At 31.7% G+C, this 141,932-nt stretch overlaps 18 protein-coding genes, 1 non-coding gene and 1 pseudogene across 26 annotated transcripts; 11 read left to right on the top strand and 9 right to left on the bottom strand.

Moving 5' to 3' along the window:
- Positions 1 to 21,580: 21,580 nt before the first annotated feature.
- LOC126671790 (chlorophyll a-b binding protein 21, chloroplastic) lies at positions 21,581 to 22,579 on the bottom strand. Its single transcript, XM_050365596.1, has one exon. The coding sequence runs from the start codon at positions 22,500 to 22,502 to the stop codon at positions 21,705 to 21,707; it is 798 nt and encodes a 265-aa protein (XP_050221553.1). The 5' UTR covers positions 22,503 to 22,579; the 3' UTR covers positions 21,581 to 21,704.
- LOC126671795 (uncharacterized) lies at positions 22,537 to 24,696 on the top strand. 2 transcript variants are annotated; one of them, XM_050365604.2, is made up of 5 exons: positions 22,537 to 22,627; positions 22,744 to 22,912; positions 23,332 to 23,478; positions 24,113 to 24,194; positions 24,506 to 24,696. In XM_050365604.2, exons 2-5 carry the CDS (start codon positions 22,887 to 22,889, stop codon positions 24,587 to 24,589), a joined length of 339 nt encoding a protein of 112 aa, XP_050221561.1. In that variant the 5' UTR covers positions 22,537 to 22,627; positions 22,744 to 22,886; the 3' UTR covers positions 24,590 to 24,696. The 2 variants fall into 2 exon arrangements, 1 of the variants encoding a protein (XP_050221561.1); XR_007639127.2 differs by lacking the exons at positions 22,537 to 22,627; positions 22,744 to 22,912 and having other exon boundaries at positions 23,082 to 23,378.
- A 1,535-nt stretch (positions 24,697 to 26,231) lies between these two features.
- On the top strand, positions 26,232 to 32,271 carry LOC126671789 (citrate synthase, mitochondrial). 2 transcript variants are annotated; one of them, XM_050365595.2, is made up of 20 exons: positions 26,232 to 26,390; positions 26,491 to 26,543; positions 26,679 to 26,735; positions 26,817 to 26,858; positions 26,928 to 26,993; positions 27,065 to 27,130; positions 27,213 to 27,326; positions 27,467 to 27,530; positions 27,759 to 27,841; positions 28,573 to 28,622; positions 28,703 to 28,780; positions 29,130 to 29,258; positions 29,414 to 29,456; positions 29,579 to 29,665; positions 30,937 to 31,038; positions 31,126 to 31,233; positions 31,312 to 31,362; positions 31,597 to 31,670; positions 31,753 to 31,804; positions 31,883 to 32,271. In XM_050365595.2, the coding sequence occupies exons 2-20, from the start codon at positions 26,496 to 26,498 to the stop codon at positions 31,979 to 31,981; spliced, it is 1,413 nt and encodes a 470-aa protein (XP_050221552.1). In that variant the 5' UTR covers positions 26,232 to 26,390; positions 26,491 to 26,495; the 3' UTR covers positions 31,982 to 32,271. The 2 variants fall into 2 exon arrangements, with proteins under 2 accessions (XP_050221552.1, XP_050221551.1); XM_050365594.2 differs by having other exon boundaries at positions 26,676 to 26,735.
- A 3,338-nt stretch (positions 32,272 to 35,609) lies between these two features.
- On the bottom strand, positions 35,610 to 36,032 carry LOC126672173 (uncharacterized). Its single transcript, XM_050366119.1, has one exon. It carries the CDS (start codon positions 36,030 to 36,032, stop codon positions 35,610 to 35,612), a length of 423 nt encoding a protein of 140 aa, XP_050222076.1.
- A 4,021-nt stretch (positions 36,033 to 40,053) lies between these two features.
- Positions 40,054 to 45,354, bottom strand: LOC126671796 (chlorophyll a-b binding protein 40, chloroplastic-like; annotated as a pseudogene).
- On the top strand, positions 42,815 to 43,793 carry LOC126671794 (norbelladine synthase-like). Its single transcript, XM_050365602.2, has 2 exons — positions 42,815 to 43,106; positions 43,258 to 43,793. The coding sequence occupies exons 1-2, from the start codon at positions 42,923 to 42,925 to the stop codon at positions 43,548 to 43,550; spliced, it is 477 nt and encodes a 158-aa protein (XP_050221559.1). The 5' UTR covers positions 42,815 to 42,922; the 3' UTR covers positions 43,551 to 43,793.
- Positions 45,355 to 45,457: 103 nt separating the features above from the next.
- Positions 45,458 to 48,982, top strand: LOC126671793 (norbelladine synthase-like). 2 transcript variants are annotated; one of them, XM_050365599.1, is made up of 3 exons: positions 45,458 to 45,686; positions 48,223 to 48,428; positions 48,506 to 48,982. In XM_050365599.1, the coding sequence occupies exons 1-3, from the start codon at positions 45,655 to 45,657 to the stop codon at positions 48,808 to 48,810; spliced, it is 543 nt and encodes a 180-aa protein (XP_050221556.1). In that variant the 5' UTR covers positions 45,458 to 45,654; the 3' UTR covers positions 48,811 to 48,982. The 2 variants fall into 2 exon arrangements, with proteins under 2 accessions (XP_050221556.1, XP_050221557.1); XM_050365600.1 differs by having other exon boundaries at positions 47,990 to 48,428.
- Positions 48,983 to 49,398: 416 nt separating this feature from the next.
- Positions 49,399 to 51,476, bottom strand: LOC126671791 (THO complex subunit 7A). 2 transcript variants are annotated; one of them, XM_050365598.2, is made up of 3 exons: positions 51,339 to 51,476; positions 50,527 to 51,154; positions 49,399 to 49,777 (listed from the first exon to the last, which is right to left on the bottom strand). In XM_050365598.2, exons 2-3 carry the CDS (start codon positions 51,115 to 51,117, stop codon positions 49,646 to 49,648), a joined length of 723 nt encoding a protein of 240 aa, XP_050221555.1. In that variant the 5' UTR covers positions 51,118 to 51,154; positions 51,339 to 51,476; the 3' UTR covers positions 49,399 to 49,645. The 2 variants fall into 2 exon arrangements, with proteins under 2 accessions (XP_050221555.1, XP_050221554.1); XM_050365597.2 differs by having other exon boundaries at positions 51,361 to 51,475.
- Positions 51,477 to 52,329: 853 nt separating this feature from the next.
- On the top strand, positions 52,330 to 52,813 carry LOC126675448 (transcription elongation factor 1 homolog). The gene has a single exon (XM_050370089.2). It carries the CDS (start codon positions 52,409 to 52,411, stop codon positions 52,685 to 52,687), a length of 279 nt encoding a protein of 92 aa, XP_050226046.1. The 5' UTR covers positions 52,330 to 52,408; the 3' UTR covers positions 52,688 to 52,813.
- A 392-nt stretch (positions 52,814 to 53,205) lies between these two features.
- LOC126671010 (NADH kinase) lies at positions 53,206 to 56,677 on the bottom strand. The gene is made up of 5 exons (XM_050364701.2): positions 56,388 to 56,677; positions 54,371 to 54,616; positions 54,202 to 54,282; positions 53,821 to 53,975; positions 53,206 to 53,733 (listed from the first exon to the last, which is right to left on the bottom strand). Exons 1-5 carry the CDS (start codon positions 56,475 to 56,477, stop codon positions 53,361 to 53,363), a joined length of 945 nt encoding a protein of 314 aa, XP_050220658.1. The 5' UTR covers positions 56,478 to 56,677; the 3' UTR covers positions 53,206 to 53,360.
- A 2,756-nt stretch (positions 56,678 to 59,433) lies between these two features.
- Positions 59,434 to 64,313, bottom strand: LOC126671064 (histone acetyltransferase MCC1). Its single transcript, XM_050364762.2, has 7 exons — positions 64,072 to 64,313; positions 62,147 to 62,218; positions 61,368 to 61,589; positions 61,111 to 61,255; positions 60,635 to 60,734; positions 60,306 to 60,534; positions 59,434 to 59,765 (listed from the first exon to the last, which is right to left on the bottom strand). The coding sequence occupies exons 3-7, from the start codon at positions 61,472 to 61,474 to the stop codon at positions 59,588 to 59,590; spliced, it is 759 nt and encodes a 252-aa protein (XP_050220719.1). The 5' UTR covers positions 61,475 to 61,589; positions 62,147 to 62,218; positions 64,072 to 64,313; the 3' UTR covers positions 59,434 to 59,587.
- An 840-nt stretch (positions 64,314 to 65,153) lies between these two features.
- TRNAH-GUG (transfer RNA histidin (anticodon GUG)) lies at positions 65,154 to 65,225 on the top strand. The gene has a single exon. It is a non-coding gene; the product is annotated as a tRNA-His (tRNA).
- On the bottom strand, positions 65,164 to 69,191 carry LOC126671063 (uncharacterized). The gene is made up of 12 exons (XM_050364761.1): positions 68,872 to 69,191; positions 68,705 to 68,794; positions 68,551 to 68,608; positions 68,169 to 68,249; positions 67,943 to 68,014; positions 67,615 to 67,859; positions 67,452 to 67,523; positions 66,957 to 67,073; positions 66,781 to 66,862; positions 66,610 to 66,656; positions 65,787 to 65,868; positions 65,164 to 65,442 (listed from the first exon to the last, which is right to left on the bottom strand). The coding sequence occupies exons 1-12, from the start codon at positions 69,174 to 69,176 to the stop codon at positions 65,359 to 65,361; spliced, it is 1,335 nt and encodes a 444-aa protein (XP_050220718.1). The 5' UTR covers positions 69,177 to 69,191; the 3' UTR covers positions 65,164 to 65,358.
- Positions 69,192 to 69,781: 590 nt separating this feature from the next.
- Positions 69,782 to 74,456, top strand: LOC126671062 (heat stress transcription factor A-1e-like). The gene is made up of 3 exons (XM_050364760.2): positions 69,782 to 70,203; positions 72,510 to 73,791; positions 74,229 to 74,456. Exons 1-2 carry the CDS (start codon positions 70,003 to 70,005, stop codon positions 73,752 to 73,754), a joined length of 1,446 nt encoding a protein of 481 aa, XP_050220717.1. The 5' UTR covers positions 69,782 to 70,002; the 3' UTR covers positions 73,755 to 73,791; positions 74,229 to 74,456.
- Positions 74,457 to 79,746: 5,290 nt separating this feature from the next.
- LOC126673041 (syntaxin-22-like) lies at positions 79,747 to 84,219 on the bottom strand. The gene is made up of 7 exons (XM_050366992.1): positions 83,744 to 84,219; positions 83,561 to 83,654; positions 83,066 to 83,205; positions 81,949 to 82,023; positions 81,059 to 81,216; positions 80,837 to 80,937; positions 79,747 to 80,149 (listed from the first exon to the last, which is right to left on the bottom strand). Exons 1-7 carry the CDS (start codon positions 84,202 to 84,204, stop codon positions 80,084 to 80,086), a joined length of 1,095 nt encoding a protein of 364 aa, XP_050222949.1. The 5' UTR covers positions 84,205 to 84,219; the 3' UTR covers positions 79,747 to 80,083.
- Positions 84,220 to 84,981: 762 nt separating this feature from the next.
- On the top strand, positions 84,982 to 87,658 carry LOC126673043 (binding partner of ACD11 1-like). Its single transcript, XM_050366993.2, has 5 exons — positions 84,982 to 85,130; positions 85,729 to 85,832; positions 86,055 to 86,130; positions 86,675 to 86,758; positions 86,839 to 87,658. Exons 1-5 carry the CDS (start codon positions 85,125 to 85,127, stop codon positions 87,376 to 87,378), a joined length of 810 nt encoding a protein of 269 aa, XP_050222950.1. The 5' UTR covers positions 84,982 to 85,124; the 3' UTR covers positions 87,379 to 87,658.
- Positions 87,659 to 88,203: 545 nt separating this feature from the next.
- LOC126671617 (probable calcium-binding protein CML18) lies at positions 88,204 to 89,387 on the bottom strand. The gene is made up of 2 exons (XM_050365399.2): positions 89,143 to 89,387; positions 88,204 to 89,062 (listed from the first exon to the last, which is right to left on the bottom strand). Exon 2 carries the CDS (start codon positions 88,934 to 88,936, stop codon positions 88,397 to 88,399), a length of 540 nt encoding a protein of 179 aa, XP_050221356.1. The 5' UTR covers positions 88,937 to 89,062; positions 89,143 to 89,387; the 3' UTR covers positions 88,204 to 88,396.
- Positions 89,388 to 99,525: 10,138 nt separating this feature from the next.
- LOC126671206 (lysine-specific demethylase JMJ13-like) lies at positions 99,526 to 105,196 on the top strand. 4 transcript variants are annotated; one of them, XM_050364943.2, is made up of 11 exons: positions 99,534 to 99,630; positions 100,351 to 100,385; positions 101,765 to 102,112; positions 102,451 to 102,595; positions 102,738 to 102,954; positions 103,049 to 103,102; positions 103,186 to 103,265; positions 103,354 to 103,631; positions 103,740 to 104,138; positions 104,239 to 104,414; positions 104,749 to 105,196. In XM_050364943.2, exons 3-11 carry the CDS (start codon positions 101,830 to 101,832, stop codon positions 104,977 to 104,979), a joined length of 1,863 nt encoding a protein of 620 aa, XP_050220900.1. In that variant the 5' UTR covers positions 99,534 to 99,630; positions 100,351 to 100,385; positions 101,765 to 101,829; the 3' UTR covers positions 104,980 to 105,196. The 4 variants fall into 4 exon arrangements, with proteins under 4 accessions (XP_050220901.1, XP_055961269.1, XP_050220900.1 ...); XM_050364944.2 differs by lacking the exon at positions 100,351 to 100,385 and having other exon boundaries at positions 99,526 to 99,630; XM_056105293.1 differs by lacking the exon at positions 99,534 to 99,630 and having other exon boundaries at positions 99,955 to 100,385.
- Positions 105,197 to 114,078: 8,882 nt separating this feature from the next.
- Positions 114,079 to 120,679, top strand: LOC126671616 (bark storage protein B-like). The gene is made up of 6 exons (XM_050365398.2): positions 114,079 to 114,433; positions 114,783 to 114,850; positions 114,955 to 115,110; positions 119,666 to 119,851; positions 119,951 to 120,130; positions 120,410 to 120,679. Exons 1-6 carry the CDS (start codon positions 114,190 to 114,192, stop codon positions 120,581 to 120,583), a joined length of 1,008 nt encoding a protein of 335 aa, XP_050221355.1. The 5' UTR covers positions 114,079 to 114,189; the 3' UTR covers positions 120,584 to 120,679.
- An 8,255-nt stretch (positions 120,680 to 128,934) lies between these two features.
- On the top strand, positions 128,935 to 131,299 carry LOC126674493 (bark storage protein A-like). The gene is made up of 5 exons (XM_050368942.2): positions 128,935 to 129,297; positions 129,659 to 129,729; positions 129,901 to 130,056; positions 130,360 to 130,689; positions 131,050 to 131,299. Exons 1-5 carry the CDS (start codon positions 129,078 to 129,080, stop codon positions 131,197 to 131,199), a joined length of 927 nt encoding a protein of 308 aa, XP_050224899.1. The 5' UTR covers positions 128,935 to 129,077; the 3' UTR covers positions 131,200 to 131,299.
- The last annotated feature ends 10,633 nt before the right edge of the window (positions 131,300 to 141,932 follow it).

Genomic DNA, 141,932 nt, shown 5'->3' with positions numbered 1-141,932 from the left:
TAAAATTAATATACACTAATTTATGTTAAAATTACTTATAAATAAAACCTTAACTTTTTGATGTTTTAGCGATTTAAGCATGATATTTGAAAATTTGACATTTCAAAGCCGCTCTCTTTATTTTGAGATTTATGGCCAAAAATATTTATTTTTTTCATCAGACGATGTTGTTTTGGCAGTTTTATGATGAACATTTTTGGGCCGCAAAAGTTAAAAAATGAAAAATAAGACTCTAAGTTGCCAACTTTTAAATATTGTACTTAAATTGTTAAAATAAAAAAATGAATTTTAGTTTGTAAATAATCTCTCACATTATATTATGAAAAAAATATTTATATTGCACTTATTGTTATCTTGTTTTTTGTCGTCAATAATTATTAATTATAATTTTTTAATTATATCATTTGATTTATTTTTTAATTATCGTTATTTTTTTCTTTTGCTTCTTTTTTTAATTCTCAATGATTCATACAAATCAAAAAGAGCGGATTTTATGTGTATAATAAAAATTGAAAAAAAAATGCAAAATATTATAATATACAGGGACGGAGGTAGGGTATGGCCAGCAAGGGCCTAGGCCCTACCTCACTTTCATTAAATAAAAAATTATAGTGGATATTTTGTTATTCATTGATCCAGATTTAGAGTTCGTTGTTATAGGTTAGGGTTTAATCAATTAGAATAAAACTAAAATTAAGGTGGGACATAGTTAAAGAGAAAATTAGCAAAAAAATACGGCAATTCGGCAAAAGACTCAACAAGTACCACTATTCTAGGTTTATTTTGATCTTAATTTTATATTTTGAATTTTTATTTAATTATCTTTTGCCTTTTACGAAAGATGTTTGTTTATTTATTTAGTAAAATCTGTGATTTTTATTAATTATTGCAGTTTTACTTTAATACAATTTTTTTGTGATTTCTGTTGCTCATAATAATCTATAATTTCAACTTTTTATGGGTTTGAATGTTTAATTTATTTTTTGATTATGTTTAATTTTAGTTACTGTAATTTTAGTTTAGGATTACAAGTGCTTGATTTATAATTATTTAATCCTTTTTTTTAACTGATAATTATTTAATCCTTAGAATATATGAATTTGGATTAAGCAATTTCTATAACTTCCGGTAAAAGAACAATTTTAAACACAAATTTGATTTTTTTTTATTACTACTGTGTCACTCAATTAAATTTGATTTATCTTTTATCTCAATTGAATTTGATTACAGGTGCTTGATTTGATAATTTAAATTTTTAATTCAATTGTGTCCTACCTGAATTTGTCGTCTAGCTTCGTCACTGATAATATATGAGGGGTACATTGGGAAACAATGGAAAGTACGTAGTTCAAAATTAAACCTAAAAAATGAAGACCTACAAGTACAGTTGTGTATGGAACAAGGCAAAATAATATGTAGGTTTTGCTTGCCATTGTCACCCTTCTTTTATATACTAAAAGAGAAAGGACACATCAGCAGTGAAGTTCTGCCAATATTAGGGTTAGGCTTTCCACGTGTCGCCCATCGAATTAGCCATTTTCGTGGATCGCATAAAGAAAGGAAAAGGGGCAAATATGCCCCTGTAGTTTATAGTGAAGAAGACCCTTTTAAATTTTTTGATTTCACTTATCCCTTTAACGTTTAGAAATCTAGATATATTAAACTTCTCAGAGGCTCAACTTCGTGTTGGTTAAGGCGTACTTAAGTGCATTTGAAAGTCGTAGATTCAAACTGCACCTTTATAACTAACATCTAACAAATGAAATTTTAATAGTAGGATTATATAAAGAAAACAATTATCCACTTTCAATTTGTTTATTTTAATAATTAAATTTGAATACTGTCACTAAATTTTAAGTAAAAATATTTACTTGTCCAATAAAAAAATGCGTTATTTTTAAAAAGAAATTATGTTAGGTAAAAGTTAATATTTACTCGAAATAAAATATATAGTTTGGTGATTTCAAAATAATTAAATATTGAAAAATTTTCATTTTTGTTGTCATTATAGACAAGAATTCCCTGAAAATTATTTAGTGACATGTTGGTAAAATTGAAATTTAATTATTAAAATATAAAAATGTAAAAGTTAATAGGCATTTGTAAAAATGTAGTTTGATAACTATAATTTCTAACCCCATGATTATATATTTAGATATGATCAAAAAAATTATCTTAAATCATTATAAGATCTAGCAGATTATAAGACTTATTTTTTTTATTTGGCCGTTGAATGAATGAAAACATTTCTAATTTTATTATTTATTAAATGGAAATAATAAATTCTGAAGGTATTTAAATTATTGTTTCATTTTATTCTGATGATTAAAGTTTAATTTTTTATTTTAGTTAATAAATTTTATTTTATTTTTCAAATGGTTTTTCTTCCAGATATAAATACTTAAATGGTAACTAAATGTTGACACGTTGCAGCTGGAATTTGCTAGTTTTATCTTGAAAACTTATCATTTATATAATTTTATTTCGGAGTAGATTTTTTAGATCAAAATTATACATACATGACATGTGTTAAGATAAAATAAACAAATTCAGGCTATTGCCTAAATATTTTTGGCCGAAAAATAATAATAAACAATATCAGTAATTAAAATAAAAAAAAAATATCTAATCATCAACATAAAAAAATTGTTTAATTAGGTAATCTGATAGTCAATTACCCCTTAAAAGAATATTACTTTACACTTCAGTAATTCAGGTCAAAGTAGATCTTAAATACGCAAAAACTATCCAAATACCGATTAACCACCGACTCTTTTTAACTACTGATCATGACATTTTATGGTAATTACAAATTAGCTTCATTTTATATAAAAAAATCTTCGCCAATTTATTTTAATCAAGTTGCTATATATAAAATCTTAGTTCTTATATATCAAGTGGCTACATTAATTTGTGATCTCTAAATCTTGCTTCTGAATTCGTTAGGAACTTATGACTTGAAAACAAAAAATATTATTCTAAGAATTAGGTTGATTTTAAAATTAATAGTAATTTTCATCAGAAGAAGGTCAAGACTCAAAAGGATACAAAATAAAAAAATAATCTTTCTAATTTCGAATAGATATTATTATATATGGACTAATTAATTTCTATTTTATACGTCACATGCATAATTAACATTTATTTTTTAGATACTATATATTAATTGTCTTCATTGCTATATTTATCTATGTAATCATGTTACATGCAGTACTATATATACAATATTGTGCAAAAATACAATAAATAAAAATACATTTACGTAGGGAAAATCTAGTAGTAGGAGTTTTATATTAAAAGTTTAAAATATTTCAGATATGAATTTCTTTTCTCAATTGTAATAATATTTTCTCACCCTCTGCTACAAACTCCTCGAAGATCCGGATGATTATATTTTAGAAAGAACCTCTAATCATAGACAATGATAGACAAAGAAATCAACAATAATTAGCAAACATATAATATTAGTTTGGGCAAATGTAACCAAAATTTATCAATTTTATATATTTTTTTCAATTTAATCACACTTTTTTATAAGTGACATTTTTGAATGGGGTTATAATTTACTAGTTGTCACCTATTCTCCGATGTTATTTGTTGAGATGAAAATTATTTGGTTATCACCTCAGTAAATTATATGAGTTTAAACCATTAATGTCCAAATATATCATTTAAAAAAAACATAATTAAATTGATTTTTTTTTTATAAAATTGGTAAATTTTTTGATATTAATTCCATTAATTTTAATTTTTCAATAAAAGTTCATTTCATCTCTCCAATTTTGTACAAAAAATTAAAAATTAAAAATTAATTTATTATTTTGAATAAAAATACTTACAACTTATTAATTTAGATTTAGTACACTTTTAATCATCAAAACTGGCGTTAAATTACAGTGTAGATGGATTCAAAATAAGTCAGACAACTTTTTTTCATCAAAAATTATAATTTAAACGCTTTTAATCCTTTATATCAAATTATAGATGCAAAAATAAATTTTTGTGATTAAAATTTATTTTGACAGTGGAACTGTTTATTACTGATTTGTAGGGGTAATTGATTCCTTGGGTATCCTAACTATCATTTTATTTTATTTTTATGATAAAATTTTAATATTTTTATTTTGGTTATTAAATTTGGATTTTATTTCAAATTAAATGTTTTCGGACAAGAATACATATATGCCAATCGATTTTTGACACTTGACGTTTTTTAACTAGTTGTATCCTAAAAATTTGTCGCATATACATAATATTATTTTAGAAGAGGAGAGTTTTTATATCAAATTATGCATACATGACACGTTTTCAGATGGAAAAAATCGGCCGTCATATAACTATTTTTTACTAAAAAAACTTTCGTTAAAATTGAAATTAAAATTTGATCATTAAAATAAAAAAAAGTGATCATTAAAATAAAAAAAAAATTATTTGAATACGCAAAAGATGTTATTCAAATTTTTGAGAACAATGTGCATGGCAATCTGAAAACAGTCCAAAGAGGCCGCCTTCTTCTGAATCTGAATGGATTCTTCTTAGATCATCAATGTTGAAAGGATTAAATTAATATTTTAGTTTGGTCATCTTATGTAATTTTAATTCAATGGAAGCAATGTATCCAACTAATCCTCATTAAATCTTTTGACATTGCACAGTTCATCTCCCCTTCACCAAACAAACCTTTTCAAATTTTCCAATTCGCTTCCTTTTTTATTTCTCCATTTTTAAAATTGTAATATTTTGTCAACCAAATGTAGGATGTTCACTAACAGGAAACCAAGGTAAAGTGTTTACAAATCAAGGGTGGTGATATAATTTGTTGCCAAATTTATCTAATTCATTAGACAAATTACTGGCGCAATTAGTATAGAGAAATGTCATTCGCGAACAAAGCCGAATTTTATATATTTAATGTTGTGTTATAATATGATTGACGTTATTGATAATTGATGTGATGAATAATTATAGGTCAAATAATCAAAAAAGTCCACATTTTTAATGAAAGTTATACAAAAATCTAAACGTTTCAGTTTTATTTAGAAATGCATGATTTTGTTTCAATAATGTCCAGTTACATAATTTTGCTCATGTAGCGCCTACGTGGCGTTGATGTGGTGTGTCACACATCAGTAAATTGTATAATTCGCTGATATGTGTCACGGCTCCATTGATATTGAAGTGTCATAGCTCCATTGGTATCACTACTAGAAAACGGCGTTTTAGCGACAGATTTTAGTGACGGATCTAAAATCCGTCGCTATTTCGGTGATTAGCAACGGATTTTGCGACGGATTTAAACACCCAATTAAATTGGCGGGATTGATCCCGCCAACATTAGCGACGGATTTTCCGTCGCTAAAGTTGGCAGGAGTCGTCCCGCCAATTGTTTTGATAAAATTTAGCGACGGATTTTAAAATCCGTCGCTAATTATTGGCGGGAATGCTCCCGCCTTTTATTTTCCACAATTAGCGACGAATTTTATAATCCGTCGCTAAATTACGCCTTTTGCGACAGAATTTAGTGACGGATTTCAAATCCGTCGCTAATTTGCACTGTCAAAAAAAAATTAAAAAGGTATTAAATATTATTTAAGGTAGTATTTAATAAAAATAATTTTTAAATTTTTTTAATTAAATTTATATTATTTCAAAATAACGTTTTTATTTATAAAATAATAATTAAACCTTATTTATGAAATAATAATTACAAATTTTTATTTATTTAAAGTATTTAAATATTTTAAAAAATTATTAATTATAAAAAAATTATCTTAGAATGCGGGATTAAATTATGGAAACAAATATTTGTTGTTTTTAGTTACATTTAAGTATAATATACATAAATATATAACATGAATATGAGCTGATTAAGGTGGAGTTACGTGCGGGAGAACTATAAGGTTAAAGAGTCTTGAGTGGGAGCAATGGAAGGATGGGTGACCTACTGGGGGAAGTTAGCGAAAATTGACAGGTGGATGCGGGTGGGTGATTTAACTCGGGTGGGTGAGTGACGGAGGTCACGGATGAGTGATTAATTAAATAAAAAATTTATTTTACGATGTAATTTTAATTTTTTTTATTTTTTTTTTAAATTAGTGACGGATTAAAATCCGTCGCTAATTAGCGACGGATTTAAAATTCCGTCGCTAAAACCGAGACCAAATTTCGTCGCTAAATTTTTTTTCCGTCGTTGTCAAACGTTACGACAAAAAATGTAGCGACATACTGTTTCCGTCGCAAATCCGTCGCTAAATGTGTTTAGCGACGGATTGTGGTCATTTAGCGACGGAAAAATCCGTCGCTAAATGACTGTTTTCTAGTAGTATATTGAGATGTCACAGCTCCATTGGTGTAATTCGTTGAGGTGGAGGTCATTGTACACTAATGAATAAGTGCCACCTCAATGCGGTGTATGAATTTGAAAAAAAAAAGATAGTTCGTGCATGAAAATGACAAAATTTAAATTGCGTGATTTAAATGAAAAAATATGTAAAGTTCGTGATTTTTTTGATCTTAATCCTTTTCTGTAACTGTAATACGAAAATAAATTTATAAACAATAATAAACTTCATTTTAATTTTTTTAATTTTTAATGATTGAAGTGAAAAAGACGTTAATTTGTAACTAAAAATAAACATAAAATATAAATCAAGATATTGCCGCAATAAATTCTAACGTTCAACTTTATAGCGATTTAATTTTATGTTCGGAACGTTACAAAACAAATCTGACCTTTTTACCTTTTGCATTTTGTAGCCCACATTATTTTTCAGCAATTTTTTTACATACGTGGCAGTCTTATTAAATACATGTATTGACATATAAAATCCCAACGTTTCGATATTGTTACAAATAAATTTTTAGCCTTTTGCATTTTTGCACTATGTAGCCTATATAATGAGACAAAAATTCCGGAGAACGAATTTGGGCTATAAAATGCAAAAACGGAAAAGGTTATAACTTGTTTTGTAACATTTTGAATCAGTATTTTAATAATGTTACAAATAAAATTTTAGCCTTTTGTGTTTTTGTACTATATAGCCTATACAATAGGACAAATTTCCGGAGAACGGATTTGGACTATAAAATGCAAAAACGGAAAAGGTTATAACTTGTTTTGTAACGTTTTGAATCAGTGTTTTAAATATTAACGGTTCAATACTCAAATTTTACCGGTTCGACCTGGTCCAACCCGGTTTAATCAAAAAAATTGGTTTTTGTAATTTTAAACCAACCACTAGCCAATTCTCGATTTAACTAATCTGACCAGTCGGTCCGGTTTTTAAAACACTGTTTTGACTTTCGAATAATGAAATTAAATCATTACAAAGTTGAAGCGTTAGAATTTATTTTATCAATATTTCATATAAATACACATTGTACTGATGTGAAAGATTGAAAAAATTAAATTAGTTGTGTGTAATTAAAGACTTAATCACTTAAAAACTCTCCACGTTGTAATTTATTTTGCATTTATACCCCGACGTAGGAATTGTTTTCAATGTACTCTATTTTGGGTTTTCAGGTTTTACCTCTACCGTAATGAGTTAAATTGACCTCTTTTTATTTGAAAAAAAGTTCAAACTAATCCTTCATTTTTAGTCTATATTCTTATTAAATGTTAATGTTATTAATAGTACAAAAACACATTCTTTCTTATAAAATTTAACTAATAATAAATATTTTTATTTAATTTATTCAATAATTTTTTAAAATTAAAAGCGTAAAACAAATGTTCTTTATAAAAAATAGGCCTAATTACTTAAAAACCACTCACCTTGTAACTTTTTTTCATTTATACCACGACCTAGGAAAATTTTCAATTGTACCCTATTTTCTATTTTTATGTTTCGTTTGTACCCCAAGAGTAATTTTTTTGATAATTTAATTAATTTAAAGATGAAAATATTAAAAACAAGATACATAAATGATTAACATTAACGTTTCATTAGAATATAGGTTAAAAATAAAGGATTAATTTAAACTTTTTTTCAAAAAAAATATATGTCAATTCAACTCATTAGGGTAGAGATGAAACATAAAAATAAAAAATAGGATACAATTGAAAATTTTCCTAGATCATGGTATAAATGAAAAAATATTATAAGGTGGGTGTTTTTTAAGTAATTAAGCCTAAAAAATAAAGTCAATTTACGAAAAAAATTAAAATATTTCGCTAAAAAAAATTATTATCAAAAACCGATCGTTCTTCAAGAAAGGGTCTGTTCTTCTTTAAAAACTAACCCATTGTTGAGGATAAACCCAACTTGTAATAGAGTGGAACTAAGTCCGAGTTATCGTACCCACAAGGAGTGAATTCAAGAGTGATTATCGATGAGAGTGATTTTAGTTGCTATTCAATTCGTTTAGCAAACATGAATATGGTTTTCAAAGTATCAAAAGTCTAAAGGTAAACAACTACTAAACTTGCAATTAAACTAAATTAAACAAGATTGAACAATAAGGATTCAACTAAGGGTAAAAACGCTTGGAGGTTGCTAGTCATGCCAAAGTCATATCTAGGTAGTTCGGGTCAAGGTGATAGGAGCTTAGGTCGGGTCAAGCTATTCTACGGAACCAATTCCGCTCTCTCGAGCCGGAAGTGAATGAGTCAAAACTTGATTAACAATTCCAAAATCTAATCCACTCTCGTGCTCATAGATTTTGATAGAGTTAATCGAGCCGACTAATCAAGCAAACTCCACAACCAAGATAGCCCTAGATCATGCTAATGCATCTAGGTCTAAAGCATGTACTCCCCTAGGTATAGTCTAATTAGTTAACTCTCGTCCTCCTAATTAAACCACATAGCAAAGAATAAGAGGCCAACCTATTCTAAGCATTAAGCTCAAGAAGCACAACAACCAACATCACCCATAAACCCTAACCCTAATCACCTATTTAATCAAGCATGGCAATCATAACAACCCCCAAACAAGGGGTTTAGCTACTAATCATCATCATGGCAAAACTAATTAAGAAATAATGAAGATTAGGCATAGAGTAAAGATTAAGTACCTTGGAGTGATAAATGAACCTTAAACACATGAACAAGATAATGAAGCTTCGATTAAAAGACTAATACTTGTATTTAATAAGTTTCCCAATATAGCAAAATCTGGAATTAGTTTGAAGAACACCAAGAACTATGAAGATCCTTTACTACTTTTAGTAAGAACAATAAGAACAATGATTTAAAGCTAGAGAGAAAGTGTTGCTACAATAATGAAATGTCTATCAATTCTCTACCAAATCATGACATAACCTAAAATAGAGATAAAAGGGTTTTTATATGTTTACAAAAGAGGAAAGAAAAACATTCACTCAAGGAGTGTTTGGCCCAAAGAAGCAAAGAGAATCAAGCCTTGAAGCATTTGAAATCAAATTTCCCCCTTTACACAAGTCTAAGCTCGAATCGAGCTTGATTTTTTGCTCCTCAAGCTCGATTCGAGCTTGAATTTCTGGAACTCAGAGTGGTGAGCTCGAATCGAGCTCCCTCTTGGCCTTGGTGAGCTCGATTCGAGCTTGGCATTACGGTTTCAGCTCCGATCTTCAAAACTTCATAACTTTGCGTAGAAATGTCCGATTGAGTCGATTCTTGAACCGTTGGAAAGCTTGGGACGTCTACTTCAACTTTCATGAAGAACACAAATTCATTTGAGGCTTCTAGCTGGTTCCAATTTGCCAATTAGTGCAGAGGGGTCGGTTTTTCAGACTTGCAAATGAGCTTTCGCCTCTTTTCCGTCGACTTTTCCATCTTTTGTATCAAAATGCTTCCGCGATGCTCCAAAGTACCTGAAATAATAAAACATATAATAAGGCACTCGGAATACCATAAAACCGTGATAAATCATAATAAAAGCATGCGGAAACGGCACCCTAAATAGGAGTAAAATACTCCTATCACCCATCAGGGCCGTTTTTCCATTGAAGAAATGCCCCGTGAGAGTCTGTTAGGGAAGAACAGCTCCAATGTTCTTCTCCGGCCATGAAGAAGAACGACGGATTTGTTCTTCCCTTGGCCGAGGAAGAAGCTAGGGAAGAACAGGAGCTGTTCTTTTCCGCGGTTGGAGAAGAACAAAGCCATGTCCTAAAATTAAAAATATTATCAAGTATTAGGATGTATTTGAAAGTTTTTAAATTTGAAAAATTTGTTTGTATGTTTTTAAATAGAAAAAGTAACATAAAACCTTATATTTAGTTACTTTTAATGTTTTTATTTTTAAATTAATTAAATTGTCAAAATTTAAAAATTTGGAGTATAAGCGAAACATAAAAACCCGAAATAGGGTATATTGAAAAAAATTCTATGTCGGCGTATAAATACAAAACAGTTACAACGTGTAAGGTTTTTAAGTGATTAGACCTTGAATAATTATAAACCTTACTTTTTATAAACTTTATCTTTTTAATAAATTTATCAAAATAAAAAATGTTTGGCTTTCCAAATCATTAGGGCTTTAAAATATAAATTCATTATCGTTATTAGTAGCATGCATGCATCGGCTATGATTTAATATGTGCATGGATATTGTTGAATATAGCGTATACATTTTCTTTTTATTTGCTTCAAAAGATATGGAGCTATTATATTTAAAATTAATTTGACTGAAAACAACAGAAGGAGACCAATTCTTAACAAACTCATAAATAAATTGTAAAATTCAGTTTGATTAAAATTTTCGACATAGTTTGTATCAATAAGCAGCTGTAAGTAGTTTTTATGTTGGATCATGCTTCTGTTTCTAGCATCTTCAAGTTTTTTAGTCCCAATTAACTTCTTAATTAAAATAGATTAAATTAGTTTATATCATATTTAGTTATTAATATTCGAGTTATTGGCATTATGATATTAAATTTCAGCCTTTTCCATTTTATAGCGATTTAAGTACAACACCTAAAATGTTGCATCACACATTTTATTCTTTCTTTTTAGCATTGTATAGCGCGTTTCCGTTTTTTGATGCAATTTTATAAAAACCGATACCACTTTAATATAGTAATTTTATATTTTATAAAAGAAGATTATAGGCTACACAATACCAACAATTAAAAGGAAAAGATATGTGATGCAACGATTTAAACATTTTGCATAAATTGTTATAATTGAAAAAAAAATAGATTTAGTATGCAAATATCCTTTAATTGTATATGTATAGTATATTAGATTAATCATAAAATATTAAACGTTTGCAGGTTTTGTCAGTTATATTCAAAACTTTCAAGATTGACGAGTTTAATATATTTTGGGATATTTGAAATACTTTTTAGCCATTTTTGAACCAAATCTTAAATTTCGAGATAAATTTTATTCTAAAAACATTTTTCGGTTTAATTCACGAATGGCTAGAAAAGGTTTCAAATATTTCAAAATGGACTAACTAACGAATTTAAAAGATTTGGTTAAATTTACAAACTTTTGATAATTTATTGGGATTAACATTTGTATATTTCATATTTTCAATTTATGTGGATCTCAACATCCCTTTTGTCACTTATTAAATATTGATGCTTCTAACTATTTCAAATTTATTTTGATTTAAGGCTGGAGTTGTGCATAGTTCAGAAATCAAGAATTGAAAAGGTAGAATATATATTGATACAACCATCAAAATTTACTGTAAATCAACTGATATAAAAATCTAATTTAATTTCAAATAACAAAATAAGATAATAAAAATTTTAAGAATGAAATATTGACAACCTCAATAAATTGAAAGAATTCAAATGATGAGAATTCTCGAATCCATTGTCCATTGACCATGTGAAAAGTATATATTGATCTTTATTTTTTTTTACATTACTCTTTAATTATTGGTTCATGTCTTTTTTATATGAAGAACCTGCAACGTTATATTTTTTCACAAGTATATTATATCAATAAATATCAAGATAATCAACAACTGAATCCAAAAAGTTTTTATATCTTCATTTTTGACAATAAAATTGATATTTACATAAGAGTAGATTACTCTCAGATTCCTTATATATACCACAATTCACACATATGTTCTCTTTATTTAAAAATCAAATGATATGAGAGAAAAGAAAATAGACCCCTATAAAAAAAAGTCGTGCAACCAGAGTTCCCCAACCTATACAAGGGAAGCGGAGCGCTAAAAAAGAGAAAGCGTTATCATTATACGAAATGAAATAACAGCTAGCATGCTAAAATCAATCATTTGGAGAACGCTTTTTCGGTCGTCTGTCTTAATAATCCATTAACGTTTTAGAGTAATTTGCTATTTTTTTTTGGTAAGCCTATCCGGTTTTCAAGGCTTCGCCCTGGCTAATCCGGATCCGACCCGCGTCGCGCACCTGGCATGGTGGGTGAGTCAGCCAGTAGAAATTTTCCTCAGTAATTTGCTCTTTATATAACTATATATACTTTTTTAATTCAAGTTAGGTCTTATTACTTTATAGTGAACATACATTTATTAGTATTAATATTTATTTTCAAGTCCCACAATCTATTAAATCTTTAATTAATTAAAAAAAAAAAAGAAATTAACCAGTACTAATAGTCTAATAGACACCAAACTAGTAGAGGAAGAAGCGTACATATGGAGATTTGAAAATAATCTTTACTTGGAGACCAAAATTATATTATCTAATATCTTCAAGTTTTCTTGTTCAACTTAGTTTGCTTAAAAGAGCAAACCCTTGTTTGGTAAGCAAAATTTCTACTCTTCCGCTTTAAAAAAAATTGCCTCAAAATAGACAAAAAATTCTTATGTAGACTCAGTCTATCACGTCATCCATGAATTAAATCAATCATATCATAACACCTCAAAAAAATGAGGATATTCTTATAATTTTGTTTGTTATTTACATACACTTTCGAATAATAATATTACAAGAATATCTTCTTTTTAATGAGGTGTTTTGATATGATTGGTTTAGTTCACGAATGACGTGTTGGACAGAATCTATTTAATAATTTATCCAAAATGGACATAATAGATTATTAATTACTAGTAGCTAGTTAGTTCATTAAAAAAATTGTGAAAAATAGAAGCTTATTTAATTTGTTTTACTCTTTCTTTCTCCTATTTTACCTGTTCAATATTGTTCAATGTTAAAATATATATAGTCAGTGAAAATTTACTTCTTTTTCATTTAACCAGTTTCATTTGACTATTTTATCTATAAGAGCTTTGAAAATATAATTAATTTTAATTTTTCATCTAAATAATTGAACGTTTTGTTGGTCAACATATAAAAATTGGAAATATACTTTGCATTATTGGTTTTAAAGTTCATGCATCCTTTGAATGTTGAATTAACGAAAGAAGGAAAAAAATGAAAAAGAATTCCCTTTATAGTTTGGCTCAACTATTTAATTATAAAATTAATTAAGTTTAATGAACGCATTAAGTAAGGCTGCTAATCTTGTTAGCTCACTAAATTTATCCACAATACTTATAAAAAAACTAAAAATAGAGAGATAGGAATTAAAAATTAAAGAAGAAATGGAGAAAGAACTAATTAGATATAGATAGTCTTTGATTTTCAATATGTAGTAAGTAGCAATTGACTTTGGAAAAAGGCTTAACATTGTTCTTATACATTAATTACTTTTAGTTTAATTGCCCTTTGTGTATAGATGTTTATTGTGTGTTGAAGAAGTAAAACAACAATGTAGTAGTAGTAGTAACAAAAATCAAGCTCAAATGGAGATGTCCACTATTCGAACGTAAATGAATTACCGAACAAATCAAATTGAAATCTTAATTTGGTTCAATTTTTAATAAATTTGACTCGGTTATACGGTTTTTAATAAATTTGATTTGGTTATACGGTTTCCAATTTTTAAAAGTTTGATTAATTCGGTTTAGTATGGTTTTTGGTATGAAATTTCTAAATTAACCAAATCAACCGAATTACATATATACGTAACGTTATTTTGTAATTTTTAAAAAATTTAAAATATTTTTGTAAGAATTTAGATTTTAATTGCCCATGAAATTGTATATTAATTACAAATAAATAGTAAAATTTATTTTTTAATAAGTAATTTTAGTAAAATTCTATTATTCTATTAACCAAAATAATTGACCGAACCAGAATATTATTTGATTTGGTTATGGTTCAATTTTAGTATAATTCAGTTTCGGTTCAATTCTAAAAAATGTGTTATTTTGATTTTGGTTATTTTAATTTCGGTTCAGTTTTTGAACCGAACCGACTAATGCACACCTTAAAACTCATATGTTATGTGCGCTAGTGGGATCAAACGAGTGTGTCATAAAATTGGTAGCAATAATTGATGAGGTTAGAGTAAAATAAATTAACAAAATTTATTTTGTCTTAATTTGAACGTATTTTTTTTTAATGAAAGTTATAGGAAGATTTTTAAGTAGACTCAGTTTACCACGTCATTCGTAGACTAACTTGACACTATTGTAAAATTATTTATTATTTATTTACACTTTTAAATTATAATATTACAATAGTGTCATTATTTTAATGACGTGTCATAATATGATAGATTTAGTCTATGAATAACGTGGTGGACTGAATTTACCTAAAAAATTCTTCGAAAATTATAATTTAGTTAACATAAACTTTTTGCTATGTCATTATCAATTACTGCTATAAAAATAGCGTGACACGTTTTTTCAATAGATCATATTACATAAGTAATTTTTGAATGAAGCTATAATTGTTACCAATTTTTAAAAATAAATTAAAATTAATAAAATTATAAATTTTGATATAGATCTGTAAAAAATCAAAATCATTTACATCTTTATATCCATTAGCCATATATTTATATCGCCATATTAACTTTCTAGGCTAGATTTTTTACATATAACCTGTAAAATCATATTCTATCTCTTTATATGTGTAACAGATTGGGATCCTCAAGTTCATTTAAACTTGAGAGGGTCATGTTCATGATCTACAGCGTTTATTGTAAAATGAAATGTGTAGATTAATTTAATTAAAACTCTATTTTTTTATCTACACCATTCATTGTAAAATGAACGGTATAGATTGTAAATATGACCTCCTCAAGTTCATTTGAACTTGAGAGAATCCTAATCCATATATAATGTGTTCATGTGTTGATTAATTTAGTAATGTATAAGAAGATCACTGAACAAAGGATCATTCCACCCCCTCAGCATGGCACGAAATATCAAAAAGATTAAGGTAAGTTATAGTTGAATCAGATTATTTTTATTTTGAATTTGGCAACCGTTTCAAAAATATACCACTATGACAAAAAAGGAAAAGTGGGTAATCTAGTTAAAAAAAATTATTTCTAATTAATCCTTACTATATCAAATTAAATCCTAGTAAACCCTAATCTACCCTAACTAAACCCTAATTAACCATAATTACAAATTCTAATTAAATACTAATTAATCTAATTAACACCCCCAACTGCCACCTTCATCAGCTGCTGTCGCTCCTCGTCCACCATATTGATGTTGCTCCTCCCTCAACCTCCAACAAATGTCGCCACTGATATAAAGAGTTCGAAGACGAACCCATACAAAGTGTTCGTCTTCGTCTCAAATGAACCTAGTTGGGTTCGTCTACGATAAGGACAAACCTATACATTAATGAGTTCGCCTTTATTTCATACTAACCCAACTAGAGTCGTTTGAGATGAAGACGAGATCAAACGATGAAGATGAACGTTAGAGCGAAGACGACATCAGAAATTTCTCAATCATGATATTCACACAATCAAAAATATAACTTATATCACTCACATTGTTATGTAAGCTTAATGATAAAATTTATTTAAAAATTAAATATATTTATGATAAAGGCTTAATCACAATAAAATACCAAACGCATGCGCGAGATATCAGTTATAGTCAAACGTTTAAAAATTGGTACATATAACCATTTTTAACTATCTCTGATTCTTTTATAGCCATAGGTGAATCGAACCGGATTTTATCGACAACAAGGCAACCATATCATCTCCAACATCAAACTAAAATCATATGTGGCACATTTAGACCAAACCAAACTCGATTCGAATAAAAAAAATCAAATCGCCTATCAATCAAAACCAAAATTAAATTATATTATTATTATAGAATATTTATTTATTTAAAAAAAATTATTTGAAAACAGATTTATCTTCTCCTTCTATGGAGAAGACAAGTCTGTGTCTTCTCCATTAAAGGAGAAGACTTGCCCTGGTCTTCTCCTTCAATGGAGAAGGCCAACAGATTTGGTCTTCTCCGCCGAAGGAGAAGACATGCTCTGGTCTTCTCCTTCAATGGAGAAGACCGTATCTGTTGGCTTTCTCTATTGAATGAGAAGATCCGGTTGTGGGTCTTCTCCTTCAATGGAGAAACCTTGATCTGGGTCTTCTTTATTGAAGGAGAAGACCAGCTCAGTTTTCTCCTTAATGGAGAAGACCCAGATTTGGGTTTCTCTGTTGAAGGAGAAGACCCAACTGTGGTTCTTCTCCTTCACGGCAGAAACCCAAATCTGGATCTTCTCCATTGAAGGAGACCCAGCTGTTGTTTTTCTTCTTCAATGAAGAAACCCAGATTTGGGTCTTCTCCAATGAAGGAGAAGACCGATCTGGGTCCTCTCTTTCAATGGAGAAAACACAAATTTGGGTCTTCTTCATTGAAGGAGCAGACTAAAATTTGGGTCTAGATTTGATTTGATTAGTATAAGATTTTTTTTTAAGGCCAAATATCGTAAAAAGTTCACAAAAGTCATGATTTTTCAATTTTGTCGATTTTGGTCAAAAATAGATTATTTGGTTTCAATTGTGGCCAACTCTCAATTTGCTTTCAATTTTGTCTATGTGGCGCCTACGTGGCATGCACATATATTGAAAGATCAGGATTTTTGTGAAACCAAATAATTCATTTTTGGCCAAAATCGACAAAATTGAAAGGTCAGGACTTTTATGAAACTTTTGTGAAGTTTGGCCTTTTTACGACATTTGGTTTTTTTTAATCGAACAAAGTTTGGTTTAGTTTAAATATGACACGTGATAGGAGTATTTTACTCCTATTTAGAGTGCCGTTTCCGCATGCTTTTATTACGATTTATCATGATTTTATGGTATTCCGAGTGCCTTATTATATGTTTTAGTATTTCAAGTACTTGGGAGCATTGCGGAAGCATTTTGGTACAAAAGATGGAAAAGTCGACGGAAAAGAGGCGAAAGCTCATTTGCAAGTCTGAAAATCCGACCCCGCTGCACTAATTGGAAAATTGGAACCAGCTAGAAGCCTCAAATGAATTTGTGTTCTTCATAAAAGTTAAAGTAGACGTCCTAAGCTTTCCAACGGTTCAAGAATCGACTCAATCGGACATTTCTACACCAAGTTATGAAGTTACGAAGATCGCGGTTCTGCAGAGCAAAGGGTGTCTCGAACCAAGACACCAAAGTGTGATATGTGTCTCGATTCGAGACAAATGTGCCTGGAGGCAGATTATAGTGTCTCGAACCGAGACACTCCTCCATTCTAAGTGTCTTGGTTCGAGCTTAGGCTTGGAAAAAGGGGAATTTCTGATTTCAAACACAAAAAGGCTTGATTCTCTTTGCTTCTTTGGGCCAAACACTCCTTGAGTGAATGTTTTTCTTTCCTCTTTTGTAAACATATAAAAACCCTTTTATCTCTATTTTAGGTTATGTCATGATTTTGTAGAGAATTGTTAGACATCTCATTATTGTAGCAACACTTTCTCTCTACCTTTAAATCATTGTTCTTATTGTTCTTACTAAAAGTAGTAAAGGGTCTTCATAGTTCTTGGTGTTCTTCAAACTAATTTCCAGATTTTGCTATATTGGGAAACTTATTAAATACAAGTATTAGTCTTGTAATTGAAGCTTCATTATCTTATTCATGTGTTTAAGGTTCATTTATTACTCCAAGGTACTTAATCTTTACTCTATGCCTAATCTTCATTATTGCTTAATTAGTTTTGCCATGATTATGATTAGTAGCTAAACCCCTTGTTTGGGGGTTGTTATGATTGCCATGTTTGATTAAATAGGTGATTAGGGTTAGGTTTTATGGGTGATGTTGGTTGTTGTGCTTCTTGAGCTTAATGCTTAGAATAGGTTGGCCTCTTATTCTTTGCTATGTGGTTTAATTAGGAGGACGAGAGTTAACTAATTAGACTATACCTAGGGGAGTACATGCTTTAGACCTAGATGCATTAGCATGATCTAGGGCTATCTTGGTTGTGGAGTTTGCTTGATTAGTTGGCTCGATTAACTCTATCGAAATCTATGAGCACGAGAGTGGATTAGATTTCGGAATTGTTAATCAAGTTTTGACTCTTTCACTTCCGGCTCGAGAGAGCGGAATTGGTTCCGTAGAATAGCTTGACCCGACCTAAGTTCCCATCACCTTGACTCAAACTACCTAGATATGACTTTGGCATGACTAGCAACCTCCAAGCGTTTTTACCCTTAGTTGAATCCTTATTGTTCAATCTTGTTTAATTTAGTTTAATTGCAAGTTTAGTAGTTGTTTACCTTTAGACTTTTGATACTTTGAAAACCATATTCATGTTTGCTAAACGAATTGAATAGCAACTAAAATCACTCTCATCAATCATCACTCTTGAATTCACTCCTTGTGGGTACGATAACTCGGACTTAGGTCCACTCTATTACAAGTTGGGTTTATTCTCAACAACACGTGTGAATTAAAATGACGCTGTTTTGATGAATAGATGATGACATGACTGCTTTGCTGGAATAAAATCCAGTTCGATTCACCAATGACTATAAAATAATAATAAGAGATAGTTAAAAATGGCTATATGTGCCAATTTTTAAACGTTTGGCTATAACTGACCCCTCGAGCATACGTTTAGTATTTTATTGTGACTAGGCCTTTTATGAAATATTATATACATATCTAATATTATCTTTGTCTTTATTAAAAAAAATTAGAAAAAAAATTAATTTATATAAAAACACATTTATCTTCATTTTTCTATTTAATGTAGTAACTTTTTCATATATTTTAGTATAATCGATGAAGGTGCTATTTAACGATTAGTTATTCAAATAATAAATATTTACTTATAATTTATAACAAAAATAATAAAATATTATCTATTATTTTATAATTAAAACATTATCTATTAATTTGTGACAAAGAAATAATTTATTTACATGTAATTTTCTAAAATTATAATTAAAAAATAAAACCAATAAAATTATATGCCTGGTAGAAAAAAATTGTACAGAGTTGTCCAACACGTAATTTGCATTATCATATTATAGTATGTCTAAAACAATATCAATAACCAGTAAATTAATTCAAACAGCATACATATTGAGTAGCATTCTGGTAAGGTGATAGATTCAACTTTTCACATAAACGCTCCCATCTTTTCAATTATAAAACAAAAATAATATCAATAATAAACTTTCATTAAAATTGTTATATATTTAATGGCATGTTCTATGTAGGTAGCTCTGCTAATAAATAATTCGGTGGGCAAAATCTATTCTATACTTCTGTGCCTATCATTTTATACCATACCGAATATTTAGGCCTAATTACTTAAAAAATCCCCACCTTATAATATTTTTTCGTTTATATCCCGATCTAGGAAAAAAAATTCATTTGTACCCTTTTTTTTATTTTTCGTTTTCAACTGTACCCCAAAATTTTATTTTTTTGACAATTTATTTAATTAAAGGATGAAAACATTAAAAATAATTAAATAGAAAGATTATATCATCTTTTTTCTGAATGAAAAAATACAAATAAGTCCTTCAACTTTAAAAATGTTTAAATAAATCCAACAAATTAATTATGTTTAAATTTTTATAAAAAAACTAAAAAATTAAAAAACATTTCCGATAAACCGCCATACTCTTCCAATTTATACACCGCTACGGATTTTTTTACAAAAAAATTTATTTTTTTTTATTTTTTTTCCGAGTCCCTCGAAAGGAAGAGCAGACCCGCTCCTCCTCCAGGGAGAAGGAGCACAGATTTGCTCCTCCTCCATGAGAAGGAGAAGCAGATCGCTCCTCCTTCCATGTGAAGGAGGAGCAGATCGCTCCTCCTTGACAGCAAGGAAGAGCAGACCCGCTCCTCCTCCATGGAGGAGGAGCACAGATCTGCTCCTCCTTCATAGAAGGAGAAGCGGATCGCTCCTCCTCCTCCTGACGGAGAATTCGATTGTTTTTTTTTAAAAAAAAAATTATATAATTTTACGGTTTTGTGTTTAAAAATTATTTATAGATAATACAAATTTAATAATTATTATAATTTTAATTTTATAAAAAAGAAGGTATTTTTGTACTAATAATAACATTAAAGTCTAATTAGAATATAGGTTAAAAAATGAAGGACTATTTTAAACTTTTTTCTAAAGAAAAAAAAAATAATTTAGTGCTTTAGGGTAGAGTTGAAAACGAAAAAATCAAAAAAAGGGTACAAATGAATTTTTTCCTAGGTCAGGGTATAAACGAAAAAATATTATAAGGTGGGATTTTTTTTAAGTAATTAGGCCGAATATTTATGCCTTACAACCATTATGCTACATTATTTTTACAACAAATCAATAAGCGTTTGTGATTGAAAATTTGTTAATTATTATTTTTTATCATTCAATTTTCCACATGGATAACATACTATTAATTTATTGCACGAGGTATGGCGTAATAGCTGTGTTGTGTAATTTTTCACACCTTTTTTTTACAAATAGTTGTTATATACTAATAAGAAATATAAGATAACAGAGAAACTACATGCCATCATGGCAATGAGCTTCTGTATACCTTGTTCTTTTATATGGCAAATAGTATAAGTCTGAAGATTTTTCAGTAGATGTCAAATATCATGACAGATTCACCAAACTACATTAAGGGATGCAGATTTAGAAGTAATTGTTTGGATGATCCGGAGAGCATCTCACTGAAGCTGTAATTGACGCCAACCTCTAATGTTAGCCTAATTTAAAGCTTCTCTGAATACTAAAAATTTCAAAAGTACACAAATCCCATATACTGAAGAATCCTTTACTATGACTGCGATAACCCCAAAACCCTTCTTAGCAGACGTCGCTGCATAATGCATTATGATTCAATTTGACCCATCCTGGAGGACAATAAACAGATGAAAGCACAGACAACACATACAAATCGGAATGCGGAATAGTGGTACATTCCACATGAGCAGAAACAACCATTGAAGCAGTGGAAATATCATCAATCACCCTTTCTTTGAAAATAAACCCGAGAGAAAAACAAAACAATTCAACTGCGTAACAACTTTGATCGATCAATGCCAAACTAGATATCAGCTTCAACCGTATGCAATATGACTACTAGTATAATATCTGTTCGTCCCGAGCTAATACAAAGGCCGCTAATATTAAACAGATCATCGAAGCTTTGTAGTAATAGCATTTCACATAATCCAATTGCTTTTGATTTTATTTTCTCTCCTCCAATCCTAACATCGGTCTCTCCAGGTAACATCTACACTAGTTTTTTTCCTTTTAATTTCTTGACCTAATTAGATGATAAATGTTTATTCGATCTCTGAATTTTGTGATGTTGATTCCTTTTTCTACTTTATATGCTATGCTATGCTACTACACTCGATTTCTCGTAATTTCATTTCTTAGGTATTGATGAATCCTTTAATTTCAAATCCAGTGTTTCATGCAACTGTTGTAGTCTACAGTAATTTACATAATTTTATAGAAAATCACTCAAACATTTGGCTTCACTTTCCAGGAGCAAAGTTAGTCGCAAATGCCCAGGCATTGTAGTTCACTGGGTCTGCTAGGTGGTCTGCCAAGTTCTCTATTGGTCCCTTTCCTGTTACGATGGCTTGTACAAAGAATCCGAACATTGAGAACATCGCAAGCCTTCCGTTCTTGATCTCCTTAACCTTCAATTCGGAGAATGCCTCTGGGTCTTCTGCCAAATTTAATGGGTCGAAGCTTCCTCCTGGGTAGATTGGGTCTGTGATCTCACCTAGTGGACCACCTGCCACTCTGTAACCTTCAATAGCACCCATCAACACAACTTGGCATGCCCAGATGGCCAAAATGCTTTGAGCGTGGACCAAGCTCGGGTTCCCCAAGTAGTCAAGACCACCCTCGCTGAAGATCTGGGATCCAGCCTTGAACCATACAGCCTCGCCGAATTTAACACCGTTGCGAGCCAAGAGCTCAGGGAAGACGCATCCGAGAGCTCCAAGCATGGCCCATCTGCAGTGGATGACTTCAAGCTCACGGTTCTTGGCAAAGGTCTCTGGGTCAGCAGATAGCCCAGCAGTGTCCCAGCCGTAATCACCTGGGAACTCACCGGTCAAGTAGGATGGAGCCTCACCAGAGAAAGGGCCCAAGTATTTAACACGGTCTGGACCGTACCATGGGCTACCAGAGGAGACAGACTTGGAGGCGGTCTTTCTCATTGAGACACGGCCATTGCCCATAAGCTCAGGGGCAGAAGGGGAGAGCTTCACTGCCTGTCCGGCGAATGACGGGGAGGAGAGGGCCATTGTAGAAGCAGCCATTGTTAGAATTGAAACGTTTTGTGTGTTTGGATAGTGAAGCTTGTTTATTGTATTTGTTGGGTGTTTGTGGTTAGGTCTCCATGGTGTTCCTATATATACACGGTTTATAACCAATAAGGGATCAGGTACTTATCTCAAACAAGAGATCTATTAGTGAATTCTAATTGGCCAGTGGCATTTTAGAGGTTAGATTTTTTATCATCTGACTTGGCTTTCTTTGCACCACAATTAACAATTGCAGGATCCTACTGGGGCTTAACATATACAAAATCTTAGCCAATGTAATATATTGTACCTGCAACCAATAGAGCTTTGCCACATGTGCTTTTGGATATATGACTTGAGTATGCTGCTAATTTGGCAAGTTGAGAGGACCACCTAGGAATGCATACTGAAGAAGTCTTGTACAGGTAATTCTCTTGCTATGTCTCTGCTTTAAGAAACTTGAGTTGCTCTCTTGTCTTGTTGCATTTGCAGATTGATGTCTACTAAATCAACAAAATATCTACGAAAAAACAATAGATATTCGCAGAATATCAATGAAAAATTAATACAATATCTACTGAAATGTATAATTTAATATGATTGATGGATATGATTATTGATCAAAATTTGACTTATTTTTTTATAGTTTGACTGTATTTTTTTACTTTAATTGTTGTTTAGCAGCCCTATTTTTAAGATGGTGTTTTTAAAAAGAAAAAAGCTGCGAGTATATGTTTTAAAATAATTTTGCTGCATTTTTTATCTTTGACGCACCGCCGCCGATCACACACTTAAACCTCAATAGTCCCATGTTGATCCTGATAATCTGTACTTGAACTTGCAGAGACTTTTCGAAAGAACTTTTAAACTTGATCTTGAAGCTGCAAGAGAGTAGGATGATTTATATAATCTGCGACTTGAGTAAACTAGTGATTGACATGCTAATAAGAATACGAGCTGCCAGGAGTTTACTTTCCCCATTAGACAAACTGTATGAATCGTTTTGGAAAAAAATATTTGGCTTGTTCGACTTTCGGCATTTTGCTATAGTTTATGCATCTAAAAGGTTTAGTGCTCACTTATGTTTAGTGGAGTCTATGAGACCATGGAATGATGTCTATGGACATCCCACTCATTATTTTCATATAGAGATTGCTCATTACATGTTGATAGATGCTGCGTCGGTTGATGTGTATGCATATGTTGTATTAGAAGTTAGAAAACATTTCTCTCATCTGAAGTTGAGAAGAATATTTTTGTGAATTTAGGATTAAGGTTAGAAGAAAGTAGTTTGAGAATGTGAATGGAGCAGGAGATGGTTAGTATTAATATAGCCCTGTAGAATTGCAGAACCCTCTATTTATGAATCTACAACTGGAATCAAGTGATTGACATCTTGCCTATTTTTCATGCTTAATATAACCCCTCACATCATTACATTTTTTCCTGGTTGTATGAAGTACAAATAAATCTCTCGGATACGTGCTTGCGCATGTTAGACTAAAATAAATCTGATGTTGCAGACAAGGATTATAAGACAGTTTGTCAGGATTCTCATTTGTTTATAGTCATAGGCTCAACTTTTTTTTTTACATTGTTAACCTTGTTTTTCTTTCATGGTGCAGGTATTGTTTAGCGGATGACCGCTTGGAAGAAGCTGTCAAGTTTTTGGACCATGGTGACGGATCTGGATGGCAATTACTTCACGTAAAAATTTCATTTTGAAGTTGATGATATGTGTAGCTTTTCTTTTCAGTTTCCGCACTTCCAAAATATCAATTTAGCATTTATTAGATTTTGTTCTTTGAGTTAAGAGCTATGTTGCAGTATATATATAAGCTATTCTAGTATAAATGTTGCTTCGTTGTTTCTTATATTGGCCCCTTACGTTTCTATTTCCGTGCTACGTAGTCTAAGAGTTCAGATTTAAAACCTGTTTTCATGTGATCGAGTATTTATAATCCTGATTCTATTATATGTTTTTCCGCAAAAATATTTATTTTTGTCTGTGTTTGCAGGCAATGCTAAATCCCGAGTTCCGAAAACGGCCAATAGTAGAGGCAGTGCTCGACCATCGATTCATGACTGGTGCTACGCCTTAATTGGCAAAGCTGCATATTATTTTGTGTGTGTAGGCTGAATTTTGAGTGGAAAAAGATGCGGATGCAGAGATCATGTAAAATACAATATTTTTGTTTGGTGAATTAATTTAAGTGAAATGTGGCTGTTAATATTTTCAAGCTTATAAAAGTCGTAGACAAGAAAAGCCAAGAGTAGGCAAGAAGGCTGCTTATATGTCGTTATTTATGTGCTGACTGTGTTCTTAGATTTTGGTAAAAAAACACTCTGTTCTTAGATGCACCATTTTGACTAGCCCTTTTTTTCTAACAAAAAGAGCTTTTTGAAACTTCTTTGAATGCCAGTTCCTTTTCCAGGATATCGCAGTGCTTTACCATCTGACACAGTCCAACTTCTCCCTCTTAACCCACAACTAAAGTACCATAACTTTTTTATTCCAAAGGGTATTGTTCTACGATTGAACTGTACTAAATCTGTACGTATCCTATAAAATAAAAGCTTCTCGCAAAATAGTGAGCACTGCAAGATCAAACAATGATTGGAAAGCTATATTTAAAGGTCTCCCTTAGTTAGAAAACAGGAATAATGTAACCTTTTCCTACGCTTGTGTTACGGGCCGCGAAAATACTACACTGTTTTCTTTAAAAACAAGTAAGACCATTACAAATACGACATTACATGACGCGAGAGCGCTTGGAACAAATTTCAAAAAGTTTCCATTAATTTAGCTTAAAAACTTAATAGAATATTTTTAAAGGAATGTTTATAAAATTATTTTAAAAAATAAAAATATTTAAAAAAATCTAACCCAAAACTATAATTTAAAATCTCTATTCTAATAGTTTTTTTTTGCGCTTAGTTTCGTGAGCCAAATTCCATTCCGGTGCCTAAAAAAACAATCCTAAAATAATATTTAAAAGATTTTAAATGCTTTATAAAAATATTTCTTTAAATCAAACAAAGTATTTTAAAAAATTAAAGAGTATAGACAAAATATTAAAATAAGAGAATAAGATAATAAAATTTCTAGACCTGAATATTTACTAATCTATACTATATATAAAAGCACGGATGGGGGTACAGGCAAATTTACTGAATAATCCTTTTCAGTATACTACTAAATAAAGGTTTTATAGTTATTAACTAATTAGTTATTTAATTAATCACTATTGTAATTAAAGTCCTAATTAGATTAGGTAGCTAAATTATCTCCTATTTAATTTTTAGTATGTAAAAAATAACTAAATTGTCTCCAAATTAGTAGGAATACCTATCTTTTAGTTTGATTGAACTGCAAAATTAAATATATTATTATTTAAATTTTTATCTTATTATTTTTTAAGATATTATTAATAAAATTAAGTTTATTTAATTATGGTTATTATAAAACCAAAATAAGAATAAATTCAGTATGGAAAAAAATTTAATAACCGAATATATTATATTTACTTTTATAATTTTTTTAATTAATTTAATATTAATTACAAATAAAAAATTGATATAATTATAATAAATTTACTAATATGTTTATTGAGAAGTTACGTTACGAGCCACGTGCATAGCACGTAATGCGAAACTAGTAAAAATAAAATCGAGTATTTTTTATTAATTCCTTTCAAAATACGTGAAATCATAACAAATCTTCTTAAATAGAATAAGCAATTTTTATAATCTCTTTGAACTAACGTGTTGATCGAAATCAACTTACAATAACCTATTCCTAGCACGTATTTTACAGAGTAGAAAAAATAACATTGAAGTGAAAAAAAAAGTCCTCAAATCAGATTTGGCAAAGCATTTGATTCTTCGCCAATTGCAACGAAGGTAGGGACTCACCTAATCGCGATCATCAGGTCTTGGTTCTTTGTTTTCTCTATGTTTAATTGGTTTTTGATTCTGATGTGATGTGTTTTTGATTATTCAGTCAGTATGGTGTTCTTTAAGGGCAGCGTTTCTCTGCTTTCTCGTCTTCGTTCCGTAAGTTTTCTGTTTTTTTTTTATGAGTTAATGCTTTGATTGGTTGATTAATTATTATGAGTTAACGGTTTGATTGGTTGATTAATTATTATGAGTTAATGGTTTGATTGATTGATTAATTATTATGAGTAGCAGGCTACTCAAAACTCCAATTCTGTGAGATGGATTCAGATGCAGTCCTCTTCCCATCTTGTAATTCTCGTCTTCCTTTCCTTTATTTCAATTGATACTGATATCTAATGTTTGACCAGCTCGTTGCTTTTTGATGTGTAGGACCTTCATTCTCAACTCGCGGAATTGATTCCCGAGCAACAGGTATTGTCTTTCTCTACTTACTTTCTAGTTGCTTAGCCAATTCATTTGCTCATACTTAAGTGGTTCTAGGAGCGTATCAAGAAACTCAAGACGGAATATGGAAAAGTTCAATTGGGAAATATTACTGTTGACATGGTTAGTCAATTTTACTTTCGTCTTCCTTTGATATTTCACTTTTCTTTAGCTGAATTCGTTGTGTTTCGAAGGTACTTGGTGGGATGAGGGGAATGACAGGATTGCTTTGGGAAACCTCCTTACTTGACCCAGATGAGGTATAATCTTTCTTCATTTCATTTTTTTATTCATTTCCGTTACATTCTCAGCAGTCAGCTCTTAACTCAACTTTTTGCTCAGGGAATTCGCTTCCGGGGTCTCTCAATTCCTGAATGCCAAAAAGTGCTACCAGCAGCAAAGTCTGGTGGGGAACCTTTACCTGAGGGCCTACTTTGGCTTCTTTTAACTGGAAAGGTGATTTTGTAATTTGAGACAACAAGGTTTTGAGGAGTTTTTTTAATCCTTTGTTGTCTTTACTCAACATTTGGTGTATCACACTGTCTAGCTTTATTTTTCTTTTCTTTTTTGGGTAAAATTTCTTTTATTAAAATTAGGTACCCAGCAAAGAGCAGGTTGATGCTCTGTCAAAAGAATTACGTGATCGCGCCACTGTTCCAGGTCTGTAATCTAGGCTGTGTCTCTTGTTTCCATGTTGTATTGCTCAGTACTTGTACACTAATTTTGACCATTCGTCTGGATCTGATAAATGCAAAGCTATTACAGTAAAACTTCAATTTTTCTTTCTGTTTATTTAATCTTTCAATGTCAGATGCTTGCTTTCACCTGAAAGAACTTTTATCTTTTTTCCTGTCTTATCATTGACATTATTATGTTTTGTCCTTACAGATTATGTGTACAAGGCCATTGATGCTCTACCTGTGTCAGCTCATCCCATGACCCAATTCACATCTGGTGTTATGGCTCTTCAGGTTATGAAATCTCTAACCATATAATCTTATATGATTATGAATTACTTGGAAAGTTGTAAAGAAAACACTAGCAAACAAACACCTAACTCTCTCATTTTACATTTTCTTATTATTTGGCAGTTCTCCTTTTGGTCTTGTTCTTGTAACAATATATTTTGAGCTTATGCAAGTTATGCCTGCCTTAATTTGGTTTTCATTTAGTTAAAAGTCTTAAATCTGGGTAGAGGGGAATTCATTTTCGTTCGAATCTGGTGGAAAACAGTAGTACTTACATATTAGATAGTGGATTTAAAAGCACATGTTTTAGGTTTAGCAACTCTAGCACTGAATGTAGGGTTTGCAAGTAAGAAAAAGGAATGTAAATCATCATTATTGATGTTTAGGCAGTGATCCTATTGGCCTACTTTAAGTTGGCTTATAAAAATATGGAAACTTCTATTTTTTGATCTTTAGAAGGTTTCCCGAATCTTTCATTGTTCTTATCTATGAATTACTATTTTTATTGGCTTAGTTTTGATTTGATAAGAGCTTAGACCGACTTGTTGAAGGTTAATTGCTGATCAGCGTATTGGAGACTAACTTTAGCTAAGCTTATCTCCCTCCCTCCCAGAGAGATGACTGCTGTCTGGCCCATTAGATTATTGAATGCTTGTTGTACGATCCAACTATTTTGGCAACTTTTAAGAGGTAGCATGTGGACATGAATTCAATTTCTTGCTTGTATCTTTCAGGTTCAAAGTGAATTTTCGAAAGCATATGACAAAGGGCTTCACAAATCAAAGTGAGGTTCTAAGGATTGGTTTATTTTTGCAACCTTCTACTGTTAATGCCAGCATATTAATAACATCTTAATTCTCATAGGTACTGGGAGCCAACTTATGAGGATTCTCTCAATCTCATTGCCCGTCTACCAATAGTTGCTTCATATGTTTATCGAAGGTGAGCGAGCTGTTGTACAACATTCTACCTTGCACACTTGGCCTGGTTGAAATGTTGATAAAGAGCGTCATGGTTTTTTTTAAGGCCTAATGCCTTATAAAAAAAACCCACCTTTTAGCCACTTTTTCAACGTCGGGGTAGAATCGAGAAGGGGCTAAAAGGTTAGGGTTTTTAAGGCATTAGGCCATTTTTTTATAATGTTTTTAAACAGCTGCTACACACTTATTAAAATCTTTATAATTTAGTTTACCATTTATACCCACAGTTGTCATTCAGCAGCTGTTTTGAATATCACAAATATGTATGACATCATTCTCCACCTGATTACCCTTGTACTGCCTTGCGACAGGATATACAAAAATGGGAAATTTATTTCCACGAATGACTCTCTAGATTATGGTGCAAACTTTTCACACATGTTGGGATTTGATAGCCCCCAGATGCATGAGCTTATGAGGCTTTATGTTACAATCCACAGGTTTGTACATTTGATTCTTTTCTGAAAAACATAGTATGGGCTGATGTTAGACTAGTGGACGTGTACTTATTACACAACATATATTGGAGAAAGAAAATTCTCTCCTTAATTTTCCTTTTCTATTGCTTTTAATTTCTTATAATGATGTTATGCAGTGATCATGAAGGTGGGAATGTCAGTGCCCATACAGGCCACCTGGTAAGTTGGTAATTTATATATATATATATATATATATATATATATATACTCTTAGAAGAACTTGTTTTATTTACTTTATTATGAAGCTGATTTGCATGTTCAATTCATGTCCTACTCTTCAGGTTGCTAGTGCACTTTCGGATCCTTATCTTTCATTTGCTGCTGCATTGAATGGTTTAGCTGGGCCTCTCCATGGCTTGGCTAATCAGGTATCATATCCTATGCTGCTTCGACCTTCTAATTTAACTTTCGCCTACTGATCCTCTCTTCCTCTCTCCTTCTCTCTCGCTACTTTCTTCATCTATTCTTCTCTCTCCGTACTGCTTGTTCTTTTCCCCCCCTCCTAGAGTATTGATTTATCATTTAATTTGTCTGTATCAAGTAGAGCAGAATTAGCACTATATTTTTGTTTTCCCTTCTTGCAGTAGTTAAGAAGTAGGAAAGTAGTGGTTGGTTAATCATATAAGAAACACACCCAACTTTTGGAGCTAATTTTTTCAGTGTAAACTTAAATATTTCTCTACTTTCAAACAAATATATCAAAGGTTTCTATTTTTTAGAAAATTCTTCGTAGTGTGAGTTACCTGAAATAATACATCTCTTTACACCTGCTAGGTTAGGCGCCTTCAATCAGGCGAGCGCTTGGAGGTTTTTAGCGAGCGCCTAGGCTTGCCTAGCCCCAGAAAAAGCGATCTCTTCTGAAAAACAATTGATTTTGGTTGTTTTTGACTCTTAAGATTGACTTTGGAATTCTTTTGTAAACGATCCATGCAATTTTACTCTAAACTAGGCATCACTATTTGATAGCTAGATTAACGATTAATTTTAGTACTTAATTTTGGTACTATTGTTTTTAAATGACCGACTTGACTTTGCTATTAGTTAGACATTCCCTATTAAATAGCCTGGTTTAATGGGTTTTTATTTGGAATTGTAAAAGGCTTTTAATTGTTTAGTAAATTAAATTATTTAGGAAGTTTTAAAATCTTTTAGGTTTCCAATTAAGTGTAAGAGTTCATGTTTAAGTGAAAACCTCAAAAATTAAACACATGTGATTGTCAAGCCAAAATAGTCTGCAGCCTTAAAAAAGAAATTTAAACCAGCAGCCTCACTTCTTCTCACACTAGAAAAACTGAAGCAGAAGCCTCAAACAAGAAATTTAAACCAGTATCTTTGAGAGTTTTATATTTGTGTTGAATGTTCAATGCTTATTCATTTAGATGATTTTATATAGATATTTAATACATTTTAATAATAAAAGTTGCGCCTTACTTTGCTCGGGTGAGCGCTTTTTTGCGCCTTCCGCCTCGGGCAATATACGGCTATCTCGCTTTGAGGGCGTCTTAATGCTTTTAACTACCTTGGTAGAACTGATACATGTTTGTTTCCATTCTCCCAGATAGCTTTTACATGCTTCTAAGTTGTAGCATTGGTTTGCTTTCCCTTTTCTCCCTTGATGTTTATAGTTTTTGGATTGCAGGAAGTTCTACTTTGGATCAAATCTGTGGTTGAGGAGTGTGGGGAAAATGTAACCAAAGAACATCTCAAAGACTATGTATGGAAGACCCTAAATAGTGGGAAGGTAATTTATTTACGCATTTTGAAGTCAAACCAAAGGTTTGTTGTCACCGCTGTTGCTGAGCGGAGTCTCATCATCTCTCAACTGCAGGTTGTTCCTGGATTTGGTCATGGAGTATTACGTAAAACAGATCCACGATACACATGCCAAAGGGAGTTTGCATTGAAGCATTTACCTGATGATCCTATGTTCCAGCTGGTTCTTACCTTGCCCTTAATGAAGCAGTGACATTATATTTTGTCGGTAAATTCCTTACATAAATTTTTTCATCAACAGGTTTCAAAGCTATATGAAGTTGTGCCTCCAATCCTTACGGAACTAGGCAAAGTGAGTGACTGATTCTTTTGATTTTTAAAGAAAGCATATATGCGTGTGCTGTGCATGGATCCAACTAGGGGTGTGCATTCGGTTGAACTGAACCAAGATTTTGTGAACCAAACCAAATTTTTTGGTTTGGTTTCGGTCGGTTTTTGCACACCCCTTGACTAACTGTAAACTTGTTATTAGCCTGAGGAATTTTCCTATCAATCCAAATTGAGTCTTACGCCTGAAATGTTGCAGGTTAAAAACCCCTGGCCCAATGTTGACGCACACAGCGGTGTTCTGCTGAATTATTACGGTTTGACTGAAGCTAGGTATTGCATCTCAAAGCACTTTTTAACTTTTGCTCTACCGATCTTAATTTGGTTGATGTAAAGATGAATTCTTCGTGGGCAGGTTTTTCACTGTTCTTTTTGGCGTATCGAGGAGTATTGGCATTTGTTCTCAGGTTTGTTTTTTTCTTTACAAAATTGTAGGCTGCATACTACCCTGAGTTTTTCTTATATGTTATTCTCCATTGCTACAGCTAATATGGGACCGAGCTCTTGGATTGGCACTGGAGAGGCCAAAGAGTGTTACAATGGAGTGGCTTGAGAATTACTGTAAGAAGGCAGCTTCATCCTAAATGCTATATTTAATTTATTCTTAGTAATAACTGCTCAGGAACGCGGGTTTTGCTATGGACCATTCCGCGGTGGTGTAAAGTTTGCGAGCTTCGCTTGTGCAGTCAAAATAGCATACCTTTTTTTAACCATACCATATTGTTGAGTTTCTTTCACATTTTTTTTTTTGAGTTTGTAACAAAGCTCATGTCTGGTGGTAATAAAAAGAAATTACAGTGAGGGTGAATTTAGTTGAAAAAGGAAATAGTTTTATACTTCAACCATTGGAAATAAAGACGTTTATTGCTGTTTACTGTGTTTGTTTCATTTTTAAATTAAATTTATTTTTTGTTGTGTGTTTGCATTTTACAAGTATTTGTCCCTTTTTTTCCCCTTCTCACGGGTTGACAACTCCCAATGAAAAAATCTAGATAAATTTAAAAATGTTAAGAGTTGTGACAACAATAATGACATGATATACATGAACAATGATTATTTTTTATGATAATAAAATTACACTCTTAAAATTGAAGATGAAAATATATGATTTTTTTATAATAATTTAACCGTTTTTGGTTGTTTGTATGTTTTTATTCTATTTTGCATTTAAATGTCAAAGTTGCAAACTGCATATGTATCAATGGTCTTGCACTATGGAAAGTTTAGGTATTTATTGCAAAAATGAAAATATTTGCACTTTATACCTCAACACGGAAAAATTACAGAAAATACTTCATGTTTTTTTCAGATTTATGTTTTTACTCTGGGTATTTTATTATTTATGATTTTACTCCGTTATCATCTAGTTATCATAAACACTTCTATAATTTATTTTTTTCATAGGTTATCATACAATTATCATATTTTTATCATATTTCATTATCATCTAGTTATCATACTGCAGTGTTATGATAACGACAGAATAATATAGTGATACTGACATGATAATCAGACATTGTTTTATCATAACATAATCATAGATATTATCATAAAATTATCATCTAGGTACCATAAATATTATCATCTCGGTATCATATGATAATATTATGATAACGACATGATAATATTATGATAACGATATGATAATCAAACATTATTTTCTCCAGAAAATCATTTTTTTTCTTGCAGTGTTATGATAACAACATGATAATATAGTGATACTCATATGATAATTAGACGTTGTCTTTTAAAAAAAAAATCATTTTTTCTGCAGTATTATGATAATGTTATGATAATGCAGTGATACTCATATGATAATCAGATGCTGTGTTTTGAGCGGAATTTTTTTTGTGCAGAAAATCGTTTTTCATGCACATTTTTAGATCTAAAATTGAAAAAAATCAAAGAGTAATTTATTTAGATATGAAAGTTAATATAAATCGCATTAATCACCACGAATTTAAATAAAAAACTAAAATCAAATATGAAAAGAACGGCGAAGCGACAGTTGAGTGATGGTGAAGCGACGACGACCGATGGAAGAACGGCGAAGAAGAAATAAAGAAGAAGAAAAAAATGGCGAAAAAAAGCCATACAGAAAAGAAGAGAAGAGAAAAAAAAAAGAAAAAGAAGAAAGAGGAGAGAAAAGAGAATAAAAAGAGAGAAAAAAATAATAATGACAATTGTCATTAGTTGTCACTTGATAGTAAAAAAAATATGACTAGAGTAAAATAATAATAAAAATTAGGTATAATTATAATATAAACATGTGTAAAAGTAAAAAAATAAAAATAATAAAAAAATGAGCTATTTCCTTTATCTTTTTCTTATTGAGGTAAGAAATCAAATTATTTTTGAAAATGAAGTATTTATCTTTTCTCTTTTTATATGGCTTGAAAGAGGTATTTGAAGATCATCAATAGATTTCAACTAGATATTATAACATTTTAAGGAAATTTAGATATGGATTAAAGTAGATATGCATGTTATTTCAGTATAATTTTAGTGTCTTAATATTTTTACAGTAGCTTCAATATAATTTTTGTAATATTTTAATAAGTTTAAATCATTATCCATTTAGCTTCAGCAAATTTAATTTAGATATTAGTAAAATAGAAGTATTTTTTATTAGAAATTTCAATCAAGTATCATTTGAATTTTAGTAAAATTCAATAAATTTTAAATAAGTAATGAGTAAGCAATAAAGGTTCTTTTAACTCCTCATATTTTGTACAAAAGGATAAAAAAGGCCTAATCACTAAAAAAACCCATTCACCTTTTAGCCCCTTTTCGATTTTATCCCGACGTTGTAATTTTGTCAAATTCATCCAAATTCGCACCTTTAGGCTCCAATTCTATCTTGAAAATTAAACTGATCCTTTCACTTGAAAAATGCCAATTTGATTCTTTATTTTCAGTATAATTTTCAATAAGCATTCAATGTTATAAAAAGAAGGCTAATAATCACCCATGGCACCTCAACTTTGGGGGTACGGGCACTAAACTCCCTGAACTTTGAGGCGGCGCTCACAAAACCCCCTAAGACCAAATATCGCCGTTTTTTTTGTTTTCTGTCGACGTGGCATCCAATTTCTCGTCCGGACACCAAATGGCGGCGCCTGTCCCCCCTGCATGCATGTCTGACATCTGCTGCTTGTGTAAGAATGCGTCAGTTGACTTTTTATAAAAAAAAAGCCGCCTCAAAATTCAGGGAGTTTAGTGCCCGTTTTTAAACATCATGGGGTTTAGCGCCCGTACCCCCAAAGTTGAGGTGCCATGGGTGATTATTAGCCTAAAAAGAACATAAAACTCTCTTTCCCATAAATTCAAAAATTGATAATAAATTTTTATTTGATTTTTATTTAAATATTATAATATCAAAAAAAATTCCACTGTCACACTCCTTTGACCTCGCCGCCTTTTTTCCGACTCCGATGTATTTTCAAAATATTTAATTTATTAAATTTAAATAATTTTTTTTGAAAATATTATAATTAATTAATAATTTTTTTAAAATAAAAATTAATTTTTGAAAATCTGTTTTCGTCACGAAGAAGACGAACCAGGTCACGGAAGACGAACTGATTAGGAAATACAATCATGAAGTTAAATCAAATATTATGTAAACTATGCAATACTCGATCCATTCAAAAGTTCATAGTACAATAAAAAATCAAATAAACATAATCCAAAAATTAATCCCGAATTAGAGTTTAATTATTCATAATTAAAAAGCCAATAACAAAAATAAAATAAGAAATTACAAGAATACAAACAATCAAACATAGTGAATTTCGGTTTTTGACATAATCAACCCGAAAAGAATGTACAAATTATTTAGATATCATAAGATATTTGCAAATTGTTTTGACCAATTCGATTCAGTGACCACATTTTTTAAGATGTAATCTGTTTTGGAGTTTGGATTGGTATGAACCGACCAATGCGCACCCCTATACCTATCGATATATATTAACAAAATTACATATATTAAAATAAAAATGACATCAATTTAAAAATTGTTTTAGGGTGATCAATTTAATAAACTAATAATAAAGACCAAACCAAAACTAGAAATATTCATTTATTATTTAAATCCAAACCAATACATTTGAACGATTTCAACGAAACTAAAGTAAATTTTGGTTTGGCATGGTTAGATTAATGGCTCGGTTCGAATTTTGCTCAGCCTTAGCTACATTATCATATGCTCTATTCTTTCCCTGCCACAGCATTCTTGGCCGCATCCCATGCACCTTTTACCGACTCTCCCGCTTTGCTTCCAATGCTCTCCGCTGTTTCCACCGCCTTAGCCGCTCCTTCATTCGCCTTATCGGAAACTACACCTGCATCATCTTTTGCCCTTGTCGATGCATCTTGTGCAGCATTTGCAACACTCTCTATGATGTTTTTGGTGTTCTCTGATGCTGATTGAGCCGCCTCTTTCGCGCCTTCTTTCACATTTTCGACTCCTTTTATGGTGTTTTCTTTCATATCATCCGAGGAGACAGATTTGACGTTGATCTTCCTCATTGAAACGCGCTTAATGCCCATGAACTGAGGGGTAGTAGGGGAGAGTGAGACCGCCTTTTTGGCGAATGACGGGGAGGACATAGACATTATTGAAGAAGCCATTGTAAGAGTTGAATTTGTTGAATAGGTTGATTGTAGTATAGGTCTCTTCATGGCGTTACTATATATATGTACATATGTATGGTTATAGGTTATGTTAGAGAGGAGATCCATTGGTGAATTGTGATTGGTCAGAGGTTAGATTTTCTTCATCTTAGTTGGCTTCTCTGCACCACAAATTGCATTTGCTGCCGACATGCTGTGACCTGCAACCAAGAACACTGCCACGTCTACTGCCGACATGCTGTGAGTGCAGCCAAGGATAGTTCCACGTATGCTACCGACATGCTGTGAACTTACTGGGCAAGATGATGAGGACCACACGCAGAGAATGCGTGGTGATTGAACAAAGGCTTCATTGATTCAAATATCTAATTTGATGAAAGATATTTTGATGGAGTTTTTTGGCCCTACTCTTATAAAGTGGTATTTTTATGTAAAAGAATGCCATTTCTATAAATAACTTTATTGCATATTTCTATGCTTGTAATTTTAAAAGTGATACTAAATAGATGAGAAAATGAAAGACATCACAGATAAATAAAAAAAAATGCATATTTGAATCATATACAAAAACATCCCAGACGATTTTAGTCTGAAGCTGCCATTCAAAATCATCTCTATGGTATTACAAACCAATTTATGAACTATATATTCCAGTATATAACACTTGGCAATCATTTCCATGGCATTACTAATCAATCTATGAGCTGAATATATAATATTCCAGTATATAACAGCTGGCTTTAGTCAGTCAGTTCCTATTACAGCATCTATAGGGTGTGCATGGTTCGGTTCGGTGCAAAATGCAATTTACCATAACATAACCAAACCAAACCATCCTAATTAACAATACCAAACCTCCTACTTTGGTGATTGGTTTTGTCGGCCCAGTACACCAAAATTTCGATTCAAACTATCTGAACCCAATCACTAAACCGATTTTTTTAAGGGTTAATTACATATAAAATCATCACCTTTACACGATTTTTCAAAAATAACACGACCTTTAAAACGTGTCAATTCAGGGCATCACCTTTCATTTATTTTCAAAAATAACATGGCCACGTTTTTAGATAAAATTTTGCTTACTTGGACACCCAATGTGAGTGCCACGTGTCATGCCACGTCAACAAAAATGTCACTAAAAATATGCTCACGTTGTTTTTGAAAAGAAATGAAAAGTGGTGCCCTGAATTGCCACGTTTTAAAGGTCGTGTTATTTTTGCAATTTCGTGTAAAGGTGGTGATTTTATATGTAATTAACCCTTTTTTTAAAAGCACAGCAAAATAAAATTTTAAATTACAAAACATACATGCATAAAATTCTGTTTATAAAATTACAATAACAAAGTTGCAAATTTTTACTCTGAGACTCAAAAAAAAAAAATTACAGCCTGTATTTAATAGGCAGGTCAAACAATTTGTCAATATATATACTATGATATTTTATAAATCACTAGACTTTTTTTAAATTACATAAAGATCATTAAATAATTTTTCTTATAAAATAATCACTGAATTATACCTTTTATTATAAAATATTTGTATTGTTATAAAAAAACACTAAACTTTTTCTTCTGAATTACAAAAAGTCATTGATTTATACCTTTTATTATAAAAATATCACTGAACTATATTTTTTTTGTAGTTTTGGCTTGTACACAAGTAAAAATGTTGCGTTTTTGCGTAAAAATGGTACGCTTTATATGAGTGATTGATCATTTTTTAATAAAAGTTTATTTAATGATCTTTCTGTAATTTGAAAAAATCCGCTGACCTGCAGAATTTAATCCCTATCTTTGTTAGTTCAAGCTATCCGAAATAAACTTCTAAAAATTCTTTACAAGTCAAACATGCAAAACAGACTAAAGAAATAAGGCAATTAGACAGTTAATAATACATTAGTGTAAATAATTAATAAGAAAAGCCCAGACTTTAAATATTATAAGTCACAAAAGCTCAAAAATTCAGATTTTAACAACTGGAAGCTTTCATTATAGTCAAAATATATAATAATAAATTAACACAAAATATAATAGAAAAATCAAAATAAAAAATGCAGAAACATATCTCATTAAAAATGTCAAATACTTTAAAAGCTCAAATATGTATAGATATGTCAAATACAAACACTAAGACCATAAAATAGTGGCACAAATTAAATACCTCATCAATTTATAGTTAGTAGGATCCAAATTTGGATGATGGAAATATCATCATGGCCATTATTAAATATAAAGACAGAAAAATTAAAGCCATTAACAAATCAAACATGTAAAGCATATCTTTAAATTTTTTTCTAATTAAGAATATATGAAAATTAGGAAGAAAATTCTTATATTGCTATTGGATAGATCCAATAATGTTATAATACATCATTAAAATTCTAAATTTTATTAATGGATTAATTCAAATTAATACACGATGCAAATTACAACACGAACTTTAAATTGGCAAATCGGTATAGAAACTTTCATTTGTTTTGACAAATTGGTATACCGAATTACAAAATATTAACGTGGACATTACAATACACAACCATGTGTTGTTGCATGATTGGTGATTGTGTCGATTTTCCAAAAAACAGAAAGTTGGTGTACCAATTTGCCAATTTCAAAGTTTGTGTTGTAATTTCAAATCAGATAAAGTTCATAATATGTCATTATTTATGCAACTGTGTTTCAAGATTCTAAAAGCACTTAATGAAGCTCTAAGTGGATCAATGTACTCCCTCCGTTTTTATTTAGTTGTCCATTTAACTAAAATTACACATATTAAGATAGTGAGTGTTTTGTCTTAAATTGTAAGAATAAATATTAATGTAATTATATTAATTAATAAATGCATTTCAAAGAAGGGTTACATTTGAAAAATAATAGCTAAACTTATATTGAAATTTTAAATGGACAAATAAATAAAGAGAAATACATGTTGGTTGGTGTTATCAATTTTGTGCATGTGTATGATTTAATTGTAATGTTTCTTTTCCTCTTATTTTAATTTGAATTATTTCTTGGCTTTTGGATAGCTTATTCTTTTGGTAGCTGGATCATGTCAAACCATGTATGTTGATATTATTGATAAAAATATAGATTGATGTTGATATCTATTACTATAACAGTGTTTAGAATCAATGGGAGTTGGTCCAAGTGGTAAGCGGTTTGGTATCGCTTAAGCAAGGTCTCGGGTTCGAGTCCTTGTGAATGCAGAAAATTCTCACTGGCAGACTCACCCACGCTAGGTGCACGACGCGGGTCGGATCCGGATTAGTCAGGGCGAAGCCTTGAAAACCGGATGGGCTTACCAAAATAAAATAAAATAACAGTGTTTAGAGTTTAACTTTATTCTTCACCTGCTGTGTTTGAGTTCAGATGAAGAATAAAGTTGAAAAAGACTTGCATTCTTGCTCAGGTCCCAGCATAAGAACACCATGATTTGCATTCTTGCTCAGGTCTTATTGATAATCTTGCACTGATTTTATGTTGGATTTATTAGAAATTGCTTATTGATTTTCACCATTTTTGCAGGAGCGTTTACTTGGAGCTGTCATGAGAAGTGCTTTAGTGGGTTTTGTTCTTTTTGAGCAAAGAAAACATATATATGAATTAATTTCTGGTCACATTACCCTACTCAGGTTAAAGATCAATTTTTTCTGTCGCTTATTTTGGATTTTTTTCTTGTTTCAAGAACCCTAGGATTTGTGATGACACTAAAATCATTTGATTTGGAGTGGTATAAAATTCAATGCATAAAGTCAGCATGTGTTAGAGTGAAATTTATCACTGTGGATTGTGGATAGAACTTGATCAAATTCAACCTTTTTAGTCTTATTCAAGTGAGAAATGAAAGAGACGATATGATTGCGTTATCATACTATATAAGTCATAAGAATTTATTGTGATGCTTAGGAAAGTTATTAGCTTTGCTTGGAATAATTCATGTATGGTATTTCAATTCATGTTCATTGAATTCTTGAAAGTTTATGTCCTATGGAGCATGACTTTTTTTCCAGTTCAAAAAGTTGAATTAATATTTGATATATTGCCATGTTTCCTGCACTTGTAGTCTACATTAATTTACATCACATTATATAAAACCCCTATACATTGCTTCACTTTCCAGGAGCAAAGTTTGTGGCAAATGCCCAGGCATTGTTGTTCACTGGGTCTGCTAGGTGGTCTGCCAAGTTCTCTATTGGTCCCTTTCCTGTTACTATGGCTTGCACAAAGAATCCGAACATTGAGAACATGGCGAGCCTTCCGTTCTTGATCTCCTTAACCTTCAATTCGGAGAATGCTTCTGGGTCTTCAGCCAAATTCAAGGGGTCGAAGCTTCCTCCTGGATAGATTGGGTCTGTGATCTCACCTAGTGGACCACCTGCCACTCTGTAACCTTCAATAGCACCCATCAACACAACTTGGCAAGCCCAGATAGCCAAGATGCTTTGTGCGTGGACCAAGCTCGGGTTGCCCAAGTAGTCAAGACCACCCTCGCTGAAGATCTGGGATCCAGCCTTGAACCATACAGCCTCGCCGAACTTAACACCATTGCGAGCTAAGAGCTCGGGGAAGACGCATCCGAGGGCTCCAAGCATGGCCCATCTGCAGTGGATAACTTCGAGCTCACGGTTCTTGGCAAAGGTCTCTGGGTCAGCAGAGAGCCCAGCAGTGTCCCAGCCGTAGTCACCTGGGAACTCACCAGTCAAGTAGGATGGAGCCTCACCAGAAAATGGACCCAAGTACTTAACACGGTCTGGGCCGTACCATGGGCTACCGGAGGAAACAGACTTGGAGGCGGTCTTCCTCATTGAGACACGGCCATTGCCCATGAGCTCAGGGGCAGAAGGGGAGAGCTTGACTGTCTTTCCGGCGAATGATGGGGAGGAGAGCGACATGGTTGAGGCAGCCATTGATTGACGAGGATTGAAGTGATTCGTATGAAAGCTAGTGAATTGCTTGATTACTGTGTGTTTGGTGCTTATGGTTAGGTGTTCATGGTGTTGCTATATATATGGGATGTAAGAGAGGGCCCTTATCTTAGACAAGATATAATAGTGAAGTCTAATTGGTTGGTGACATTTAAGAGGTTGATTTTGTTCATCCTACTTGGCCTTCTCTGCACCACAATTAGTAGTTGCTGCATGCTGCTGGTGCTATAACGTATCTAAAATCTCAGCCATAGTCATATGTGGTATCTGCAACCAATAGAGCATTGCCATGTGTGCTTTTGGATATACAGCTTGAGTAGCACCAAGACTTGTGAATTATTTTCCAAGATCAGGTCCACACAGAATGCATGGTGATGAATTCTTTTACAGGTAATTATCATTTAAGATTGGCTTCATTGATTTAACTGTGACATCTTATTGCTTCTTATTTTACCTCAATCAAAATAAATCTGATTTTTGAATATTCATGCTATTATGTATCTATTTCAGGAAAATCCTGCATAAGCTTAAAGATTCGATTCCTTGTAAAATTTGCATATGCATCTGAAAAAGTTGAATTATCCATAAGATAGACTGTTTTGTTTGTCTTTAGTAGAGAAGATTACAATAACATTAGAAGACCGATTTAAGGACTATATTAGATAAGGTTATAGTGATTCCACGTAAACAACGAGTTTTAGTAGTAATGTCATTAATATTATCATCATTATAATAGAAATTTTTTAATGAGAAATTTCTAGAAGAAACTTCATCTTCATCACCTTCAAATTCTTATATGAGTTGAGTTCACTAGCAACCTTGGGTTTTATATTATGTATCACTAACTAGGATGCACGGAAACCTTTTCTAGGGTGAGTTTTCCCGTTTCGGAAACGTTTCCGTTTCGGAAACGTTTCCGTTTCGGAAACTCCCAGAAACTCTTCGGAAACGTTTCGGGCCCGTTTCTATAAATACTAAAAATTGGAAACTCGTTCCTAAAAGGAAACCCGTTTCCTATAAAATTCTTAAATAGTTAAAAGACCCTAAAAAAAAATTTACCTATAAATAGAAAGACCAAATCAATTACCTATATACTTTATATTTATGGAATTTATTGATATGTTATATTTATTATATATTCAAATATGGAAATTATTGATATGTTATATTTGTTATATATTCAAATAATTTATCTTATGAATTGTTATAATAGTTTATTTATATAAAAATAAATTTTTATAAATATAATTTAATATATATATTATTGTATAAATGTATAACTTTTAGTATTTATAAATATACCTCTATATTTTTGCTATTTACACGTTTCCCCCACGTTTCCGTTTCTTATATTTTGAAAAAATCCGTTTCGCCGTTCCCGTTTCCGTTTCAGTTTCCGTTTCCGTTTCCGTGCAACTTAGATCACTAATAATCTTGAATCTTTTAACAGATATTTTAAATGGACATCTTAATTATATGCTGCAAATTCTTTCTACTATATACCATGATATCTTTCAATTAAAAGAAACTACTCCATGTAATACTTTTGGCCAAAGATTTTTATCTTGCAGAAGTTCACTGTTTACTGTGAAAATTGTTTCATCCCTGAATTTTAAAATATTATTACTTTCCTCCAAACATTTTACTAGTTTTTATTTTACTGAAATCCCCCCCTGTTAAGGGGATTCTAAAATTTTAAAATTTCAAACACTTAATTTGAGTATTTTTTTTTATAGATAACGTGGAACATTTTGTTTCTTTATTTAATTCCAGATGCAAGGGGACAAATATAATTCTATTGTCTAGATCTAGAAGAGATGGCATATTGCCGGCCATAGGAATTATCACTTAGATGTAGACAAACCAAAATGTGACAACTACATAACTGAACGGCAATTGACTTCTTTAAATGAACCCTGAAATATCACAACCTTGAAGAATCAAAAGGAAAAACCCATCAACAATGCGAGGCCAACAATCAGTAGAGACTCCGATCGGAGTTTCAGCTAGTATAGCTTGGGATGCATACCGTGGACTTCAGCTCGGAAGACTTGTCAGTGAACTTCTCGGTGATGTTGTTGGTAAAGTCGAACTTCTAGAAGGCGATGGAGGTGTCGGCACTATTATGAAACTTACATTTCCTCCTGGTAATTTACTTCTTTTTATGGTTAATTAGATTCACTTCATAAGATTAGATCAAAATTCTTGTTTTCTATTAGAATTTTGAAAACTTTATACTTATAGGTTTGTCAAACTTTATAGGCTTGATGAAGATACTGATTTGGTGATGTGTGTTAGGAACTCCTGGGATTGGTTATATGAAGGAAGTATTTACAATGATGGATGATGATAAGCGCGTGAAGGAAACAGAAATGATCGAAGGAGATTTCAAGGATATGGGTTTCGATGTTTATCATATTCGGTTGGAGATTATCGAGAAAGATGATGAATCGAGTGTTATCCGATCTACTATAGAGTATGAGATTGATGATTCCAAACCCGAGCTTGCTTCTTTGGTCTCTACCAAGCCGCTTGAGCTTATGGCAGAGACACTTGGGAAGCATCTCATTCAGAAGAAATCAACCAAATGAAGTCTGTGACGTCTACTTCCTCGAGAAGATAAATGTATATCTCGGAAACGCGAAAATGGAAAATAATCAAAATAATGTATCTTTTTATAAGAAATGTATGATTGGATAAATTTCCGTGCAACATATAAGAACATTTGTAGTTGCTATATTAAACTTTAAAGTTGCGGCAAAAAGTCTTATATGTTCTGTTTTTTTGTATCCAGCTGCTTTGTATGGAATATCTACTTCTATTTCGCACACAAACTTGATCTAAAAGTATCCGAGTTTCACAATGTTTGACGGTGTTAGCGAAAAATTAACGGAAAGGGTTTACTGGCCATAAAATAAAAACTTAGGATGTTTATTGACTGAAAATAAAATTTAGGAGTTCTGTTGTAAGAAGTCCAAAATTCAGGGGCTATAGGTGATTATTAACCTCCAATTTCCATCTTGTTCAGCTTCTTCATATTCTTTGGAAAGAGATTGATCATCTTGTTCCCCAAAATTGAATATTGCAGAGATTGTTATAGCATTTAACATCAACCAATTGTTTTTTATTTCATTTCCTTTACTCGAATCGTGAGATCGCTCTCTCCAGGTAATATCTACGCAAGTTTATTTCGTTTAATTTAATTTCTTGACCTAATTAAATGGAAAATGTTTATCAGATCTCTAAATTTTGTGATGTTGATTCCTTTTTCTACTTTATATGCTAAGCTACTACACTAGATTCTTGTAATTGCACTTTTAGGTTTAGATGAATCTTTGAATTTCAATCCTTTTCTGCTCACAGTTTGTAGCTCAATTTCCAAACTGATAACAAATAGAATAAGAAGTCGGATTTATAACAAATGGAAAAAATGAATTTATATTACAATCCAATGTTTCCTGCAATTCTTGTAGTCTACAGTAATTTACATAAAATCATACAAAATCGCTCAAACTTCACTTTCCAGGAGCAAAGTTTGTGGCAAATGCCCAGGCATTGTTGTTCACTGGGTCTGCTAGGTGGTCTGCCAAGTTCTCTATTGGTCCCTTTCCTGTTACTATGGCTTGCACAAAGAATCCGAACATTGAGAACATCGCAAGCCTTCCGTTCTTGATCTCCTTAACCTTCAATTCGGAGAATGCTTCTGGGTCTTCAGCCAAATTCAAGGGGTCGAAGCTTCCTCCTGGATAGATTGGGTCTGTGATCTCACCTAGTGGACCACCTGCAACTCTGTAACCTTCAATAGCACCCATCAACACAACTTGGCAAGCCCAGATAGCCAAGATGCTTTGTGCGTGGACCAAGCTCGGGTTGCCCAAGTAGTCAAGACCACCTTCGCTGAAGATCTGGGATCCAGCCTTGAACCATACAGCCTCACCGAATTTAACACCGTTGCGAGCCAAGAGCTCGGGGAAGACGCATCCGAGGGCTCCAAGCATGGCCCACCTGCAGTGGATGACTTCGAGCTCACGGTTCTTGGCGAAGGTCTCTGGGTCAGCAGAGAGCCCAGCGGTGTCCCAGCCGTAGTCACCTGGGAACTCACCAGTCAAGTAGGATGGAGCCTCACCGGAGAACGGGCCCAAGTACTTAACGCGGTCTGGACCGTACCATGGGCTACCAGAGGAGACAGACTTGGAGGCGGTCTTTCTCATTGAGACACGGCCATTGCCCATAAGCTCAGGGGCAGAAGGGGAGAGTTGGACTGCCTTTCCGGCGAATGATGGGGATGAGAGAGCCATGGTTGAGGCAGCCATTGAGCGGTGAGGATTGAAGTGATTTGTTTGAAAGCTAGTGAATTACTTGATTACTGTGTGTTTGGTGCTTATGGTTAGGTGCTCATGGTGTTGCTATATATATGGGATGTAAGGGAGGGGCCTTATCTTAGATAAGATCTATTAGTGAATTCTAATTGGTTGGTGACATTTTAGAGGTTGATTGTGTTCATCCTACTTGGTCTTCCCTGCCCCACAATTAGCAGTTGCTGCATGCTGCTGGTGCTATAACGTATCTAAAATCTCAGCCAAAGATATATGGGTTACCTGCAACCAATAAAGCACTGCCATGTGTGCTTTTGGGTGTAGAGCTTCAGTACCAACAAGGATTGTGAATTATTTGCTGAGATGAGGACCACATATAATGCATGATGATGAACTCTTCTACTTCTACAGGTAATTATTCTCATTTAAGACTGACTCAACTGATTGAACTGTTTGAATGGACTCAATTAGTATATCTGATTTACATCTTATTGCTTCTTATTTTACCTTCAACCAAAATTAAGTTGATTATTGAACTTTTATGCTATTATGTATTTATTTCATGAAAATCTTTCATTTGCATTTGAAAAGGTTGAATTATCAATAAGATAGACTCTGTTTTGTTTGTCTTTGGATAGAGGAGGTAACAGTTACATTTAAGGAGTACATTAGACATGGTTATAGTTATTCCACGTAAAGAACGAATTTTAGTACCAATGTCATCATCATCGTCATATAGAATCGTTTTTAATAAGAAATTTGTAGAAGAAACATCATCACCTTCAAATTCTTAATGAGATAATCAAAGAAATGCTTGACATATTACTGAAGAAGTTGCTGGCAGCCACCCAGTAGCAGATAAATGAGTTCACTAACAACCTCAGCTTTTATATCATGTGCCATCAACAAACTTGAATTTTTTGTACAGATATTTTGTATGGACATCTTAATTAAATGCTGCAATTAATGTCCAACCACTCTGTAAACTCTCAAGTTCTTTCTACTACATACCATCGTATCTTTCAATTAAAAACTACATATAACTCTGGCCAAAGATTTTTATCTTACAAAAGTTCACTGGTTGCTGTGAAAATATCATATGCAATGGGAAAAAATAGTACATAAACAACATAGTTGCATACTATTGATGAACAACTTGAATCTTCTGATTTAAGTAGCTAGATTATGCATTGTGAAATTGCATAATGTACACTTTCAATATGGACTAATCAAAAATCACGACATTCAAATAAATCTGTCACTTTCAGTTTCGTATATGAAAAAGAAGTCTTATTACCTATTCACAAAAAGTCTTATCACCTATTCCTCTTTGTTACCGTTGAATTTCAGAGTTAATTACTATTATTTTCATGAGTTTAGGTAAAAAAAAAACTGGTTCACTTCTGAATTTCTAAACACTAAGCCGGTGCCCGCTCGTTTTGCGGGTTTGATAATAAAATCTAAAACAAATATTTTTATATTATCTTATATGATACATGAAAAATTACATAGTAAAAAAGTTAAATAATTTTTTTCATGGCATGATTATATATAGTTGTAAAGTTAAGAACATATGTATAATATGACTCGTGCATATCACCACCAAGCAAATAAAGAAAAATAATATTATTCGGACATGCTTTCTAACTATAGATTAATAATTTGCATGCATTTATTCTCTTACAATAAAAACATATCAATTGAGCAGAAATCAACTATAAGTAATTTTATTTTTTGTGAAATATAAATATATTGTCATTTGAAAAAATCAAAAATACATACCTTACTTTTAGTGTCTTAGTGCATACATGTATATAAGATAAGAAATTATGTATAATAAATTTTGTTGATATTTCTCATTTATATATAGAAAAATAGTCTTTTAATATTTCATAACTTACAAATATTAAAAATATAAAAGACTTTTAAGATTTCATAATAAATGACTTTAAAAACTTATAATTAATTAAATTTATAACTAATTAGAAATAATAATTGATTTCATAATTTATAACATTAATGATGTATACAAAAACTCTTTAAATTTGTAAATTTTTAAACATTAATAAAATATATTAAACATTAGAAATATTCAAATATTCAAATATACAATATACTAAATATTAGAAATAAATTAGACTCTTTACATTTTAATTTCATAATTATAATTTTTTTTAAATGCAATGGATTTAAACCTTCATTTATTAAATTTAAAGTTACTTTTTAAAGATATATTTTATGTCATAATTAATAAAAGTAAATAATTAAACAAAACTTTTCAAATTCTATAACTTATAACTCTTTGAATTTTATAACTATGAATTTATTATGTGTTTAAGAAAAAGTTAATTAAATTATATAAATAAAAATTAAAACAAATTTGAATGTAGTTGTACACGTGGATGAAAGATAGGAAGACATTTGGCGAAATTGTGTGAAAATAGATATAGATATAGATAGATATAGATTACTATTCTCTCTAGATATTTTAATATTCTTTAATTGAAATCCCTTTGTTAGGGGGTAGTTATATAAAACGTAAAAGTCAAGGAGAAAGTAGCGAATTTTCAAAATTGAGGGGAAAACAACAATTTTTAAAATTGAGGGGAAAACAACAATTATTCCTAACTTTTAATAATATAATAGTTCATCCTGAAAGAAGAAGTTGATTATCTTTAAATTCCAATCACTTAATTTGAGTATTTTTTTTGTAGGAAAATGTTACTATTTTGAAATAAGAATAATTGATTACAAATTGAGTGTACACATAGAACATTATTTTTTCTTTATTCAATTCGAGATGCAAGGGGACAAATTTAATTCTATTGACTAGAAGAAATGACATAATGCCGCCATATGAATTATCACTTAAATGTTGACCAAACAAAATGAGACAAGTACATATCTGACTTCTTTAAAAAGATCCTTAAATATCACACTCTTGAAGAATCAAACGGAAAACTTCATCAACAATGCGAGGCCAACAGTCAGTAGAGACTCTGATTGGAGTTTCACCTAGTATAGCTTGGGATGCATACCGTGGACTTGAGCTCGGGAGACTTGTCGATGAACTATTCGGTGAATTTCTTAAAGTTGAAGTTGTAGAAGGAGATGGAGGTGTCGGCACTATTGTCAAACTCACATTTCCTCCTGGTAATTTACTTGTTTTTGTGGTAATTATTATTACTTCGTAAGATTACTTTTTATATTGATTCGGTGATGTGTGTTAGGAACTCCGGGGACTGGTAATATGACTGGTTATATGAAGGAATTATTTACAGTGATGGATGATGATAAGCGTGTAAAGGAGACAGAACTGATCGAAGGAGGATTCAAGGATATGGGTTTTGATGTTTATCATGTTCGGATGGAGGTTATTGAGAAAGATGATAAATCAAGCGTGATCAGATCTACTGTAGAGTATGAGATTGATGACTCTAAACCCGAGCTTGCTTCTTTAGTCTCTACCAAGCAATTTGAGCTTATAGCAGAGACAGTTGGGAAGTATCTCACTCAGAAGAAATCAACCAAATGAGTCTTCGTCCTCGACAGGATAAATGTATTGCTCGGAAACGCTGAAATGGAAAGCAATCAAAATAATGTACTTTGTTTTAAATCAAATACGTATGATTAGATAAATTTTCATATAACACAGACATTTGTAGTTTCTATATAAACTTGAAATTTACAGATGAAAATCTTTTTTATATCTTCTGTTATTTTCTTCAGCTTTGTAAGTCAGATCTTCACCTATTCCGCACACAACTTCATCTAAAAGTATCTGAGTGTCGCAAGATGTTCAAACTCTACGCTGTCGCTGCTATATATAATTTGCTACAAGGAGATGAATCAATACTCGAAAGATTCAAACCATCTCTCCATTAAAATTCAACTTCGAATTCGACTTGTAATTCACAACGCCAGGTCAAAACTCTAGTTTCAACAATATAACGTTGCTGATTCACCTACTCATTTTGGTAAGCACTTAACGGACTAGCTAAAACGATGACACTACCACAGATGTAGGTGCCACCATATTGACACACTTTCTGAACTGATGAAGGTTGGACAATTTTACACAAACATCACTGGGGTTCAGTATTCTATAGTCAGTAGAAAAGAAGACCAAGAATCAAAGAATACATTCAATGGAGAGCACTGGAAAATATTGTTGGGGATTGAAGGAGTATGAGATTTTAGCAAAATTTTGATACCTTGATACAGAAATGTGAAGGACATAGCCGCTATATGAATTCTCAATTTAAATGGTTGCCGATATATTACAACAGAAGGACAAAGCTCTCACATTTAACTGGCTATAAACGATGAAGGACTTAAAGAAGCACACCATCTTCCAAATGCAAGATTTACTAGTCAACAGCCATAGCTTCTGAACCACCATTTGCTTCCTCTGTCACATTTTTTGGATCTTCAGTTGCCATTCTCATCTCCTCAATCAAATTCTTCTGATCTTCCTCTATTGTATTTTGTAACTCATCTACCTACAAAGAAGAAAAAGTAAAAACAACAACGAGGATAACAGGTTAGGCATTTGATTGCATAGTAAAGGGCGTGACATAGCAAGACGCCTATCAAGCGCATACACAGAATACTACAGCTTTAATTCCATACGAAATAAGATAGAGCTGGAAATATTGATATTTCAAACAGTTGAGTTAAATCATCACTCTGTGCAATACTCCTAAGTTGCTACGTGCCTGCTACACATAGATAAAATCGTGAAGAACACCTCTTTTGACAAATCTGTTAGGAAAAGAAAGAAAATGGAAAGACCATTAAATTAAATTCCCTTCTGCTTCTTTAATACTCTAAGCTAGTGCATTTATACCAATGCTCATAAAGCTGTCATGCATGTTCTGTAACAACCACTTAGACTCCATACAAAACACCAGGCACCCCTTCAATTCTCGACTCAGCTGCTTTATTTAAATTTGATTAGAAGCCTCTAAAATCATCAGTGGCTCTAAGCTCTAATAAGTACCCTTCAATTCTTTAGATGCAACATCTAGAGTTCATAACCTAACAAGTATGTAATTCAAAACAAAAATTCTGATCACAAAGGAGAGGCAAATCTATGAAAAATGAGGGTTGGCTCTGAGTATTGAAACCTAAAATAGACTGACAATTAATTCAGGCAAAAAGACATAAACACAGAACATAAATACCAACAACATATAAAATAATGAAAACATACAAAACAAAGCAAACCATAGGAAAAACTGTCACATACCACATGCAGCAGAAGAGCAAATTGCTTCTTTCGAAGCTCCAATAATCTTGAACTGCCAGTATTCTCAGCCTCCAATGCAGCAATCTCTTTCTCTAAACTTTCTATAACTTTCTGTGTCTCTGACCTTGGTGGCTGCGTAGCAATCAACTTCCTAATGGCCTCACATTCTTCCTTATGCTGTCTTTCAATCTTACTTTCCTCGAGCTGTTTCTTTAAATCCTCAATATCTACCTGCGCTTGCGATATCTGCCTATTTATCTCATCGATCAGCTCGGTAAAATTCTCCTTCTCTCTCAAATTTGCATCGACAACCGCTCTACTTTTGAGCAAGGGAATCTCAAAAGTCGTTAACTCTTGCATGAAAGCTTTCGAAAGCCTAACACAATCATTATAATTATCATCGCCTTTTTCAACCTCGAGAACAAAAGACGTGAACTTCTTTTGAAGCTTCTTTAATGGAGGTTCACCGCGAGTAGTTGTTGTTCGAGTTAAAAGTCTATGCTTAATTATAATGTCGTCATCTACGGGGCTAAACGCATAGTTTGCTGTTACGGTTTCTCCTCTCCCTGAATTTTTCTTTCCTTTCAACATCTGATATAGGTAGCTCACTCAATTTTATCTCAAAACCCTATAAAATTGAAGAAACAAAAAATATAACATACCTAGAATTAAATTCTTGGTTCAAAAACATACATAATTTTTCAAGATTAACACAAAAACTTATCCAAATCAACACAAAAAGATCAAAGATCAAATTCAAACTGTAAGCAACTAAAATTCATATAAACTTTCAAATTAAAAAGAGAACGTACGAAATAATAAAGGATTCAGTACCGTTGCAAGTGAGTCAGGATTCAAAACCCTAATGTGAATGGTAGTGAGTTGACTCGAAATCAACTCGGAATTGAGAAATTGCTCTGCAATCTAATGTGGTGAGTATAGAAGCCCTAAGATGATATGAGATGATTGGTTTCTGTAATTGGACTATTTTGGCCCATTTAATGATTTGAATCCAATTAGTTGTTCGGTATTGGACCTGATGGGCCTGGCTAAAGAACTTCTTGATCCTAAATTATTGATCTTCAAAATGCACCTGAATATTCAAGAAATACTTTTTAAATATTGTTTGGGTAAGTTTAATTAATCTCAAATTTCTAGCTATTATTTGAAAACATACTATCCTAAATTATAATTTTTTTCTCTCAAAAAAATTATGATTTTGTTTGAATAAAAATCTATTATGGATTTATACATATATATTTCTCGTTCCACAAAGATTATTTGAATCTCTTAGTTGAATGCAATAGTTGACAAAATTTATTAGAAGCCGTACATATCGGTGTACATCGGTCGGTTCATTAGTAAAAATATGAAAACCGTAAGTTTTTTTTAATAAAAAGAAACAAAGAGAACAATTTAATTTGGTCTTTAGTTTAACCGAAATATAAAAATAATTTTTCTTTTCAAAAATTTTAAAGAGAAAAAAATTAAAGAAGAGTAATTAAATATTAAATATAAGAATCAAATCTATATATATATATATGAACAGAATTTCCCTATATTATATATATGTAATGTAATACAGTTTTTTCAGTTTTTCCCCTTTTTAAAATTGAAAAGGTAATCCAAACCAACCAAAAAAATTAGAAGTTCAGAACCGGCTCTTTTATTTAATTTTTTCGATAGGTTCGGTTTACTCATGAATCCTTTTCCCCTCAGGATTTAGCTATCATAAAATTTGCTACAACATTTATAAATAACACATATCCGTAGAACCCAAAACCCCACAACAAAAAACCCATCTCCAGGCAATTTATCAAATCAGACTTAAAAAAAACAATTGATAGACAGAGTTTTATTACTTTCTCATCAAGTCATCAGCATGGCGAGAAAGAAATCAAGACGCGCTGCATTACTTAAGAAGCCAATGGCACCGAAGAAACTGGACACCATCTTCACTTGCCCTTTCTGCAACAATCCGAACACAGTTGTATGCACTTTCGACAAGAAGACAATGGTCGGCGAGGCTGCATGCTGTGTCTGCAAGGCAAATTACATCACTGATATCAACTTTCTGACAGAGCCTATCGACATCTACAGCGAGTGGATCGACGAGTGTGAGCGGGTTAACACACCTACCAAAAAGGTAGTCCTTGTTTAGATAGCTAGTCTGATGCGTTTCTTGGTTTAATATATTTCTTTATTTGTTTTGTTTTGATGATTCTTGAAAGGTTTCTTGGATTGTACGTTTTGATAACTCTTGAATTGTGGGTTAGGGTTTTGATTTGATTGATGTTTTAGGTTTCTTGGTTATACTTATAGTTTTAATGTGGTTGTAATAATGTAGAGATCGTTTCTTTTTATCATGTTTCCAATATAATTTTGTGCACTTTGAACCTGGTTTTGTTTCTTTCGATCCAAGAAAGTAATCACTGATAATCAATCTTCATGTGCTGTAAACATCATGATATTATTATCAAATGAATTAAAAATTCACTTTTATTTTTGCATAAAAAAATACATCTCAAATACTTGCTGATAAAAATTTAAAATATTTATCTTCAAAAAATGGACTGATTTTAGACCCATTTTATAGTTTTCCCTAAATTCTTTTGATTATTCACACTTCTGGCATCATGTGTGTGTATGACATACGTTTTGTTATGAACTCATACTACATAACATCAGCAACTATCATGTTTCCAAGCCACTGCTATTTGTACAATAGACTCGCTCATCTTTCTAAAACAATGTGCAATGCTCTACCACTATGCTATCTGTACAAGGGACGCGATTTTTTTGTGTATTTACAAATAAAAGCTGGGTGCACCATTCTATGATAAGATATGGTTAGGCAAGAAAACTTTCAAAATTGGTGCCTTTGAAGAGAATTGAAGGGTATCCCCATATTGGATAAAATGACGTACATGAGAACCATCAATATATACTACACCCTCGTCGCAAAACCATCTGGCTTCCATGGACTCGTCTTGTTTAATTATCCCATGCATCAAATTGGAGATGCCATTGCCTGCTCCACCTAAAATCGGTTCTCTTACCATATATTGGAGGTCCTCAGATAAAATAGGCATAACAAATCCACCTGCAGAGTGCATTGCAGCCGTTGATCCAGCAGCTGTTGAGATTCTAAGACCGCTTGATCTGCAATTTGCTAACGGAGAGCATGATTCACTGTCCTTCTCAAGCCTGAGAGCAAGCAGAAAAATGGTGGATACCAAAATAACTAAAATAACAGGAAATTTGACCAGAATAATTCAATGTGGAGTCACTTACTTGAAAGAGAAGCGCGAGACTGTTGATGGACATGGATGTGCAATTAACATGTCATTAAGGGCATATGTTGACACCGGTGGTTGCGAGTTTATACTTACTGACATCCTTGTTAAATTACAAGGATTTTTGCATCCAGCAAGGATATCATCTAAAACCTGACAATGAAATCAGTTCTACTGAATATGTCAACTATGTGTAAAGCAAATCGTGTAAAACTTAATTTTCAGGTGATCCCTCTAAACTTTTGTGAATTTGTGTTAATTCTTTTATCACACATCAATCAGTGCAAATTTTGCTACTTATATGTCCGGTGTGTATATAAAATTGTGTTTACATAAGCAGATTTTCTTTATCTATTCTATCCTATATTTGGTGTCTTACTTGCTCAAAGTTTTTGACAGTAGCTGCACATAGGTGGCCAGTACTCCTGGTAGCATCAAATTCACAACTGAGATGCGCCACCTACACCAGGAAACATACAATGACACCCCAATTGATGGTATTGATACCAGCAAGTATTTTTCAGGCTTGGAATGCAAAATAAACTAACCTCTTCAGCTTGTGTGGGGTCTGAGTTCACACCTACAACTGGAATTGAGTCATCTATGAAATGACTTGCTCGCAAAAGTGTTCCATCGCCACCAACCGTAACAACTAAATCAAAATCACGGATTGGTTGTGATAAGTCGGTGCGTAAAATAGTTTCCCAATCAACTGACTTTTGCCTTAGTATGTTCTGACAAAAGTTTACAGCATCCTTGTGAACCTTACGCCTGTTATCCAGGTAATGTAGAACCTGCGGATCTTTCAATTTTATATTCAAATGCATAAAAGTAGTTTGCGTAAAAAGAGCACACAGAACAAGAAAAGGAGAAGTAGATAAAAAGTTAAACCAATTTATCCTTTATACATTTTCTTGATCAAGTGAATTGCTCTTGAACAAAGCCTCAGATCTTAGTATAAAAAAAAACTACGACAGAGCATTACAAGTCATCTTCAGAATATACTCATGGTATTTATACCATACCACCTAATGAGAGCAGGTGTAAACTCCAAACCCCCCACAATAATTTCAAAAAGTAGTCAGGGATGCAAATGCACCTACTATCCAAGTCCCACAACCATGGTCATAGCAATACAATCACGGTGATCGCCGCATCTTATCGCTTTAGTTTTCTTTTGACATTTCTCTCATTAATTTTGTAACAAATTTGAAAGTAAATGCCACTTTCTCTGAGTCCTGACTTGAACTTGTAAACTAGTTTTCTATATAACTAAATGTAATTAATGCATTAATGTCCATCTATTGTAAGAACTGTTGGACCAAAAAAATGTAAGTGAAAATGGTAAGCACCAGCATGGAGAAATTAGTGATGAACAACTAAAGAAGAGGCCACTGGCAGACTTGAATAAAGAACATAAGCCTATTTTTCGCTGTTAGAACAATTATCTAGACATCAGCACAAACTATAAAAGTTATAAACATTTGTTTGGGAGAAAGAGATGGTAAAGTAAGGTAACGATTTTAAAAGTAAAGTTAATGAAAGGAAGGTAAGGGAAAGATTATTAAAAACCCTTCCTTGTTTGGAAAAATAAAAAAATAAAATATGAGTTCATTAAAAACAGGCCTAATTACTTTAAAAAAACCCACCTTGTAATATTTTTCCATTTATACCCTCACCTAGGAAAAAGTTCATTTGTACCCTTTTTTTGATTTTTCATTTTCGTCTCTACCCTAAAGAGCTAATTTGACCTCTTTTTATTTAGAAAAATATTCAAAATGATCCTTTATATTTAGCTTATATTCTAATTAAACATTAATATTATTAATTATTTATAATGTTTTCATCTTTTAATTAATTTAATTGTCAAAAATTTAAATTTTAGGGTAGAGATGAAAACGAAAAATCAAAAAAAAGGTACAAATGAACTTTTTCCTAGGTGAGGGTATAAACGGAAAACTGTTACAAGGTGGAGGTTTTTTAAGTAATTAGGCCTTAGAAACATTAATTGAAAATAAACCTTTAATTTTCAGTTCCTTCCAACAATCCAATTGGATGAGCTGAAATGTGACGGTTTTCAAGGATTTCTCAACCCTTCATAACACATACCTTATATTTAGAACTTTCTTCCCAAACAGGAGGCGAAAATTAGTAAACCCTCCCAAACCTTACTAACCCTTCCCAACCCTCAATTCAAATAAAAACATGTCAAATTTTCTGATACGAGGTACCCTATTTTTCAAATTATGTCTCAGACTAACAACAGCTCTAGTAAAGATTAATCTGGCAAGGAAATAAGAGTGAACGATGAAGAAAATTTACAAAATTATATGCCTTAAATTTCCCTATTAGATGTTGCTGGCTCCTATGTTTAAATTATTATTTTTTTATAGAAAGCAACCGATTCCGAGAGTGGACAATTAAATTGTGTTTTACCATACTAATTTAATCTATTTGGTGTTAAAAGCATTTAAGAGCTAACATTACTCTCTGCGACATTTTATCAAATAGGTAGCAGACTAATGAGAGAGAGCAAGCAAATGAGCAGAATCAAATGTATAATACCTGAGAATTGGTGATACGAGGTAAACTCTTAGAACCAACTGCGTACACATCGAATGGTTTCAAGAGCAACAATAGCCTACGTATGGCCATCGAGCTTCTCGGCCCGATCACTGAACCAGAGACCAATTCGTTTGGTTTGAGCTATCTATCAGTCTATTAGGTACTGCTTCAAGCGAGTTAGGATGCATAAACCCTAATGTGAATGCTACTGAGTTGATTCGAAATTAACTCGGACTGAAGAATTTGCTCTGCGGGTTGAATGTGTACGTTCAGTGGGTATCGAAGCCGTAAGATGAATGTTTGATATCTGTAATTAGACTGTTTCGGCCCATTTAATGTTGAATTGGTCCAATGGCTTTTCAGTTTTGGAATTAATGGGCCTGATTCAAAAAACTTCTTGATCCTACAATGAAGTTAGAGAAGAAAATGTTCTTATTTAATTCTTTCTTTATTGATAATATTTTTTGATAATTGAGGAGGGAGAGCGTATGTGAAAAAAATCGACAGTTTTTTTATTGATAATTAGCCACAGTTTTTAAAGTAATGTGAGTGGGTTCATGAAGGATCCATTTAAATAAAAATCAATTAATTATGTATATTTAATTTATTCATGATAATAAATATATCTTCTTGAATCAGGAATTTATATAACCAAATTGATGTTCAAATTCACCTAAAATTTGACATATTCAAGGTATAGTATTTTTAATGTCTTGGTAAGTTTAGCCTCAAATTTTGCTAAAATTTGAAATTTAAGCATCCTAAAAGGTATTGTGTTTGTTGCGATTCAAGCACGACATTTAAAATTTGACAGAAAAATTTTATTTTTTTATGCTTTTGAAAGTTTACAGCTCAAAGTTATAATCCGATATCGTTTCAGTTATTAGAAACTCATCAAAACACATCGTTTGGTGAAAAAAATATCACGGTGCTGGCAAATTAATGTCAAGAAATTAAAGGTTGAACTTTTTTAAGGAAAGTTTTAAATTATATGTTTAAATCGCTACAAACGCAAACATTTGAGATTTCATACGTAAATAAACCTATCCTAAATAGATCCATAGTACATTTGCTAATTTGATTTTATACTCTTGATGTTTCGCAAACTATCACAGAGTATAAAATCTGTTTGATAATCATTAACTGAGAAAATAATCGGATCCAAATGTGTTTTACGCACAAGAAAGTAAGATAAGCTAGAATCATCCTAAATCAAATTGAAAGTTAATTGGTATCTCAACTTTATTATTACTAGTTTCGCATTACGTGCTATGCACGTGGCTCGTAACGTAACTCGTCAATGAACATATTAGTAAATTTATTATAATTATATCAATTTTTTATTTATAATTAATATTAAATTAGATAATAATTTTTGTAAAAGTAAATATAATATATTCGGTTATTAAATTTTTTTCCATACTGAATTTATTGTTCTTTTGGTTTTATAATAACCATAATTAAATAATTAACTTAATTTAATTAATAATATCTTTAAAAATAATAAGATAGAAATTTAAATAATAATATATTGACCAAATAGAGTATTTTAATTGTGTAGTTCAATCAAACTAAAAGATAGGTACTCTTACTAATTTGGAGACAATTTAGTTATTTTTTGCATACTAAAAACTAAATTGGAGATAATTTAGCTACCTATTCTAATTATGACTTTCATTACAATAGTGATTAATTAAATAACTAATTAGTTAATGACTATAAAACATTTATTTAGTAGTAAACTGAAAAGGATTATTCAATAAATTTGCCTGTTCCCCCTCAATCTGTGCTTTTATACATAGTATATAGATTACGCAAAACAGCTGAAAACTAAACGAATTGACGTATCACTTAAACCCAAAAACAAATCCTTAATAATTTACAGAGTCCCAGTCAAAGCCAAAATCCTTTGGCTTTGAGTAAGAGAAAACTTTTCCCCCTCAGGATTTGCTATAACATATATAAATAAGACATCCTTACAACACAAAAACTCAAAACAAAAACCCCATCACAAGCAACCAAATCCATCAGATTAAATTCAGACACAATCCTCGACAGAGTTTTATTACTTTCTCATCAAGTCATCAGCATGGCGAGAAAGAAATCAAGACGCGCTGCATTACTTAAGAAGCCAATGCAACTGAAGAAACTGGACACCATCTTCACTTGCCCTTTCTGTAACAATCCAAACACGGTTGCATGCACCTTCGACAAGGAGTTAATGGTCGGCGAGGCTGCATGCTGTGTCTGCAAAGCAAACTACATCACTAATATCAATTTTTTGACAGAGCCTATTGACATCTATAGCGAATGGATCGACGAGTGTGAGCGGGTCAACACTCCTACCAAAAAAGGAGTCCGTGTTTAGATAGCTAGTCTGATGACTCTTGATGCGTTTTATTTTTTATTTGTTTTGTTCTGACGATTCTTGGGCGGTTTCTTGGATTGTACGTTTTGATAACTCTTGAATTGTGGTTTTAGGGTTTTCATTTAATGTTTCTGGGTTTAGGGTTGTGGCTGTAATCCAGTAGCATTCAATCAGTTTATAATATTGTTTTCAAGATAATTTTGTGCATGTGAGTCTAACTATGTTCTTGTCTACATTAATGTAAGAAAGGCATTATTTGATAGTCAACCATCGCGTAACAGTACTATTGAAATATGAGATTTACATCCAAAAATGACCGACAAATTCCAACAAAAAAAAATGACCGACAAATTCCGTTCGGTATGATTTACATCCAAATCTACCGTACCATATGAAAACAAGATTCAATCCCAGGTCAAAAGAGGACCACCGTGGTGTGGTGGGTTAGAAGAGCTGTGGTGGCTGCCGTCACCGGGACAGGGGGGCGGGCATTGACAAACATGAATGAGGATAAAATGGTTATATTCATGACAGATCAACCCTTGAATTCCCCTTATAAATAGAGTTTCTTCCTTCTCAAGAAATTAATATCATTTTGGCATATCCAATTCATTTGATTTTATGTTCAAAAAAAATTCTCTTGATTTATACTTCACTCTATTGACATATACAAGGATATGAACGTCAACAAGGACAAATATAGATAATCAATACAAAAAATTACAGAACACGGTGACCTTACAGTAAAAAGAAAAACAAACTGATGACAACAACATCAAGACACTATATCGTTACTAACTTGCTCTAAATTCATGAATGTCATATAACCATTTTACACGCATTCACAGCTGCTATATGCACTTGTATGGTTTCTCTTGCTCTGTATGGATATAAGAGAATGAGTTTCCTTACATTTTGGCCATTTCGGCTTCTCTTCGTTCCTACATAGCCTCGCAGTTAATGACTTCAGTCCATTCCTCATGTAACTCATCACAGCTGTGACCACCTCTCTGCAGACAAATTAACCCCCTGTCGTCAATAACTCAACACTAACAAATCTATAATTATTCAAACCCTAGTAAACAGAAAAAAGGAAAAGAGTATCTGCAGAATCTTAAGCAACCATTCAGTTTATATTTCAGGCCATAAGTAATGGGGATGCAGTTTAAAACAAGTCATCGACAAATTCTGCTGACTGACTGCTGCTAAAATCGTTGGTAAATTTTGGCACCAAATTGGCGCCTTTATTTGCCAAAGTGATCCATCAATAGTTCGCCGTTAAATGTTAAAGCCACTCTATGTTGCCAAATGGCCGCTAAATCCATTACAATTAATAATTTAGTGGATTCCACTGGTTCTAGTAGTGATTACCAGATTTAACTACCCAACCATCACTAAATAGTTTCAAGAATTTTCAGATAAATGTCAGGTTATTCTCAATCTTTCATATAGAAAATGCACTAAAAGGCCAATCAATAAGAGCAAGTGATTGCTTTATGAAACAGCTGGATGAAATACTTGTAACAGGAAGTGTGAGAGTTTCTACTTACAATGGAGAGCAAGGAGAACGACCCCCATTTACGTAGTAAACAAACAAGTACGAGTCATAATGTTGGCCGTTGATCAAATAAAATCCTTGCAACCGCCGTATACACTTGAATGCCATTTTCCTGTATAAATGAATGGCGGGGTTATTGTATGAGATCACATGCAAGTAAACAGCACGGCATGTGGGTATACTTGAAGCATATTTGATAACCTCACGAACTAGAGCATTTGCTGCAAATCAAGACACCAAATAATTAGTCATAGACTATTATAATTTTCTGGATACAAGTTCAACAAAAAAGTCCGTATTGCAAAGATAGAAATTCGATACCTATTCCAGAATTTCTATAACTTTCTACCACTCCCAGTGTCAGAATGTATACTAGTTTTTGATCTGGTTTTGATGGATCATATCTGAGCAAATCCCCTATCTGCAGGTAAACGTTGATTGATTGCTGAATGGAACTTACCATTTATATGAAAGATAAAAAGTAAAAATCTTTTCTCTCTCAAAAAAAAAAGAAGAAAAGTAAAAATCTTGAAAGCATCATTCGTGGCATGCATGTGGCATATGATAAATATGTAAAGAACAACTATAATTCTATTCCAATCAGCAGTTAGCATTACAATCCATCAAATTTTTCTTAGCTGAAAATATCACTCTAATGCTAAAACAAAAATCTCAAGAGTTAACTACGGCATCATATAAATATGGGAAGTAGCAAAGGAAACATTAATAGTGCTTCCAATGCATAAATTCAAATGAAAATAGATGCCGTCATACCCTCAAAAATGTAGAAGACCCACCTCACTGTCTTTGGCCATCACAACTCGTGCGGTGACAAATCCAATAAGCTCATCACTCTGACCATTAGGTTGATTACGATCAACAGCTGCCCAAGATACAATATCACGTGCATTGACAACATTTTCGAAAAACTCTGACTCATATCTGAAAAGATAAATAGCATTTCTCACAAAAAAGCTTCTAAGCCTGTAAAGGTCTTTACAGCAAGAAAGAAGAAAATTGGGCAAAGAGTGGGTAAACAGAATAAGAAACCTGCCTTATAGGAAATACGTCTGCATGGAGCCGCTCTAGAATCGGCAAATCAGAAGGCCGTATAGGCCTGTAGCATATAATTGGGCGGTGGGAGAGTTTAAGATTTACCATTTATAGATATTCTATCTATCCCCGGCAACAATATGATAAAAGTGGAGAAACTGTACATGAAGTTCCTCCATTTATGCCACATCAGTCACCATCTCTGTGCACCAGTTGCTAGAAACTGAAAGAACAATTTCCTTTTATCAGCCCCTTACGTGTGCACACCAAATAAAGGCAGGGAGATTACAAAAATTTGAACCAGAAAAAAACACAAAAAGCATCTGCAAATGTGACAGTGAAAAGTAGAAAGAGTAGCTTATAAAACTAGCTTTCCAGAATTGAAAAGTTGGATTACATTCATTCGACTATGATGCAAGTATGCAACTACTCACACTTTTGTCATCATATGTATCACATACATTTTGTTATGGATTCATAGTGGACAGGAAAAGAAAAATCTATCAGTAGTAATTTAATTTGCTAAACAGCCATGACAAAGGAAATTATATTATCAGAAAATTTCCAAGTTTGATTCCTTCCCCAATCTTCTGACCAACTAAAAGGAAAAAATATTCTTTCATGTGTTGCAACTAAGAGACTATAATTTCCACATCACGCTTTCCTTTAGATGACCTCTGTTGAACGTAAGCCAACTAGCACCTAACAGCTTATGTGTTCCATTTCCAAGGTCAAAAAGATAAGTCAGAATCATCAAAATTGTTTGCATCAAGATTTTACCTTGACTGGCTCTTCCCACTGACAACTACAGATGCAGATAAAGTACCACCACTATAAGTTTTCTAATGTAATCTGCAAGAAAAAATTTACCAAATCAATCACTCCATATGTAGGAAATTTATCACCTGATAGATATTACAAAACTAACAGACACTACTCAAGTTGCAAAAGTTCTTCTAGCTGAAGAGTAGCATTATAAAGTTAGTCAAATGCAATACAGTTGACTTCAATTTCCAAACATCGATAGCCTCTAATCTGAGAAAATATATAAATAAAAGAGAGAGAGATAGAGAGGATGAACCTTCAAACTGGAGCAATTAATATAAAAATACATAGTAATAGAAGACTAATTTTGAATAAAAATGGGGTAATGTCATAAAAATTCACCAAATTTACACGTTTTTTTAATTTAATCACGTCTTTTAAAAAGTGTCATATTTGGACACCAATTTTCATTTTTTTCCAAATCCATATACAGACTCATAATTTGCTGGGGTGGCCGTCAAAAAATGACTTCCACCTCAGCAAATTACACCAATGAATGGGTGCCACCTAAGCACCACGTATGAATTTGGAAAAAAATTAGAAGTTGGTGTCCAAATATGATCCTTTTTAAAAAGCGTGATTAAATTGAAAAAACGTGTAAAGTTAGTGAATTTTTATGACATTAAGCCTATAAAAATACATAGTGAAACAGAATACTAACATTCGCAGACGTCGCAATATATAGCAACAAAACCTCAACCTAACAGGAAATGTATCCCAATTAATTTACTACCTTCCTCAACTTAAAGAAAGGCCAGAATCATATCCCACCTCACTTGGAACACGTTAAATTGCTTCGGAACATTCTTAAATAGCAGCTTAGACTAACATATTTTAACAAACTACTTAAGCACTAACAACAAGTCATGGAACGAATGCTCTGGAAAGTAGTCAAACACTATCAAGAATGGAAAAGGAACTGAACCATGGCCACATATTGCATTAGAGCAATGATAATAATCAAGATTGAATATCAATATAAGAAAACAAGGGGCATATATGAATGAATGCTCGAAAGATGTTGAACGAAGATTGAACATAAAGATGGAGCCTTTTCTTTCTTGGTAAGGCTACCTCTGTCATAATGCTACAAGTCTCAGCCACATAGTATTCAAGATTTAATAAAAACTAATGTTAATACACGAGACACTATCTTTCACTTTAAGAAATTCTCACTGTGTCTCTCAGAGTCCTAAAAATAAGAAGAACCAAGTTCAAATGTCGAGTACAGCTCACCAAGCTCACTGCACACACAATTCATTTATTGGAGATTACTGATCCTTATCTATAATCATAACACTATCAACACACCCATAGTAGTAAACAAGCATACCACTTTTGTTTATCATTTGCACAGCATTGTAAAAAGAACTCGAAAACTCTTTATATCATTTTATCATATCTACATTTCAACAATAAACAATTCTTAAACTTCTTGAGGTTTCAGAAAGCCACATCTCCAATCTAGCCAACTTTTCGATGTAACTTTTCCGAGTCACTTACTGGTTTTCAGTAACAATGAAGAAATCAGTTTACTTGTGAAGCACCTATTTTTAAAAACTAATTAAATAAAATATCAAGACTTACACACAGATCAAAATTAAAGAATGGTGATAACTCAATTCAAGCATTGCCCAATTTCTTGAAAGCATTCATCTTTTAGGAAAAACTGAAACTAAACAATAATTTCTAACTCAAATGAGATACTAACCATTGATCACAATCAGCAAAAATAACATTAACCAAATCAAATTCATCAAGAATACTAATTCCAATAATTACCAATTTGCATAGCTAAATTAGAATAAATTCAATAATTAACATTCTACTAAATCTTAAAGAATGAAAATGAAGAAGATAAAAGCCTACGCCTAGTATACCTCATCAAGTGATTTCTGGAGACGGAAGAGAACTAGTAGAGAGAGTTCAAGAACAAATACAGGAAATTTAGGTGATAATTCTTGATGGGGATTTCGTTAATCTGTTTTTTTTTCTTGTTTTATATGCAAAGTAATGTAATTTGGCGAAGAATTAAATGCTTTGCTTGCTGAAACAAATAAAAATCCAAACTTCGAAATCTGAATTGAGGACCTTTTTGTATTACTTTTTCATTTTTGGGCCAGTCTTAGACTTCTCATGAGTATTTACAGTTGTAACAAAATTACCCTTCTTGGAATTTTTTGCTATATTTGGGAGTTACTTTTTTTCTTATGAATAATATATTTGCGAGTTACTTTGCAAAGAACATAAACACGGAGGGTATATTTTTTTATTTATTTTTGTCAAATATAACTTAAAAACTTATAAAGAATGAAGAAATTGGCATTCGATCACATGACAATTCATTTGACCTCTTTATCAAGACACTTCTTGTAACAATTTAAAAAACAAGTGCATAATATTTAAATACGCCAACTGCGAAATATGTGAAAGATTATTTATGTTGTAACAATAAGGAGAAATTATGCACTTTAATTTTTTTATTCTGTTAGATTTTTTTAGTGAGATTTTTAACGAGACAATAGCACGTAGCGTAATTTAAATTATATATTAGTGTCATCAAAAGGAATGTTATAAATAGTATGTTAATGAATGACAAAATTATCATGCCTCCTACTTAATATAGATAATTAAAAGTAAATCCTCTATTTTTAACATATATGTAAATGCATAGTTGATATAATTATCTGTAAATAAATTTCAATCCATATAGATCAAACAAGTGAAAAACTCATAAAAAATATAATTCTTTCAAATATTTATTCTTTTATTGTGTTATTTTAATTACTTATTAGTTAATAATTAGTTTATTTTACAAATATTAATCTATATTTTAAATTTATATCAAATAACTTTAATTTTTCGTTATTTATCTGATTGTAGTGTAAATTACAACTAAATGGTGAAATGAAAACTTTTTTGTTTTTTTGATTATTATATTATGAAGTGGAGTCCTCAGCAAGTGGCTGTAGTTTAGTGGTAAGAATTCTACGTTGTGGCCGTAGAGACCTGGGCTCGAATCCCAGCAGCCACATAAAACTTTTTTATTTATTTAATTCATCAAACAAAAAGTTTTGCATATCAGGACATCAGACATCTCTGCATCTGCATCTTTTGCAACTCAAAGTTCAGCCTATGCACACAAAATAATCTGCAGCCTTTGCCAATTAAGGCGCAGCACCAGTCATGAATCGATGGTTGAGCACTGCCTTTGCTATTGGTCGTTTTCGGAAGTCGGGATTTAGCATTGCCTGCACATCAGAGGCAACAATAAACATTTTCGTAGAAAAGCAATGCAATAATAGAATTAGGATTAAAGACTCCATCACATGAATATAGGTCTTAACTCTTAAACTATGTAGCAAGGAAATAGAACCGGGGAAACATGAAATAAGAAACAACGAAACAACATTTTTACGAGAATATCTTATATAGAGAGAGTTTCGGAGTTTTAGAATAGAACTCTGAGAAGTTTCTACTGCAACACAGCTCTTAACTCGAAGAACATATCCAAAACATGCTGAAATTAGAATTTCGAAGTGCATTAACTGAAAAGAAAGCTACTATATCGTCAGCTTCAAAATAAAAAAATTACCTGAAGTAATTGCCATCCAGCTCCATCGTCAAAGTCCAGAAACTTGACAGCTTCTTCCAAGCGGTCATCTGCTAAACAATATCTGCACCATGAAAGAAAAAACAAGGGGAACAATGTAAAAAGTTGGGCCTATGACAATATCAACAAGTAAAAATCCTGAAAAACTGTCTTATAATCCTTGTTTGCAACATTATCAGATTTAATCTTTTTAAATAGTAAGAGTCTAACATGCCAAGCAAGTACCTGAGAGATTTATTTGTACTTCATACAACCAGGAAAATGTAATAGTGTCAGGTGTTATTATATTAAGCAAGATGCCCATCACTTGAATTGTATTTCCACTTGTAGATTCATAATTAGAGGGTTCTGCAATTACAGAGCTATATTACAATATGCTGCTCCATTCACATTTTCAAACTACTTTCTTCTAACCTTGATCCTAAGTTCACAAGAATATTCTTCTCAAGTTCAGATGTGGTACATGTTTTCTTACTTCTTATACAATACATGCGCACACAACATCCGAAGCAGCATGCCAGCATCCATCAACATATAATGAGCAATCTCTATACGAAAATAATGAGTGGGATGTCCATAGACAGCATTTCATGGTTTCATGGACTCTACTAAACATAAGTGAGCACTAAACCTCCTAGATGCATAAACTATAGCATAATGCTGAAAGTCGAACAAGTCAATTTTTTTTTCCAAAACAATTCATAGAGTTTGTCTAATAGGGAAAGGAAACTCCTGGCAGCTCATATTCATATTAGCATCCAAATCACTAGTTTACTCAAATCACAGATTATGTAAATCATCTTACTCTCTTGCAGCTTCAAGATCAAGTTTAAAAGTGCTTTCGAAAAGTCTCTGCAAGTTCAAGTACAGATTATCAGGATCAACATGAGACTAACTTCGGAGGAATGCATGTAGGAGAAAGTATTTTTGAGAATGCAAGAATGAAAATAGAGGGGCATAATCAATTGTTACTTACTTGTAAAGAAAGACTATCTATAATGCCTGCTTCACAAAATGGAACAAAAGCTAAGTATGCAAAAAGGAGACCTGCTTCATATCTATACAAGACCAAGAAAGAGATTAATCAATGCAATAGGAGATTTAGAATTCTATTGATTATGATAATTCAAATTCTAAATATAAATATAGTACATGTCATCTGCAATCCCAAAAGCCCTTTTCTCAAGTAGTGTGAAGGCACCAGCAGCAGTTGCCCTTCTCCAAAGTCCTTCTGAAAGTGTTCCAAGGCCTTCTTCTAGACGTGAAATCCTGGAAAACAATGCCATTGGATATAAAGATCGATATATTCTCTTATATATATATATTTTTTGATAAATAAATATTTTTATATTTGAAAAGAGAAATTACTGTGAAGTACTATATGCGAGATCTAGAAAAGGTCTAAATTACTTGATAAGCTGTACGTGAAACCAGTACACCTCAAGAACATAAAAAATTGATAACTTTTTCAAGACATGATTGAAAAATTAGATAGTGAATGATTCTAATGCAAAAGAAGTGCAGTTGTCATTGTGTTAATTCATATTAAACAGTATATTATGTCTATAGCATAAATTCAAGCAGAAAAATCTGTTGAAAGTTAGATCAGATCAGAAGACGAAAGAGAAATAAGGAATGTTGCGGTACCGAATATCAACAGAAAATGCTAGATCCCGAAGCCGTGGAATTAAGTAAGCACCATCTTTCTCTCTTATGGTACTGCCATTAGTCAAGTAACATTTTGCATAAGACATCCAAAGTAAGGAGTTACATTTTATACAAATGGTAAAACAGAAAAAGTTCAACATACTTGAGAACAATAGAAGACGGTCCAAGACTCTGGTGCAATCTGTCATGGTCATGCATATAAGCAAGGCCACTAATAGCACCCCTAAGAAGCTTGATAATGAAATATCTTTTGCGGCTTATTATTTCCTGTCGCTCAAAAATATTCCAAGAGTTCTCTCCAAGAGAACGGCTTTTTGATATCCTTTCACTTACAACTTTTGCATAATCGGCTGCACTATATTTTCCATCATTGCGGAAAGCAAGCCACTGCACATGTAATATGTTTTATCAATTTGAGTGCACCTGAGAGAGTTAAAATCTGTAACTGATAGTCGGACTTGTTGGCCTACCTGTTCTCCAGTTTTGGTCTCAAACCCTCCTAAAAGCATCAAGAGATTCTGACAAACACCTTTTGAACTGCTCTGCAAAAGATAAACATATTAGCTAGAGATCAATTAAACTATCCTTCGCCTCCAGGAAACTTAGAAACTATAAACTAAAAGAGTTTTATAAAGCTGCAAATAACGAAACAAAGTGCATTTCTAATTTATTAATTTTACAACTTTCATCATATACCTGAAGTACAGCATGAGCATTGAGTTCATTTGCTGCCATCATATCAGCTTCTATACCAGCAGCCCGTTGTCCAGGATAAACCTTCACATTCAACAATCTCACAATATTACAAATAATGAATGCAGCAACGGATTGATTATTTGGTGCATATGACATGTGGGGCTTGAATTGATTTTTTGCAAAGTCATGGAATGCTTTCATTTCTTTTCAAAATGCCTCACTTTTTCGTAGTCCAAAAAGTTTGACTAACTATGACACTTGCTACCGTGAATTGACTATGAAATCAGAGTTGAATCAAATCAAGTCTTGCATTTATAGAGTTGAATCAAATCATTGACTATCAATAGACATATACTAACTATTGGATGACGATTTTTAGTACCTTAAAAACAACTTGAGTTCCACGAAGAGAACCCTGAGCTATTCTACCTTCATAAAGCCTGCAAAATTAACTGCCATGAAATATCATCACATCACTATTTAAATTGTCCAATTTCATTTAGTCAACACAATAACAAAATTAAATTTAAATGCACCTGATCCTAACACCGCCTTCACCGACATCTTGAACTTTCAATTGCCCCAATGATGAGTAATCCATCATTGGATCCATTCCTGAATTATAACTGCCAATAAAACACAAGTTAAAAACAAATTTTAAAAAAAATAGAACAATTAGATCCGTAAAAAATGAAAAGAAAACCTAGTAACATTCATGAAGCCGTAGCTGCCGATGAGTTTGCCAACTTCGAACGAGTCAGGGCTGGTGATTAGACTGGCTCTACAGAGTTGACTCGAGCGAGTTCGAGTTTTTGAAGAGAAAGAAGAAAACCTGCGGTTGTTAGAGAGGGAATAATAGTAACAGTAAGCTACAATTGAAGAAGAAGAAGAAAGGCAGTGGAGTGAAGCGAGAAGCATAGTTATAACTGAGTTGATGTTGTTATGTGCAGTTAACAGAAAGAAATGGCGCCAACAAGTGAGTGGAAACGATAAGGCTGATAATCTCATGTGTGGTATTTCATATTATTAACAAAAGAATTTTATTTTTATTTTTTTAGAGGAACAAAAATAATTTATTATTACTTCTATCTAGTTGTCCAATTAGATTTAAAAACTTCAAATTTAATTTTCCTCTCATTATAATTATAAAAAAGACTACTAATTTTATTCGTTGGTATCAATATTAAAAATTTAAGGTATTATCTGAATTGGAAAATTTGAGATAATCCAATTTAAAAATTTAAATTTAATATAGATTTAAAATTTATGAACTATAATAACTTTAAAGTGGGAGAATATTTAAAATTATCATAGCCTTTAAAAAAATAATCTTATTTATTTAAAAATTTAATATTGTTTTTAATGTTTTACTCAATTTTTGGCATGTTTTCAAAACAATTTATTTAAATTACTTTTTTACAGAAAAATAATTATTTCAGATTAAATTATTAAAAATATTAATGTTATCGCATTTACATACATTATTAAACAATAAAAAAATTTACTTAAAATAACTACATAAAGGACCTTAGCGGATATGTACAAAAACAAAGGGGATGCAAATGTTAATATAGTCACAAACCTCTTAAGATAGGAGAACTATTCACTTAACCCTCATATCCTGACTGACTAACCCAATACTTTTTATTTTTCCAATAAATCACCCGTCGTTATTTAGTTCGATCTTTGTCCCTTCCTTCACTCAAAATTTTAACTATATCCGCTTTTATATATTCTCTCAAAAACACTTCTAATCCCTCTCTAAAACCCTTACTCAAACATTGTCTTTTATATAACCTTTTTTTGATTACTTTTGATAAATTTTTGTTTTCCGATGGAATCGAACACGGTGCCGCCATTTCTGAGCAAGACGTACGACATGGTGGATGATCCGTCAACGGATTTGGTGGTATCCTGGAGTAACAGTGACAATAGTTTTGTGGTTTGGAATGTGCCCGAGTTTCAGAAGGAGCTGTTACCTAAGTATTTCAAGCATAATAACTTCTCCAGCTTTGTCAGACAGTTAAATACTTATGTGGGTATTCTTTACTTTTTTGTTTTTGTTTGTGATTTTTTCAGTTTGTGATTCATGGGTTTGATTCATTGTTATGTGGGTTCTTTTTCATTTTCTTGAATTTTAGCTAAATTTTACCAGATTGAATCTGTGTTAAGTCCATGTGCTTGCTATCCATATTTCTTGGAAGTTGAAGCTTGTTTCTTTTGTATTTTATAAAGTATGAGAGAGGTGTAACATACTACTGATAAAGGTAAGTTTATAGGATTTGATTTTTTTGGAAAATATTGATTTAGTTTGGAATGGCTATAAATGGTTGCGGTGGCTTCTTGGATGGTCAGCTGTTCCCTTGACTAAACTTATAAATGGAAAAGGCGAATGGAACTTCAACTGGAAGGTTTTAAGTGAATTTTTCAGCAATTATAGCATTACAACTATACAAATCTTTATCAGTTTTCTGTTTAGAGCTGTCTAGCTAAGCTTACACTAATTATTTGATGAATAAATTTAGTTGATCTTAATTTTAAGTTGGGTCTCATTAGTCAAGCTGGGTGTATGATCTAGATTGTTGCTACTTTTGGTGGGCACTAGAAATATTGGTGGAATAATTGTTCATGTTCTATGGCTGATATGCCTGGGAAGTTGAGAGTGGGGTTTCCGATGCATTCTTGCTGTAGTAAATGTTGTGTGTGGCTAAAATTTAGACTACTTTAGCTATTTGTTGTGATTTTATTCATGTGAACTTCTTGCTTTTCATCTCATGTAAATTTGACCGGTAGTGTCTCGTTCCTACATTTATAGTTATCAAGGCTCATGTATCCCAAAATGCTTGCTTGGAAACTGTACGTGAGTGTCTACTATTTAAGATGTCAATATTGGTAATTGCGACCTGGATTGACATTTGCAGTGCTTTATTTAATTTTGATATAGTGCCCTATGCCTCTTATGCGTCATGGTCGTATAACAATTAGTTAGAGGAGAACTTGTAAACATGTGGTAATTGGTGGTGGTGCAGTAAAGTATAAATGTATTACCACATGTGAGATAGTTCTCTTGCATGACATTACTATGTCTCATCACTGTCTTTCCCCTAGTAGGAAGAAGTATTCTTTTAGTGATTATTGACTCACATTTTAGCTGATAAAGTTGGATAAAATGGCATGTAAAGGATGAAATGCAGGCTTACAATGTTTTCTCTCTTTCTCTTGTTGGAAAGAAATCAATGAGTGCCCCTTACTGTCATGTATGTGACCATTAACTCAATTGATGTATGAGTCCTATCTGAATATCAGAAAATTATGGTGTATTTATGAGCGGATCTGGTGCTTTATGTAGTTTCACCTCTTTTAGGTATAGAGGGATTAGAAATTATGTTGCCTTTTTAATTCTTGAAGTGGGATTTGGATCTTGAATTCTGAGTATGCTGTCAATAGATCTTATCTATACTATATATAAAAGCACAGATGGGGGGGACAGACAAATTTACTGAATAATTCTTTTCAGTTTACTACTAAATAAAGGTTTTATAGTCATTAACTAATTAGTTATTTAATTAATCACTATTGTAATTAAAGTCCTAATTAGAATAGGTAGCTAAATTATCTCCAATTTAGTTTTTAGTATGTAAAAAATAGTTAAATTGTCTCCAAATTAGTAGGAATATCTATCTTTTAGTTTGATTGAACTACAAAATTAAAATACTGTATTTGCTCAATATATTATTATTTACATTTCTATCTTATTATTTTTAAAGATATTATTAATAAAATTAAGTTAATTATTTAATTATGGTTATTATAAAACCAAAACAAGAATAAATTCAGTATGGAAAAAAATTTAATAACCGAATATATTATATTTACTTTTACAAATTTTTTTAACTAATTTAATATTAATTATAAAATGAAAAATGATATAATTATAATAAATTTACTAATATGTTCATTGACGAGTTACGTTACGAGCAACGTGCATAGCACGTAATGGCGAAACTAGTATTTTTAAAAGTTCAAATCTAAGTATGCTAATTCATTTTCTATCACTGCTAAAACAGGAACTTGCCTTAGAGAGTATGTTTTATTATTGCTGTCTGGCAGGACATTTGTTTGCACTCTTCGGAGAAAAGATTATATTTTTTGTTTCAAATTATATGCTTAAAGTTGAAGAAGTGATTGTCATCTAACCTCATTTTGCATGCGAATTTCATATCAAATCAAACATTTGTCAGGTATTCAGCCTTTAATGTTTGTGGCTTTCTAATGGCTCAAGTTATGATAATGACTATATTTCACGGTTAATGCTAATGTTACATGCCTTACTTGAATCAGGGTTTCAGGAAGGTTGACCCCGATCGCTTTGAGTTTGCAAATGAGAGATTCTTAAAAGGGCAAAAGCATCTCTTAAAGAGTATATCAAGGAAAAAGCCTCTTCATGGACCGAGTAATCAACCACCCCAAGTTCAGGGTTCTAAAGTTTCGTCATGTGTTGAAGTTGGGAAGTTTGGATTAGAGGAGGAGGTTGAAAGGCTCAAAAGGGATAAGAATGTGCTTATGCAGGAACTTGTTAGAGTGAGACAGCAGCAGCAAGTTACAGATAACCAACTTCAAACGGTGGGACAGCGTGTGAAAGTAATGGAGCAACGACAGCAACAAATGATGTCATTCCTGGCAAAGGCTATGCAAAGTCCAGGCTTCTTCAATCAGCTTGTACAGCAGAACAACGATACCAACAGATGCATTAGTGGGGGTACTAAGAAGAGGAGACTACCTAGGCAGGAGGAAGAAAATTTGGCAGGCAAGGTGGGCGGTAAGTCTCCCGATGGACAGATTGTCAAATTCCACTCTTCGATGAATGAAGCAGCAAAATCAATGCTGCATCAGATCATGAAGATGAATTCATCTCGGCGGGAACCTGGTCCTTTCCCGATCAATGATCTTCCATCCAATGGATTAGACAGCAACATCACGTCAAGTCAGATTTCAGAATTGATGCTTTCTGATGTTCCTCCAGCTTCTGATTCATCTTTTTTGCCTGTCGAGTCCGGGTTTTCTGTCAGTCACCCATCTAACAGTGTTCCTGAGATTGAATCTCCATGTTTAGCCATCCCTGGCTGTGTTAAAGCAGAGATGAAAGTGGCTAATACTGGACTGGAGACAAATCCGCTACACTTACCTGATATTCAAGGAATCCTGCCACCAAGCGCCATTGATATTGCTAACATGGATTTTGTAGTGGATTCTGAAACTGGGAATGGCGACATCAATCCAGAGGTATCGTTCTTTGATATGGAAATGCCAGTAGAAACTGACGCCTTCTCTCCTGATCAGGACCAAGATATATTGGCGGATGTGATCCCTAAGCTCCCCGGCAGCAGTGATGCCTTTTGGGAACAATTCCTTAGACCTGGTTCTCTCACAGGGGACACAGATGACATTAATTCAAGCTCTCCAGATAGCCAAATGACCGGGGAACAGGAGTTGCAATCATGGCCTGCAAATGACTGGGAAAATATTCAAAATATGAATCATCTTACTGAACAAATGGAGCTTCTTACATCAAAGAGAAGGGTGTGAATTTTCAGCAATTGTATATAGTTCCTTGCTCCCAAAGGTAAAAAAATTTAAACTGTGATTTTCAATGATAAGTTGGAGACTGTTATCTCTTCTGTCAGATGCTGGTTTTGTTCCTTTGAGGGGACTGATCATTGAAGAAAAATATTTGGTTATATGCTAAACATGTAAATGTATTGTTTTCATATCGATTACTCCATAATATTACGAAATGAAACTATTAATACATGAATGTCTTCGAGCTGTTTCTCTGAGCATAGAAAATATTGGATTTAAAATCTAACATGCACATTGTATCGCTTGCTTTTCCGGCATGTTTTCCCTTTCCCGAGCCATATCTGTTTCCGGTCCGTCATCGGCAGAGCTGGAATTCATATGCTTATATGTTCTAAACTTGAATATGTCATGGAAACTTCATTAAATATATCTATAAACTGTTATATTTTTAGAAGAAGGATAATTTTGTGACTTTTGCAGAATTGCTGTTCTGCCTTGCTGAGCAGAAAAAAGCTTGAGTTGAAAAGAAGGGTGGCGAGATTAGGTGTAATAGAAGTAACACTTTCCTTTATGTTGTGTGTGTACTAAAATGTCTTACAATTTGCGTTTGGTTTTTATGTACCAAACCCTTTGTAAGATCTAAAAGAATACGTAAATGTAATGGTCTATGCCATATATAAACAGGTATTGCAGTGTTTGTTTGCTTAATTTGAGGTTGCTGTCTGCATCTCTCTCATTTGATGGCGGGATTTTGGTAAGCGGTTGCTGCCCGAATTTTCCGGTGAAGAATTGTCATTAATTGCAGGTAACCGTTCTCATTTATTGTTTGCTGGTTGTGTGTCATATCTGCTTGCCGCGGGGTTTGGATTGTTCATGCGATAAACTCGCTCGAGGTGGACTAGGAATGCGGAAGCAGGAAATTCTTGTCGATGTAGAAAGATGAAACAGTGTTGAAATTTACCTTCTAATTTTGTCTGTGCAATGCATAAACCATGTCGTCTCTTAACACTCTGCTCTTTATCTTTTGTGATCTGATTTAGGAAGTTTGTGATGATCTTTGAAGCTCCATTTCGGTCTACAGAATTTATATCGAAGTGCTAATTAGGTTCAGTTTTATTTAACAAATTGATGTAAATTTCAAAGCTACCATGTAAAACAAACTTCTTTCGACATTACCACAACTTTTTAAATTTGCTTATAAAAGTACCACAAAATCATAATAACATTTCCAAAACAATCAGGAACCATATTGAGAAAATACCACAGGTGTATGGTAATTGTAAGTAATATAAACTCGGAAATCTGAATTATCGATGCCATAGAAGTAATACTATTCAAATAACAATTGTTTAGCATAAAAAGAATGTTTCTGGAATCAGACTATTAATTGATTAACTAAATTAAAATTTAAACAATGGATTAAAGATTAAAAAGTTAATATTAAATTGTATGGAGTTTAAAAGGATTGGGTTCCCTTATGTTCAAATGAAAATGAGGGGTCATGTTCACTAATTTACATCATTCATTACAAAATGTAGATTAATTTAACTAAATTTGAGTTTCTTGGAGGCGAAGGTAGGAGCGAACCCGAGCTACGTTTGGAGGAGCATTATGGCTTCTCAAAAAGTCAAGGTTAAAGGAGCTCGAGTTAGTATCGGTAACGGGCTTTCTACTGATATTTGGAGGGATCCCTGGATTCTTGATAAGGATTCTGGCTTTGTGGAGTCTGAAGGCAGTCAGGGGTTGGAGGGTTGTAGAGTCTGGCAGTTGTTCAAGGAAAATAGCAAGGAGTGGGACGAGGGCATTCTGGGGGACTTGTTTTCTGCTTCTGACCAGCTACGTATCAGGTCCATCCCGCTGTCATTATGGAATATAGAAGATCGCTGGATTTGGATTCTTGGCGAGAAGAATCGCTTCTCAGTGAAGAGTGAGGTTTTTTTTTTTTTTTTGTCAATCAACCAAAGAGCAAATAAATTGCAAAAAAAGGCCCAGGAAACAACCAGCCCAGCTGGGAAACAGACTGGATGCTAACAGACTAGCACCAGAAAAAACCAACAAAAGGAAAATTGTGAGCTTGTTGCATCTGCTATTGATGATTTCAATTGGAATAAGCTTTGGAACCTCAATATTCCTCTTCATGTCCGCTGTTTTCTTTGGAGAATGGTGTCAGGAGTGCTGCCCACGGTGGAAGCTTTAACTCGGAAGCATGTCTTCATTAATGGTACGTGTCGGGTCTGCTGTGGTAGGGAGGAAACAGTGGAGCATCTCTTCTTTGGTTGTGAGTTGTCGATAAAGTGTTGGGAGTTGGCAGGTTGCGCAGCTACGGGTGAGCAGAATTTAAATATTAAGAACTGGTGTCAAGGATGGCTGGGTAATCTGAAAAGAGAGGAAGGGGAGCTGAAGGCGATGGTGTGTTGGAGACTCTGGCTGAACAGAAATAACGTTGTATGGGGTAAATCCGGTCTTGATGCGGTGCGCATTGTTGATTCTGCCTATCAACAGCTTATCTCGTGGCAATTGGCGAGAAGTTCAGGCAAGAATTCTGAAGCTCAATCTTGTGGGGAAGATGACGGTCTGGTTTCATGGAGGAAACCTGCTAAGGGGATGCTTAAAGCTAATGCGGATGCTGCTATATTCTCTAGTTTGGGTAAATCAGCTATGGGGTGTGTTGTCCGTAACGATCAAGGTGAAATTATTCAAGATAAACAGGTCAGTTTTGAGGGTGTCTTTGATCCTCCAACAGCTGAACTTATGGGTATTCGTGAAGCCTTGAGTTGGTTGAAAGGACGGAAAAATATTAGCATCGAGTCGGATGCGATGGAAGTGATTTTTGATATCCGGAATCCGGATAGGGTTCCCGGAGATTTGTTGATTGATGATTGTGTTTTATTAGCTAAACAGTTACTTAATGTCTCTTTTGTGTTTGTAAGACGGTCTGCAAATCAGGCGGCTCATTTATTGCCCCGTAATGCATGTTCCATGTCAGGTCACCGGGAATGGTTCTCGGACTTTCCCGAATTCTTACTCATGTAACTGTTGCTTATTTTTGCTTTAATGGAAGCTTATCTTGATGATAAAAAAAAACTAAATTTGAACTTTTTTAATCTACACCATTCATTTTATAATGGTGTAGATTCAATTTTTTAACGGAGGTGTAGATTCAATGAAAATGGCTCCTCATATTCATTTGAATATGAGGGAATCTCAAACCTTCTTAAAATCATGGATTATGAACGTTCAAACAATTTAATTGAGATTCGAGCTACTTATAATTACCAATTTCGCTCTCTCAAATCTAAGATCGAAAAAATTATAAACTAATCAATTAATAAACACTTGATTCACTTTCGTGTTATTAAACATGCAATTAACCTATTAATCATAATTGTTAAACAAACCCTAACGAATACCTAATTATTCACTCACTTTCGTATTATTAATTCTTAGGTTCTTAATTACCGGTCTATTGTGTTTTAGCTCTCTCAAGTTAAAAAAACCCACACAAATCAATAATTTAAGTGATCAATTTAAATTAAGCATTAAAAACAAGGGTAAATTGCAAATTAATACACGAACTTTACTCTGATTTGTAATTACAATACGAACTTTAAAACTCGGCAATTACGACACCAACTTTCATTTTTTGGCAAATTGGTACACCAAACTAGAAAAACACTAATGTGGACATTATAATATACAGACACGTGTTGCTGCATGATTGGTCGGTGTACCAATTTGCCAAAAAAATTAAAATTCGTGTGGTAATTGCCAAGTTTCAAAGTTCATGCTATAATTACAAATTAATGTAAAATTTATGTATTAATTTGCAATTAACCCTAAAAACAATAACTAAAACACAATAAATTACTGAAAATCCAAAATCCAATCAATTAAAAATCCATACTTAAATGTGAACTCTTAAAAGGGAAATTTAGCTACTCATAGTAATTTTAACAACAATAATCATAGAAAAATATAAAAATATGGTTAAAATAACAAACTCCTAACCTCTAGATCAGTGGCGGACCTAGACGTATAATTTTAAAAGGGCCAAGTAATTAAATTATTGCGAAAATTATAAAAATATTCAAAAAACAGCAAAAATTTCAAAAATACGTATTTTAAAAAAAAATCATTTTGTAATAAAAATACGTAAAACATTTTTTGTTTTTATACATATCGTATCAGAGATGTACTGTTAATGTATTAATAATGTATTAATATATATGTATCAAAAATGTAATTTTTATAGTAAAAAATAAATACGTAAAATGTGATATTTTTTATATTTTTAGATAAAATTAATTTTTTTACTTAAAACATATTTTTGAAAATTAAGTGATTTCTTAGAGTAGTTTTGTAAATAACCTTAAATTATTATATTCAGTCCGATCTCAAAATAAAAAATTTGAATTTTATTTTTGTACAAACCAAATTGAAATTATTAATTGAATTAAAAATTAAATGAATCTATTGATTTAGTACAATTTAGTTTGGATTATTAAATGTTCTTGATAATTAGTTTGGTTTGGTTATAAATCTTAAAAAAATTATTTAACTAAATTCGTCTAAATTAAACACACTCCTAAAATCAAATAACTCAAAAGATTATAGATGAATTGTTGGAGTAAAATTGGTTTAAGGAATTTGTAAATGTCTGTATAAAAAATAAAAATAAATTATCCAATGTAAAAGGATGATAACTATGAAGGTAACTGGTCCAACAAATAGCCAATTTATCTAGTTTATTAGAGCATGTAATTTGTCTACTTGTCAAAATAAAAAATAGATAGTCCAAAACATTTCCTTTGAGGGGGCAGTGGCCACCTCTGGTCCTCAAGTAGGTCCGTCTATGCTCTAGATGTCGATCTTGTTGTTCTTCGTCTGAAATCCAATCTTCAATGATGTTCGTTGCCGGACTACGATGAATAGTGCTAGAAAATAATTCTAACGCTAAAAACTTAACTAAACTAGTTTTTTGTAATAATTTAGCATTAATAAGCATATGCCAAATTTTAACATCTAATTAAAATTTATTATTAATTACAATTTTTCTACTCTTATGTTTTGCATTATTTATTTAAATTTTGTTTTTATATTTTTTTTTAACTTTTATGCATTTTTGATTCTTACAATCTTGATTGATTATTTTTTTAATAATAAACCACATGCCAACAAATTAAAATAATTTATAGTCCGTCGATTCTCTTAATGAATTTTTTAGGAGCTCACTATTATAGCAAATAAAAAAATAAATTTATATCAAAATGATAAAAAAATTAATAGATAATTATCATAATAAGTAATTATAACACCTAGTTTAATTTTTTTTGCACCGGAGATAAAATTAGAAAGTTGTATTAAATATAATATTTTACTATTTTTATGTCAAAACAGTTGTACTTTATTTTGCTTTCAATGTTTTCATTGATTTAAAACTAAATATTATTATTATTCAGGTTGAGGTATATGACGATTAAAATAATGCAAGGAAATATATTATAGATAATTTCCATCAGTTTTCAAAAATAAATAAATAGGTGGTTTTTTCAACTTGCAAATTTATGAGAATACATGAAACATATTATAGGTAATTTATTTAAATTATAAGCATAAGAAAATTATCTAATAATAATTATTTATATCACAAAAAATAAACAAATAGATGGTTTATTTAATTTGAAAATTTATAGAAAATCTCTTTTGAACCTCTCAATTATGTCAAATATATAAACATATAGATAGATTGATATAAATTTCTGATTATTACATCTCAAGTGGCCACCCAACTTATTTTATTATGTATGTAATCCTTATTTTCATTTGACAAAATCAAAATTATCATGAAATTGTCATGACGCTAAACTAAAGTTTTAGGCTTTTATATAGAATTCAATTTGGCACAGCACGGCACGGCACCACATTTAATGATGAAAACAGCGCAGAAGTAATATCAGGAACATTTAAATTATTCAATAAAATTTAGAAACAATTGAGATACAAATTAAAGTTTAGGTATTGTCTAGATAAAAATGATAGTTTAAGGACAATTAGTGTCGATTACCCGTTTATTTTATAGTAACATTGACTGGGTACTTCATTTACACCAAAATTACATTTACTTCATTGTATGATTAGAACAGTCAACAACACAGTAGGGATCAAGCCCCTAGCGATAACCAATTTTGTACATTAATGATGCTTATCTGAATCCTTGCCATAACTGAAACAGCCTTCCGTGTGCCGCGTGTTTAGGGTAGAAAACCCGAGCTCATGTCATGATCAAGGAGTTCACAAAAGTAGATCTTACCTTAAGACCACGGTAAAAGAACGGCTCAAGCCACGACAACTATAACAACAATGATCAAAATAATTCCAAATATCACAAGGAGCAAACAGAGCTGCATGAGAAAAGTTTCACGTCACTTGCTTTTCCAAAGAAATTTTAAAGAAGAAAAGGACAATAAAACTAAAGGAAATGTCTGAAATTCGCGTCGATGTATAATCTCAACTCACAATTCTGACATCTAGACTTCAACTGCATTAAATGTTAGAACATTTTCAACATGATTTATCTCCAAAGTAACAACTAAGAGCATAAAGCCATGCACAAAAATGAAATTAATCCCAACAACAGCTATGTTATTGAACCGATGTTAAAACAGCGATAGTGTCAAAAATTGATTCTTCACCTAGTTGCTTAACATGACAGAATTTAGAACTTAACCGCTTAATGTTCAACTCAATCAGAAGTTTTTCAACTGTAGTATTAGATAAAATCAATGGAATTTTCAAATGTAAGAAACTTAAGCGAACCCTGGGCAATTAATTACTTCGAAGCCTCCACAAAGATTGATGTGTGGATCATAATACTGCAGAGACTTGAGCTAATTTTAGCTCTTTCCATATCATTTTTCTCTTCTTGGTTTCAGTTAGCATTCCCGTTATTAAGCTCTAATTACAGATTACAGCTAAATCTACATGCCAAACAGAACTTAATGCATTACTGATTACACTGACATAAGCATTTGAAGTGAGAATGGTTTGAAGTCTACATGAAGAAACCAAACAAGCTAAAAAAACTTTACCAGGGATGAATTAGATTTTTGGGTCTTGGAAGCTTGTCTAAGATGGGAAGTAGCTTGCACGGTGGCAGTATGAGAGTTCTCAATGTTAGAACCAATATCATCTGCAGAGGTACATTTTCAAATAACGTATTGCAGAAGAAATAAATCTCAAAGAAACACAAGAATGGAATTCTAAAAGCTGCGAACCAAAAACTGTTTTCACAAAAGGTAAGGCATAATTACCGATCATAACTCCTTGCTCATGCACCAAAACAGCTAGATCTTTGAAAATCTCATTTACTTCAGTAATCTGTTGCTGAATCTCTTTAATTCCCTGCTCTCTTTCTTCAATAAGAGCTTCATTAAATACAACCTCATTGTCCAACAGTACAATCTCTTGTCTGCATAAATACATTATAAATTCAAACTGTTTCAGCACAGAAACTTAGCGGCATATTACTTTAGAAAGATTGTTTCTTTTTCTAATTGACTTAAGTTTGACCTCTATCCTTGAGAGATATGCACATTAGTCAATAATCGTGGCAACAAATTTGTTAATAATTAACATGAAAAGCCTCTCACTTTTCATGTCACCATGCATGTCAAACCAATCGGGTACTCTGCCTAATTAAACAGTTGATACTTACCTATTATTGAGGCTAGTGTTTTTATTTTGATTCACAATTCCTTTTTACTACGCTTTAAGAAACAGAATGATCTCATTCATACACACATGTGCAACTCCCCAGAATCGCATACATTGTGTTTCATGAGAATGCATTACAGATAGCAATTTACTTAATTTCTGATGAAGCATTACAAAGATAAAAAGAATGTGCTTGATAGTTTTAATAAAAGCAAACGAATCATTATATAAAATGAAGTTCCCTTCCAAGGGATATTAGGGATCACTACAAGCCACTAAACTCTGCTGCAAGATAGGGAAACATAATAACAAATTTACCCACATGAATTCTGAAGTAATCATGCAAACAAAAGAATCAACCAAAAACATTGTAGTGTTGACAGGTTTTGCATCCTTTGAATGTCGAACAAATAAGTACGAACAATCAATTACAGGGAACAAAGGATATACGAATGAGCAAGAAATAGAGGATAAGGACATTACTCGCCTTTTAGAATCCAGAAGAAGGGACTGCTGCTCTGGAACCCTAGATGAACTTACTTTTGAATCATAGGCATTATAGCTGCACAGTATTCATTAGCAAAATTAGATGAAGTTCAGAGGTGAAATCAGACGTCTAAAGTCACATCACATGCAAACAAATTTTTAACAAGAGATATTAAATAAGTTTCAAAAATAAGCAAGATTTGATGGTTGTTATAACTTATAAATACAGAATTTTCCATCGTACTATGTGCTTAATGCCCGCAAATCAGTTGCATAAAGGCAATTGACTTGCGACTCCTAATAATATCCATCATATCATAAAATGAAGTGCGTAACACAATTACACATTGTACAGATCAAGCGAATAGAGACCACTGTTATGGAGTCATTAGTTTCAGCCCTTACAGTAAAGAACGGTAAATTTTTTATCTGAAAACAACAATGTCTAATGTTAAAGCAATTTTGATGCAAAAAGACAGGTATCAACTACTAAGTCATATTGATAGCTAAGTTCCAACTTATTTTAGAATAATAAACAGAAACAACCCCAAAGTATTTATTTAAACTTGACAGGTGAATGTCAACAAAGGAGTGGACACACTCATTAGACTTTTCCTTCCAAACTAGGAAGAAACTAGTAGGCTCCAATGTGAGACATCTTCGTGTCCAAATATTTTTGGTGAGATAAAACCAAGATAGAAAACAAAGATGTTTTTCCATCATTAACGATTTTCTGGTTGAAGTGCGCCAAAACATCTTAGATTTTGGACTTCTTTTAGTTTGGCTAATTTGTACATTTCACTAGGAACATCCAAAATTAGTTTGATAAAGTTTTGGGTCTGCAACCACAAAGATGTCAGCTGAGATTTTGAAAAATATCTTGTGAAAATGTCAAAGAGTAGCACTACTTCCATGAATTCTTCCCAAAGACCCAACTTAAGCTGTATAAATGTAAATTGGTAATAGCCTTCTCAACAGCGTGCATTTACTGGCAATGCCATATGAAAGATCGACGTATGAGAAACAATCTGGTAATACTTACAGAAAACATGCATTAATCATTACCAAATCAATCAAACACGTTGTATGATTATTATGGTGTGTCTGGCAACAGTTACCTGGATGGAAGAATTTCTTTGGGAACGAAAGGGGCATACGTCGTCTCCCTCTCTGCTGCAAGCCTTTGTGCCTTCTGAAACTCATTAAGAGCTGTCCTAAACTCTTTTGCAAGCTTAGCATCGTTAATCTTTTTGACAGGCTGCAATCCAAATAAGAAGTTCCAGTATGTACGGAATCGGGAATCCAATATTACAAAAGGAACAGTGTTTTTACCAATTGGGAAAAAAGGAATTGAAGTCACTACTGGACTAAATAAGGCGAAGTTAACACTTTTTAGCGAAACAGCGGATTCCACAGAAGAATCAGGCAACAATTACCAGGGACCAGTTTGAACTAATTATTCAATAAGTTGATTGTTGGCAGTCTGTTGCATTTTGTATTACATAAAATTATCTCTTACATTTAGGAGCCTGTCTTAAACATCAAACTCCCTTAACCTGCTTAACAGAACCCTAAACAATCAAAATATCACAAAAAAAAACATGTCCACTTACACTAACTTCTTCATGACGATCAGTTTCACTAGCTTGTCGAAGTTTAGCGGAAGTATCCTTCACCAATTCACCAATTCGTAGCCTGGTCTTGTGCCTGCACCAAAACACAAGTACCCAGTAAAAATAAACATCTTAAAGCATCAGAATTCACAATAATTAAGGAAAATAATTGAAATACTTAACAGTTTTTCACGGAATTCGATGGTGTCTTTAGGAGTGCCAAGAGAACTAACGAGACGATTAAAAGAGTAAATAGCTGTATTAATTTGAAAAATCCCGGCTGCAACAAGCTGAGATGAGTCTTTTGGTTGCTGCTGACTTTTCAAGAACGGCCTTCCTGCTTCAAGATCCTGAAAACTCATTCTTGTTTGATGTAATTTCAAGAATTCGGAGAACAAAAGAAATTCGGAGATGGATTCTTTCCGATAATTTCTACAAATTTTGATCCACAGAATTGGAATTGGAATTGGAATTGGAATTGGAGTTGAACTGAAGTTAGTTGTGGCTTGTAGCAGTTGTGGCTGCTGTACCGTCCAAGTCAAATTTACGAAGAAGTTTCTTAGTGGGTCCTTGCCTTTTTTTTTTCTTTTTAATTCTGAATCACATTGGAATAAATTTGTGTAAAATGACCGTTTCACCCTCATATATTTAATTTTCAGTACGCTAATTTCCTACAAATTAGTGATTAAAAAAACGAATTAGACCGGAAATCGACCAGCTGTCCCTCCGATTCATCCTAAAAATTAAAAATCCAATTGAACCGTGTTCGGCTGGATGCAACCGGTGGTTCATCCGGTTAGTCAATTCAACCGGTTGGTCCCTAACTGTCTAAATTTTATTTTTATGATTTAATTTACTCAACCAATTCGACCAATACATTGCGACCTTTCCTAGCTAACATAGCAGTCAAAAGGTTAAAATGAATTCTAAGAAGTAATATTATTGTTTATACGTCTATCATATTTTTAATTGAATTTTACTGAAATGTCAAAACTGTGAACACAGTTAAAATATAAGATTAATGTAGAAAATTTAAAACAATCTGTCACGATGAATAAACACACACAAGTTCAGGTAGCTTTTAGCAACTAAACCATTCACTTATTTTAAACAAATGCCACATCAGATTAAGCGGTCCAAACATATTCAGGTAACGTGGCACTTATATAAAAACGCAGATTAATTTTCTTTAGATTTTAAAAAATCAAACCTCGAAAATGAAAGCCACGTGACCTTCTGGGCGTAGTTACCACGTCAATCTCAATTTCTATTCACTGCGGACAAAGCCATCTAAGCTTATCATCATACTGCTCCTTATCACGGTCAGTCTAGATATCATTTATTTTCCTCACATCAAACGACGTGGAATTCATATAGAGCCGGGTAGTATGATACTATTATAGAGCTTAGTACATAAAATAATTTTATCCTTCCTTAACATCGGGAATGATAAAATGAACTTAAAATTAAATTAAAACCGTTTTTTCTTCTAAATCATCAAAAGAAAATTAAAAATTTGTGTTGAAGATTTTGATCTGTTGGTTACTTTCTGAAATCACTCTCCATGGCGGTTAGTTGTTCTTAATCAATTTTTTAAATTAAAGATTCAATTTATTTTATAATTTTATAGAAATTGTGCTTGATTTTGTGTTTTTAGTATAATAGGTTGTTATTGGAATTGATGAATGATAAACTTAGGTTCAATTGTTTCTGGATCTTATTAGATGTTGGATCTTATTTTATATATATATATTACATTTGGTGATGCTGTGATTGAAATTAAACTATTCTGGCTTAGTTTTGATGATAATCTGATGATTAGAAGTTATAATTTGTTGAATGGAATATTCGATTTTATGCTTTTGATCAGCATATGGTAATCCGTATCTCGAAACAAAAGATCGAAAATGATATAGCTACTATCATAGATGTTGCTCCAGTTATTGATAAATAATGAATATAAACAATGAATTAATGAAGAGCTATGGAAGTGGTTTTGTTGAGTTTCTATATTATTTGTTGATGAATTCGCTTCACGGAATTTCTAGCGATATCTACTTGTAATTTATTGTGCATTTTATGATTCTTGCTTGTAGGTTGTTGTTTTCTTTCAGGTTACAGGTGACATGAGTATTTACTTTTGTTTGTTTTCCTACGTGTGATTACAGATAGCAACAGTGAAAGTCGGCAATGTTTCCTTAGGTGCGACAGAGCAAGATATAAAGGAGTTCTTCTCTTTTTCTGGTGAAATCGATTATGTCGAAATGCTTGGGTTGGTACTTTTTTTGGGTTCTGTTATGTAGTTTTACTTTCTATTATTGCTTTATTTTCATGGGTTACTGCTTAGTGGGTGAGAGCAAATTTTGGAGTGTTGAGATCAGGGTAGCCTTTCTCATGGCCTTATTTGTCACCAACCAGAATGTATTCGTAGTTGTTTGCGAATAGTAAATATCATAGGATATCTCTTAATATTATCTTATGATGTCTTTTTCAGTGACAATGAGCGGTCTCAAATAGCATATGTCACATTCAAAGATCCACAAGGGGCAGAGACTGCAGTTTTACTTTCAGTATGCTAATTTCTCAATACCTTCCCAGCTCTTACCTTTCCTGTATTTTCCTTATTTATTCATTTGGTTTGGTATGTTAATTTAGTTGTGGCAGTATACAATCTCAATTATATGTGCACTTACAATCTCAATTTTGTTGTTTACTTAAAGTATGTCTAGGTATGGAGAGCTCGGTCTTTTAGATTAGTAATTCAACATTTAAATTTGCTTGCTATTTGCATCATTCTAAAAGCTGCTAGGATTAATTAATCAATTCTTATAACCTTACAGCTAGTTGTTAGATGCTTTTCACTTAGTTATTAGCTTTCCCTTTTTATTGTTTCTTTTTTCGTTCAAAAAGAATTGGCTTCTGCCATAGTGCTACCGTTTTTGGGCACCATACCAAAATGTACGGCTGTTTGAAGAATTAAATGCATATAAGTGCCATTGTTGTTTGTTTTCACATCTTCATTATCTCTCCATTTTATTTTGTTGGTTCTGATAAATTTTATGTGATTTACTTTTGATGGTTTCTAGTCTGATTAATCTGCTTGGTTTATATCAGGGGGCAACTATTGTTGATCAGTCAGTTACCATTGAACTAGCTCCAGATTATAAGCTGCCAGCTGCTGCTTCAGTCCCCACAACTGTAATAACAATAGTAGAGTTATTAAGACTTGCATTATAATATTGTTAAGGTCCTGCTAAATTCCAATGCTATCAACGCAGGCTACCGAGAACAGTGCTGCATCTGGTGCTGGATCTGCTTTCCAAAAGGCCGAGGATATTGTAAGCAGCATGCTTGCCAAAGGCTTCATTTTGGGAAAAGACGCAGTCGGTAAAGCAAAAACATTTGACGAGAAGCACCAGTTCACTTCTACTGCCACTTCTAAGGTAGCGAGTCTGGATCAAAAAATCGGACTGAGTGAAAAAATAAGTGCTGGTACAAGTCTAGTCAATGATAAAGTGAAGGAAGTAGATGAAAAGTTTCGAGTTACTGAGACAACCAAGTCAGCATTGGCAGCTGCTGAGCAAACAGTCAGCAATGCTGGATCGGCCATCATGAAGAATCGTTATGTTTTAACCGGGGCAACATGGGTTACTGGTGCATTCAACAGAGTTGCTAAGGCCGCAGAGGAGGTAGGACAGAAGACAAAAGAGAAGGTTTTGGCCGAGGAGGAACAGAATCAAGTGGCGCAAGGTTATACCCATATCCACGAGACTGATTCCCCGAATATGAGTGAGCAAATGTCAAGGAGCGCACATTAATAATATGTGGCTCGTCGATTACCTCAAGACCATGTAGATATCTTCTTAGGGATTTGGATCTTATCGTATGAACATTATCTGTTTTTTTTTTTGGGGTTTCCTGTTGGTTTGGAAGTAGTTAGTACAGAACATTGTCATGCTGGGCATTTTCTCTTTACGAGATATAGCCAGCAGTCCAACTCTTTAATGTTTTTCATAATATATTTAAAGCACAAATGGACATTGTTGTGCAAAAACTGTTTGAAAAATATATAAAATTTGGTTGATTCCTTTGTTTGTATTTCCTCTGATTTTCTTTGTTTTGTTATCTGTTCTGCTATCTTATCTTAGTCATGAGTGCTGCTGCAATCTAAAATATAAAATCTTGGAGAAGGAAAAAGGATTGCACAGATGCAAAATTTAGAGTAAGATCACTGTAAAAAAAATCTTATGTTCTAATGTTTCATTTTTCTTTCCCTACAGGCTCATAAAACTCCAAAATTTTGTTTTATAATCTCATAAAAATTTATTTGCATTGTTTTTCGTTTTAGCATTATGTTTTTAGAAGAAATATTGTGAAGGTCACCGTACTTTTTATATTTTTTATTTTAGTTATCATACATAATTTGTTTCATTTTAATGATTAAATTATAATGCTATTCAACAAGAAGGATTTTTATCACTAAAACTAAAAGAGAATGTAACGTTGATTTTCAGTGTATACTTAAAATATTAGGTATAGTTTGACATAAATAATCAAAAATTGATTGCCATATACGAATAATTTGGCCGGAAATCACTTAAAACTTTTCCGATATCACAAAAATCGTAGATCAATGCCTAAACTGAGATTGCAAAATACACTAATCCCCGGAATCAGTTACCCCTGAATTAGCACAGCAAGTATGGTGATCATGGATACAACAGACTCATCAAGCTGATACAATTAGTTTCACAACTAAATGATATCTATCAGCACAGGCATTGATTATTACGAAAATTCAAACACAAAACATCAACCAAATTTCCCTAATAATCTTCAACGCCAAGAATTATCAAAAGCAGCGGAGGTAATAGCCTGAGCAAATTCCTGAAAATCAATACATCCATCGCCATCCGTGTCCGCTTCCTTAATCATCCCTGTCAACTCCTCCACCGTCAACGCATGCCCTAATTTAGCCATCGAATGCGCCAACTCCGCCGGAGTTATATATCCATTCCCATCCCTGTCAAACATATTGAATATCTTCTTCAGCTGATCTTCCGTATACGGCGACTTTGTCTGAACTAGGTCAGGCTCCACCACCGCTATAAACTCTGAAAACTCGATCAAACCGTTGCTGTTCTTGTCCGCCTTCTGTATCATCGCTTCTAATTGATCTTCACTCGGTTTTAACCCTAGTGATCGGAGTAGCGAGCCAAGCTCGAGCTGTGTTAAACTGCCGTCCTTGTTTCGGTCGAATGACCGGAATATTTCACGGAGCTCAGTTAGTTGCTCGTCGTCGAGTTTTACAGGTTCTTTTCCGCAATCCATTATTTTTTCTTGATTTTTGTCCAGAAATTCTGAGTTTTCTTGCATTTGACGTAACTCAGTTAAAATTTTCTTCAATCTTCTGAATCAACCATACCAGATTTTTCAAGAATCAAGACTGAAATTCTTGTGAAACGTTTCTTAATCAAGAATCTTCTACCTAAATACTACAAACTATATCCAAAATCGTTCAAATTAACCCCAGAAATCAAGAAAAACAAATTGAAATTAGAAACAAAATTTTCCTTTCATACCTTCAAGATAATTTCCTGTAGATATTCAAATTCCCCATAAAGACCTTCACATGAATTCACACAATCCATATTGACTCAAAAATGTAATATAGTATTAGATGTGGAAGTTTTATTTTTTTGGATTGTATGATTAATCTTCTCTGTATTTTGTCTTTAGGTTTATCGAAATTCAACGTTCTTGATCCTTTGAACTCGTTTTTGGGCTATAATTATGGATCTAGATAAATTTGCCTACGTGCATATCGTGACCAGTGGAATTTCCTACCTAATATGTAATTAAATATTGAGCTAGGTGAATGAAAAATACTATTGCAATCGTCATATGTTTGATGAATGTATAGAAAGGTGGTTGCATTTGATTGTCCTATGCAATTTAAGAAAATATAATTAATTAATTTGAATCCCTAAAGTTTGGTATATTGCACTAGTTAGTCCTTCACAATTAAAATACACTAAAAGATCCTCAGTTTTACAATATTATACTGAAATACCATTTTATAATCAATTGTTAGTTAAAAATGTACTCCCTCCGTCCCACTCTAATTGACAAAATATGGAGTTTTTGGTGTCCCATTCTAATTGACAAAACTAACATAACTATAATTTTTTCCTTTAATTTTCCATCTTTACCCTCATTTAAAGTCATGTCTCTTATGGAAAAATGGTGAATATTTAATGAAAATTTGACTAATATACTAATAGCATTAATTAGCTCTATTATCAATAGAAGGGTATACAAGTAACTCTCTATGTCATTTATTAGTTTGTATTGGTTATTGTAATTTAGTTATTTTATCAATTAGAGTGGGACGGAGGGAGTATATCATATGCACCTTAAGGTTTGAGAAACTATATTAACTATTAATTTTATTTTGATATTATCGCCAAAATCCAGTTGTCTAAGGAACCAAAACTTCAAGGGAGACCGCCTCCTCGGTTAATATGGTAAACTGTTAAAGATAATCCCACATTGCTTAGGAGAACAAATATAAATGAGTTTATAAGTGTAAAGGTTCAGCCACCTATTAACTAGTTCTAGTTATTAGGTCATTATTGAACCTAAACACTCTCATAAGCATGTGGGTGGATTGTCACATTCTCACCAATTAATAATTAATTACTCCCGCCAATATTTCTAATATGGTATCAGAGCGGGTCTGGCCCGGGATCTTAATTTGCCGGTTGTCCGTCTGGATGTCCAGTTTCAGCGGCCCGGTCCGGTGTTGCCGCTGCGTATTAAATCAAAAATTTCAGTGGGTCTGGCCCGGATTCTTAATTTGCCGGTTGTCCGTCTGGATGTTTATTCCCAGCGGCCCGGTCCGGTGTTGCCGCTGTTTGTTAAATCAAAAAGTTTCAGTTTCAGGGGGAGTCAATTTCAAGTGACAACCGGATGTCCAGTCCCGGTTGCACTTGAGGGGGAGTGTTAAAGATAATCCCACATTTCTTAGGAGAACAAATATAAATGAGTTTATAAGTGTAAAGGTTCAACCACCTATTAACTAGTTCTAGTTATTAGGTCATGGTTGAACCTAAACACTCTCATAAGCATGTAGGTGGATTGTCACATTCTCACCAATTAATAATTAATTACTCCCGCCAATATTTCTAATAGTAACTTCGATTTCCGTATCATATTTATTATTCATATTGCATGTATAGTTGCATATATAGCATCTCATGTAATTGAATTCGTGAGATCTGCTGGGCCATTTTCAGAGTTAAAAAATGGAAGTGGTCTCGTGCGATGGGTCAATTACTCTATTATATGTCTTTATCTGATATAGTTGCGAATGACCAGACAACCTCACTATGATTCAATTACTTATGTATTTGGTTTCTTTCTAACTAAACTATCGAAGAAGTCTTGAATCAAAAGGAAGATGACATAGAATACAGACTAGGAGTTGTTCTCTAGCTTTTAGCAAACGATTTCCCATTAAAGAACGATTGAAAAGCGGGGTCAAAGCCCTTTTCATTGCACGTTGTGGGCCGCAAAGCCCTTTCATGACGAAGTCATTAAAGACGACTTTCGAAAGTAACTTAGCCCCTTCACCTCTTTTCTCAAAAAAGACGATGTGAGGGCAAGTCGATCAAAGTCAGAGCAAGGAAGGAATGTTTACAGTTATTGTAGTACGACTTTTCATTTTCTGTTCGCTTTACTTTTTTAACACATTTAAACGTCTAAATTTAATATGATAAAAAAATATAAATACAATTGAAACTTCATTAATTAAAACTCGATTATTTAATAATTTATCTAAGATTACATTTTGGTCGGCCATACTCAAATAATGTTCCATTTAATTATTCGCCAAAATTAGAAGACAATACATTTTCTTAAATTAAAATTATTATTTCTTATATAATACATAATTAAGTTATTTTTCTATAAGTCTTCATAAAGAGAAACTTAATTATGTTTTCTTCTTCTGTTGAAATCAATGTCCATAAACTAGTAATGAATAATATATAAATATATTGAACGATTAAATATAAAAAATAAAATGGGAGATTGAAGGGGGCTTTATAAATTGGGTATTTCATTTAAAAGTAGTTATTTGATTATAAATTTTTCTATAAATTAATAAAGTATTAATTAATATATTAATTATCAATTTAATGGTTGATTAATATCTTGCTTAATCGATAAATTTTGGTGGTCCTACTGGCATTAATTTATAGAGTTCAACTATAGTAGAGAAAAATAAATCTCTTATCAATTGTTTTAATTTTAATAACAATTGGTGTATCATCTTATAATTTATTTGGATATAGAAAAGTGTATATATTTTGGTAAGTATGTATTAATAATGCTAACATATTCATAGTTTTTCATGGGACAAATTAATAAACAAAATAAAAATTATAATACATATTTTATAAAAAAAATAGAAAGAAATAAAATTTTAGAAAGAAAAGTATATTTAAACAATATAATTTCTTTTAAAGTTTTATTTTGATAAAATGTGTTTTAATATATTTTTAAAATATTAAGGTTCAATTATTGTAATATCTCAAACTTCATCTTGTGTATTAATTTTTAAATTATAAAATTGTGAAAAATTAAAGGGATTTTTAGTGTAATGTAAATAATATTGAAAACTATTTAAATATTTTTATCAAATATCAAGGACTAACAAGTGTAATATGTCAAATTTTAGAAATTAAAAATAACTAGCTCTTAATTCTACATCTATTCAACCTTTTCATTTTTCTTTGCAATTCCACTCCGGCTTTGTAAAATCACCAATTTTACTCTATTTTGCATTTTCGACTTTCAGTTATATTATAATGGTAAATATATGAAATATCTCAAAATAAAATAGTGTACAATCTTTTTTAAAGTAATGAAGGAGTTGAAAACAGAAAAAAAAAATTAATCTTAATAAGGGTAAGCATAATATTTCGACTTAAAATCTAACGCACACGGCATAATTTTCTTCGATTGGAATAAAAGTCAATATTTCAAAATTATACACGAGGATGTACAAAATCAAATTAAAAAATGAAATGAAAGCGAAAAATTTAGCCCTATTTAATATTATAAAAAGATTATCTTTTAATTTAATTTTAAATATTAAAAAATTACTTAAATTTTAATATATACGAATCAAAATAAATAAATTAAATAGTATATTTGATCAAAATAAGTTTGAAGACGCCTAATCATACATATAAAAAGAAGGCTAAATGACTAAAAAATGTCAAACGTTTTATAAAAATTTCAACAAAGTCCAAACCTTTCAATTTTATCAAATTTATCCGGAAACACATATTCGATTCAATAATGTCCAACTATGTAATTTCACTCATGTGGCCACATCTGCGCCATATAAGAAAAATTTATGTAGTTGGACATAATTGAAATAAAATCATGTGTTTCAAGATAAATTGAATAAAATTAAAAATTTTAGACTTTTATAAAAATTTTATAAAAAAATTATCCTTTTTTAAACATTTGGCCTAAAAAGAAATGCGTAGGACATGCAATTGGAAATAGCTATTTGTTTTATATGTTAGTTTTGTAGTGGTGGTCTTGTGAGTTCATTGACTTCATTTATTATTAGAGAATAGCAATAATTAAATATAAAAAGAATAGGGATATATATATATATATATATATATATATATATTATATATATGCATACATATTTATACATATATGCATATATATGTATATTTATATGTACATATGTGTATATATATATATATATATATATATATATATATATATATATATATATATATATATATTTACATACAGATATATATATTTACATACAGATATATATATATACACACATACAGATATATATATATACACACATACAGATATATATATACATACATATATATGTATGTATATATATTAGATACATATATACATATATATATTTATACATACATACATTTATACATACATACATACATACATACATATATATCTATATAATTAGAAAGGGAAAGCGGTTATAACAAAATGAAATCGATAATTTTAACAAAATGTTATCCAACGCTTATACTATTTGACCTACAACTTGTTGATAAATAGTATTATATTATATGTAATTGGAAAAATAACTTTTTATATTATAATTTCAATTATTTATTAAATAAATTTTAAAAAATTTAAACTACGTAACCCATTAATTTTATAAATTTAAAATATCCAAAGTATGTGTGTTCTACGTGAATTATTTTTAATGTTTTATCGATCGAGTTAGTAAAGAAAAACTATGTAATTTTAGTTGAATTGAAATTTAAATATAATTATTTTAGTTTGTAAAAATAAAAACAAAGTCAATTTTAAAAAAAATATATATTATTTAATAATATAATCAAAATTACAAGAATTTTTTTCCTAATTAATCCATATTTCAGATTTTTTTAGTTGTTGTTTACACATACACCATCAATTTAGCCGTCAATCAACAGTACATTGTAAATTTTCTAAATTTCATTTTCTTTTTCCGAAAGCTAAAAACTTTTATTGATAATAATGAATATTACCAAGATGAACGATTTCTCAACATATTGAGTGAACTATTCTAAAAGAGATGACGAGAGCTGTAAAAATACAGTTATCGATTAGGGCTTTACTAACCAACAAGCGGGTCACCCAAATAAAATTAGACTTGATTTTATTAACATGCTCGCAAGCTTACGGAACGTTCTAGTAGAGCCTAATCTCTGAACGTTTCATGCTAAGTGATCATTGATCTCGGTAGTCCTACATCGCAGAAGCCACCGTTGAAATAACTACCACAAATACACCTTCCTCATTAATTTACTACAAGGCTCGAAATGCTGATGGTTCATAGTTAGAGGAATTACCTACATTTCCATCAAAACTTCGCAAAGCCAGCACATAAGAATGGCTGATACGTTGACTGCCTTCGAGACTCTAAAATATAACCCAAGCGGTCTAACCCCCCCCCCCCCCCCCCCCCCCGGGCGGCTCCATTACCCCCATTAACTTCTTTCAACCCTAGCTTTTTGTATAAATGACTTGAAAGATTGCCATTTTTTTATATATAATCTATGTTTATATCTATATATTCAGTGACGGAGACAAGGTAGGGTCAGGCAGTGCCTGAGCCCTTCCTCAAAAAAATTATTTTTAAAAAATAAAAAAAATTAGTTTTATAAAAAAATAAACTATTTAGGTAATTTAGTTAGCCAAAAAATCACAACTCTTAACCATAATATTTTCTGAACCGAACCAAATAAATTATCAAAACCTTTAATCAAATTTTATCCATATAATTTGATTTAACAGTCCATTTGCTCAGCCATAACAAGTTAGTTAATGGATTTATTTATTGTCTAGGTATCACAGACACGTCATTCAATTAACGTGTACCGTTTCAGAAACGTTTCAAAAATTTGACATTTCAAACACGAAACTTCACTTTTACATAGAAAACTTTAAAAAACATTGTTTCGCCGTGTTCGAATTCCCATTTCCCAATATCCCTTTCCGTCTTACCTAGTTCATTGTTTATGATTATGAAATAATTAGTGGGCAAATATAAGAACCATTAGATTTAATAAAACCAAATCAATTCGAATTATATTATCTCTTCAACCGATCAAATTAACTAAAAGCTGATTTAATTGCTTAACTAAAATATTGAAAATGGAAAATTAAACTAGCCGAATTAGTCGGTTATTTTGGTTAATTTGGCTAATGTAAAACAAAGTTAACTAAAACAAAATATATATAATATTTGATCAATTTTTTAATAATATATTTTTTAGTGTATATTTTTTATAATTAAATTGTGCGCTACTTGAAATCGTGGTCTGGCTTCGTCACTGTATATACTTATATAATTAAGATGACCAACGGAGATTTTTCATTAATTTTCATTAGATAGAATTTTCTCATTAATTCTCACCAAATAGAGCATTTTCATCAATTTCATATTTTTTAAATCACTTATTTAAATTATATTTATTTTAATGAGTGTTCTAATCTATATTAACTTCCAATCTCTACACATTATAGTGTTTTAATCTATATTAACTTCTAATCTCTCCACTTTATAATGTTTAATATATATTAACTTCTAATCTCTACAAATTATTTATTTATTAAATATTAATTTTAAAAAAATAAAATTAATCTAAATTTTAGACAAATTCACATGTTACAAAAAATATTTATTTATTTTCTCTGATTTTAACATTATACTTTATTTTATTTTACCTAATATAAAAGTTATTATTAAAAGAGTATTAGTATATTAGAGATCATTAATATTTTCAAATAATTTGTTATTAACATTGAAAGAGATTTTTATTTTATTAGTCTACATATTATGAATGTTTTTCATATCTTTCATATGTTTTTAAATAAATATATTATTTAAATAAATTATTGATTTGATTCTGCGTAAATACGCGAAACTTACGTCTAGTTATAGAATTGAGTGTGCGACTTCAGATCAAAATATAGTATTTTTATCACTCAACTATACTTGTAAAGATGATGGATGATCATAATAGTTGGTTTTCAATTCAATAATTCATAAGATTGATAAATTTACTTTTACACTTTCGTTCTATCTCTTTAACGAGGGCTAACAACCCAAGATAATTTTTTTTACAATCAAATAATCTTATATAACTATCAGGCAGTTACAAGTATAAGAGTTTAAAAAGGGTATAACCATTTCCAATGACCTGACATGAAACAAGATGCAAAGCCTTGTTTGCAGATCGCCTAACAAAATAAAAATCAAAATCAAAATAAGATCCAATACTTTTCTATTTAACAAAAAACTAATATGCTCTTTGGACCACTAGTTTTCATTAGATTCGATAAACTAACAGTCTGCAGCCCTAATTTTACCAAAACTAATTTGCTCTCCACAAGCTATTCTCAACGAAGTGCTTGAAACTTTCTTATAAATACATATAATTAGTGGTATACTCTCTCTTTTAATACATGATATAAACTGCAAAGACAGAGAGGTAAAACCAAAAAATGAAGCTCCTTCTGGTGGTGTTTTGATGCTCTCACATCCCACACCTAATACAATGAGTGAAATCTTCTTTTTATGGGGTGGCTAGAATATTTTGAAATTATAGTGCATAGTCTCCCTTCAAACTTTGTCCTCATGTCTAGATGTATAAGGTGACAAATGTAGGAGCGTGATAGTACGATAAGCTAGCTAGATCGTTAGGCTAATTTTACATGTAACTAGCAGAGTCTAACTTATAGTACATCGACAATCTGACTTTGCCTGCTGACTTGAATTTCTGGATATGTATTCTCAAAATTTCCTTTAGGCAATATGCTTGATCTTTAAGATTGAGTATTTAATATCCTTCTAGAATATATGCCAAGCAAACATTCAGAAAATATGGGCCTTTAGCCAACACTTTCTTTCTCCGTAGGTATAGGTGTGCAAGATGACAAATCGTAAGTCTGTTGCATACTAACGAGTTGATAGAGTCGTTAAGTTAATTCTTTCTTCTTTTGGCAAAGGCTAGTTTGTCCATATGACTAAGACTTGTGTGCCAGGTTGCCTAGTATGGTGTCTAACAATTGAGCTAATTCTATATGCTTTTGATAGAGGCTGATTTGTTAGTACGACTAGCAAACTGGTGTGCCAGGTTGTCTAGTTTGGTGTCAGAGACAGCTCACTAATGGATTTTATTTTTGCCCTTTGTGTTCCTTTACTTTTCCTTTGTTGCACATGAGTGATATGTCAATTGTGTTGTTCACGGATGACATATTCTTTTGTATTCCGTCAAGAATATATTAACCATTTGATTACCAAAATGTTCTTATAGGTTTGGTCTAGTCTCCAAGCTAGTTGCTTCATGAAACTTCTAAAATCTCTAGTACCTACTATATCCTTCACAAATACTTGATAGAAACATTAAAACATGGGCCTTGGAGATAGGGCATTTGGCCAACAAAACTTAATCGACATACAATGTTCTTGTATTACGTTTTTGAATTCCATTTTTTTCAGCAAAATAGGCAGGAGTGAGAAAAAAAAAATCTTAAAGAAAACTCTCTAATAACACTATTTAGAGATTAGGAACAAAGAGACTATTATAAGTTTTTTTGTATTTGATCGGCCTTGACTAAACTACATTTGTGAAGTGTAAATAACATCAGGATGCACTAACTCTTCAATAAAACGAGCGAGATAGTTCAAAACCAAACAATGACTATTATAAATAGAAAAATTCACAATGACTCTTTTAACTAGTGAATAAGCTATCCAACTACAATAGCAAAGTATTAATCGAAACCTAATTTTTAAAAATTGTAAAACTATGCTAAACTAAAGTATCAACCAAAGCATTTGTGTATCGAAATTTGTTGCATTTATAAGGCTTGCCAATTCCCTTTAAAAGATTAAGGTATAAATCTATCTAAACCTTTTAAAAATTATAAATTTATTTTAATTTGTCTAATTCATTAGAAATCTATTCAATTTTAAAAATTGATTTGATATTTTTCAAAATTAATTTATCCAAATCATGTAATATTCTAATTGACAGTTCTTTTTATTTTCAAATTTTTTACATATTTAATTACTATTATAGATTTTGGTAAAAAAAGAAAATTACTATTATAGGTATGATTAAATCAATTTTGATAAAATAAATAAATTTACAACGAAATTATTAAACTTGGATAACTTTACAATTTTTAAAAGATTTGAATTAAAAAGTCGAAAAGATTTTCTTTTTTGACCATTAGTCTTTAATATTATAATAAAAATTTGATTTTTTTGGTTCGATTTTAAACTTAAAGTTACCGGTGGAGTTCTAATGTAAACCGAACTGAATAAAAAAAAATGATTGAAACGACTGGTTTATTTGAATACTGTAATTTTTTCAAAATTTTGGTTTTATCTATTGGTTTGATTGGGTTTAAATTTAAAGTGAATACGCACACACACACCTCTAACTTAAAATGTATTTTGTTGGACTTCAATTTTCGCAATGAGTACTAGAAAATGGATCATTCTGCTTACACATTTTACTAACTGAAATGAGTATAAATTCCTAATTATTCCTTTGTGAATTTAACAAATTAACTTAGAAAGTTGTTAATTTTGTTAATTTCTGGGCAAAGTTTAATCAAATTTGATCTATTTAATTAATTAATTTAATTATTGCAATTTTTATAATATTTTGTTGATTCAATTTTCAAAGATTAAAATTATAATAAATTGAAATTAATAAACATATTATGTATTTTTTCATTTAATTTAAATTTGTTATTTAAATTCCTTTTTTCACTTTAAGCATTTCTCAGCGCAACTAAATCGATATCAAAGTATTAAAATATATAATTAATTTTTAAAGTGAATTTGATGCAATTATTTATTATTTTGAATTTTGTTATTGATAATTGCAGAAAGAGAACACTTGTGAGCGGAATTGAATTCACGACATAGCAGAATGGTGCTTAACGCCAATACAATTTGATTTATGATTTTAAATTTTAAAAGAGTTTTTCGACTATGTATCATTTGGCGAAAAATAAAAATTTAACAATGTATCGTCCCACTGAATGAAATATCTCCTCCTTATTATAATTTCTGATTCGCCAAACTCAAGGGTGAACTTGTATAGTCCCGATCAAATTACATTTGCTCTTACTTGTCTGAATATCTTCTAAAATTAATTTAAATTTATGAGAAAAATGTAAATTTCTAATAAGGAAAAAAAACTTGTTTTGTTTAGATTATGCTCTCCTCTGTTTCTTGATTAAATGCGAGAAAATAATATTTCCTAATGAAATATGGAAACGAGAAAACAGCCGTTGAAAAGAAGTTGACAGACTGACGTGGCAGACATCGCGGGTCACAAATTACCCATCTATCAAACCTATAAAACCCCGTCAGAGTTCGAAATTCTTTTAGTGTCCTCTCCAGCGCGTCAACTTTCCCGGAAAATCTTTTCTTTCCGGGAAAATCTCGCCCTTCCGGAAAATAACTGTTAACAGAACTGGTACTTATATGCTTTCTCCGACTCTGCATTCTCTTTTGCTAGCCAATGAAACATAATGCATGCAGTAATTTAATTAGCCAATGATTAATATATTTTAATTTTTTAATTTTACTTTCCTGTGTTTATAAAATTTTCTCGCAAACCAAACAGTGTTACTGGCTCTAGAGTGATAAACAAATCCGTATTATTATTTCCTTGTTTTCTTTTGACACAAGTGTTGCTTTATATTGGTGACAAATTACATGAATTATAATTTATTATTTCTATGTTGATCATCTATTTTTTTTTTCTATATAGTTATTGACAGTAGAATTATTAATTTATTGCTTTTTTGAATAAATTTTATGCAATGTAGCACTTAGATAATAATTCACTAAGTAGAACAAGTGTGATGGTTGGAGATTTGAATATATACCACATCGAATGATTAATAGAAATCGAAGTGAATTAGTACAAGCCGATTGGTTTTGTGCAAAATAGATTTCAATCTCGTTATCTGTCACTTGACTCGGTATTATTGGAATCGATGGAGTTTCTCTGCGATAATGAAAATTAATGACAGTTTCATTAATTTTACGCTATAGTTGTACTAAATTTCTGGATTATTTTTTGATTTGATATGTTTTTCGCACGTAGATCACTAGATTATAGGGTATTACAAATAAAGCGTGTCAGTGGAATTGATTTTACTAATGCAATATGCTGAAAATTGTTAAACAGGAATTCAAGACTCGGCAACTTTCATGTTGTGCCAGGTAAAAAATTATTGCGGTAAACACTAGCAGTTGGTAATCTAAGTTTATTTTTTTTTTTTTTTTTTTTTTTTTTTTTTTTTTTTAACGAGTAATTTTATTAAAAGCCTCACTTATGGCGGAGGGAAGCCGTAGTTACAAAAGCCAAGAGAGATACAAATAAATAAATAAAAAATCCTCTCAAGGCATAAAAGGAAAGCTATAAAAAAAGAAGGGCATAACCCACTCAACTAGTTCTAGGAAACATATAACCATGATAGTCCTGCAAAAGAAAAGTAGAAACTGAACTAGGTAAATGTAAAACATCAAAGGAAGTAATAATAGCCAAAGAGTGGCCAATCTTGGAAAGAGCGTCTGCCGTCATATTCTGTTCTCTAAAAATGTGAGTGAAAATTGTAGAGTCCATTAAGGAATGAATATAAGGCAAGATCCTATCAATAATCCAAGGGGCGGCAATCGAGCCTTTAACAGCTTCCACCAGAATTTTGGAATCAGACTCCACTTGAGTGACCGCTGGCCAATAATCTGAAAAAACTGACAGACACTGCAAAAGACCCTCTAACTCTGCATCAAGATTGGTGCTAGCACTCACTGGACCTGCAAAACAACTAATGCATGTACCACAAGAATCTCTAATAATACCACCTACCGCACCACGGCCAAGCATAAACGAACCATCAAAGTTGATCTTGAGACCACTTGAGGGAGTCAACCATCTGTGCCAAGCCACTCTCTTAGGGAGGATAGGAATGATTCCAATTTGAAGAGCCTGGAGAGAGTGGATTTCCCTGCCCGAAAGATGAGAGGAAAATCTAGAAGAAAGTTGAAGATCGGGGATCCACCTAATAACAGCTCTAAGAGTGGAATGCAAAGAAAGAGAATTACCAGAGTGAAAGCTAGCACATCTATGCTTCCAGATCTCCCAAAGGGCACAACACATCAACTGCATTTTAACTTTGTTGAACTGGTTATACAAACTACCAGAAAGCCAAGATAAATACAAATGCGGGATAGTGAGAGGAAAGGAGTAATCATCAAGAATACGACCCAAATAGCGCCAGATGAAAGAAGCAAGATGGCCATGAAAGAAGCAAGCGTTAACTCATTCGTTGGAATTATGAGTAATTTTTTTATTAAATTCATGCATCTCTTATTTGGCAATCTGTATTTTTTGCTAATTGATATCTGGTTTGTACGCGTATTTGGTAATACACGACAAGTATGATTAAAATTTTCTGTGCATTACTAAAAAAAGCTATGGAAAAAATGTGGAGTCACTCATATTCTGCCTTATTTGAATGCTGTGCATTTACTTTTCAGATTTCCTTATATTTTGATTGTGTTATTTAAAGTGAAAACTTTGTTGCTTATATTTTTTGCAGGTGAAGGAAAAATACTATTTCACTTAGGGAGTTATAAGACCTCGGTATTCGAAGGCTATTTGAAAATGGCATCCGGTAGTAATTTTGTAGCGGCAGGTGGCAACGTGCCGAAAGCTTTTACATCACGTGAAAGGAGATCGAGGGCCAAAAAGAGTGCAGTTTCTAAATCTAAGAGGTCTTTCACTAGAAAAGTTAACGCTTCAAAGTGTACCTTAGAGAAGTGCAATTTGAGTGATTTTGATTGGACTGGTAAAATTTCAGGATGTCCTGTGTTCTATCCATCGACTGAGGAGTTCGAGGACCCTTTAAATTATGTTCGGGAAATTTCTGCGGAAGCTTCAAAGTATGGTATGTGATATTCGATATTCATGTTTCTTTATTTTGTTTAGATGTCAGACTCTTAACAAGCGATCAAAATTAAATCTATTATCAACATCTGCATACTTTATTATGGAATTTATTTAACCGCAACATGTGAAGATACATGACCTCATTACTATTGGCCTGCTATTGAATTTTGATTGATTTCATTCCCTGAATACCAGTGGGTTCATAATTGTGATGTATTAATTTATTGATTGTTTTTCGTTACTTAATTTAGAAGGATGAAAATGCAGAAATGCTGCTGCATTTTATTCATACCTTTGCTAACCTTTTAAATTCCATATATGCAATTACAAATGTAGGAATCTGCAAAATTGTGTCCCCCGTAAAGGCTTCTGTTCCGGCTTCTAAGGTGCTAAGAGACTTGAAATTTTCAACTTATGTTCAGCCACTTCGGCTTCCTGAGTGGGATGTAGATGACAAGGTTTCTTTCCTAGTAAAAGAAAAGTGAGTTCTCAAAATTCCAGGACCTTAAATTTCAGTCATACCAAAATTGGATGTAATTTGGCTATTATACTTTTTTTTTTTTTTCATTTTGATGCTAAACCAAAATGCTGGCAACATTTTTTTATCTGTTGTATGTTTACAGAGTATATACCTTAAATTCTTTTAAGAGAATGGCAGATGAAGCATTTCTCCGAAGATTTCCTTGTCCGAAAGATGTTGCGCTGGAACGCTTGGAGAAAGCGTTCTGGCTTGAAATGTCCATTGGACAGGAAAAAGTGGAGTATGCAATTAATGTTGATGGAAGTGCCTTTTCTACTGATCCTGATGATCCATTAGGATCAAGCAAATGGAACTTAAAGGTATTATTTGTGCCATTTAGGTTTTGACATATCATTTTGATTCCATAATTCTTTTTTAATGCACCCTAAACGAGTTTTTTTTTTCTGTTTTCAGACTCTGCCGGAGCTGCCCGAATCTGTATTACATCTGGTTGGACATGAAATTCCGGTATGGCTAGTGTTTATTTGTTTTCACAAAATCTCTAATTTTATCTTTGAGCTTTTCCTGAACATCAATTTATTTATATTTAGGGAATCACATATCCTATGCTTTACATCGGGATGCTATACAGTATGTTTGCGTGGCATGTAGAAGATCATTATTTATATAGGTAACTATGCTTTTCTAATGCTCCTTTGACTGGGCCTATTTCCTGAGTTCATTAACTGACTCGTGTTTCTTAAAATTAATCTTGTCAGCATGAATTATCATCACACAGGCGCTCCGAAAACCTGGTACGGTGTTCCTGGTCATGCAGCTCTACAGTTTGAAAAAGTAGCACTAGACCATGTGTACGGTTATGGAATTTTATCAACCGATGATGAGGATGGAGCTTTCAAAGAAATTGCAGAAAAGACTACGATGTTCCCACCAAGTATCTTGCTAGAGCACGGAGTTCCAGTTTACAAAGCTGTGCAGATGCCGGGAGAGTTTGTCATCACCTTCCCAAGAGCATACCATTCTGGGTTTAGTAACGGTAAAAAACTTACTCTAGGTGTTCGATTCAGCAAAAATTTGGCTGTTTCACAAATTTTTGGTCTGTTTTACTAGCTATGCCTACGTTTTGATCTATTTTATATGGCAGGTTTTAATTGTGGAGAGGCAGTAAATTTTGCAATTGGCAATTGGTTTTCATTTGGGGCATTGGCTAGCAAGCGATATGCTCGTATTGGCATCATGGCTATCCTTCCGAGCGAGGAAATTCTCTGTAAACAAATGTTTCTCCTTTTGAAACAAGAAGATTTGGATCCGACATCAGCAGAATTGGTGTCAAATACTTCCATAAAGACATCATTTCTGCGACACATGCGGTTTTTTAATAATGCATTTTGGAAGCTGATGAATAATGTGAAAAACATAAGAGAATCGTCAATGCTGTTACCAACTTCTCATGGAACCACTATTTGTCGCACGTGTAAACGTGATTGTTACTTGGTTTTCCTTGAGTGCAATCGGTGCTATAATCTTCTCTGCCATTATCACTGTAAGATCACCATTTACCATTACTTTAATCCATATTTACAATCAATATCTGCGCATTGCGTAATATTTTTTTTGTTCTTTTGCTTGTTACGTACTTTCAGATATCGATTCACTTGATTGTCCATGTGGTGGCAAACTTCTCCTCTTTATAAGGGAGAATATATGGCATGTGGAGGAGTTAGTCCAGAGATTAGAAAATGTTTATGGCGACACCATTGCCTCGCAGCCAAACGGAACGATCAATTGCATTAATAGCAAAAATGCTATTATCAGCAAGGTAAATCTTGAACTATCATAACAACTTTTGAACTTGTGTCAACAACTTCTGGAGTTAATCAACTATAGTTTGTCTTCCTTTCTGTTAACATGCATTAAATATCAATTTTCCCCCTAAACTTTTAGCTTAAGGTCAAATAGCGCTCCAAAATTAACTTTGTTACAAATCAGCCCCTTGAATATATCAATTTTGATCAATTGCAGTCCAAGTTTATGGGGAAAATTAACAGAAACTTTGATTTAATCGTCCAAAATTGACAAATTCACGGGGTTTTTTTATTGATAATAAATGTATACTTGACTCTATTTGAAGAGCTTGGTTTTATGTACCACAGAATGTGGACCTTCAATGGCAAGGAGGAGGAGGTAGAAGAAAGGAAGCCAAGAGTGATATTGACAGGGTACAAACTGTTAGCAAAAGATACTTGGACTCAAGAGGATTATTACCTTTGTTTAATTTCTGCAAAAGGGCCCGAACAAAGTGCAAATTGCAGAATACTCCTCCAGGAGAAGAACTCAGCAAGTCTGCTTCATCTCTGAAGTCCATTCAAATGCTTGACAGTTAGTTTAGTTTTGCTTTTGAGTAATTGTAATAACAAAGGAAGGCATATTTAAGTCTTAATTTTTGATATTTACTTAGAGAAAATTTTAAATATAGGTTTTAGATTTAGCATACAGCAATGTTTTTAATATTGAATTCATCAATCATTCTTTCGGAGTGTACAATGCTTATCCTATTGTAATCAATTTTAGTTCGAATAAAGGGGTCATCTTGTCCTTCAACTTGTTAGCCGGACTCGTGCAAATCAAATTTATTCTATATTAATAATTCAGTATATTAAATAAAAGATGCCATTTATTCAATGCGAAAGCTCTTATTTAGTATTTTCATCTGATCCATAATATTTAGATTAAGATAGTAATAGTGACGTGTGTGCAAGCAAGAGTTAGTGAGTGTGTGAGCAACAGTGTATTGATTACATTTTCGTACAAATAAAATAAGTTTGTTTCAATTTAGTCCCCCTAGTTCCTACAATTGGTATTAGAGCGGGACGGTTAGAGATCCGTTCAAGTAAAGGTCAAGCAAGTAATCCAAGATCGTTACGTTGGAACGCCGCTAATACACAGTCAAGGACTGTACGAGGTATTAGTTTGGAATCGAACCCTTTTGGTTAATTTGAGAAATAATTAATCAACTTTAGTGAGTACCCTTAAAAAACTCAATGCTAGTAATTATAGCACTTAGAGTATTTGTATGCAGTTTTATTTGCTCGGTCAAGATTTATTGGACATCATCGGATGGAACGAAACAACACCTATGACAAGCTAAACTGACCTTAAAAAAAGGAGGGTTAGGGCCGGTAAAGCTATTTATGCTTTTTCTCAATTTAATCACGTTTTTTAAAACTTCTCATAAAAATACACCAACTTTTATTTTTCCCAAATTCATACACGGTGCTGACGTGTCACTCATTCATTGGTTAATAATGACTTACACCTCAGCAAATTGCACCAATAAATGAGTGTCACGTCAGCACTGTGTGTGAATTTGGGAAATAAATGAAAGTTGGTGTATTTTTATGAGAAGTTTTAAAGAACGTGATTAAATTGAAAAAACGTGTAAAATTGGTGAATTTTTATGACATTGCTCCTTTTTATTATTATAATACCCATTTTTTATTATTTTTTACTCTAAACATTTTTTTACTCTCAACCACCACCTGTCAATTTCTTTCTTTGTTTTCTCTCTGTAACTTCCTCTCTCTTTTTTTCTCCATTTTTTCTTTGTTTCTCTTTTCTTTTCTATTTTTGTTCTCTTCTTCTTCGTTATTTCACCGTCCTCGCTCTGCCGTTTTTTCATATTTAATTTTATTAATTTTTTTAGCTCGTGGTGATTTTTACAATTTGTTTTAACTTTCAGACCTAAAAAAATTGTTCCTAAATTTTTTCAGTTTTTAAATCTAAAAATCTACAAAAAGAAAAAAAAATTCAGCTGAAAACAACACATTTCTGCAGAAAAATGATTTTTCTGCAAAACCAGTGTCTGATTATCATGTCAGTATCACTATATTATCATTGTCGTTATCATAAAACTGCAGAAAAAAAAAGATTTTCTGCAGAAAATAATGTTTGATTATCATATGATTGTTATAACATTATCATGTTGTGATCATAAACATTATCATATGATATCGAGATGATAATATTTATGGTACTTATGTGATACTATTATGATAATATTATGATAATATCTATGATAATGTTGTGCTAAAACAATGTCTGATTATCATGTCGTTGTCATAACACGGCAGTATGATGACTAGATGACAATAAAGTATGATAAGATTATAATAATTGTATAATAACGTAAGTAAAAAAATAAATTAGAGAAGGATTCATGATAATGTTATGATCACCAGATTTAAAATCATAATTATTTTAAATCCAAGTAAAAACATAAATCTGAAAAAACGTGAGATTTTTTTAATTTTGTAATTTTTTCGTGTTGAGGTAAAAGGTGTAAATAATTTTATTTTAAAAATAAATACGCAAACTTCCCAAATAATAAAGTAGTGTAGTTTAAAATATTCTTTTAAAATTAGAGATAGTGTTTGTGGTTGGAACAAAATTATATTTGGAGAAAAACTTACTCTATTTATAAAATGAAGTAATTTTATTTTAAAATGGATTAGAGATGGTCTAAAAAATTATGGGAAATTCTTACCTACACCTATTCCATGAATTTTCCATGCATCTATCCAATGAAGTAGTAGAAAATCTAACATACTTTTCTCTCGTTACTCATTATATTCTCTTTTTTTTCATTTCTTTAACACATTATTGGATAGGTCCATGAAATTTTCATGGACCGAGTTTAGATAAGAATTTTCCAAAAATTATTGAATCAAATGTTGTAACTGCAGTTTTTGATATCATAATCAATTTACAAGTAATTGTAAATATTGATTATTGAAATATTTTGATAATTTATTTTTTAATTTTTTAAATAGATTTATGAATCAAGCATTTTGTATTAGTACAAAATAATTGTTTCAGATCAAGTCATTGAATTTATGTATTTTTTTGAAATTTATCAGGTTATTGAATTTGGTTTTCGGCATTTGAAGACTTGGCCTGATGGCCAAGGCCTTCTATTTGCATGAGGTCGGGGGTTCGACCCCCCGATTCTCCTCAGGCCGTGGTTTGCCTGGTTTAACTTTAAAAAATACATACTAACTTCCGCTAACACCTGTTAACAACTAATTTAAAGTAGGTCTATCTCTAATAAAAAAAAAATTGGTTTTCGAACTTTTTTAATTTTTTTATAAAGTGTCTTATATTTGATTAAATGACATTTGATGAATTTTTAAAAACAAATACGATGAAAATAACGTTTTAAAAATTTATAAGAGCATATTCTTTTGAGTAAATTGGATATTCCCTTGAGCAAATTTCAAATTCAAAATCGTAAACAAAAAAGAGGGATTTAAAAAACGTGAAATGAAAGATAAACGTTTGTTCAGTAATATGTAATCTGTCCAAAAATGGTGGAACCCGCAGCAATTAATTTGGGAAAGAACATATCATTCAAGTCTTGGACCACCAAAATGTAAAGATTATTATTGTTATTTTCTTGGCCTTTCTAGTATTATTAATAATTGAATTTTTTGATTTTTTTATTAATTATAATTAATTCTTCAAACAAATAAAATTATATTTATTTTAAAAATATTATTGCAACTTTATTTAATTTCAATTTAAAAATTTAATTAATTTATATGGCAAGCCACAAGATTATTAAATTTGAAACATCATTTACATTAATTCTAACCCGTTTATCCAATCTTTTTTCGACCAATTAACCCAAATTTAATTACAATTTGCATATATTGTCACATTATATATAGAATTTTTGAATATTAATTATTTTAAAATAAATTATTAAATATAAATTGTATATCATTTAAATTTTTAATATATAAATAAATAGTTATTAAAAAATATTATAAAGTTCAAATAATATTTAAGTGCAAAACTATTAAATAAATCACATCTATAATCTAAAAAGAAAGGTAAAAATAGAGAATGAAATATTTATAATAAACAATATTAAAATTTATAATTTTAGGTATTTATATAAATATAATGAATAATTATTTTTGATGGTCACTGAAGTTTTATTTTTTTATTTTAGTCACTAGGTTTTATTTTATTTTAAATTTATTGAACTTTCATATTTGTTCATTTTGATTTTTTTTTTGACCAAAAACGCTTAGGTGATAACTGAAATTTGTCATATGGCAGTCAAATTTTGCTACTTTTATTTTGAAAATTTATCACACATACATAATCTCATATTGGAAATGAGTTTTTAGTCTAAATAATGCATATATGTTAAATTTTCAGGTAAAAAATATAGTTTGCCTACTAGTTAAGTATTTTTTGCCAGAAAAAACCAAAATGACCAAAAAAAAAAAGTTCAGTAATCCAAAAAAAAAAATTAACGACAGAAACAAAAAAAATAATTAAAAGTTGAGTGACTCTTAAAATCAATTATCCAAGTATTATACACTCATTGTGATATTACAAATGCAAAAAAAAAAAATTGTAAGATTAAGTATTTTTATTTATGAATACTAATTGAAAATATAAGGATATAAGATTTATTCATCAATAAAATAATTTTTTTTATAATTTAACGTGTTCAATAAAAAAAATTAGTCAAATTTTTTGACTTATTATTTTCAGTCGTTTTTGACTTAAGTGAATAAGTTAAGCTGAACATTCTTGAGTTATCAAATCAATTTAAAACAATTAAGTGTTTAATACATTTATTTAAGTAATAAGTTGGGTTCTCAAACACCCCTTTACTTTATTTTACAGTTTTGAACAATTTACTCTACATATAGAGTATTACTATTTATTTTTATTTTTTCGACTTTACAAATTACTTGTTTAACCCATTAACATTAATCTGTACAATTATAACACAATGACAAAATAGTATATTCAAATATTATAATTTTATAATTTTATATTTTATTATTATATTTTTATATAGTTTCTAATTTTTATTTTATTCATATATTATAGTTTCATAATTTTAAATTTTCATAATTTTATTTTTTATATGTTCTATGATAATAATTTCTTGCTCAACATAAAAATCAAGAACAAAGATGTCCATATTGCATTCGAAAAATGCTTTATAACCCACTTATTTAACTCACGTTCCTTATATAATCCTTCTTATGTGTCAAGATTTCATTCGTCAATTCCCATCCAAAAGTGTATATCTCAAAAAACAAAATTTAATACATTCGCTTTTTGATTGTCACGTCAGGCGGTACAAAATATTGGTTAAGAGAGGTCGGTTATATAGCATTACTTCATTGCACGCTGTAATGATTTAATTAAGTATTTACGAGAGCAATTTACTAATTCCGAGAATTAGTAGATAATTATATTTTTATTATTATTGTACTTTTTTACAACTTTTATACAATGTTTTGTATGTGTGTTGTTTTAATATAATTTTTAATTTATATATTAAAGTATTAATATTTAATTTTATTTAATAAAATATATTATTTAATGATAAATATTTATTTAAATTTTATTATTTTATTATTAATAAAAATTATTTATTTTTACTTTTAGGATGGATATGTTAAAAAAATAAAATTTGAGTTGAATTATTAAAATAAAAGTAATGTAGTTTTAAAGCATTCTTTTAAAATTTGAGATATTTGTGATTGGATAAAAATTTAATTAAAATTAAAGATAGAGTCTATGGTTAAATAAATACTTACTCTATCTTTTTTTTTAACAAAAAAATATTTACTCTATCAATAACTCTATTTTAGAGTGGATTGAGGACGGCCTAACGGCTTGACAGAATGTGAATAATTTGTGGATGGCTGACAGAGCCACATATAGAGGGTGTAAATCTAATCAAACCGATTAATAAATCAAACTAAATTAAAATATAAATTTAATTTTAAATGTAATGTTTTTGCTATCATCTTAAAAAATTTAATATTATTTTTGTATTTTAAAATTATTTTATTTTATTTTTAATGCAGTTTGATTTTTTTTTTAAAAAATTAATTAATAAATGAAACGACCGATGGATATCCATAGTCACATGTGATCTTCCTGTACCACACAACTCCTTTTCAAAATCAGGATAAAATATGATAAAAAAATCAGGATAATGTAAGCACGTTGTCCCACGCCTACATAAATGAGACATATAATATAACAAGCCAGCCAGCCTTTAGATACGGAGTAGTGAGGCTGTGAGGGTGACTTTAACTTTCTTTTCAAAGTTTCTACACTTTTCTTTCAACAAAAGATCATTTACCCCCTCAAGTTGCATCAAAGTTTCAAAAAAAATTAAAATTAATAAATTCATATTACTTAATACCCTGAACTTATTAAAAGCGGATCAAAAACTCCTTTTTTAATGACGTGGCAATAAAATTGAAAAGTGAATTTTATAAAATCACCTCCACATCAGATGACATCTCATCAAAATACCCTAAAAAAATCAACACACCCAAAGTACTCCTAAAACCTTATAATTTAATTAAATAATTTAAAAATATTAAAGCAAACCAAACTAAATCCAGTCGAACCAACGACCTATCTTCTTCAACCTCCATTTCGGCAATAACTATGATGTACCAGACCCCCGGTGGTGGGTCTGCTCTAATGAACAGACCCACCACGATGGGTATGTTCACCAAATCAATTTAAAAAAATATTTATTTAAATTATTAAAATTAAAAATAATTATTTATTTAATATTTTAAAATCAAAAGATATATATTTATTATTTGGATAAAAATTTTTCGGGGATGGGCAGTGGCGGCGGCGGGTGACGATTTTCGGCTGAGTGGTCTAATTTAATTGGGTGTATTGAATGATTTAGGTATGATTTGATTAGATGAATGAGTTATGTTTGATTTGGTTGGGTGGGTGACTTTAGATTTGGTTAGATTGGGTTGGTTTGATTTTTTTTATGGACTTTAGGGGTATTTTGGTATTTTTGAGAAAGTAAGGGGTTTGGGGCGGGTTTTTGGGGTAAAAGTGCCATAGATGTTCATTAAGTGAAGTTTAGGGGGATTATCGAGCTAAAATTTAGTTCAGGAGTTTTGGTTAGTGGAGTGCCTAAGTTGGAGTGTCATAGGTGATTATAAGCCCTTAAAACTCTATTTAAATTGAGATTCCAATTTTTGATGTATTAAGAATTATGATAATTTTATTGTTAGTGGCTAATTAAAAAATATAATATAATATAATTAAAATTAATATTTTTAATTTTACATGGACAATTTATTTATTATATAAATTTATAATGCATGGCTTCTGGTGACATGTGAGAATGGTGAATGTATGAGACGCGGGACATTTAATTTTTTTATAATTTTCTTACAATCCAAACTGAAAAATTATTCGAAGTAAAAAATCAATTGAATCTATTGATTTAGTATAATCCAGTTTAGAATATCTTTTTTAATAAATTAATTTAATTTGATTATAGAAATATAAATAATTAAATTAATTAAGTTAGATTAAACTGCAAACATACTCATAAAAATAGACTCAAAACTAATTATTTTAAATCTAAAACTCAATTCAATTAAAATTTAAAGTTTTAGTTAACTGCAAAAATTATATAATATTTATTTCTCAGTCACTATAATTTTAGATACAATTTTCTTAGTATTTAAATAATTAATATTTAATTTCATATATATAGAATAAAAGTTTTAACTGATGTTAAATATTGATTTGTTTTGTATTGAGATGCTAAACGAGGATTATTATATAATTTCATACATCAATGATTTTTATTCACTTTAATAATCAATAGAAAACAAATGATTATCTAATTGATATGTTATTATAATTTTATATTTAAATATTTTAGTGGTTTTCAATTTTAATTAAAAAATAATGGACCAAAATATTTAAAAACTTAAAATAATTACTTTTAATTTTATCTTATAAAAATTTATAGATTTAATTAATTAATATCTTTTGAGGGGGCCATGGTCCCCTCTCCCGTCTCAGGCACGGTTCCTCCCTTTGCTAATCCAGCCTCTATTACCACAAAAAAGTAACATGCATTATAACATGGGTTAATTTCATATAAAATCACCACCTTTACACGTTTTTTCATTTTAATCACGTCCTTTAAAAAGTGTCATATAAAATCACCACCTTTCATTTTTTTGCAAATCTAGCATTGATGAGTAAAATTTGATGTCTTTTTTTTAAATAAATATTTTAATTTGACTAATGCCCTATTAACACACAAAATACATTCCTATTACTCTTTTCTTGTTGATTTTTGTTGTCGAGTCAATAAAGATACATCGAATTTTCACATTCGTGGTAGATTTGCAAAAAAAATAAAAGGTGGTGATTTTATTTGACACTTTTTAAAGGACGTGATTAAAATGAAAAAACGTGTAAAGGGGGTGATTTTATATGGAATTAACCCTTATAACATTAGCTGTGTGGGCATAACATATACTATTTTTTTGTATTTTATAATATTTTTATATTTTTAAAAAGTTTCTTTAATTTAGTTCTCATATTTTGTTTTTTTATTTAATCTTTATACAAACAAAAATTATAAGGTATTGTACACTCTTGTAGGAATAAGTCTAGAAAAATAGTAAATACAAGAAATAAAAAAAAAATCCTAAAGACAAAGTAAAGAAATATTTCAAGAACGAAATTATAAAATAAAGAAAATATAGGTTATACCTTAGACATATATGATAAGATTGAGCGTATTAAAGAGGTGTCATTGTCATTTTCATTTTACAAAAACGTTTATGAAAATTTTGACAATAATCTTCCATGCGAACATATCCATTTATACATATAAATAGAACTTATTAATTTTATGATAAATGTAGACAGAATGAACTAGTTTCAAGTTTCAACTGTGTAGCTGACGATCTATTTAACTACACTATACTAAAAAAAAAATACTTATTGGAGTAGTTGGTATGGTGCACTATATTTCAAGGCCGGGCAATGGATGCAAAATAAAATTCAAAGTTATGAAACTCCACATCTAGTTGATTAAAAATAAAACTAGTAATTCGTCAAAAAATGATAAAACTAGCATTTTTTATTAATTATAATTAAATTTTATAATTTTTATAATTATTGGACCTGAAAGAGTTTAATGTATGAGATAATATATTCATCATGAGACTCATTATGAGGAACACAAACGTGAGCCTGACATCACATTGTATTCATATTTTTTCGATGTAGAATTTCTATCACATTCGATATTCAACAATAATCATATAGCAATATGAATTATAATTGTATCTCAACTTTTACATTCCACTTTTTAGATTTAACTTTTACATTTTGACTTAATTACATCAAATTTTAAAAATGCAACATGATTTTAAAGAAAGATTATTATGACGGGAATAGAAGCAAAGTTTGAACACAATTAAAGCAAATCTTTCAAATTAAAATATAATTAAAAATTAATCGCAAATGATAAAAAGAACACGATAGTTTGAATTTAAATACAGTTTTGCTTTGAAAAATCAAAAAATCCCAAATTATAAAAATACAGTAAATTGATGGGAATAAGTCTATAAATATGCACATTATCGCCACACATTACTACACTACATAAGCAAACAATCACATTGCTTTAAGATTTCCTGTCTAGAATTTGGTTTTCTAGCTACTTGATTAGCTACTGTAACTGCTCCGATATCACAATGGCTCATCGGAATAACATTCTGGGCCTTGAACTGGCCGTGGTGCTGATCGGATTGCTAGCTATGTCGCAGCCGTCGATGCAGCTGAGCATGAAACATCCATTTTATGATGTTATCCGAAGAATCAATGAGGATGGTTCTTTCTTTGGCCTTGTCCTTGTTTCCGACAGCAATGAAAAGGCTCTTCTTGACTCAAACCTCTTTGTTCCGACCACCGAGCATACCCCCACCATTGTTTTGGCCGGTAACTCTCTCATTCTCTATCTTGCCACGTAATGAAACAACAATTTTTTCTTACGCTAAAATGAAATAAAAATGAAAAATTAGTGACTATAAAAATTTAGTACTCGCCACTAATGTAACAGAAATATAATGTGGTAAGATCCCGTTAACGCATAAATTCAATATGGCCTGAAATCATGGAGCAACTTCTCGTTGCTTATAATTTTAACATTTAGTAACGACATTGAAATAAATTTAAAATTTAACAATATAAAATAAAATAAAATAAAATTTTAGTGACCAAAAGTTGTTATATTTGATCAATTTCTTGACAAGTTTCTAAATATTTTGCTCCATATTTGGGTAAATAGGAAGAACGTTCCATATTGGGTCGATTAAAGGAGCTAATGTGGTATATGTGAAGAGTGGGGAAGGAATTGTAAGATATCTTATTCTTTTGGAGTTTTTTGTATCTTTCAATTTTTCTTTTTAAACATTTATTTACAATTATAAATTAATTGGCAATTAAAAAAAATTGTACAGATAAATGCAGCTGCAACAGTGCAATTTCTGATAGATACATTTGGAGTTCATGGAATTGTTCATTTTGGAAGTGCTGGAGCAGTTGATGATTCATTATCCATCGGCGACGTCGTTTTGGTCGGCCAAGTTGCCTATACTGGATCTTTGAAATGGAAGGTAAAAGTAAAACCCGAATAAATCACTCCAAATTTAATCTGAACGGTGATTAAAGAACCAAACCGGCCGGTTGAATAGAAACCAACATATCCAGGCCAATTAACCCTAAGAACATGAAATCTAGTTCAACCGGATTAAACATAATTTAATCGAAAAACCGAACTGAACTAACAGTTGAACTGGCTAACAAATTAGGGGTGGGCATGGACCGGTTAACCGGTCCATGAGGGCAATTTGTAAACCGGTCCATTGTAATACGGTTTTTAAAATTAAAAACCTAAACCTAAAATTTTAAACGGTTAACCGGTAAATCGGTTAACCATAAAAAACGGTTCGGTTTTTTGATTTTACGGTTTTTAACCATATAACCATTAGAAAAATTAAAGACAAAAAAGATAAAATTTTACAAGCAAAAAAAACTATGAAAATTCAAATTATATTAAAAATATAAATCTAAACTATCTTATGAATAGTTAAGTCAATGCAAATATTTAAAACTATTATTATTTATAAATAATTTATGAGTAATATTAAAGCTAGGTTTGTATTTTTTGAATTGATTGTGGTGTTGTTCACGTCCACTTTCTACTATTTATATACTTAAATATTCCTATTTCTGTTAAGTAAATATTTTAATAAAGAAAACGACAAATTTCTTTTAAAATATTTTTATATATAAATTCTCCTAAAATATATAAATATTCCTAAATAAAATATATGTCAATATATTTTTATAATTAGATTTTATTGTGTATATTATAAAATCCATATTATTTCACAGATCATAAAATATATCTTATTAATTATTAAAAATATATGAATATATATATAAACCGGTTAACCGATTAACCACGGTTTTTAGAAATCCAAAACCTAAACCTAAACCATTAATCATGAAAACTAAAAATCAAAACCTAAACCTAAACCGTTGGATCGGTTAACCACATTTTCCGGTTCGGATTTCCGGTTTCGGTTCGGTTAATCAGTTTGACCGGTTTTTTTGCCCACCCCTATAACAAATACCTAATGTTTTTAATAGCCATATGAACTAAAACCTGGTGGTCACTGATTCGATTTTTAAATCACTCTGACTTTATTTAGACAAAATTAAAAAAAATTCCTTCTCCTTCTATATTAACTAAAATTTTAAGAATACGATTAATATGAAAAATTTATACCACTAAGGTCCAACAATTTTATGTTATTACTTATTAAAGAATATTTTATTTTTTTATTTTCTATTTGAATATATAATTGATTCAATTTATAAAATTAATAGATCTAAATATTAGTATAATTTTTTTTATTTATGATACATTTATTAATTTCATCATAATTGTGAGTAGACCTAAGGGAAAAATTGAAAACTATCTAAAAAGCCAAAACTAATCTCAAAAACACGGATGATTTTCGTTAATTGGGGTCAATACTTAATTAAGTTTCTAAATCTCTTTTAACACTTATATTCTCAAACCTTTCTCACCCAACACTTGATTTCGAAAAACACAAATCCTCAAATACCTAATTTCAAAATTCTCAAATCAAGCAGGAAAAATTCGTTGAGCAATCTTCTTCTTCTTCAATTTTGTAATTTAACAAACCTATTTTTAAAATTCTCAGATCTAAAAACAAGATCTGAAATAGATGTCATCTGAAATCAATTTCAGCTTGGCTGAAACTAATTTGATTAAATCGAAGTTGAATTTGATTAGAGCGGAACCGCTGCTTCATGGTCCACAACTCACAAAGAACATCTCCGAATTTGAAGAATACAGAGACTCCATTAAAGCAGAAGCAACCAAAAAATACCCTCGTTGCATAGTAGACGGCAAGAGCTTCCTAGATTCTACTCCACAAGCTTCACCTGTTCACTAGGCTAAATGGGTCATATAAATCTCTGCAATTCAATTCCACACTATATTGTATGCAGAATTATCAAAATTTTTGAGTGAAAATAGAATTTTGACCACAACAGCAAGTGGTAAAGCTCATGACAAGGCTGAAATAGTAGAGGAGAGCATTAATGGAAATTAAAATGGTAAAAGGAAATGTTGGTACGCAGAGTAATATATGGCAGAGTGACTAATAGATGGCAGAGTGAAGAAGGGTGTGGAAGGTAATTTGGAGGAGTATGATTATGACTTAATGGATGGTGTATACTGTATACTCTAATTTGAATGTATTGTATGTTGGTATTGCAGAGCAAAGACAAATATAATTTTAGTACTCCTTTTTCTTTTTTTAGTATGATGTTTATAAACTTTTAATATATTTTATTTATATTTTCGATATACTTGTTCATCTCCTTGAGTAAGTTTGAATCACAATTTCTATTAATAAATTTTCTTATTACAATTTTTTTTAAATGTGTATACTTCAAATATGTAAATTTTTATTTTAAAATAATATGTATTTTTTATTAAAAAATATAGGGATAATGTACCAAAAGTATATAGATAGCATACAAAAAAGATACAAATAATGTACTATAAAGTACTTATTGTCTACTAAATATATCAAAACTAATTATTTTAACATTATAAAGTATATACAAAATATACATATAATATAGTTATTATTCTCTATAAAGTATACACAAAAAGTACACAAAATATATACAATATATTTTTTATTTTTTATAAAATATATACAAAGTATACACTAAAAATATACAAAGTATACATAGTATATTTATTATTTTTTATAAAATATATACAAAGTATATAAAAAATACATAAAGCATACATAGTATATTTATTATTTTCTATAAAATATATACAAAGTATACAACAAAAATACATAAGGCATACATAGTATATTTATTATTTTCTATAAAATATATACGAAGTATACACAAAAATACACAAAGTATAGGAATTATTTTCTAAAAAAGATATACTTATTGTTTATCAAATGTGTACAAAATATATCAAAACTAATTTTTTTTGCCATTACAAAGTATACATAAAATATATAAAAAATATACCAAAAGCATACGGGCAGTATAGCAAAAGTATACCAAAAGTATACCAAAATTGTACAAATTATGCTATTATATGTCAATAGTATAAAAACTGTATATCAAAAATATATGGATGGTATACTAAAAATATACAAATTAGTAAAAAGATACCAATTGACGTAACAAAAAGATAACACCCAAAAGGACAAAAAGATAGCATTTGATTTAGCAAAAAGATAGAACTTGAAAAGGAAAGATGGGTATATGACGGATAATATATTTATTATTTTCTATAAAAATATATAAAAACTAATTATTTTGACATTATAATGTATACATAAAATATACCTCAAAGTATATTAATTATTTTCTATAAAATATATAAAAAAAATACACAAATATACATAGAATATATTTATTATTTCTTATAAAATATACACAAAATATACACAAAATATACACAAAGTATACTTATAATTTTACCTAATAGTATATTAGAACTGATTATTTTGAAATCACAAATTATACGGATATTATACTAAAAGTCAAATTTATATTCATCATAAGACTAGAACTGTGAATTTTATAGAGCAACAACTAAATTACAAGAAAGAAAATAAAGTACATGAGGCAATAATTAAATTACAAGTGATGAGAGTGTAAAATGATTGGTAAACATAGAATCAGGAGAGCTGAAAATAGGAGTTGATAAAAGAGGAACACGGCGTGACTTAGCCGAAGTAACAAACTGCACTTGGAGAAAAAAAGGAAAGATTAGACTAAAAAAAACCCGATACCATCGAGAGCAGTCATAGCAGAAAGAGAAAAACAAATTTTTAAAAACCAAAATTGAAAAATAAATTTTTAAAAAAACTGAAAATAATATTTTTTACGGTGTGAATTTTATCAAAGTTCTTTGATGGGTAGAATTCCATGACCATGATTTTTTTGGAAGCTTTTGACTGTCACAAGTTAGGAAATAACAATTTAGTGAAAAAGTAAAATAAATAAATAAAAAAGAAAATCATGTGCTTTGTGCAATAAAGCAAAATCCACCACGTGTTTATTTAAACCAAAAGCTCTGCCTTAATTTTGGAAGGCAACACATAGTTTTGAGAATAATTTTGAAAATCGCGTGCTGCTCATAAGTTTTAAACATTTACCGCAAAAAAAATGCCAACCACGTATTTTTGTGATTATTTTAAAAAAATAAGTACTATGTCTAATTTCCTCTAGACCTAATTACTGGCCTGGATATCCGCCTAGGCCTGTCTACCTCAAACCGGGTTTGAATAGTCATTTTTAATTCCAGCCCGAGTATGTGATAAACTCGAGCGGATTTGAGCATTCTTAATTTTTTTAAAATTCTATCACATGCTGGAATAGGTTCGGCCACTATATAAATATAAAGTACGGGCCAATTTAGGTAGTAATTACCATGTCCAAACCGGATTCGGACTGGACCGAATTTATATATTAAAAAATCAAATCTGCCTTTGCTCGGCCCGAGCCTGATGTATGAACATGTCCAGTCGTGGGTATATTAATTTATTTTGCCATTATATTAATATTATATGTTTTTGTTTATTTTAGAGTTTTGAGACAGAAAAGGGTCAGCTAAAATTCGGAAGTTATAATTATCCGGAAGAAGGAGAAAACTTATTGGGAAGCTTAGATTTCCAGCCATCAACATTATACACTCCATCAGGAAAAAAGAAAACCGTCTTTTGGCTTCCCCTCGATAACTCGACCTGGTTCAGTAAAGCTTCGGAAATGCAGGTTTGCTCGTTTAATTTTTTCTTTTTTACGTATCAATCATTTAAAATTTATAATAAAATTGTTCAAAAATTTGAACCATAATTTATTAATGTGTTGCAGAATTTAGAGTTTGAACAATGTCTTGATACGACCAAGTGTCTGCCGAGAGCACCAGTTCTTGTCCCTTCACTGAAAGCTTCCACAGCTGATTTATACCTTACAAATGTAGCATTTAGAGAATTTGTTCATGACAAGTTCAAGGTCTCAATTGTTGATAAAGAAACTGCTGCAATTGTTTTGGTAAGTACTAATTAATAAGTACAAATATTAGCACTTCTATATTTTATTTTATTTACAGTTTCTATGGCAAATTATAAAAATATCCATGCAAACATGCATGATTCGCAAATTATAGAAATGTGTTTGTTACCACATAAGTAAATTTTTTACCTGAATTATTATAGAAATATTTTTGATAATTATGATGAATTGAAACTAATGGTATTAAAAATGATTTTATAGTGTATCTCATATTAAAAATATTATCTGTAACACGATCTAAATCGTAAAATTTTGCAGGTAGCAATTACGAATGAGAAACCAATAATTGTGTTTAGGGGCGTATCCAACACTGCAGGAGGATCTACTGCTTACAAAAGTTATTACTATTTGGCATCTATCAATGCTTTTAAAGCTGCTGCTGCTTTCATCGGTACTCTCAGCAGTGAGACTCCATCAAGGGCTACCTATTGATTGCTACTGTAATCATCCTAGAAATGATGGTGTTTTAATGCTTTAATGAATAAATTGGCTTTGGCCTCTAGAGTATGACTTCCACTCTATTTTGGACTTCACTCTTATTTAATTAGAAATCTATGTTTATTTCCTAAGTATCAAATTAGCTAGCAATAATAATTTTAAAAAATAAAAAATATATTCTCCTGTTAATAATTAAAAGAACTTATTATAAATTAATTCAGCGTTGCTGGGATGAAGTGGCAATAATTCCCCCCCTTAATTTCTTTGCCAAATATATATCTTCATGGAAACAAATCGACTTAAATCGGTTCTAGCCACTATACTTGAGTTAGCGGATTGATACAAAAACTAAAATCTTTAAGGGCTTGTTTGGCAACAACAGGAGCCACTCAATTATAAAAACGCCTAACAAAATTAAAAAATGTGACACCAAATCTCGACATAAGACACGACAATCTTGAATAATAACGTCACAATTCTTGTCCACAACCGAATTGCCTTTCATTGCCTCAATGATGTCCTTGGCATCTCCTTCAAAGATAAAATCTCAGTCTGATTGCCAAGAAAATTACTTCTCTTAGCGCCAAGGCTTCAGCAAGTGTTGGAGAGGAAACGACAGGGAAATGACGAGCAAAAGAGGCAACCATCTGACCCAAATGATTCCTCGCTACACAGGCCACAACTCCTACAGAAGACTGACAAAGGCAAGCTCCATCAAAGTTGAATTTATAGGCATGCCGAGGATAGCCACTGCCAGGAACAACAACTAAACTAGAGGTTAGACCCCTCTGTCTCGAGACCACCTGCTCACCTGGATTAACCTAAATCCCTGAATTTACCCATTCACACTGAAGATCAGCATCTCTCTTGAGAACTAGAGAAGGGTCTCCAAATTCCTTCTTAAAAATCATCTCGTTGCGACACACCCAAATAGACCACAAAGTCCACACCACATAAATCAAAGGCAAGCTACTATTATACCTGTCGGACGAGTCACAAACCAGATTGGACCAAAAAACATTCAAAGACTCCCCTAGGAATATCCTTCATAACATGGTTAACAGGGAGACCCTAGCCACGAAGCCTCAATAAATGGGCAAGAGAGGAATAAATGAGTCGTGGATTCCGAAACATTACAAAGAGGGCACAAACCAGAACGACCAGGCAATCGACGATGAATGTTACTGTTTGAAGCAAGGCCATTGCTAAGGCACTTCCAAAGAAAGAATTTAACATTAGAGGGGAGTTTCAGCTTCCAAAAATGCTTTCGAATCAGCAAGTCTTCGGTATGGAGAAGCCCAGTCTGCACACTAACTTGAGAAGGCTGCCACTCCGACATAGCAACACAGTATGCTAATTTTACAGAGAAATTACCTGCCTTAGAATGATTCCAAGTCCATCTATCATTAGCTCCAATAGAGCTAATAGGAAGGTTCATAATTGCATAAGCTTCCATTGGAGGAAATAAATGCCTTGCCAAATCAACATTCAAATATCTACCCCCGTTCACCATAAGGTCCGCTACACGGTTCACATTTGCAGGTAGAGCTGAAGGATCAGATATCATGAAAAGGAAGGAGGTCGGAAGTCACGGATCATGACAAATAGAAATGTCCCTACCAAAGCGAATTTGCCATCTAACGCCTAGCTTCAAAACTTCACACCTCTTGAGAAGAGATTTCCAGGCCCATGAACCGTTGGAGTGAGTGTTAGCTTCTAAAAAAGAACCGAACGGGAAGTACTTCCCTCTAAAAACTATAGAAAACAGAGAGAGTTAGGTTGAGTCAAGAACCGCCCAACCTTGCTTGGCTAAAAGGGCTAAATTGAACCTCTCAAGATCCCTAAAACCGAGGCCCCCAAACTCTTTGGACTTACACATACGATACCAAGCCACGCAATGCATACGTCTTTCACCATTTTTTTGGCCCTGCCAAAAGTTGGATATAATCTTGTTAATCTCATGGCAAAGCCTTTTCGGAAGAAGAAAACAGGTTATAGAGAAGACGGAAATAGCGGTAGCCACACTTTTAATCAACACTTCCCGACCACCATACGACTGGAAACTCTCTTTTCAGCCAGCCACTTTTTGGCGCACCTTAGCATAAATCTCTCTAAAGGTCTCACATTTTTGATTTGTTGATGAGCGCCGAAGATCCAAAAATTTGTCCTGACCCCTCACCTTAGTGACCTGCAAGAGAGTTTCCAATTGATTACGAAGTACAACCGGGGTATTCCTATTAAAGAAAATTGAGGACTTGTCCTTATTCAAAGGTTGGCATGAAGCTTCACAAAATAAGTTCAAAATAGCCTGCACTCTAAGAGCCTCATCCTGCATTGCCTTAAAGAATAAGAGAGAATCATCTACGAACAAGAGGTTAGGAACGCGTGAACTCCTCCGAGAAATTTGGACTTCCATAATATCATTATTTAGCTCTGCTTGCACCATCGGAGAAGAAAAGCACTATGCACAAATAATAAAGAGGAAAGGGGAGAGCGGATCTCCATGCCTTAGACCTCTAGTCGGGGAGATAAAACCATGAATGCCCAAATTTTAAGTAATAAGCTTGTGTTTTTCCATTGCTAGAGACTTAACAACTATGCCAAGCATGCCCAAATTTTACCTAGAATTCAACAATTCTATTAGATACACATCATGAATCCGCATCAAGCTAGGTCGATTATGCAATAAGGGTCAAAATTGCTCACAAGTGACTTCACCCTAATCCTATCAAATTATGTCATCTAATTGGCATCTCGCTAAGTAAGCATCACACAAGAATTGTAAGCCCGAGAGACACCATTCAAACATTCATTATACGGGACATAAAATTTGATACAATTGCAAGCATTTGATCAACTTAACTAACATGCTCAAAATACTAAGTTAGGGGGATATGCTAAAGGTTTGACCCAAAATTTTATTAAAAGACATCAATCAAAAAGAAATATAACTAAAACACACATAAAACAACAAACATAAAACACAAACATCCTAGGCAACTATATTCAATTTTCCAACCCTCCTCACACATTTCTAAGCAATGTCCTCAATGCTACGAAATAAGACATAAAAAAAATTGAATAGGAGTTGAGTTAGAAAATCAAATCTTGCTCAATCGAAGTCCGGGGGTGGCGGGAGATTGAGGTGGTGTATCGATCCAAGTTATCCTCGAACCATTGACATAGTCACGAAATTTCCTTCCTTTGCTTGTCCATGTTGGCCTTCAACCGGCCTTGCTTGTATTCGATCCTTGTCATTCCCCTCCTTTGACTTGCTTCCATCCGCTCTAGTATCTTTTTTTTTTCCCAAGCCCGACGGTTATGCTCCGCCAATTCATTAAAACGATGGTCAAAAGCCGACCATTGTGCACCCTTGCTCGGGTTGGGAAGATTCACCCATTTTTCCTTGACTTTCCTCCCCACTCTTTCCTTTGTCGCCCTTTAAATAGGTTGCTCCACCGGCCCCTCCGCCATAGAAAATTCCGCTTGCCTCGCCCCATCAATACCATGTTGAGATTGGCAAAAAGGGTGGCCGGAAATGTATTTTGTTTGGATTTTGGTGGTAGAAAAGGTGGTGGCTGGATTTTACTAGAGGAGAGATAGAGAAGCTTTGTTTTTGTTAAAAATGGAAAAGAATGGTGGAGAAGATGAAGTGGTAGGTAGACTTTTATGGATAAATTCTTAATTCAAAATGAAAGCCTAAGATGTTGCCACTTCATCAATTCATGTCTTTTGTGTTTTCATGGAATGACTAAGATCGTGCCACCTCATCTATCCATGTGCTTGTGTTTGAATCAAAAAGTCTCTCCTTTTTAAATGATTGTCTCGATCGAGACACATGGGCTTGATGTGTGTCTCGATCGAGACACACCCTTTGCAAAAGCTTCTGCCTGATTTTTTACTCTTGTCTCGATCGAGATTCATTCTTTAAATGAATGTCTCGATCGAGACACCCATATCTGAGAAGAATCGGATTTTTTTCCCTACACAACACAAATCACACACACCCGGCATAAGATCAAACAACAAAAATTTAAAAATAACAAATAAAATATTGCAATTAACTAACTAAACTAAAAACAAGTAAAAAAAAGACAAGAATTAAAATCAAACCTCTCGGGAATGCCTCCCGAGTGCGCTTTAGTTGGAGTCCAAAGCTAGACTCTTCGTGTAAGATTGTTAAAAATACAACCTAACATGCGGAAGCCGTCTCGGTATCATCTTCTCCCTCTTTTTCCTTGTTGGCTCCTTCGAATAAAGCTTAGATGATATGGAATATGCTTGTTCTCTATAATAATGAACATGGGGAGCATGAAGCATATTCATAGGTTTGGTATTATTTCCTTCATACTCGGAATCAAATCCCTCTAAGTATGGATCTTTATAATCAAAGGATTTGTTGAATTCCTCGTAGAGTACCGTTATACCAAATTTCTCTCCACTTTCATCATTTAAGCTCATGGGACAAGTGAGTGGCTTGGAAATTGGAGCTTCAAGTTCAACATCCTCACACTTTTCTCTTTCGATCTCTTTGTGAACCTTTGTGGGAGGATGTTTTACTAAAGCATTGTCATCTTCAAACTCGATGGCTATAACATGTTGTGTTGGAGTATTTTCTATTGCGACCGGTAATCCTTCTTGGTTTGTCTCTTGCAAAGCACTAGCTAACCGGGCAACTTGTGTCTCTAGATTATGAAGATGTGTAGATTGAATTTCATGATGTACCTCCATTCTATCTATCAACTCCATGATCTTGTCGATTTTGCTAGATTCATCAAACATTTCATCTTGTTGAAAACCATGTGATTGTTGTGGTTCATTGCCAAAATTGGAATTAAGGTCCCATTGATTTTGATGTGGGTGATATCTTGAATCGAAGTTCAAGTTTTCATTGAAGTTCTCCCAATTGTTGTCCCAATCATAGTTCGGAGGGTTGTGCCACCTCGGATCATTCATGTCGGAATAAGGATCACTAGCTTGCCATTGATCACCCACATAGTTGACATGGTCATTCCAATTTGAATAGAGTGTGGGACACTCGGCTCCAATATGACTAAAATCCCCAGAAATCTCACAATTCGGATCCCATGCCATCACTCACGCCCAAATATATTCACCATAAAAATAATATTGAAGATATCCCAACAAACACACAAATTTCCTGCACAACCACAAACAAGAACACCGAGCGTAAACCACGAAAAAGACAAAAATGAACAAAAATATAAAAAACAGAAAATAAAGCTAACTCGACCGAGTTTCAACTAATTTCAATCAATCATAAAGCGCTCTCATTCCCCGGCAACGGCGCTAAAAACTTGTTGGCGGATTTTACTTCACCAACTTGTAATAAAAGTGGACTTTAAGTCCGGGTTGTCGAACCCACGAGGAATGTAGAGTTATGATGAGAATGATTTTAGTTGTCACTCAATTCGTTTAGCACACAAATAGCATGAGTTGCAATAACACTAACTTAACACAACTAAAAGTAAAGAAGTACTAAATTAAGCAAATAACTAATTAAGTAACGATTAACTAAACAACGGAATAAACAAGAAGTAAAAAGCGTTTAAGGGTTGCTAATCAAATTTATGAATCCTAGGTAACCGGGGGTTGTTTGAAATATTGGTTTGGATCAAGTCTTTCTAAAATGCCTAATCCGCTCTCTCGAGTCCGCAATTAGAGCTAATTGAAATTGGATTAATATACCGAAATCTAAATCGCTCTCGCGTAATTAGATTTCGATAATACCAATCGAATCCAATCATGAAGCTAACTTATAACCAAATAAAACCTAAACCGCTCTCGCGTGATTAAGCCTTAAACATGTGATTTCTAAATCCGACTAATTAAGTGACCCTCGCCTAAGCAATTAGTCCAACAACCATAGATTAGGAGATCAATCTAACCTAGGTCAATAAGCACAAAAAATCACATCAAACCCTAATTACAAATCACCTCTAATCAACTAATCATCACACAACTATCATAAGCAACCCCAAAACAAGAGGTTTAGCAAACCATAACTACTTTAACATTAATCATTAAACAACATTCAATAAACATATTAAAAGTAAGAAAGATTACCTTAAGTAGGTTGTAGAGCACTAACATAAACAAGATAATGAAGATTTAATAATAAAAGCTTGCATTAATAAGGATCAATCCAAAAAAGAACAAAATCTGGAAACTCTTTATGAAAAACACCAAGAACAATAAAGATTCCCACATAAAGGTGAGAGCAAAAGGAATTACAACTACCCTAAAATTGATGTCTCCTACACTAATGAGACATGCCCTAAAAATAGAGATAAAAGTGTTTATATAGTACTTTTCAAAAAGGGAATGAAAACAACCTATTACATGAGTGTTTGGCCAAATAAGGAAGTGGGCCTCAAGCCTTGTGTCTTCAAAATTCGAAATCTGAGCCCAATGTTTAACCTTTGTCTCGATCGAGACATTCATTAAAGGAATGTGTTTCGATCGAGACAAGCTTCTCCAAAAGCTACTGCCTGAAATTCCTTTCTTGTCTCGATCGAGACACTTCCATAAGTGTCTGTCTCGATCGAGACAGGCTTCAATCATGGCTTTTTCGACAAGACTTTCGCTCCTTGTATTATTTGTCGATTCCTTCACATTCTTTGGCCAAAAACGCTCCAAAACGCTTCAATGCCCTGAAAAGCTCAAACACATAATAAGGCACACAAACACCTCAAAATGCACGGTAAATAGCATAAAAACGTAATGAAACGACTCAAGTAAATAGGAGTATTTTACTCCTATCAGTTTCCAATTGATTACGAAGTACAACCGGGGTATTCCTATTAAAGAAAATTGAGGACTTGTCCTTATTCAAAGGTTGGCATGAAGCTTCACAAAATAAGTTCAAAATAGCCTGCACTCTAAGAGCCTCATCCTGCATTGCCTTAAAGAATAAGAGAGAATCATCTACGAACAAGAGGTTAGGAACGCGTGAACTCCTCCGAGAAATTTGGACTTCCATAATATCATTATTTAGCTCTGCTTGCACCATCGGAGAAGAAAAGCACTATGCACAAATAATAAAGAGGAAAGGGGAGAGCGGATCTCCCTGCCTTAGACCTCTAGTCGGGGAGATAAAACCATGAATATTATTTCCATTAAAATTTAGAGAGTAAGACACCGTCGAAACACATGACATAATCCAGCGAATCCAATTGTGGCGGAACCCCAGCTTCCGCATAGCTTTAATTCTTGACGAAACTCCACTCGACCCACTCACCTTTCTCTACTTGGACAAATTCAAATAAGTTCCTTAACTTAAAAAAACTTTCAAATAAATCCTGAATTAAAAAATTAATGAAATACATGTATAATTAATTATTTAGTTCAAAATTAAATAAATATTTAAAACCGAATCCATCATCCGCCTTTGGCACCACTCGCCGCTATCTGTCTCCGGTCTTCCACGAGACGAGCTGCTCGTCTTCCATGGGGAAGACGAGATCTGGTCTTCCATGGAAGACCAGTTGCTGCTGATCTTACATGAAAGACGAGCAGCTTGTCTCTAGTGGAAGACCGGTGACGAAGAGCGGAATCGGCGTCCGAATGAAGGTGGTGACGGAGAGCGGCGGCGTGTTCGAAGGGAGGCGGTGACGTTTTATTTAATTTATTTATTTATATAAATTTTTGTTATGGAGAAGATGGGTTGTATGTATAATTTAAAATATCATATGATATTTAGAATTTTTAAAAAATATGAAGGATTTGTTTTGAACTTTATCCAAATAAAAATAGTTCAATTTAATAATTTAGGGTGCTATTGAAACGTAAAAATACGAAATAGGGTGCAATTGACGAAATTACAAAATCAGGGTGCTATTAAAAAAAATAAGCTCGGTAATTTTTTAGGGTATTAGCTTTTTTAATTATCTATAATATGTAACTTTTATTTAGTGGCTAAGTGAATAAAGGAAAATGCTATTTAACCCAGCATTTTGTACCACCTTCAATATTCCTCCTTACGTGAAGGCATTTTATTCGACCATTTCCCTTTTAAAAATGTATATTTCAAAAAACAACTTTTAATGTATCCACTCTTTAATTGCCACGTCAGGTTGGTTAAAGAAGGTGAGTTAAAATGGTTATATAGCATTACTCGTGAATAAAATAAGCAAAGAAAATTACTATGGAATTTCCCTAAATAATAACGTTCTTGGAATAGTTTTCTTATGTAGCAAGTGTGTTAATCGTGTAAAGAGTGAGATCTATAAATAGGCCTTTGCAATGGAGTAGGTGCAAAAGAAAAGGATAATATACACAGAAAAAAGAAAAAACAAGAGGCGGATCAACTGCTCTACTCTATATTACTATGAAAGAACATTTCTTTAGAAATACAAATTACAATTTTAGATTCAAATCGAAGAATAGTTCAACACAAAAACCTTAAGAAAGCCTTTCACATAATTATTTCATCATATTTGTTCTAAATTATAACCATAAACTCAATATGGCTATGAAAATGGTGGTGGTGGTTCTTGGCATGGTGGCTGCTATGGTGCAACACTCAGTGCAACATGATGATCATTTGACAATTCCTGGTTCTGGTTGTGTCCGTAAAATCTATGGCCAAATTTTACCTTTTGGCATCGTTGTGACTAGCGAATTTGCCGAACAGGCGCTTAACGAGTCTGGTGTATTTACTCCGACTACATTCGTTGATTTGCATGGTAACAATGTATAATATATATGCACATTCTGCCTCGTATATAATATTTATACGCTTCATATATATACGAATCTTTGTCGTACTGCATTTTCGTCAATTGTCGATGATTTAACCATCTTCTTCGCTTATATAGCGGATTCAAGTACAAGTTTTATAAGTGCTTGATTAACATATATTCTTGAAAGAAAGCATCAAAATTTATTTCTTTTTTGATGAATAAGCATCAAATTATTTAATCTCTACACAAAGAGATTGTACGCTGGTTTCTAAATTAATTCTAATTCATATTTTCTTGCCTTTTAATTTTTGAACAAAAAATTTGTGTTAATAGTGCAATTAACCAAGTTTTCTTGTAATTTTAGGCAGAAAATTCATCCGTGGGATTATATATCAAACTACTGTCGTGTACGTTAGAACTCTAAGCACTCCATCGGTATGTTATTTTCTTTTACTTTTTTAATTCTCTCTCGGTACTCAATATCATCGATCAGTGGTGGCGACGTGGCGGATTCGAATTTTTTTTATAAATTGGATAAGTTATATTATTTGAAAATATAAATTTATCAAATAAGTATTTGCCAATATGGTTATGGTATATATACAGATAAATGTGGGTCTAACTGCCCAAATTTTGGCTGATAACTTCAATCTGAGCGGAATCATTTACTATGGAAGTGCTGGAGCTACTAATGAGAGCTTATCGATAGGCGATGTTCATATTCCAGGACAGCTTGCCTTCACCGGAAACTGGGATTGGCTGGTATGTCTATTTACTAATATTATTCTTAACTAATATTTTCGACAATTTAGATCCAATAATTTACATTTTGAGTTAATTATTTCTATTTCTATTTGAAAATAAAATCGTTATTTTTTTAATAATAACCAAAATTTTAATTTATCAACCTAAAAAGGTTGATAAAACTAGAAAAATATCTTGAATTTGTATGATTTTTTTTAATTGTCGACTACTTTATCATAAATCTTAGTTAAAAAATTGAAATTTATATATTTTTATCAATTAAACTCTTTATTCGCTGCTCGGGTATAATATGGCATACAGAGCATGGCCAATTTTCCTGTTGGCGAGCTTAATATCGAAGATTTTAACGTTCCACAAAGTGGTGCAAACTCGTTGGGAAGTATAATGTTCGAAAGAAACAGCGAAATGTACTACAATGGTGAGACTAAAAATCGTTTCTGGACTCCGGTTAGCCCTGAATGTCTCTCTTATGCATCTAAGATTATGCCTGGACCAGAAATACCAGTAGTTTGGTTTCAACTCAATGCTTCTAGCTCCGACATTTACGTCGAAAATCCATCATACAGAGACTTCCTTTACAAGAAATTTAGGGTTTCAAGTGTTGATACTTCCTCATTTGCTATTGCATTGGTGAGTAAATAGTATCAATTGTTTTTAGATTTTAATTTTTAGGGTTAACTAGCTATATATCTTTGAATTTAATCTGATAACTATTTTCTTATGGACTTTAAAAAGTTATTATTTTGGAAAAAATAATTTATAAATTCATAACTTTACAATTTTATCAAATAAATCCTTATAAAAGACAGTCTAATCCCTTAATTTTGCAAACTGAGACAATTATATACTCAAATCCCAATTAGAACGTATTTGATCTGAATGTGTGGTTTTATAAGTGAGTACAACTAGAAAATCTTTGTTTTTATTGCATGTGGTGAGTAATTAATTATTATATAGTTCTAACATGCAGATCTCTTGAATTTGTTGTAGGCTGCTTTGTCGAATGATTTACCATACATTGTGTTCCATGGAATTTCAAACATGGCAGATGAGTATCCGCACAGAGAAGCAAGCTTTAATGCCAACGTCAATGCTGTGAAGGTTCTTTTGCGATTCATTTGGCTAACACAAGAACATTGACTTGGTTCTTAAAAGTGGTCAAGCTTTTCCCTTTCAGATACTAAATAAATAAATTATTGGCCCTATTTATTTTTACAAAAGATAGCTAGGGTTTTATTTAATAAAAAATCGATTACAACAGTTTTAACTCTAACTACAATAATCGAATTAGATGTTATAGTAAATTGGAGCTATTTAACAATATGATAAGTTACCCTATATACAATTCTACAAAATAAATTTTAAAAATAAATCTAGTCAAGTGAGTAAAAAATTGCATATATAAAAGTTATAACAAAAAATTAGGATCTATATAACAAATTTAGAAAATAGTATTCAAGAAAATATTAAATTAGTAATTAAGTTAATTTTTTAAACATAAATGTAAAAAGATCCAAACTTCAACTACACACTTATTATGGTCGTTTTTTTTATACAAAATGCCCCCAAGCACGAGTGGAAAAAAAACAATCAAACCGATTAGCAGAACCAAATTTGAAAACTGAAATGGAAAATGTGGTTAATCAGTTCAAGAGTTAGGTTTAGATTTTAATTTTTAATTTTTATGATTAATGGTTTAGGTTTAGAATTTATACTTTTAAAAATTGCGGTTAACCAGTTAATAAATAATATGCATTTTTATAAATTATAATTTAAAATATTTGAATTGATTTACTTATTCAGAAAAATAATTCAAATTTTATTCTCCTCTTTATATATAATTTGAATTTCTATAACTTCTTCTTTATTTGTTAAAAAAATTAAATATAATAAAAATTAAATATATTTTATTAGACTATGCTTAAAATTTTATCATATAAAATTTAATTATTTTTTAATCAATTTTTTTTTATGTTTATATGGTTAAAGATCGCAAAATCAAAAAATCAAACCGTTTTAAATTATTAACCGATTTAATGGTTAACCATTTAAAATTTTAGATTTAATTTTTTAATTTAAAAACTGTACTATTATGAACCGGTTTACAAATTATCCTCATGGACCGGTTAAACCGGTCCATGGCCACCCCTACCCCCAAGCGATCTCAAAGTGCGCAAAATATTAAATTATAATACTTAAATTTTTAATTACAATATATTTTTTGTCCTTTTTTGTTTTTTTTTTTGTTTTACTTCAACCACTAAAAGAATAGGTTATTTAAAACTAAATTTTGTTGTTGCTTCTGAATTTATTTATTTTTATATTAAGAGTTAAAATTTGTAATGTTAAAAATAATTTTTTTTAACTAATGAATTGATATAAAAATTTAACTGAAAATTAAATTAATTAAAATAATAAATAAAATTACTCCGCAATTATTAAATTTGAATAGATTTATAAATTTAAATTTTCTAATATATTTATAAAAAAATCAAAAAAAATTAAATAATTAATACTGTCACACTTTAATAATATGAGTCAGCATATTTATAACTTTTCTTTTTATCAGAAGCATATCTAGAACTTTCACTCGTTATATCTCTATAGTAATATGATCTGAAAAAAATTGAATAGTGTATTACAACTAATTTTGTTTTATGAATGTATTAATTGACAACTAAATTATATTGAAGAGGCCAAATTTTAAAAGTATAAGCTAAAAAACACTATGCAAATAAAATAATTTAAAATTGTATACTTTACTGAAAGGACAAAAGTAAGTAAACTTAATTTAGATTTTGGAGGATAAATTCGCTAAATAAATATATTTTTTCAAAAAATAATATTTTTTTATTTTGTTCACGTTTTTTAGAGAAATTTTTATGTAGACTCGGTCCAGCACATCATCCGTAGACTATGCCTATCACAAAATGACACGTCATTAAAATGATGGCAATCTTGTAAATTCGTTTGTTATTTATTTACACATTTGAATAGTAATATTACAAGATTGCCATCATTTTAATGATGTGTCATTTTGTAATAGGCTTAGTCCACAAATAACGTGGTGGACTGAGTCTACTTAAAAATTTCTCCATTTTCTATTATATTTTCCAAAATTGAGAATTTTTTACTTATTTTTGACTAAAAATGTGACTTTCCTAAGAAAGCATAAGTAAATTCTACATGCTTTGCTAAATTGATGTAAAATATAATTATATCTATAAATATAATTAGTTTAATTAGTTATTAAAAGTATTATTATTTTTAAAATTTAATTAATTAAAAATATATTAATTTTTACGAAAAATTGATAAATAAAACAAACAATGTAATTATTAATTTTCTGTATTCGGTTATTAACTTTTTCTGAAATATTTTTTTTTGAGAATTATATAGTTTGAAACAAATGAAGTTTTTTTTTTAATAATTAAAACAGAAAGTACTTGCGGGAGGAATTGAATACAATTTTAATATTTATTATTCAGCGTTTATTCCATTTTAATTATAACTCATTGATAATCAAATGAAGTATTTTTTGTGACGAGGGAACCCACGGCGGAACGCGACCACCCTTTAGAGCGGAGTCCGACCACCTGGATAAATCATCGGGGAGGCTAGTTTATGCATCCCACTGCCCGAACCTCCCACTTAATATGTGTTAGATATGTAATTATCTTATTGTTTAGGAAATATATTATTTGATTAATTTGTGAGAAATTATAGGCTTAGTTATAGGCTTTGTCAATGTACAGTATCTGTATATATATTCTTCTCATATCAATAATATTTCTCAAGAGTTCAAACTCTATTATGGTATCAGAAGCCTAGGTTTTCTTCTTCTTTTCACAACCTAGCAGCTGTAATACTCATGGCCAACAAAACTCTTACCTCCATACACCCAGCCCTCACAGTTTCTAATGTCACTTCTTTCATTAAGGAGACTCTTGAAATCGAGAAAGGGCAATATACAACATGGGCTGAACTTTTCAAAATTCACGCTAAGGCGTTTCTTGTTCTCGATCACATTATACCCTCCACTGATGATAAATCAGAAACCTCTTCTTCTGTTATGAAATCAACAGATCCAAGTCTATGGTCTAGGATTGATGCTATTGTTTTGCAATGGATATATGGCACAATATCCAGTGATTTACTTAATACCATCATTGAATCTAATTCAACTGCTGCTCAAGCATGGAGTCGGCTAGAGGATATATTTTCTGATAACAAAAATTCAAGGGCCTTATATCTTCAACAGGAATTTTCCAACGTCAAAATGGAGAATTTTACCGATGCTTCCTCATATTGCCAACATCTCAAATCCTTGTCAGATCAGCTATCTAATGTTGGCTCTCCCGTTTCTAATGATCGTTTAGTTTTGCAATTAATTTCTGGTTTAACAGATGCATATGACACGGTGGGTACTCAGATTCGTCATGGTGACACCCTCCCTCCGTTCTATAAGGCACGATCTATGCTCGTGCTTGAAGAAACAGCTCGCGCTCGGAAAATTGTGCACCCATTGGAATCAGCCTCCCTCTCCGTCACTTCAGCCAACCCGTCTAGCCGTTCGCCCACTTCTTTTCAAGCACCTCGGCCCAATTTCAACCGTGGAAACAATTTCTACCGTGGCGGCAGAAACGGCGGACGTCATCACAGGGGGCGACATGGTCGTAACGGAGGACGAACCACCGCTCACTCTGCTTTCCATTTTCCTCAATTTGCTCCATGGGGCTATTCCCATCCTTGGGCTTCAATGCAACCATGGGCAACTCCACCATGTCCGTATCCTACTGTTTCTTGGCAAAATCAGTCCTCACCACATCGTGAGTCTTCGCAGCCGGGTATTTTGGGTCCCCGTCCCCAAGCTCATCAAGCTCATGTTGCTCAAACTTCTCCATCATATGTTCCCACTAATATTGAGGAGGCCATGCACACCATGTCAATTGCCCCGACTGCGAAACAATGGCATATGGACACCGGAGCAACATCTCATATGACTGCAAATGGAGGTAACCTCACATCTTATTTTAATATGAGTCAAAATCGTAATATTGTTGTCGGTAATGGTCAGTATATTCCTATTCTCGGTTGTGGTAATGCATCCTTGCCTAATACACACACAAATTTGGCCTTAAACAATATTTTGCATGCTCCTAAGTTGATTAAAACCTTATTTCAGTGCGAAAATTTACTATTGATAACCATGTTTCTGTGGAATTTGATCCTTTTGGTTTCTCTGTGAAGGATTTACAAACGGGGAAGAGTATCATGAGATGTAATAGTGCGGGCGATCTTTATCCAGTCACTTTTAATTCTCCAAAATTATCTACTCCTTCTGCCTTTACTGCTTTATCTCCTGCTATTTGGCACAATAGATTGGGACATCCAGGGGCTCATGTTTTAAGCACCCTAAAGAATAATAATTTTATCTCTTGCAATAAAAAATTGGATACTTCAATTTGTTCTTCATGTGTTTATGGGAAACAAGTTAAATTGCCCTTTTATACGTCAAATAATTATTCATGCATGCCTTTTGATATTGTTCACAGTGATGTTTGGACTTCCCCTATTTTAAGCTCTAATGGTCATAGATATTATGTGCTTTTTCTTGATGACTACACAAATTTTCTATGGACTTTTCCATTATCTAATAAATCTCAAGTCTACTCTGCATTTCTATCCTTTTATACCTTTGTTCGAACTCAATTTGAACGAGAAATAAAAACTTTTCAATGTGATAATGGAGGAGAATATAATAATGCTCAATTTCATAATTTTTTCAACTTACATGGAATGAAATTTCGTTTCTCCTGTCCGCACTCTTCCTCTCAAAATGGGAAAGCCGAACGCACTATTCGGACAGTAAATAAAATAATTCGCACCCTTCTAAATCATGCTTATGTCCCTTCTTCTTTTTGGCCTCATGCTCTTGATCTTGCTACATACATTCTCAATATTCAACCTCATAAAATTCTTGGCTATCAATCTCCCACTAAAATTCTTTACCCACGTGATCCTAGTTACTCTCATTTACGCACTTTTGGTTGCTTATGTTATCCTCTAGTGCCGTCAACTTCCCGTAATAAAATGCAAGCTCGTTCTTCTCCTTGTGTCTTCTTAGGATACCCATCGAACCATAGAGGCTACAAGTGTTATGAATTATCTAGTCACAAAATTATTATTTCTAGGCATGTCATGTTTGATGAATGCATTTATCCTTTTTCTCAAAAGACTTCTAAAGTAGTTCCAGCTCCCTCTCATTCTCATGAACCTAGTTTATTTCATCCCTCTCATATTTCCCATGCAAATTCCATGCAAGTCACCATAAACTCTCCTCCTACTTCTCCACCTACTGCCACTACTCAACCTAATTCTCCTTCCCTCAACTCTCCTCCTACTTCTGCCTCACCGCTCACGGTACCCATTACACCTCATCATATGACTACCCGAGCCCAAAATGGCATTTTTAAACCCCGTCGCATTCCGAACCTCCATACCTCTACCTCTACATCAATTTCACCCTTACCCAAAAATCCCTCTCTTGCATTACAAGACCGAAACTGGAAACTTGCCATGACCGACGAATACGAGGCTCTTATTAAAAATAAGACGTGGGTCCTTGTACCCCGTCCTAAGAATGCTAATATTATTCGTAGTTGGTGGATTTTCAGGCACAAAACAAAGTCAGATGGTTCTTTCGAGAGATATAAAGCACGTTTGGTTGGAAATGGTGCTAGTCAATTGGTTGGTGTGGACTGCGGTGACACATTCAGCCCGGTTGTTAAACCAGCAACTATCCGAGCTGTTTTGAGTATTGCACTATCCAAAAATTGGGGTCTTCATCAACTAGATGTGAAAAACGCCTTTCTTCATGGCGATCTTCACGAAACAGTTTATATGCATCAACCATTGGGTTTTCGTGACACCGACCATCCAGACTATGTTTGTCTACTCAAGAAGTCTCTTTACGGCCTTAAACAAGCCCCTCGGGCGTGGTACCAGCGGTTTGCTAATTTTCTCTCAACTCTGGGTTTCTCTCATAGTGTCTCTGACCATTCTCTATTTGTTTATCATCAGGGTAACGACACAGCTTACTTGTTATTATATGTTGATGACATTGTTCTCACTACCTCTTCTGATGATCTTAGACAATCGGTTATGTCCAAATTAAGTTCAGAATTTGCGATGAAGGACTTAGGACCATTGCATTATTTTTTGGGTATTTCTGTTACTCACACTCCTGGCAATCTTTTTCTTTCTCAAAGAAAATATGCTTCCGAAATAATAGAGAAGGCAGGCCTTACTTCCTGCAATTCAGCTGCAACTCCAGTTGACACAAAACAAAAGCTCAGCATATCATCTGGTTCTTCTTATCATGATCCGACTGAATACCGAAGTCTAGCGGGTGCTCTACAATATTTGACTCTCACTCGGCCTGACATTTCTTACGCAGTTCAGCAGGTTTGTTTGTGTATGCATGATCCCAAAACACAACACATGGCTGCCATGAAACGGATCATTCGATATATTAAAGGCACGCTTGATCTTGGCCTAACGTTCACTTCTTCCTCTCTGGGAAATTTAGTTTCCTACACTGATGCTGACTGGGGTGGTTGTCCCGACACTCGCCGCTCCACATCTGGGTATTGCGTCTTCCTTGGCAATAATCTGCTTTCTTGGTCTGTCAAACGTCAAGCGACTTTATCTCGCTCTAGTGCTGAAGCCGAATATAGGGGTGTTGCTAATGTGGTATCTGAAACTTGTTGGATTCGCAATCTCCTCCTTGAGCTCCGCTGTCCTATACAAAAATCCACCATGGTTTATTGTGATAATATAAGTGCAGTTTATCTTTCTGGCAACCCTGTTCAGCATCAACGCACGAAACATATAGAAATGGATATTCACTTTGTGCGTGAAAAGGTTGCAAAGGGCGAAGTTCGGGTTTTACATGTTCCGTCTCGATATCAAATTGCCGATGTCTTTACCAAAGGTCTTCCGCTGCCCCTCTTTGAAGATTTCAGATCTAGTCTCAACGTTCGCCCTCCTCCCGTTTCAACTACGGGGGTGTGTTAGATATGTAATTATCTTATTGTTTAGGAAATATATTATTTGATTAATTTGTGAGAAATTATAGGCTTAGTTATAGGCTTTGTCAATGTACAGTATCTGTATATATATTCTTCTCATATCAATAATATTTCTCAAGAGTTCAAACTCTATTAATATGCGCCTTTTAACAACTCATTTACAATTGTTTCCAATAAATCATATTTGTGTGATATGGAATTCGAACCTTGGTTCTTTTAAATTCTATGCTTACTATCCACACGTGTGATAAATTGAGCAACTCATGGGTATCAAATGAAGCTTTTAGTTCGAAGTTTTAAGAGGAAATGCAAAATAAGTCGATTTAAGTTTTTGGTAATAGATCAGATCAACTACAAATCTTAACATCTTAAAGCTTTACCAATATTTTAGGAGTCTGCTCAAGAAAAGGTAGCAATAATCATCATAGAGCAGGGCCACTGAGATTTTTATACATTTATATTGAAGTTTGGAAGCAAATGCAATATTAATAAATAACCAACTTTTACATTTTAAAAATATAGGCAGATTTGATTTAATTATTAATACATTATTTAAATTTAAAACATTCATGTGCGAATCACGTTGTAATTAAAAAAATGAAAAAAATACTCGAGCCATGACGATTATCTGGGGTCAATAATAACCAGCCCATCAGCCAACGGATAGCAAGATTATCGAGGCAGATGGCCATCTGTCCCTCAATAAATTTTTAGAACTTTAAAATTGATTGATGATCAAGATCTGTAGACTTTCTTTTTAAATTTATCAATATCAAAATTATACACTCAAATATTCTAATTGAGCGTGAATACTATGGATCAATATTTTAATACTATTAGAATATTATGTGATGACCTGGTGTACAACTAATTGATATATAAGAACTTTGAGACATATTATCTCCGGACTATGACATTTATCTTTTTTACAAAAAATTGTCTATAATATCTATCATTTTACAATATCAAAATATTATTTATTGTTTTTTAAAATCTCTATCAATAAACAGTTTAATAGGATTAAAAATGCTAGTTAAACTTAAAAATAGTTGTAATTAGTATGAATATTTTAATAAAAGTATAAATATTGATTAATTTTTTAAAATATTTATTTGGTAGAGGAATGTGAAAAATAGAATCATAATATATTTTTAAATACAATTTGTTTAATTTGTAATATTGATTATTATTAGTTAATTTATTTACTGTATTATTTTTGTTTGAATTAATTATTATTAATTAACATGAGTTATTAAATATAAATGTAATTAATTAAATTAGATATAAATATCACTTATTATAAATAATTTTTATTCATAAAAAAAATTGATTGACAGTTGTGGGTAGTGGTAATTATAACATATGATAAAAAAAAACTTAAAAGTATATTTCGGTTCATAGTAATTGTCGCATTTGAGAAATTATTTTCGTGCATAATATATATCACTTTAACATATTAAAAGAGCATCAATTACTTTTTTTTTCAAATTTATCCTCAATTTATTTATTGAAGGAATATAATAACACAAAAAATAGTAGTTATATATATTAACAAGTTTTAAAATAGGGCTAACTTGGTAAAAATTGTTTCAAAACTAAATACGATAAATATTATGTACAAACGAAGGGAGTATCAGTTATCGTCTCTTTTTCTCACCTTCTCTCAAACTTATCCACTAAACTTAACAACTCCTGATTTAGTACTTATAACATTTGAATTATAATTTATTCACAACTTAATAATTAACTCGCACATTTTTTTAAGTTTAAATGCATCAAAAATCACCAACTTTCGCGTGTTTTCAGTATTTAACATGAACTTTTAATTTTGGCATATTTAACATAAACTTTTCAATTTTACAATTATATATTACATTTGCGTTTATTTTTTTTAAAACGGTGCCGTTTTATATTCAAAACGATGTAATTTTTCATCTAAAACAGCGCCTATACACACTAAAACGATGTTGGTGTCATTATTGCAAAATTTTGAAAGTTCATATATTTGTATGTCAAAATTAAAAATTCATGTTAAATACTAAAACACACGAAAGTTGGTAATTTTTTGTACATTTAAGCCATTTTTTATGAATCATATAACACTATTTTTTTCTTGAACAGGGTAGAATCTAATTACGTTTTAATAGTTAGTGATTAAATTTGTAAATTTTAGATTGATTTGAAAACATTAAACCTACTAAAATTCGAATCCTTTTTTTATCAGTGATATGCTATACATCAGTGTTAGAAATTAGTTGAATTTAAAGAAATCCACCAACGCAAGACAGGGTCGAACCCCTGATCTTTCGAATAATGTACGCCGAGGAGTGTAGCCCAAATGCATCGAGTTAGGCTTCACGGGCACCGACACAAACTTTAATATAGCAAAATTGAAACTTAAGGTGCACTTAAAAAAAATTACTCCCTCCGATCCATAATATTTGTCGCATTTGGTTTTGGTATAAAAATTAAAAAAACAATTAATATGTTTTAATTTGTAAACACTTTTACTAAGTTAATCCTACATTAAAATTTGTTTTCATTTATGACTACCATTTTTATTTGTTTATTGTATTTTTTCAATAAATTAATGAAGGGCAAACATGGAAAATAGCAATTAATGCTCTCTTGATATTATAGCATGACTAATATTATGAACTAAAAAAATTTCTCAAATGCGACAAATATTATGGACCAGAGAGAGTACTAACATAAGAAAACTTGTGCATCTCTACGCAAATCTCCATCTTCCAGCGCGAAGTACATGGACAAATAATCTAGTTTATCTTCTTTTATTTTTTTTAAAGATAAAAGAAACATGCCTAATTTTATGACATTAAATACTATATGATAAAATTGGGCTATTAAAGCGGTGTCATTGACATTTTCATTTTAAAAAAATTTATAAAGATGATTGACTTTCCATATCAATATATCTATCTATATATTTAGGTGTAACTTTTTTAATTTAATGATGCTAAATCAAATATCTTTTACCTTTTAAAATTTATGATTTTTTTTTAAAAATTATAAATTTATCACAATTGGTACTTTCAATTTTTCAAAATTAATTTAATTATTCTTATATGAAAATTGAATATATAATTTTTAAAAAATAAATTAAAAAAGAGAGGAGTTCAATTGTGATGTCATATGATTTAAATAAATTAATTTTAAAAAACATTAAATTAATTTTAAAAATTAAATAGATTTTTAGCAAATGAACAGCTTTAAAAAAGTTTAAATAAATTTTCAAATAGTTAAAAAGTTTGATTTCGTAGTACCATTAAACCATTTTTTTAGGATAAACATAAAAAATGTACTACTTTCAATTGTGCTGCTCATGGTCCATGGAATCTGCAGTATGCTAATATAAGAAGTGGTATGGAGCAATATATTTTCAGGGCAATGGATGAAAAAACAATTATGAAATTCCACATCTAATTAATCAAACAAAAAAATTACAAATAAAAAAAATTAATTACTAAAATTGTACTAAAATTTTCAGCAGGATTTTAAATTTGAGCCTATTCTTATAATTTTTGTAACGTTACGCATAAAATATTAACTTTCTTGTGTAATTTATTGTATGATTTTTTATTTTATTTTTACAATTTCATTAAACAATCTTTCATTTTTTTTTTCAATTTCATGTAATTCAAAGCTAATGTATTTAATCAGAGGAGATCGAGTTGATGTAGGTATGTATGCGGAATTGGAGTTTTTAGAGAAAATAGATCAGATATTTAGATAGTGGCAGTTTTATGATTTTGCCCAAAT

This window comes from Mercurialis annua, linkage group LG3 (genome assembly GCF_937616625.2).
Source record: "Mercurialis annua linkage group LG3, ddMerAnnu1.2, whole genome shotgun sequence".
NCBI lineage: Eukaryota > Viridiplantae > Streptophyta > Magnoliopsida > Malpighiales > Euphorbiaceae > Mercurialis > Mercurialis annua.
Note: the sequence above shows the minus strand (reverse complement) of the source record. Positions and strands in the feature narration are given on the sequence as shown.

Coding starts and splice junctions, on each gene's coding strand:
- LOC126671790 (XM_050365596.1), bottom strand. CDS start 22,502: ATGGCTGCTTCTACAATGGCCCTCTCCTCCCCGTCATTCGCCGGACAG.
- LOC126671795 (XM_050365604.2), top strand. CDS start 22,887: ATGCATACTGAAGAAGTCTTGTACAG. Junction 22,913..23,331: donor ACTGAAGAAGTCTTGTACAG/GTAATTCTCTTG, acceptor TTGAACTTGCAG/AGACTTTTCGAAAGAACTTT. Junction 24,195..24,505: donor CTGGATGGCAATTACTTCAC/GTAAAAATTTCA, acceptor CTGTGTTTGCAG/GCAATGCTAAATCCCGAGTT.
- LOC126671789 (XM_050365594.2), top strand. CDS start 26,496: ATGGTGTTCTTTAAGGGCAGCGTTTCTCTGCTTTCTCGTCTTCGTTCC. Junction 26,994..27,064: donor GAAATATTACTGTTGACATG/GTTAGTCAATTT, acceptor TGTGTTTCGAAG/GTACTTGGTGGGATGAGGGG. Junction 31,039..31,125: donor AGACCCTAAATAGTGGGAAG/GTAATTTATTTA, acceptor TCTCAACTGCAG/GTTGTTCCTGGATTTGGTCA.
- LOC126672173 (XM_050366119.1), bottom strand. CDS start 36,032: ATGGCTTCTTCAATAATGTCTATGTCCTCCCCGTCATTCGCCAAAAAG.
- LOC126671794 (XM_050365602.2), top strand. CDS start 42,923: ATGCGAGGCCAACAATCAGTAGAGACTCCGATCGGAGTTTCAGCTAGT. Junction 43,107..43,257: donor GAAACTTACATTTCCTCCTG/GTAATTTACTTC, acceptor GATGTGTGTTAG/GAACTCCTGGGATTGGTTAT.
- LOC126671793 (XM_050365599.1), top strand. CDS start 45,655: ATGCATGATGATGAACTCTTCTACTTCTACAG. Junction 45,687..48,222: donor GAACTCTTCTACTTCTACAG/GTAATTATTCTC, acceptor ACACTCTTGAAG/AATCAAACGGAAAACTTCAT. Junction 48,429..48,505: donor CAAACTCACATTTCCTCCTG/GTAATTTACTTG, acceptor GATGTGTGTTAG/GAACTCCGGGGACTGGTAAT.
- LOC126671791 (XM_050365598.2), bottom strand. CDS start 51,117: ATGTTGAAAGGAAAGAAAAATTCAGGGAGAGGAGAAACCGTAACAGCA. Junction 49,778..50,526: donor TTGCTCTTCTGCTGCATGTG/GTATGTGACAGT, acceptor TCTTCTTTGTAG/GTAGATGAGTTACAAAATAC.
- LOC126675448 (XM_050370089.2), top strand. CDS start 52,409: ATGGCGAGAAAGAAATCAAGACGCGCTGCATTACTTAAGAAGCCAATG.
- LOC126671010 (XM_050364701.2), bottom strand. CDS start 56,477: ATGGCCATACGTAGGCTATTGTTGCTCTTGAAACCATTCGATGTGTAC. Junction 54,617..56,387: donor CTCGTATCACCAATTCTCAG/GTATTATACATT, acceptor AAAGATCCGCAG/GTTCTACATTACCTGGATAA. Junction 54,283..54,370: donor ACCCCACACAAGCTGAAGAG/GTTAGTTTATTT, acceptor TTCCTGGTGTAG/GTGGCGCATCTCAGTTGTGA.
- LOC126671064 (XM_050364762.2), bottom strand. CDS start 61,474: ATGGTAAATCTTAAACTCTCCCACCGCCCAATTATATGCTACAGGCCT. Junction 61,256..61,367: donor GCAGACGTATTTCCTATAAG/GCAGGTTTCTTA, acceptor TTATCTTTTCAG/ATATGAGTCAGAGTTTTTCG. Junction 60,735..61,110: donor TGATGGCCAAAGACAGTGAG/GTGGGTCTTCTA, acceptor GTTTACCTGCAG/ATAGGGGATTTGCTCAGATA.
- LOC126671063 (XM_050364761.1), bottom strand. CDS start 69,176: ATGAGATTATCAGCCTTATCGTTTCCACTCACTTGTTGGCGCCATTTC. Junction 68,250..68,550: donor GAACTCAAGTTGTTTTTAAG/GTACTAAAAATC, acceptor TTGAATGTGAAG/GTTTATCCTGGACAACGGGC. Junction 67,074..67,451: donor GCATTTTCTGTTGATATTCG/GTACCGCAACAT, acceptor ATTGTTTTCCAG/GATTTCACGTCTAGAAGAAG.
- LOC126671062 (XM_050364760.2), top strand. CDS start 70,003: ATGGAATCGAACACGGTGCCGCCATTTCTGAGCAAGACGTACGACATG. Junction 70,204..72,509: donor TCAGACAGTTAAATACTTAT/GTGGGTATTCTT, acceptor TACTTGAATCAG/GGTTTCAGGAAGGTTGACCC.
- LOC126673041 (XM_050366992.1), bottom strand. CDS start 84,204: ATGAGGGTGAAACGGTCATTTTACACAAATTTATTCCAATGTGATTCA. Junction 83,206..83,560: donor ATCGTCATGAAGAAGTTAGT/GTAAGTGGACAT, acceptor TTTGGATTGCAG/CCTGTCAAAAAGATTAACGA. Junction 80,938..81,058: donor TGAGCAAGGAGTTATGATCG/GTAATTATGCCT, acceptor GTACCTCTGCAG/ATGATATTGGTTCTAACATT.
- LOC126673043 (XM_050366993.2), top strand. Junction 85,833..86,054: donor GATTATGTCGAAATGCTTGG/GTTGGTACTTTT, acceptor TGTCTTTTTCAG/TGACAATGAGCGGTCTCAAA. Junction 86,131..86,674: donor AGACTGCAGTTTTACTTTCA/GTATGCTAATTT, acceptor GGTTTATATCAG/GGGGCAACTATTGTTGATCA.
- LOC126671617 (XM_050365399.2), bottom strand. CDS start 88,936: ATGCAAGAAAACTCAGAATTTCTGGACAAAAATCAAGAAAAAATAATG.
- LOC126671206 (XM_050364944.2), top strand. CDS start 101,830: ATGGCATCCGGTAGTAATTTTGTAGCGGCAGGTGGCAACGTGCCGAAA. Junction 103,103..103,185: donor TGGTTGGACATGAAATTCCG/GTATGGCTAGTG, acceptor ATTTATATTTAG/GGAATCACATATCCTATGCT. Junction 103,632..103,739: donor CCATTCTGGGTTTAGTAACG/GTAAAAAACTTA, acceptor TTTATATGGCAG/GTTTTAATTGTGGAGAGGCA.
- LOC126671616 (XM_050365398.2), top strand. CDS start 114,190: ATGGCTCATCGGAATAACATTCTGGGCCTTGAACTGGCCGTGGTGCTG. Junction 114,851..114,954: donor TGAAGAGTGGGGAAGGAATT/GTAAGATATCTT, acceptor AAAATTGTACAG/ATAAATGCAGCTGCAACAGT. Junction 119,852..119,950: donor GTAAAGCTTCGGAAATGCAG/GTTTGCTCGTTT, acceptor AATGTGTTGCAG/AATTTAGAGTTTGAACAATG.
- LOC126674493 (XM_050368942.2), top strand. CDS start 129,078: ATGGCTATGAAAATGGTGGTGGTGGTTCTTGGCATGGTGGCTGCTATG. Junction 129,730..129,900: donor GAACTCTAAGCACTCCATCG/GTATGTTATTTT, acceptor GTATATATACAG/ATAAATGTGGGTCTAACTGC. Junction 130,057..130,359: donor CCGGAAACTGGGATTGGCTG/GTATGTCTATTT, acceptor TATGGCATACAG/AGCATGGCCAATTTTCCTGT.